Source organism: Scleropages formosus, chromosome 7 (assembly GCF_900964775.1).
Source record: "Scleropages formosus chromosome 7, fSclFor1.1, whole genome shotgun sequence".
Classification (NCBI taxonomy): domain Eukaryota; kingdom Metazoa; phylum Chordata; class Actinopteri; order Osteoglossiformes; family Osteoglossidae; genus Scleropages; species Scleropages formosus.
Genome location: NC_041812.1, coordinates 30,241,278 through 30,384,443, shown reverse-complemented (window position 1 = coordinate 30,384,443; position 143,166 = coordinate 30,241,278). Strand labels below are relative to the sequence as shown.

The 143,166-nt window shown below is 45.9% G+C and overlaps 5 protein-coding genes across 13 annotated transcripts; 1 reads left to right on the top strand and 4 right to left on the bottom strand.

Annotated features, from left to right (window-relative positions):
- Positions 1–1,956: 1,956 nt before the first annotated feature.
- Positions 1,957–32,569, bottom strand: LOC108929037 (protogenin A-like). Its single transcript, XM_029253557.1, has 19 exons — positions 32,503–32,569; positions 29,178–29,480; positions 20,683–20,827; positions 19,829–19,962; positions 19,422–19,718; positions 19,030–19,189; positions 18,510–18,757; positions 16,440–16,604; positions 14,286–14,591; positions 13,210–13,398; positions 6,985–7,080; positions 6,569–6,755; positions 5,882–6,009; positions 4,598–4,768; positions 3,817–3,981; positions 3,446–3,569; positions 2,894–3,032; positions 2,561–2,671; positions 1,957–2,336 (listed from the first exon to the last, which is right to left on the bottom strand). Exons 1-19 carry the CDS (start codon positions 32,567–32,569, stop codon positions 1,983–1,985), a joined length of 3,489 nt encoding a protein of 1,162 aa, XP_029109390.1. The 3' UTR covers positions 1,957–1,982.
- A 2,591-nt stretch (positions 32,570–35,160) lies between these two features.
- LOC108929074 (E3 ubiquitin-protein ligase NEDD4-like) lies at positions 35,161–62,894 on the bottom strand. 6 transcript variants are annotated; one of them, XM_018743391.2, is made up of 28 exons: positions 62,858–62,894; positions 60,911–60,984; positions 57,619–57,697; positions 57,422–57,460; positions 54,779–54,832; positions 48,132–48,182; positions 47,842–47,903; positions 47,407–47,509; positions 46,787–46,944; positions 46,018–46,111; positions 43,835–43,900; positions 43,148–43,318; positions 42,209–42,397; positions 41,968–42,045; positions 41,499–41,553; positions 41,329–41,387; positions 40,887–40,952; positions 40,150–40,379; positions 39,802–39,923; positions 39,519–39,589; positions 39,332–39,427; positions 39,044–39,117; positions 37,611–37,671; positions 37,365–37,424; positions 37,170–37,277; positions 36,736–36,832; positions 36,349–36,421; positions 35,161–36,209 (listed from the first exon to the last, which is right to left on the bottom strand). In XM_018743391.2, exons 8-28 carry the CDS (start codon positions 47,470–47,472, stop codon positions 36,107–36,109), a joined length of 2,097 nt encoding a protein of 698 aa, XP_018598907.1. In that variant the 5' UTR covers positions 47,473–47,509; positions 47,842–47,903; positions 48,132–48,182; positions 54,779–54,832; positions 57,422–57,460; positions 57,619–57,697; positions 60,911–60,984; positions 62,858–62,894; the 3' UTR covers positions 35,161–36,106. The 6 variants fall into 6 exon arrangements, with proteins under 6 accessions (XP_018598907.1, XP_018598902.1, XP_029109490.1 ...); XM_018743386.2 differs by lacking the exon at positions 62,858–62,894 and adding an exon at positions 62,471–62,766; XM_029253657.1 differs by lacking the exon at positions 62,858–62,894 and adding an exon at positions 62,471–62,766 and having other exon boundaries at positions 42,209–42,394.
- Positions 62,895–71,710: 8,816 nt separating this feature from the next.
- LOC108929073 (DNA-binding protein RFX7-like) lies at positions 71,711–101,686 on the bottom strand. Of its 4 annotated transcripts, none has more exons than XM_018743383.2 (9): positions 101,014–101,686; positions 83,678–83,711; positions 79,348–79,433; positions 78,966–79,088; positions 78,567–78,683; positions 76,991–77,075; positions 76,426–76,633; positions 76,028–76,335; positions 71,711–75,788 (listed from the first exon to the last, which is right to left on the bottom strand). In XM_018743383.2, the coding sequence occupies exons 1-9, from the start codon at positions 101,157–101,159 to the stop codon at positions 72,480–72,482; spliced, it is 4,416 nt and encodes a 1,471-aa protein (XP_018598899.2). In that variant the 5' UTR covers positions 101,160–101,686; the 3' UTR covers positions 71,711–72,479. The 4 variants fall into 4 exon arrangements, with proteins under 4 accessions (XP_018598899.2, XP_018598900.2, XP_029109482.1 ...); XM_018743384.2 differs by lacking the exon at positions 101,014–101,686 and adding an exon at positions 90,173–90,239; XM_029253649.1 differs by lacking the exon at positions 83,678–83,711 and having other exon boundaries at positions 101,014–101,150.
- A 5,024-nt stretch (positions 101,687–106,710) lies between these two features.
- LOC108929038 (meiosis-specific nuclear structural protein 1-like) lies at positions 106,711–113,011 on the top strand. The gene is made up of 10 exons (XM_029253556.1): positions 106,711–107,446; positions 108,067–108,288; positions 108,444–108,571; positions 110,186–110,288; positions 111,184–111,413; positions 111,518–111,734; positions 111,859–111,966; positions 112,082–112,339; positions 112,691–112,816; positions 112,913–113,011. Exons 1-10 carry the CDS (start codon positions 107,399–107,401, stop codon positions 113,009–113,011), a joined length of 1,539 nt encoding a protein of 512 aa, XP_029109389.1. The 5' UTR covers positions 106,711–107,398.
- Positions 113,012–115,136: 2,125 nt separating this feature from the next.
- LOC108929036 (meiosis-specific nuclear structural protein 1-like) lies at positions 115,137–123,018 on the bottom strand. The gene is made up of 10 exons (XM_018743328.2): positions 122,886–123,018; positions 119,772–119,993; positions 119,489–119,616; positions 119,256–119,358; positions 118,880–119,109; positions 118,574–118,790; positions 118,334–118,441; positions 117,621–117,878; positions 117,116–117,241; positions 115,137–117,029 (listed from the first exon to the last, which is right to left on the bottom strand). Exons 1-10 carry the CDS (start codon positions 122,889–122,891, stop codon positions 116,925–116,927), a joined length of 1,503 nt encoding a protein of 500 aa, XP_018598844.2. The 5' UTR covers positions 122,892–123,018; the 3' UTR covers positions 115,137–116,924.
- Positions 123,019–143,166: the final 20,148 nt, after the last annotated feature.

Below are 143,166 nucleotides of genomic sequence, written 5' to 3'. Positions count from 1 at the left end.
GGCGATACCATTAAAACCTACGCTACATAAAGCATCGATAACATCAAGACGTAATCTTCCTCAATGTGTACTCAGTAGTACAAAGAAGAGAAAAAATATAGATATGCATATATCTTTGGAGAGAAAAGGACTTTGGGTTTTCCAGTCGACACTTTTGGTTTCATTGGTTATATATTGTATAAACATTTTTGGTTTTCAACTATGGTCCTGTGCGCTCATCCCACGTCAGCAAGGCCACCCTCAGAGGAATCACTTTGGTTCTGGAGTCTTTCCTTCAACCTCACTGGTATCCGAAGGACTCTTTATAATAAGGCCTTTTTTTTTAAAGCTTTTCAAGGTTTTGCTGTGCCAAACATGTCAGCACAAGTTTTTTTTTTTTTTTTTCTTTCTGAGTTGAGATACTGTTAAAAATATGGAACAATAAGAAGAAAACAAAACGTAACTACTAAGACACACACTACACATTGATGGTGGCTTCTTTCCTCAAACAAGGACGGGAAAGAAGAACTTTGCTTTACAGGTGCTGTAAGGCCTAGAAACACAATTTATACGAAAGACAAAACTGGTGATCTGCAGCGCCACCTCCCCCAAAACATGGTACTGTGCCGTACTAGATAGAGCACACAACACATAACCCTTTTACTAAGAAACACTCCCTGAGGTTAGGAACACAGTAACGCTACATAACATTGCAGAGGTAGTACAAAACCTGTTGAAGGGGTAACGAAAATTCGTTAAAGTATGAAAAGACATACTTTATGGTTCTTTGTTTTGTGCCTTTCCTGAGCGAGCTCTAATTTTTAGCGAGCTTATGTTTAGAAGTTCTAAACGAACGAAGACGGACACCGAGTCCGCCACACAGAGCATTTAACATATTCTTACTAAGCCAGAACAAAACTTTCGTTTGCCCCAAGGTCTTTGGCAGTGCATTTAAAGAGCTGAAGTGAGGTAAAATGAAATAAAATTGCTCTTAACGGCACAGGCTGTTGGATTTTCCATTCTTGGCGTCTATAGTCTGTTTCGGGGACGGCGACTAAGAGCTACCGCGACGTTCAGAATATAGCAGCGCCACCACGGCTGGGCTCAGCGGATCCGTTATTCATTCGGACATTAAAATCCGTGGAATCTGATACAGCGACGAATCCATGAAATGCCTTCCAACGAGGAATGCGTTAAAGGGATGCAAAACTTACGCGAAACTTAACAGAGACACGTTTTGGAACATCCACAGTGAACGGTCTATTGGTCCGTGGTATACGGTATACTTGTTTACATTTCACTGGGCGTTTGCGTTTACTCACAAAATGCACGGTGTCTCCTCGAGCAGGAGAAATGCTGGCTTCCTTTAAAAAAAGAAAAAAAAAAAAAAACCCTGAAAGTGCCCAAAAATAACAGCTTAGTCGAAAGCAAGGTATGCGTTAGTTAAGCTGTTTGGTGGAGAAAAAAAAAGCTTCTAAATGATATAGTCTGACAATCCCTTCCTTCAGAGCAAAGAGACAGGAAAGGAAAATAAAATGAAGAAGCACTACGCTGGTGTCTGGAAGTACCAGTGAGCACAAAAACGGACGCTAACGACTGAAATCTAGAGAAGGTCTGCATTAAAGACAAAGATGCGTTCACCATGTGGTAAACTGAGGTAGAATCGGCAAAAGGAGGGCTGTGCCGTCCCCTGTGCTCCAGTGATCCACTTCGTGAGGTCAGGAAATTCACATTCATATCTTGAACCATCTTTGGGAACATTCACGGTGGGTGAGACACACACACACACACACACACACACACACACACACACACACACACACAGAAGGCCGTTTGAAGACAAACTGAAGTCGTTCCTAGAAAAAAACTCCGCCCTCTGAAATGATACGGATTCAGAGTCACGGTTCCAGGAATTTCCACTCCGTTCTTTGGCTTCCTGCTCATTGTCTGTTCGAGCAGCTCAAGGGGGTTGGGCTTTGGTGCGGCCGGGGTGGTTTCCACCCTTAGAGAGGCAGCACCCGCTGAGAAGTGTCTGGGGGCTCATGTGGGGGGTGAAAGGCCATCTGGACGGGGTCGCCCATGTCCTCCAGTCGGGGTCGCTCTTCACCGCCCAAGGCCCCGCTATCGCCCTCCTCAAGAGACGAGGGCTGTACGTCCGCCACGCCGGCCTCATCGTGCGAGTAGTGTCCCGAGTCGCCAGTCTCTTGGCTGCCCTCGCTGCCGTGGGACCCTTCGGTGTCACGGGGCAGTCCGAACACAACCGTCCGGGACGGAGGCTGGCCCACTTCCACATCCTCGTGCATCAGGACCGCTGTGGCCGGACGGTAGGAGCACTCGCAGTAGCCTTTCCTCTGGACCTGAGGTGGGGGGGGGGGGGTAAGGAGGTGAAAGACGGAGAACAGAATGGAAAGGAAAAAAAAAAAAAAGGGAGGTGGATTTCAAAGCTTGTGCAAACATGGAGAGTTTGGACTGCACCGGGACTCTCCACACAGGCCACGAGTCCTTTGTGGGACACAAAAAAAGAAGCCACGACATTTTTATAGGATGAGCTACACATCACCGGCCACCATGTCTTCTTCACCTGCTCTTTCTCGGGCCTCCGCTTGCCTCCACCACCGAAGAACAGCCACGTCTTCTTATGGGCGCTGGGCTTCGCTGGTCCACAACTCTTTATTACGAGGTCCGTCCCACCCTAAAGCACAGCATGGCTTTCGGTTATTTTGTATGCTCCAAACAGCCCCATCCTAGGTTCTCTCCAAAAAAAAAGGACTTGAAATCAGAGCACTTTAAATCAGAGTTAATCAGCTCGAGGTTCGACTCAGCTGTCCAGCCTATTGAGGTACAGACGGTTGTTATGGGTTGAGTACCGCGTTTCCAAGGAGAGCGGTACAGCCTAGGCGGTTGCCTCGCTTACCTTCGTATCAATGAAGTGGTGTCGCGGTGCCGAAACCAAGGCCTCTAAACACTCCGGCTGCTCATTGGTGCCCGGGGGAGCTGACGCCTGCAGCAGCTGATGGTTCCCTGGCCTGGCCCTCTTGGGTGCCAAGGATTTCCTGGAGAAAGGCAAGACGATAAAACTGCAAATAAACTATGAATAAAAATAACATATTATGCAATCTTGGACACAGAGAAAACACACACACACACACACACACACATACACACACACACACACACACACAGTCTAAAACCACCTGTTTCAAGCAGGGTCACAGCAAACCAAACCCTAACCCAGCAACACAGGGCATAAGGCTGGAGGAGGAGGGGACACACCCAGGACAGGATGCCAGTCCGTCACAAGGCAGCCCAAACGGGACTTGAACCCCAGACCCACCGGAGAGCAGGATCTGGTCAAACCCACTGCGCCACCGAGAAAACAGCTAAGGCAAAAACAGAGCCTTAACAACTGTTACCCTGCTGCCCCGTGCTAGAAACAGGAAAATTTTCTCTGCGACAGTCATCGTACCTCACTTTGGTATGGTAGAGCAGGACCAGGACGCAGACGAGGATGCAGACCAGTGCGATGCTCAATCCCCCCATGATGCCCATCGTGGACTTCAGGTCCATGTCATGGTAGGTGCCAAAGAAGGCTGCAAGATACGAACCCGGGGCTGAGTAACAGTCTTTGTCACTGCCGTCACGATCGCGTTCCTCGGCCTCAGCTTCATGCACCCTCTCACTGCCTGCGTACGTTCAGTTTACCACCTCCTGAAACCACTTCCCCTACGGACCCCTCGCTGGTCTCATTTTCACTTCTGGAAACAACCACTGAACAAAACAACTTCCATGCAGCGTAATGTTGTGTGCTGAAGAAAGCAAACCGGACTGTCCACTGACCTTTGGCCACAGCAGCACCAACAGCATGGATCTGGTTCTGACCCTCCACGGCCAGCTCCACCTCACCGGAGAAAGGCCCGTCGCCCACCTGGTTGGAGGCAGACACCCGCACCATGTAGATGTCCCCAGGAGTCAGGTTTTCCAGCAGAGCCATGGTGGTGCTCCCTGTAGATGGATGGAAACAGCTGTCAGTGGACCAGAGAAGCAGAGCAACTAGGGTCCGATCAGGACCGCCCTGACAAACTGGACCATTCATCCACTGCGAACGGTCTCGTCGATCTCTGTAATTGTGGCCCTTTCTCTCTCCTCTTTATTTTAAGAAAAGTGCGACAATCACCTGAGAAATGTACGAATGTGCTGAAAACATCTCGTCCTCACACAAGCGTTGGGTCAGATTCCAGAGGAAAAGCAACGCGGGCCTAACGGCAGCTTGTAAAGAGCTCAGAATTTGAGCATTTCAGATTTTTGGGACACGCTCAGAAACCAGGACTGCGACTCTTCCGAGGGACGTCTCGGACCCCCGTGTGGTAGCTGTCGAGGTGATGATGATCCGAGTTACGGTAGCCGGGCCACGGGAGGACTGCAGGCTGAGCATCTGCTCCATCACCTCCACGAGCAGAGCTTCGTAGCGAATCGTTTCCAGAACTTTCCGAGGTCCACGGCTGGTGCGTTTGAGCCCTGACTGCTTCCTGTTCCTACCGTTACCTGGTCACAGCGATCCCCCCCATCAATAAAATATGAGTCGTGGATTATGCCTCACGGCCACGGTCGAATTCCTCACCGTCTCTCCGCAGTAGCTGCCACTCCCCGGCCACCCAGGCCCTGCGGGGTGCGTACAGGATGGTGTAGTGCGTCACAGCCAAGTTGGGTTCCTCCGGCTGCCTCCAGGACACCAGCGCTGTGTCGCGCTCGATCTGGGTCACTCTGACGGCTGCTGGCGGCCGCGTAGGTGCTGCGACACATCACATTACAGTCGCACGTATTCATTCTGCAGATGCTTTTCTCCGAAGCGACGTACATCTCGTAGAAAATACAAGGTGTGCATTACAGTAGGAGAAAGAGAGGCTTAGATGCAGACGTGTGATTCTCAAGTGCAGTTAGTTTCTTTCTTTCCACCATATGAGCCAACGTTCATCACACGAGTAGCTGCATAAAACCTCATCGGAATATGGACGATTCCTGATTGCCTCGCTAATAATTTTTTTTTTTTTTTTTTTAACACTCATGTTACATTACAGGAGAATTTCTGTGAAGGGTTATTCATTGTATAACGGATATGATCTCAAAGTTACAGAGTATGAACATTTAAACCTTACGCGAGCAAAGTGAGTCTGGAAGAGGTGAGTTTTAAGACCCTTTTTAAATGTGGACAGGGATTCAGTAGTTCTGAGGGGGGGGGGGGGGGCGTGTCGTTCCACCACAGTGGAGCCAGAACTGAGAACCTCTGTGCTTTTCCTTTTGGACCTCACACACACACACACACACACACACACACACACACACACACACACACACACACACACACACACACACACACACACAGAACGGTTCAATCGGTCACACCAAAGCCACTCTGCCCCACATCCTCCCTGCGAGTGACAATTTCTGTGCAGGATTTCTCAGTGTATCCTGCACCCTGCGCAAGTACGAAGCACTTACCCACAAACGCAAACAAAGTTCAAAAGACAGTCACGTTGCAAACAGAAGGCATTTCGCACACGATATTGCGAGTTGGACCCCAAACAATGGAATCAGCGCTCACGGGCTTCGTGCAGCACCAGCTCACCTCCGAGAGAGCGACATACTGCTGCAAATCGCTTCCAGGAGGCGACCTCAGACATGTGAAAGGTGAGCAATGTGCTCCCGGCAGGTACATCCCACAGCGCCCGCGCTCGAGAGCTTCCGGCGGCGATAAAAACCCAACAAGGGGACTTTGGAAGCCGGGAGATGCGAGTAGGTACGGAACCTGGACCCGTCGTTAACCGCCAAGCAGCAACGCGGACGCAAGCGCGGCCCTCTGACAGGTGAGGAGTCCCAGGTGCGTTCACAGGACACCCCCCCTCACCTTCAGGAAGCGTGTTTTGGTGGATCACGGTGCTCCAAGGGCTGGCCAGCTGGTCCACGTGGAGCCGCACAGCAAACTCGTAGCGGGTGTTGGGCTCCAGGCCCCGAACGAGCAGGCTGGTCTCGGCGCTGCGAGAGGGGAACACAGAGCGGTGCGAGCGGAGCTGGTCAGACCTTCCCTGCTCTGCTGCTGGAACAAATATTCAGCTGCACTCTTTACAAAACTCAGAGCTCAACACACACGTGGGTAACTTCAACTCTTTTCACTCGGATGGTGACCCCACAGCCCGCTGCTATAAGACGCCCCGCTTTGCGATGTACTTTGCAATGGTTTTACTGCTTTTCACTGCGCACACACAGTCTGAAACCGCTTGTCCCATTCAGGGTCGCGGTGAGCCGGAGCCTAACCCGGCAACGCAGGGCGCAGGGCTGGAGGGGGAGGGGACACACCCAGGACAGGACGCCAGTCCATCACAAGGCACCCCAACCGGGACTCGAACCCAAAACCCACTAGAGAGCAGGCACAGGCCAAACCCGCTGCGCCACCGTGCCCCCCATTCTCACCGCACACTCTAGCACAAATTACTATGGACTCGTAACAAAATATATAGACAGGTCTGCTGAACTGAACGAGACGCCATGCAGACTGGGCCTACAGACAAGAACGAACACAGGTGCGAAGACTCACGTCTGCAGGTAGAGCACCAGCGAGGCGTTCTGCACGCCCGGAGGGTTGCAGCGGACCGTGTAGCGGACCGGCTGGCCCATGGTGAAGGCAGGGCGATCCCACTGCAGATACACCGCCGATGAACTGTTGGCCCTCGAGTAGAGGCGGTGGGGGGGTGGGGGAGGAGGCACCAAGCGGTCGCGGACAGCTGGTACAAGAGACGCACGCGTTCATTTAAATTAACGCGCTACGTCCTTGATTAGTGGCAAACACATATTTATACCTTGATTGTGTCTGAGACATTATTATACGTCAGTTGCATGGCATATACAATAAAGATGATGAATATCGCAATTATTATTGAATTGTACTGTATTAATAACCAATAAACAGCTATGCTAAATGACGTATGCAGTAGAGGTAGAGTCTCAACTCACAGACGCATCCCGGAGTGCTGGCAGTCTGGTCTGCCTGGTAGCCATCTCCCATGCTGCCGTAGGCCAGCAGCCCGATGTGGTACTTCCTCCTCGGGTCTGGTAGGGAAACAGAATTTTCAGGATTCAAAATCCCTGGACCTGATGAGGACATCATCACTGACCCAGGCATCCTCAGTGGTGTAGGAGAGGCTTTTCGTTATTACTGCCGCTATTCCTTACCTAGGGCAGCGTACATTTATTTATTATCAGCTGACACTTTCCTCCTAAGCTACTTACAATTGTTTATCCACCTACAATTATTTACTTGTTTATGCATCTGGGCTAGGGGGACACGGTGGGTTTGACCAGGTCCTGCTCTCTGGTGGGTCTGGGGTTCGAGTCCCACTTGGGGTGCCTTGCGATGGAGTGGCGTCCCATCCTGGGTGTCCCCCCTCCCCCTCTGGCTCCTCACAACCCCACATGGGACAAGCGGTTTCAGATGATATGTGTGTGTGTGTGTGTGTGTATACATCTGGGCCATTTAGGGCAAGTACCATGCTCAAGAGGACTACAGCCGGAGATGGGCTTCAAACCTCCAACCTTTGGGTCCAAAGGCAACTGCTCTAACCACTATACTACCAAAGGTCTAGAAGCAGGCATGGAAGGGGTGGTGACTAGAGGTTCTGGTTGACGGATATTGAGAGTTAAAGCCGTGTCCAAAAACCCGAGTCACGCCATACGGGCAAAGAGACCGACTCCATCGCTCACGTTGTCATTGCGCCATTCAGCAGGACAAAAGCACAACCCTGGCCGCTCCCGCTCACCATCCCCTATGGAGGCAAATAATAGAGAGAAGGCGGCAGGTCCTTCAGATGTCAGGAGTCACTGACCCCGTGGACCCCCCTGCAGCAGCGGGAGTGCTGACTAAAACTGACCTGCTCACTTTTAAGACAGCAAAACCCTGAACGGGGGTGAACGGCACACCGTACGGGCGCAGAGTCCCAACGCACAGCATGGATGTTCTGCTGTCTTGCAGCCTTGTAAGCCACCTAAATAGCACCCTCAATGCACCCATGTCTGCCTGTATACTGAGTGGACGTGTACCAAGAAACCCCCGTTAGCCCCTTCCTGGGTCTGAACTATGTGGGAAAATACTTCCCACAAAACAGTCCTCAAGACATGTTGAGTGGAGTGAAAAAGGAATTCGACACTTGAACACATGACCGTATGGCCTAATGGATGGGTGTCTGACTTGGGGCCAAAACATTGTGTGCTTGACTTTCTTTGAAGCTGATGTCTTCACACGAGAGCTGGTCAAATGTGAAGCCTTGCAATGATTGGAGAACGAGGTGCGACTTCCAATTTCGACAGAAAATCGCAGCAAGTTCACGTAAGGGCTCTTGACGTTCAAGAGACATCAGGGGCTCCAGCTGTACCATGTTAAACACTGTAAGATTGCCTCTAGGCAGCAGAGGTCAAAATGAGATTTAATCATACCTGAAGACTAAAGCAAGCAACCACTTGCAAACCTTGAAAAGGTGGAACTACAGTAAAAAAAACACCACAACAAAAAGTCAGGGGGCCCTGAAAGAAGAAACCACATGTAAAGAAGACTTTAAATTGCATCATGGGATGCGATTATGAGATTCTGCAGTTAAGAAGGTCTGATCGTTGCTGGAAGGAAGAATGCTGGTGTTATAAGTAACCCTCTGCGCACACACACACACACACACACACACACACACACACACACACACACACACACACACACACCATCCGAAACCGCTTGTCCCATACGGGCACAAGGCTGGAGGGGGAGGGGACACACCCAGGATGGAACGCCAGTCTATCACAAGGCACCCCATGTGGGACTCGAACCTCAGACCCACTGGAGAGCAGGACCCAGTCAAACCCACTGCGCCACCGCACCCCCCGGGGTCATAAGTAAATGAGCTAAAATGTAACTTTTCATACAGTACAGATTCCAGCATCTCTGATGGAGTCATCTCATTTCCTACATATGTAAAGTCCCAGAGGAAAAAGCCGCAAAAATCAAACAAAAGGGAATAGTCATTTGATACCGCAGACTTTAGGGTAAATAAATTTGCCATAAAAATAGTAACAAAATAAATGCATGAAACAACGCGCCCTGTCTTTAGAAATGACAGAGCAATACATGCCACGATGCGAGGTGTTCTTGCAATGATGAACCTGAGGCTGGAGCCCGAGAATCCATGTCCAGAACGGTGGTCAAGACCTGACCAGGGCTGGTGTTGGGGGAGGAGTCAAGGCAGGGGGTGGAGTTCAGTGGTCAGAGGGTGGGATCAAGGAGGAGCTGCTGGGATGTGGGGCCTGAGCAAATTTCAATGGTGCCAGATGGAGGCCAGGAGGTCAAGGGAAGGGAAGGAAAAAAAAAAAAAAGCCCTGGAAAAATCTCAGGACACGGATGGATAAAGAACCAGATAAGCGACTCCTTCGTTTCCTCCAGCACCCGCCGAATCACGGCCTTGAGCTTTCTCAGAAAGCTAGCTTGCACAAGACAGGGAAAAGACGGCAGTAAAGTTTTTCTGGAAGAATTGCCTTCTGTTTTAGTGCAGCAGAACTGAAAATAATTTTAAATCACAACGCTGCCTATGTAGAAAGCAGAAACGTGACATTTTCTGCACGGCAGTGACAGGATGACGACGACCGAGAATCTTTCTATTCCTAGCGTAGAAACTTTGAAGATGGGATCTAAACTGATTTCAACTGATCCCTCTTATATCCAGGCCAACGACCCCGTGTCAACCTTCCGTCTGGCTTCCTTTCGCCCTCCCTGGGGCGGCGTGTTGCCTGGTCCTGGGACGGTCAAATGGATCCTACAGGAGAGGCAGTCGTGCAGGACAGAGGCTCACATCTGGGTTATGACCTTTGACACGGAATCTGGACAAGCAAAATCCTGCTGAGAAAACAGTTTGCTGGGCTCCTTTTCAGCAGGAAAAGTGTGAAAAATACCAAATATAAAGCTAAGATTATATGATGTGGCGACCAAGACATATCAGCGTCACGTCAGTGTTATTTATCTCTTCGACTTGACATGGAAGGCAACCAAGTACGACTACGCATCCCAGTCTCAATTCCGACTCGCAAAGGTAGACCTGTACAAGCCTACATAAATGTTTTTTAAATGTTTTCCTGCAGTAAACCTAAGAAGATGAGATATTTTTGCCTAGATACTGTAGTTTTAAAAAACAAGAATCCGCACACCCCTCACATAAGGGGGTCCTGCAGAGCGAAAAATCACTATAAGTACTTGAGGAAATGTACACTCCTTTCTCCATCTATATGCCATACGTTGGGCTTATAAACAGAGTACAAGGGCACTTCCACCTGTTATGCTGTCACTGTACTTCATAAATGTGCTTTGCGAGAGACAGGCAAAGACCTAAAAGAGCTGACCGACGGATGATTATAACCACACACGGTGTACCGTTATGGACGCCAGCCATCCAGCTCATGTCCTCTTCACACTTCTACTCGCCGGGCAACGCTACCAAAGCATCTCCACCCACGCCTCCCAGAGACAGCTTCTTCCCACAGGCCGTCAGATCGCCGAACCACCGGAGATCTCGCTCCCCCCATATTCTACTGATCTGATCACACTACTGATCTGTTGAACCACGACGGCCAAACTGTACGGCCATTTGCACTTTAACGGTCATTTGCTGCTGTCAGTTTGCTCACTGTCACCTTGCACTCTTGAACCACTTACATGTACAGTAGTATCCATTGCACATATCCATCGCTTATATTACATTCCCCATTAGAGCAAATTACCCTACTGTACTGGATTGTCTTTGTACCTCTGTGCTATACTGCCCTATATTATCTTGTTCTGCACTGCTATTTTCTTTTATTTCTTGGTTATAACCTTCCACTGGCCCCCGTACCCCCTACCTCAATGTACAGCGCTGTAGAGAGAACCGCAGCACAAGAATTCCACTGTACCTACACTGTTCACTACACACGACAGTAAAACTTGGAACTTGAAAGCTGAAATTCGAGGGGGTTTTGCTGTAGATGTCAATCATCTGAATCGGGTCAGGAGAGTTACTCCCGAAAGACCTCGTACGTTTCATCTTGTATTCAGTCCCGGTTCGTTGGAGTCAAAACAAGCCAATCCGGGAATGTGTCCATTGCAACGCTGCTTCTTCCTACCAAGCAAGAAGGGCCTAAATGTAAACTCGGTGAACACGCACACCGTTTGAACGGAAAACACATCAGACTGCGACAGACAGAAAACTGCCGTTGACCCAAGGGCTTTATACGTTCACCCTGAAGGCCCATTGGCCGCTGAGGTCATGGCAATGAGACCGAGTGCTGAACACCCGAACCAAGATGTAACTCCATCTCCAGTTAAAACCCTTGACATCAAATGGTTCATTAAAAAAATATAACTCGCGGTTTCTTACTTAGGCACCCCCCTTCCCACAGCACACACAAGTGAGAAGAAGAAGGGGGGAAAAAAAAAAAAAGTCAATAAGTAAATTTCCTCACTTCATAGGATTATTTATGAGTGCGGTCAATGCAGGATGGAGACCAGTCATCAGTACTCCAACTTGGACATTAAACGGCAGCTAAATTGATGAAAACCCAGTTTTAATTAAAAGGCTGTAACAGTGCCTGGCTACTTTTAAAACCTAGCTGTTCAGCTTTAATGGAGGAATCTGGTTAAGAGTTTTTAAGAACGCAGGACCAGTAGGACTCCTGCCTTTTTACATCGCTCATTGCTATGGTCCTCTAGCACTGAAATTAAATGTGCTGCGATTAAACAGACCAACAGGTAGGTCCAGCCATGACAAACCTAACCCTCAGCCTCTAACATGGGTTGGGGTTGGACGAGATGTCCACCTTTCCACATGGTGGCAACCTGACCGATAATGACATACCCCAAGCAACGCGTGCTCCTGTGGACCGACTCAGAAAAACATCCGTGACCTGTACGACAGGTTTGCTAATGCCCAGGATCAAGACTTTACAAAAGATCAGATATTTCCGAATCTCCAGAGTCAAAGAACGAAGTCGGCAATGGGGAGATGGCTGTGAACCAGTCCAAGGCGTCGGTCACATTTGCTTCAGATACAGATGCATCCCAAACCAACCTCGATCTGGCACGCTTATAAACCTTCACCACAAGTACAGCTTAGCTGTCTTTCTAAGATAACTGGTCCATAACCCACGTTGACCATCCATTCTGTCAGAAGTTGAAGAGAAAGAGTGCACCATGGTGGTCTGGATAACTCAAACATCATCACTACTCATACTAAAATATGACTGCCGTTAAACCACCTCGAAATCTCAGGAAGAGGAAAAAATGTCAAAGCCCCGTGGCACCCGGGACCCCTGCTGACCATCTGCCTGCCCTTTGGTCAGCAGAGTGATGGCAGTGAGCCATTGTCCACACCCAGGTCTGGGATCCCTTGACCTCCCTGCCCGTCTGCCTCTCCGGCCACAGCAAATATGTCCGACAAACAACGTCCATTTATTCCGCCTCCTCACCCAATGCAACCCCTATCTCATGGGTGGTTGGGGGAAGGGAGACCGATTCTGAGACACAGTGGTCCAAAGGTCATGGCCTAAGAGCGAGAAGGGGGATGACTCCTGTTTACAGAGGGCAGCAGGGCCTCACAACGGTCAATGCTTTGTAGTTGAACGACATGGCCCTGGCTACCACAGAGAAGTCTGCCTGGTGATAGCTGCTCCCCCGTTCACCCTCCGTCCCGCCTGAGTACGAACGGAGCCTTTGTCCGTAGAAGAGAAAAAAAAAAAAACAAATCGCTGGTTGAAACCGGGTGAAGTTTTCCCAAAAGTCACCACCCAGACATTGGTCATTGCACAGAACAGCTAAACGCCGTAATCTTTAAACTCGTTCCATTCCCTCCATTCCCTTCTTTATTAACTTGTGATCTTTGCTAACAACAATCATTACATGTCATCTGTTGTCAATCTGTTCAGACATGCTTTCAGGTTATTCTAAGCCCTTGCAATAATCAGCCTACCTTGTCTCTTAGATCACTGATGATCACTGCCATTAACCTAAAGCTACTGAACAACCTCCACTTCGGTACAAGTTAAGGAACACCCACAAGAAGGGCGATGTTGTTGCACCCTTGGGTCTCTCCAGCCGACACTAAATGTCCAGCTGTTCAGCGGTCCAGCACGCAGTGCGATGTAATGAGCGCTCGGTCCTAGGTGTCAGCCACTCACCCAAGCCTCCAATGACGTAATGGGAGCGACGAGCCCCCAGCTGGATGGTTGCCCCATCGGGCTGGCCCTCCTCGTGGTAGGAAACCCGGTATCCCTGCACTGCGGTAACATCACCCTCAGAGGGCTTCCAGCGAACCACCATGGTGGTGCAGTTGAGGGGTTCGAGTTGCAGGAGCGGAGCCAGCGGTACTGGGGGATGGGATGGGAAACAATTAGTTCGTTCCACTTTCATTATGCAGGTTCAGTTTGGTCCGTCGATCACAAGGACAGCGCCTGACAAAGCCTGCTTAGCAAAATCACGGCGTGCTGTTGAGCTTGTTTAACTAAGCCAAAATAGATGGGAATTACTTTTTTGCAAATACATCAAAATCAGAAGTGACAGGAAGTTGCAGAAAATGACTTATTTTAATTGACACCAGAACGACAAAACGAGCACACATCACGAAAAACACCAGGCAATATCAGCACCAAAACTGCCACAATACCTGCGAATGGCATAATGTACAATGGGTTACTGAGTTCAGCGAAAAGGACTTCCATGGAGGTGGATGGATCTTTCCAAAGGGCCATTCAGAAACCCGGAAAACTGCGTCTTTCCCATCAGAGAAAGTTCTAGAGCCTTTTTCACCAGGTCGCCAAACCACAGCACTCAAAGGAGCTGGGGGATCCAAGCCCACCCAACCTCTGCCCCTCCACCGCAGCTCGTGGATGGATCCCAGTTACCACCAGCCACTCTGGTGCGGAGGCCAGAATCTCCCTTTATCCCCTTTTACAGAGGCCATTGTGATGCCACTGATAGCAAAGGGCAAAGGTCATAGGCTAGCAAACAAAATGTGTTAAAAAATGATGAGAACCAGATCTTCTTGGAAGGTTAGCTGGTCTCCCTGGTGTGGAAGTCTCTACGGTAGGGAAGGTTGTTAAGCATATTATAAATGATTTTGTAAAGGCCTGTGCAGGTTTTTTTTTTTTTTTTTTTTTTTTACTTAATGTCCACAATATATTTTGACACCTACATGGCCCTAGGAATGCTGGGATGTGAAGTACCAAAGTGGGTAATTCCTAGAGTAATGTCATACCGTTGGTCCTGGAGGCAGTGGGTGTGTGGTGGGAGGTCCATGTAGAGGGCTCCCCCCAGCCCACGCGGGTAGCAGCAGCAATGCGGAGCTGGTAGACGGTGTCGGGTCGAAGCTCCTCTACGAAGTGTCGAGTGCAGTTGCCAGGCAGCTCCAGCAAGGTCACGGCGCCATCGGGAGCCATCCTTAGGGACAGCCCGTAGGCCAGCACGCGGCCCCGGCTTAGCCTGGGTGGGAGCGGTTGCCACGACACCTGGATGTCTGTGGGGCTGCGGCTGCTCAGGCTGAGCTCGGGGGCACGGAGGGGCACTGCATCGGAAAAACAGGCATGGCTACGAACAGCTTTTATCACATTGCCTTACCGCAGCCATACGAGACCTCGCACGCAGAGAGCGACCGCAATTATTTCCATCTGTCCAAAATGAGCAATTAACAGTCCAGCTTTCCCAAGCTGGGATAGAGATACCAGAACATTAAAAGGGCAGAGCAGCTTTTGACTAGCGGTCAGCATCTGAATACATGGTCATCTGACTTTGCTTTATTGGAGGCTTTGCTTGAACTTCATACTGTTCCTTCTTTAGGTCTCAATGATTCTGGAACTGATAACGTAGAGTATGGCCTATGCTGTAGTTCAGAAGGTTTTATCTACGAGCAGTCATGCTTCTATTAGGCAGAACCCCAAAGGTCACTGACCCCTTTTCATCATGTCAAGACCAAAAGCCAAACAGGAAATGGTTAAGGTTTTCAAACTCCCATGGGTTGCTCACTGCAGGCATGCAGCGCTGATGGTTTCCTGCACTCGCGGTCAGTTGAAACTGACCCCACTTCACGCCTTACACGTGTGTAACTTGTTGTGCCCAATGTCACGGAAGAGGATCCCTTTGGCTTCCAGAAACGCTCTCGCCTTAGCGATGTCTCATTATACAAATCAATGAAATAATTGGCATTATTTTTTCGCAAAACTAAATTTTGTCACAAGCTGCCTTCCTCCAAGACACCAAAGTGAACTCAATGAGAACAGAATGATACCGAAGGTACATTTCCACTAGGAAACTGCATGTTTGAATCAAATTTTTAACATACAGAAAGAAAATACACTAACATACAGGTATATACACAGGTCATAACTGTTTCAAAAATTACAGTCTTCCTCCATCTCAGTGTCACACCTCCATCAGGTGGAACCGATCCTGAGGGCAGCACTACCGGCTTCGCAAGGCAATCAAGGAACGCACATAAGGAGCAGCATCACAAGGACAGACTGCGGAACCGCTTCAAGGAGAACGCTTGGCACGACCTTCAAGAACTTCCGGCCTCCCGAAGAATTTATGACGGCATCTTTGTCTTGGCGATTTCCTGCACCTGCACACCTCCCGCATCTCAAGTCTTCAAACTGGCACGGTAGAACATGAATGAACTCTGCCACCGGGGTCCTCCTATCCAAACTTTCGGAGCGGTCCTCGAAAGACCCGACGACATCAGGAAGGTAATGCGCCCCTGAGAAACCCTTGGAAATGTGAATTCTTCTAACTGAAAAATAAAATTCTAAGATAAACCCGTAACATTTTTAATGAGTTCCTGGCCCTAAAATCGACACCCTTTTATGATTTTAAAAAATTACCAAATCTAATTAAAATGGACACAATTACCACAGTAGGTAATATCTGTTATAGCACAACAGAGCAAGGCGGAGAAAAACGTTCACCCTGCCCGGAATAGGGTCGCCGGGACCTACCCATTCTCTTCATTAGTCACTCTGTGATATGGTTCGGATGTCCAGCTGTGTTTGTTCAGCTCTTTCGCTGCCGTTACGTACCAAACACTTACACACTCAAACAAAATGCACAGTACATGCATAGGCTACTCAGCGCTTATTGCTATTGCATACCTCAGGGTGTGGCTCTATTAACCAGCATTGAAATGCCGAGATTACTTGAAAATTGCATCACTGCTGTGTGAACGAAACACCCTTTCAAAGATATCATTTTCTTCTGATGGGTCTGAAGAATTGTTACCCTCTACGAGCAAGCGAAATGATTCGATGAGCCAAGCTCCAGTTGTGCAAACTCTTTGAGCTTAAGCAAAGAAACTCAGGATGCCACTGCTCCTAAGTGCCCAGATAAAGGTGCCTTGATTCCAGACCCAGGACCCGCTCACCATCCTCCAGGGTGCGTTGGACGACCGAGTCGGACATGCGGCTCGCTCCTATCGGCATGTAGGCGACAACGTAGAAGGTGTAGTTGTATGCTGGCTCCAGGTCATCGATGATGTAGCGTGTTGTGTCGTTGCTGATGACGACCTGGTACTCCTCATTGTTTATCCCTGGCACGAGAAGAGAGGGTGATGGAAGGAGAACCGACAGCCACGAGAGCACAGCCTTCGTGTCCATTCCTATTGTCTCTCTTCATACAGTAACATGACCAGGAGAGCAGGTTTCATGTGCTCTTACAAAGGCTGACAGAACCGACCAAGTGGGCCCATCAGGTTCTGCAGTCGACACATTTACTTTGCTTCCCTATTTACATTTTACTGGTTCGTTACTTACCTTCTTCATGAGTACTACAGCAGGGTCCTTCCTCGGACTTCAATAAGTACATACAGGTATTTTTATCCACTGAACCACCTGCTGCCCCAGGAGAACCTCATTAAATTACTCCAATTTAGTTACCAGGGAGGTGAAAACAGAAACACAAAGCTGCTGAGAACAGAAAAGGGGTACTCGTGATTTCTTGGGCTCTTAAGTTAAAGTCCCTTGCCACCAACAAAGCCAAATCTTTCCAGTTCTAATCGTACACATTGTCCTTTTTTTCCTATATGAAATACACATGATATGGGGGGTATAAAACTCACGTTGTTCTCACTTTGGCCCATTTGGCTCCGCTCTCCCAGTCTATGAAGAACGGAAACAAATCAAGGCTCCTCCGATAAAAACCCTGCCAGACTGATCACGAAGACGAGGGAAAGCGTGGCGGCCCTCCTTTCGAATGCAGCTCTTCTTTTAATTACAAGCATTGCACGCTCCTCCGCATCATAAGCGGACCTCGCAGAAAGCTCTCCCAATTTGCATGCATTTACAGCATTAAGAGTCTGGCCTCCTACAGACGTGGGGCAAAGGGATCCCATCTTGCTCTTAATCTTGAATCAAAATTTGTCACTCGGTGACGGAACTGGTAGCTGGCACTGAACCTTACGCAGCGATTTTGAAAGGCGGCCGCTAACTATATGCTGTCGGGGAACGGAGAAAAAGAACGTGACCTTAATCAAATTCGCACCCGTTCCCCTCCCCTACCCGCCCCTAATTTCACCAAGCTACTAAAGCCAGTCTCTCACAAACGCACTTTCCCCACATAGCTGAAAGAACGTGATGGTACTTTCATTAGCGCAGGCTGGAAGGGTCACACAAAGGGACTCGCCTGTAGAACGGTGTGTCCGATTTCTGACCTTGTGCACAAGATCCTCAAGGATCAACAGAAAAGGTCCCGTTCGGGGTCTCGATGGCTTGTCGAGGCCTGCTGCCAGGTTCCAGTGAAAGGAAGCAGCAAGAGATACAAAGAGCGCCCCCACGCCAGGGCGTAAGCATTCCCAGTACCTCCATACCACCTCCGGTGTTGGAGTAGCGCACTCTAGCATGCACGCAAACACACACACACTAATTAGTCTCCTGCAACCGCATTCAATTCCGCTGCTTTGTGTTGGTTTCCCTGGACTCGGAAAGCGCTGCATCCCATTGATGCACGTCGATCTATAACAGTCCTGACATTCAGCAAAGGTGTTTCGAAAGTGTCTAAACATCTTAATCAGGATTAAAGAACACGAGACGGACACCATTTGTGAAGAAAGGAAAAGACAAACAAACCAGCACTTACGAGCAGGTGGCCACACACGTTGACTGAAGCTGCTTGTCCCAAGTGGGGTCGTGGCAAACCGGAGCCTAACCCGGCAACAGAGGGCGCAAGGCCGGAGGGGGAGGGGGACACACCCAGGGCGGGACGCCAGTCCATCGCAAGGCACCCCAAGCAGGACTCGAACCCCAGACCCACCGAAGAGCAGGTATAGGCCAAACCCGCTGCGCCACCGCACCCCCAGCAGGTGACCAGTTCAGAGTTTTTAATCCCTTTTCTCTTTTGTTTCAGTCCTGGTTTAAACCTTTCCCCGTAACAGATTTTAAGAGCAGTACCAGTATGTTGGGTTTGAACTGCTGAAACGGACAATCTGTCCTGGCCTCACCTTCAGACTTCATGTAGTGTACGGAGTAGGCAATGACTCGGTCGGCATTGTAGTGCGGTCTATCCCAGGCCAGCAGAATGGCCGAGCTCGACACGGTCTCGGCACGCACGTTCCTGGGGGCGCTGGGCCGATCCTCGGACATGACCACAATGAGCCGGGCCGTGGCCAGCACCGAGCCCTGGCCGTTCTCCGCCAGACACTGGTAAATGGCATCATCTTCTGGAATGATCTGATTGATCACCAATTTGCTGCAGACATTGGAGGGAAAAGGGCCTTTCAGCTCCACCTACGCATTCTTTCAGCACAGGTACAGTATTATTTACCATATTTACCGTCTCATCCACCACACCCATGGTTTCATTTACCACAGGTGCAGTCTCATTTACTATATGCATGGTTCCAGGTAAAACAGGAAAAATCAGAACTACCACCATATGACCTCAATAGTCACGTACGCTAGTTGACTGTGCCTTACTGCAAGTTACCAGGTATATCTGCTGCCAGCGTAGAGGCCCCTCACCTATTGTATGTCCTGATCCGCCCGTTGGAATGCAGCTCCTCTCCATTCTTCAGCCAGGTGACGCTGGGTGCGGGGACCCCTTCGGCCTGGCAGACGAAGCGTGCCGTACCGGCCCGGGGCCTAGTCAAACTCTCGGGCCATTCCACCAGAGAAGGCGGCGCTGCAAAGACGTTGGGAGACCGAACTTGGCGTGGTTAATTCACGGCTGTCCTCGGGGCTTTATGTCAGCAGTAAACGTCCTTTCGTTGAACGGACTATAACTTCCAGCACAACGCTAACATTGGAACGACAAAAACTAAACATCAGCACACAGAAAGCACACACGTAGTCAAACTGGGGTGAGGTTTTACCCAGTACAGTGCTTGTTGCCATGACAAGGTTGCGACGCTTACCCAGAACGGTGAGATTTGCCGTAGCGGTAGTGTAATTTCTTGTGCCAGGCGTGGTGGCTCTGCAGACGTACACGCCGGCATGCCGAAGCTTCACGTCTGCAATGACTAGATTCCCGTGACCCAGAACCCTGGTGCTAAACACATCCATGGGCTCCTGATCCGCCCGGCTCCAGGAAACGAGTGGACGGGGATGGCCGGTGGCTAGACACTCCAACACAACGCTCTCGTGGAGGGACGCGGTGAGGTTCTGAGGTCCGGCAATGATTCGTGGTCCCCGGGGGGGTCCCGACACTGGAGCTGCGGGGAGATAATGACGTCATCATGTTGAGATATAGAATTTCAACGCAGATTCCTTAAGACAAAAAGTCACCGCAGCGTTCGCCCCGTTTCGCTTTTCTGTCACACACCTGGACTGACTGTGAGCGTCGCCTCTGCACTCCTGCGACGGCTCACGATGTTGGCTGCCACACAACAGTACCTTCCAGCATCCCTCAGCTGTACGCCATGGATCTGCAGAACCCCACTAGGCAATACTGTGACCCTAGGGAGCGAAAAAGACCCTTGATCCTCTACGGCACAGGCGGACAGAGGACACGGCAGACTCGGTTCACCAACGACGTACCGTAGCATGACACCGGTATAGAGGAGAAGGTAAAATCTTTAGAAGTATAATGAAAGTGGGAAAAAAAAAATCCACAGGAACAGAAAGCTAAATGCAGTGTTAATGTTAATGTAAATGTAAATATCAGGGGCGGCTGGTAGTGTAGTGGTTAGAGCTGCTGCCTTCGGACCCAAAGGTCACAGGTTCAAGTCTCCCCACCAGCTGCAATACCCCTGAGCAAGGTAGAGCATAAATAATTCAGCTGTATAAAAGTATGTAATTGTAAGTTGCTTTGGAGAAATTAATAAATGTAAATGTTCTCATTGGCACAGTGAGTAGCTGCTGTCTCACAGTGCCTGGATTGTGTGAGAGGATGTGAGTTTGAGTTGTGCTCAGTCTATGTGGAGTTTGCATGTTCTCCCTGTGTCTGTGTGGGTTTTCTTTGGGTGCTCTGGTTTCCTCCCACACTCCAAGCACATGCTGTTCAGGTTCCCTCATAGTGTGTGTGTGTGTTCCACTGATACATGGATGAGTGACCCAGTGTAAGTCACCACGGTGAATAAGGTGTGTGGGATGGTAACGCTACACAGAGTTCATTGAAAGTTGCTTTGGAGAAAATTGTCTGCTAAATAAATACATGTGAATGAAAGCGAAAGGTACCTTTCTGTGGCTGGAGACAAGGCTGTCTGGTTAAGCTCCCAGGTGATGATGGCCGAGGGGTTGGCAGCAATCCTGCACGCGAACCTGGCTACGGAGCCCTCGGCTACGAGGACGGAGACAGGCTGGGTGAGGAAGGCAGAGATGCCTGCGGTGGCAGGAGGAAGATGGTTAAAACAGCGGCTGATTTGCACGCACAACTGCGGTACATATCAAATGCTCAGCCCTGCATTGCACCACAGTTGCATCCACGATCAACATTTTCAATAAAAATAAACCTTCCGGTGATAGAACGCTGTTGAATGATACTTTTCCTATAGAAGCCGAATCGCTCATCTCAGGGAATACAGCCAAACACAGATTTAAACTGCTTTTAAAGCCCTATTAACTTTAACAAAGGGGTTTAACTTATTTAACTCATTGCTATCCTTTTTCAGTTTAAACCCATCATAATTTGGGAAAAGTCAGCTAATCATTTAAAGAACAATTAAAAAGGTGAGTTAATTATTTTCTCGCTGGGACACCCTACTGATGGCGGCGCTTGGTACGACACAATACAGTTGCTTACGCAATCTCACCGACGAGGAAATATCTTCACTTCCAGGAACGACTTTGATAATGAAATCAACGTGAACCCTTCAGGAAATCCTGCGATACCATTACCTCACATCATTCAATAAATCTACTTTGTAAGGGTCCTTTGGAAGGGCTTCAGATCAACTGGGTGTCCAAAAATAAATCCTTTGCTTGATTCATTCACATCAATCATTCATAAGGAGCTTGGCAAGAGGACTTAAGATCGTTGTTGGAAAAGCACGATATAAACACTTAGCAGGACTTGAGGAACAGTGAACGGGCACAAATGAGCATGGATTATCAACCATTATTTAACTCATGCATTTTTTCCAAGGCAACATGCAATGTTAGGTTTGTACAACAACAAGCTACGCACAACAGAAGTGTACCTGATTATAAAAAAAACAGTGTTTTACCGTAGGAATTCAGAGAAAGAACGCTGATCAAAGGTCTGACATTTACATTCATTTTTTTTTTTATTATTTAGCAGACACTTTTCTTCAAAGCAATTTCCAATGAACTCTATGTAGTGTTATCAGCCCACACACCTTGATACCCTACTTACACTGGGTCACTCATCCATACATCAGTGGAACACACACACTCTCTCAGTCACTCACTCACACATTATGAGGGATCCTGAACCTGGTTCTACGGTTCAAGGGGGAACCTAAACCAGGGACCTCGGGTTTGCAGGCCAACAGCCCTAACCACCGCTCTACCTGCTGTCATCATGTCGTATCTATACACAGATCCGTTTTCCTACAGGTTGACAGATCTGGACAAAACAAAGTACACCTTACAGACCGGTTACAGTAACGTTCTCGCCTTAGGCCCCCGGCCACGTTCTTCCGCTTGCTTTCCCATCACAGAAGCACTTCATTTTAGCCAAAGACCGGCAACGAAATCACGCGTCACACGACAAGGGTGGAAAAGGATGTGTTCAAAGTCCAAAGACATGCTGTTCAGGTTCACCAATAGTGTGTGAGTGACAGAGAGAATGTGTTCCACTGATGTATGGATGAGTGACCCAGTGTAAGTAGTGTCTCTAGCAGTGTAAATCACAGCAGTGAATAAGGTGTGTGGGCTCATAACACTATATAGAGTTCATTGGAAGTTGCTTTGGAGAAAAGTTTCTGCCAAATAAATAAATGTAGAAAATGTAGATGAAACGTGTTAAAAACGAGCGAGTCTCTGGCACCGTTTTGCAGATCGTTGTGCGAAAAAAAAAAAAGGAAAGACTCCTGAAAAATCACCGTTGTTCCCAAAATGGGCAGAGGCTCTTTCAGCCCTACAGACAATGGTCTGAGAGAAGCCACTAAGGTCAACCCCTTCTGTCCCACCCTCCACCTCCCCTTTAGAAGGCTGGAGGTCGGTCTTTTGTTTAATGAAATCAATATCAATGCGCCTCAAACTACTATGTAAATCAAGGTTACGATGGCTGACCATGGTCTCAGGCTTGATAATATCCTCGTAATTATTATACCAAAATCACCACTAGCACAGCACGCCATTGGGGGGGGGGGGGGGGGGGGGGGGGGACGACTCCTCGGAAGCATCCATTCTCTGACTGAAACACACCAACACGTTAGAACTATAATTTATGATGCAAGACAAAGCAAACAGCAAACAAGCAAAGGAATCCTGGGCAGTTGTGTGAAAATAAAAACGCGTTGGTGCGGACGCTCCGGGTGCTGTTGTGGAAAAGCTTATCCCGAGAGACCCTGGAGCGGGAAGAGGCGCAAAACGGCAGCGACCAGTTAAAAACGAAAGAAAATGGGGTGAGTTGAAGGGAAAATGGACAAGGGGCTTTCAAGGATGAGAGTTGTTTTTCAAACCAGTCTTGCGGAGGTGTTCAGTGATCCTGACCGTCCACACAGCTGTTGCCACCAGAGTCGGTCGGATTACCGTAATTCACTCATCCCGCTGTTAAAACAAAAAACGTCGCTCTCCTGCGTTTATATTCTCGAGCATTTTAAGCAGGCTTAGTTTCAGATTTCTTCCCAGTCTCTTTTTGCTCAGCGACACTAATGACGTTCTGCCATTTAACTCCTCCGCTTCGGCTCACTTTGTATTACTGTAAAAGAATCGATAGGCATGCACAAAGTGACACTATAGTACACCAGTGTAATACAAGGTAAGAAGGTTTTGTCGGCTGGATCCTCGCTCTGGGACACATCCAAAGAAAGCAAACTGCTCCTTGGGTTCAGTTTTTTTGCTTCCATTGGCTTTGGGCTGTTGGGTCTTTCCACAGTAACGTCACTGCGGACCCATGCCGCTGCCCGGTACCTGTGCCTGCATCACTCAGGCTAACTTCCAGCTTCCGGAATCTTCCGCTGCCCACTGCTGAGCAGATGAGCACACTGTCTTCAACCAGCAGGACTGCCACCCAGGAGGAAAGGACAGCGTCTCTAAACAGTGTCTCATATCCACAGCCAGGACGCAAGTCACATCCTTGTCAACACCATCACCAATTCAGCATCTTCTGAGATCCCTAGAATGTCATCCCAAGGACAAGAGCAGAGCGTGTTAAGTCTTGTGAGTGCTAATATAACATTATTTAAGTAAAACGTTTCCATTTATTGGTTAGAGTTGCTGCCTTTATACCCAAAGGTTGCACGTTCGACTCCCACCTTTAGCTGTAGCACCCTTGAATAAGATACTTACCCTGAATTGCTCCAGTAAAATTACCCAACTGTATAAATGAGTCAATAATTATAAGTTAACTGTAATAATTGTTACCTTAACATTTCTTCATTAAGCTGATGCTTTTCTCCAAACTACCATACAACATTAATCTATTTACAATAACTGACCCATTTATACAGCTGGGTAGTTTTTTGTTCGTTTTTTTTTTTTTTTTTTTTTTTTTTTTTTTACTGGGGCAATTTTTGGAATAAGTACTCTGCTTAAGGGTTCTGCAGCCAGAGGTGGGGATCGAACCTACAACCTTTGGTTGGTTCCAAGGGCAGCGGCTCTAACCACTATGCTACCAGCTGTCCCCCTTTCAAAATTATTTCTGATTTGCAAGAAATCACTTTGGATAGTGTCTACGAAGCCTAAATGTAATAATCGTGACGTTCTACTTGCGACAGAAGAATCGGAAGCCTGAACGATTCCAATCAAGCTGCAGAAGATCTGGCCATCTGCCCCCTCCATTGCCGACACCTTTCACCTTTGACCTCCCTAGGTCCCCTAGCAACAGTGTTTGCCTGCCTAAACCCCCCCGCACCCCCCATCAATCAATTGTAGCAGAGAGCCCAAAGAGCAGCGCTCTCCTTCTATCACTCTCTTTCTCTGTCTCACTCTGCATCTCTTTCACTTATATTTTCCACCTAGGAAAATAACACAAAGTGCCGAAGTTTATTCCAACGTTGCTGCGCAGCACTTGGCTCCACATTCACAGAAAGCGCATTTATGTTTCCCACAGACAGACGTAGCACGACGGCAGATTCGGAGTTAAAGAAAATGGAAGTCCCACCCACCCCATGCAAAGTGAGTTAACGGTGATTTCATTACCGTGATCTCAGGAGGGCTTTACTGACAACGCTTTTCTTCGTAAGAGTCGTATTCTTCTGAAGCAATAAAGAATTACGAAAACGCCATGTTAACAGTGGACTCATAACATGTTATGGATGCAATTGTGTAATATAAAGTAAAAATTTTTTTTTAGAAAAACGTGAAATGTCAAATGTTAGCATTTTCGTTTGTGCGGGTGTGGGCTCCACCTGCTCAAACGCGGACGGACTCGTGAAAAACGATAAACGCGTGCGAATGGAAAATGACAGAGGGCTGCCGCCAGAATTTCTCCCGTTGTTCCTGTGGTGGGAACGCCGTGCATTTGGCTGCAGAGGTCAGCTCGCTGCTAGAAGAAGGTCAACGGCCATGTCAGGCCCAGACAAAGGCTGCCTCAGGGGCACAAGGGGCCAAGAAACCCCCCAACCTCCTAGGCCCAAAGCTCAGGCCCAGCCATACCATGCATCGACACAGTGCTCCTTCTCAGGTTTGAACCTATAGCCTCTTCACTTGCATGTTCATATGAGAAAACAGGGGGATACTTCCTTCATAGGATACTAATGACCTCATTAGTTCAGGCTCAGGTTTAAGGCTCAAAGAGGAAAGAACTAGAAAACAAGTGATCAAGAGTCACATCCAATGACTAGGTGTGGCATGGAGAGAAAAAGCAAATATGTGAATAAATATGTTGCGTTACACAAGCAACTGCGGTGGTTATTCGTTCAAAGTGCCAAACCAGAAAAATCACAAGCCTCATCTTCGGTTATATGCTCCCCGCGTTATAATAAAACAGGTCTTGCACGGTACGGACTCTCGTCCTTTAGACTTCAGCTGCTTTCGGTGTAAATAAACATTTAACAGCCTTCCGGGCCCGAAATGCCATCTGACAGCGTGGGACAGAAGACAGGACGGCAAGTCATCACGAAGCCTCACCAATCAATCACCGTGCTCGAAGCACGCCGAGCCGAGTTCTCCTCAAAGCCCGGATGACTGTCCCCCAGAGCAAAGGGCAACCGTCCCCCACCTCCCCCTCCGGGTTTCCCGCATCGTTTATCCACCACCGGAGTAGAGGCTGTCCAGCCTTCGCATTTAGCTGCAGAAAGAGTCTCTATGCCAAGCATGAGTGGGATAACATCGCTGACACCATTCCTATGTTACGGAGACACAATTTCAGCAATGACATTCATCTTGGCTGCTGCACCGGAAGCTCCTACAGACTAATGAAGGGATTTCAGTTCTCTGGATGCTGAGTGACAGATGTGCCACTTAAACTTATGTCACGCATAAGGGGAAAGTAGAAACCAGCCGGGCTGCAGAGACGACGTTATGACTGGGCTGCGGCTACGGCTGCCGGCACGTACGTATGCTGGAGTGCATCTAATAAGCAGTAAAAATGTTCTGTGCGTTCCCAGTTCATCACTCCAAGTGGTCTCATCTAACAGTGAGAAGCAGCGAAAACAGCACGGTCTCCCAAGGCAGCCATTTCTCTTCTTACAGCTCTACCCCCTGGCAGATCCAGTCCAATGGGAGCGCAGAGCTGTGGCTTAAACTCAGCTTTCTGAAACTAAGGGGCTTTATTCATCGGTTCATGCGGACAGATTAACAGGTCCATCCAAGAAGCAGGCTGGCTGGCAGGCACAGAACATGAAACAGCAGATGTAAAATCAGGTTAGAGCAAGGTAAACTTTCTCTCTCGCACACATTACATCAACGGGCTGGGGGGGGGGGGTTATTACACGTCATTTTATATACACTTTTCACAGGGAAGGCAAAACTCTGCCGATGTACCAAGGTGTCACACTGCTATACTCCACAGGGTGCAGCAATGGTGCGGGGTTTTTGTCTGAAGATGCTGCAAAGCCAGCCTCGCTGCTTGGATTTGAATTAAAAGACTGTCTCACTCGAGGTCAGAGGTCAGGGGGACTCATGGCAGAGGTCACTAAAGGTCCCCATATGCTGGACCATCCGTCTTCCTGGCAAAGGAAGCACCGCATGGAGCCAGAGGGGGGGTGTGTGTGTGTGTCTGTATAGTGGGGGAGCCATAAAACATGCTTAGCACATGCATGTGGGCTCCAGTAAAGCAGAAACTTAAAGATCAACATGGAGTCAATTTATCATTAACTCCACGGGGCCTTTATCACGCTACCCCAGAACCAGGTAGGTCAACTAAACGCAAGTGCTCACTAAAGTAAGTGACTTAAATTATTTTTTTTTTAAAAAAAAGTGTCCTTTTCATCATTGGTTAAACGATAAGAATTCAAATTTAATACAAGCGCTCGCACTAAAGCAAAACTGACATGCGAAGAGCATTTTCGGGGTGGTCATTTCATGTGACTTCCAGCGAATAAGCCCAGCTGTCCAATACACTGATCCCTGGACAAACAAGAAGCCTGAAAAGAAACACTCTTTTGTCTGAGTTGGGGGGGGAGGGGGGGTAATTTGGGACAAAGGCAGGCAGAATGAAAAGGATCTCATTAATTCCTCAGTGTGGCGGACCACAAAACCACGAGGCAAGGGGGGCAAAGCCCGGCCCGGCAGCGAGGTACGGCCACTCGAGGCCGATAGGAGACCGAAGAGGGGACCGCGGTCAGACTCTGGAGAGGACAAAAAGTCAGCGTGTGCACGTGACCCTGCTCGCACCCGGCCTCCCGACACCTTGATCCCTGCCCACAGATGGCAAATTTGAGAAGGTCCCAAGAAGTGCGTCTTTAAAAGAAGTCTTTGAACCCCTGAGGAAGCCCTTAACCATTTCTGAGCCTGCAGTGCACTATTTGCAGGTACAGAGCCACAAACGCACCACCTCGGGTGCAAATGTCGAAGCGCACGCACCACGCAGGGGTGTCCGAGGACATCGGCCGATCCGTAACGGTCTGAGGCTCACTGCGCCCAGTTTTAGAGCCGCTGCACTTACTCTGTGCAGCTGCACCGCATGGAGCGCGCAAGACAATCGTGTTCCTCACCGAGGAGCAATCCACTGTGTTCCCAAGACCAGAAGCCCATTTTGTCCGAGCTGAAGAAAGAATTAGTGAGGAAGGCACCAGCGTAGGGGAGTCTTCTGCTGCTTGTCTTGTCGGAGGCCACCATTGTTCAGAGGAGCCGCAAGACCTCCGTAGGGACCAGCGCTCCAGCATCGACTACTGATGTTACCGCCAAAAGGCGAGCCTTCTTGTGCTCTATGGGGCACCTATGGATGAGGGCAGCACCACAAACATCGACACACCCCCTACACACATTCGGTTTAGGAAACTGCATGTTGTGACTCCACTCTCGGTCAGTCACCCTGCTTCTCGGGCTTTAAAACATTTAAAACATTCCGCGTTCGGTAAAGGTCACCTCCGCAGCTCGGCGAGGGCCTGCAGCGAAAGCTCTACTTTACACAGAGCGATTGTGCGCCTTTGTCGGGGCGCAGAACGTAGAGCAGCCTGTGTCACTGAGCGCGAACGATCGACATTGAAAAGCGGCTCCTCCGCCCGCCCGAGTGACGCCGGCGGCTAATGCTCCCCGTGCGTCCGACAGGTGAGGCCATGGAAGCCACCCGCAGAGGTCAGGTTTCGTCGGGTGAAAGGCGGCCGAAAAAGCAGGCTCTGATTTTAGACGAAGGCAGCATAAGAAGGAAGGGACAGGCTGACTGACAGTGTAAGTCTGTCCCAAAAAGCCAGTCCTGATTGAGTTTCACCACACCCTCACTGAACAGCCCCCCCCCCCCGCTACCAAAGACATTGCAAAAGAACCATTCCGAACAATGAAACATCGTGATATGGAGCGATGGCATGAAAGCATCGAGGAAATCCTGGAGTTATCTCCCCTTTAGCACCCTGAACGGCTTCTGACCACCACCACCACCCCCAGTGACTTCCAGAAGTTAGAGTACCAGAAAACTACAGTTCCCAGAATGCAAAGCGGAATGATAAGTTAATGAAGGCCAAGGTTAATCAATTGAACATCCTAACAAAGGGCTACAATGTACCGCGTCAACAGCAACAGCCTACTGACAGCATAACCTCATGTTCCAGTTTCTATAAGAACAGGGTGTCTTTTTCGGTATGTCTTGTTAATACATCTCCGCTACATAACGGAATTATGTTTGCGCTGTAAAAATTTCACGGAGATGTTTCGTAGAGCACAGCTGTTCTTGTAAAAGTCCTAAAATCGCCCCCGGGGACGGACACACACGCACACGGGTGTTTTTCTTTGCCGATCCCACACGGTTAGACCCAGCAGAGTCGCGGCAAAGACCTTTAACGCTGTGATGTAGAGTCTGTCATGCGCACAGATACACAACTGTCACCAGCTGTCCAGGGGTACGTGGCGTTTCTTCTAGGGAGGCCTTGAAACGGCACCAGCGCCTCCCACAATCTCCCACAATCCTGCAGGCAACGAAAGATCCGCCCTGCCACCATACTTACTTGCAACAGTTAAGCGGGCCTTCCGGCTCAGAATGGACCCAAACTTGTTCTGAGCCACACACTGATAGACGCCCTCGTCTGACTTGTCCCCTCTCCTGTTCTCCACTTCTGGGATGTACAGGGAGCCGTTGGAGAGGAGGTACACGCGCTCGCTGTCCCGCACGTTCAGCCCGTTCTTCAGCCACCGGATGGCAACGGGCGCCTCGCCACGTGCCTGGCAATCCAAGACAACGGAGCCTCTTCGCGGCGCGGTGATGTCGCGGGGCTCCGTGACGAAGAACAGCTCGCTGAAGCACAGCGCACCTGAGGAGGAAAGAGAAGGTCCGTGAAGAAAGCAGCAAGGTGCGGAGCCCGGCCTGTGGCAGATATGAGGGACGATCCATACGAAAGTACTCTTTCCACGGTAGATGACCACGTTGAGGGGATTCATGGACTCCCGACAAGGTCGGGTGAACCCCTGAGGAGAGGACCCCTGCCAACGATAGAGACATATATGGACACACTGGAGACGTGTGGGTGTCTCGTCTTTGCGACGAAGCAATCAAGCTACCGGGGACTCATCAACCTTCCGGTCACGAAGAGCAGGATTCCACGACCTGCACTTATCACAAGGTGCATGAGCATCTTGCAGTAATAAAATCTGGACATAATTTAATGAACGAGTGAAAGACAAAGCAAACGTTCCAGAAAAGAACTTCCGGACGGCGGACAAAAAGCCCGAAGGGACTGGAGCAGCTACCCTGTTGTGAGGCTCCCTGTTCCGAAATGGACTGACTGACCAGTTTGACATCACTGGGGAATTTACAGATGAAGCACTTTCTGACATTTTCAGCAATCCCCAAGTGGCTAAAGCCACCAAATACTGCACTTGGCAGTGGCTGTCAGTCTGTGATTGCGTCCAGTAAAGATCCATTCCCTCCAGTGACCACGGTCCACATGCGGTCTCCTGCAGAGAGCAGTCAGGCATCTTTTCCTCAGCGTGCGTGAGACGCGTGCAAATGCAGGTCTCGCGTTCCGTGACATCGCAGACCGACACGGTTCAGAGGGACAGCCGAAGTCCTCCAGAGGCCGAGTTCTCGCTCTCACCGAGGGTTTATGCCCCGTAACACATGTTTATGAGCACCAGGAACTGCTCTGCAGTGTTTCTCACAGCTGTCACACACCTCGCACCCGACACTGTGGTGTATGACCTACAGCGAGACAACATGAGACAAGCAAGACACATGATAAAGAGTTTAAGTGATTCTGGTCTGTACTTGGCTCATGTGACAGAGGGTGGTTAGTGGATGGAGAGGGGGTGGAAAATGAATGGACAATGGGTGGATGGACAGCAGGTGGACAGTGGAAGAACAGCAGACAGAAGATGGACAGCAGACGGACAGCAGAAAGACAGCAGACGCATGGAAGATGGACAGCGGACGGACAGCAACGGATGAAAGATGGACAGCGGAAGGACAGCAGACGGATGAAAGATGGACAGCGGAAGGACAGCAGACGGATAGAAGTTGGACAGTGGAAGGGCAGCGGAAGGACAGCAGACGGATAGAAGATGGACAGTGGAAGGACAGCGGAAGGACAGCAGACGGATAGAAGATGGACAGTGGAAGGACAGCAGACGGATAGAAGATGGACAGTGGAAGGGCAGTGGAAGGACAGCAGACGGATAGAAGATGGACAGTGGAAGGACAGCGGAAGGACAGCAAACGGATAGAAGATGGACAGTGGAAGGACAGCAGAAGGACAGCAAACGGATAGAAGATGGACAGTGGAAGGACAGCGGAAGGACAGCAAACGGATAGAAGATGGACAGTGGAAGGACAGCGGAAGGACAGCAAACGGATAGAAGATGGACAGTGGAAGGACAGCGGAAGGACAGCAAACGGATAGAAGATGGACAGTGGAAAGACAGCAGACGGATAGAAGATGGACAGTGGAAGGACAGCGGAAGGACAGCAAACGGATAGAAGATGGACAGTGGAAAGACAGCAGACGGATAGAAGATGGACAGTGGAAGGACAGCGGATGGACAGCAGATGGAGAGAAGACGGACAGTGGAAAGACAGCAGACGGATAGAAGATGGACAGTTGAAGGACAACGGACGGATGGAAGATGGACAGTAGAAGGACAGCAAACAGGTCGAAGACGGACAGTGGACGGACAGCAGGCGGATAGAAGATGGACAGTGGAAGGACAGCAAACAGAAGATGGACAGTGGACAGACAGTGGAAAGACAGCAGACGGATAGAAGATGGACAGCGGAAGGACAGCGGGCAGATAGAAGATGGACAGCGGAAAGACAGCAGACGGATAGAAGATGGACAGTGGAAGGACAGCGGATGGACAGCAGATGGAGAGAAGACGGACAGTGGAAAGACAGCAGACGGATAGAAGATGGACAGTTGAAGGACAACGGACGGATGGAAGATGGACAGTAGAAGGACAGCAAACAGGTCGAAGACGGACAGTGGACGGACAGCAGGCGGATAGAAGATGGACAGTGGAAGGACAGCAAACAGAAGATGGACAGTGGACAGACAGTGGAAAGACAGCAGACGGATAGAAGATGGACAGCGGAAGGACAGCGGGCAGATAGAAGATGGACAGCGGAAAGACAGCAGACGGATAGAAGATGGACAGTGGAAGGACAGCGGATGGACAGCAGATGGAGAGAAGACGGACAGTGGAAAGACAGCAGACGGATAGAAGATGGACAGTTGAAGGACAACGGACGGATGGAAGATGGACAGTAGAAGGACAGCAAACAGGTCGAAGACGGACAGTGGACGGACAGCAGGCGGATAGAAGATGGACAGCGGAAGGACAGCAAACAGAAGATGGACAGTGGACAGACAGTGGAAAGACAGCAGACGGATAGAAGATGGACAGCGGAAGGACAGCGGGCAGATAGAAGATGGACAGCGGAAGGACAACGGATGGATGGAAGATGGACAGCGGAAGGACAGCGGACGGATGGAAGATGGACAGCGGAAGGACAGCGGACGGATGGAAGATGGACAGTGGAAGGACAGCGGGCAGATAGAAGATGGACAGAGTGGTCAGGCAGCGGACGTCCGAAGCCCACATCTTAAGATCTTATCTATCCCGGTAGGAACCGCTCCGTTCACGCAAGACTGTACACGTCACAGGCGGACTCTTGGCAGAAGCCGGTGTCCAGGGTCCCTGGCAGGGAGCCCTGTGGGGTCTGAGCGGTTCTCCAACAGCCCGAGAGCGGAGAGGCGCTCGTGAGGGGGGGGGGGACACGCGATACGAGCGTTTCCCTCAGTCTCAGAACATCGGCGCGGCGCGAGCGCACAAGTTACTTACCCGAGAGCGGCAGGAGCGCGAGGAGGAGCCAGCGACGCTCTGCTCTCCGGCCACTGTGAGGCCCCATTTACTCGGCTCCGGCCGGTATTCGGTACCGCGTTACTCCAGCGCTCCTCTCATGCTCCGCGCGGGGGGCCGTTCGCCTACTACTGAGAAGAGCATCGGGGCGCGCGCCACTCAGGACAGTCCCGGGGGGGGGGAGAGGATTTGGGCGGGGCTCGACCGGACAGTCCGGGGTCGGGAGGGGCGGCTGGGAGGGCTGAGGTTGTACGGGACAAATCGAGAGGGGGTTGGGCCGGTCCGGCCCTCCAAAACTTCACACCTGATCGAGTCCTTGTGACGTCAGAGCTACACGTCACACGCCCGACAGTGAGAGTCCGCGGCGTTACGAACGAAACTGAGCGGTTCTCAAGGTCGCGCCAAGACACCATCACTACTTTATGCCTTTATAGTTCATTTATTGCTCGGCCGTGACTGGTCATGTCTAACATTTCGCAATGCATTCTTCTTCGCAAAATAATTGATTTTGTTGCCCACAAAGCAGCGCGGGGAAACAGGGCGCGACACGTTTCTCGGACGTTTTGCGCGTCCCTCGTGGGGTCACGGGGGGTGTGGCTGAGGCTCCGGTGGAAATCCGTACGAGATCTTTAGGTAAAACCTGGATTGGGGGCAGAGATGCGCTGTGCGAAGCGAGCGCCGTGAGCTGATGCCGGACCACGTGTCCAGGCTGGATCCGCTAATGAAGAGGCGCTATTGATAGGGGTGAGACAGCTGCCGAACCAATGGCGATATTGATCCACTATTCATTTCTTTTTGGAGGGTCAGCAGCCCCACCCCGATGACCATTCAGCTGCAGAACAATGGACCCAGCTGGAACCCTGCTTGCCTTTTGGAACTATGTCCGATTGGACAGCCAACACTGAACAAGATGACTAGACTTTTTACACTCTATGCTTTAGAGTGGTGGATTTACATCATTTAAGTAAATTCTGTAATTGACATGCAAATTCGTTTAAATGTTTCATTGAAATCTGCTCTGAAATATTCACATCAGTGTTTTTGAACAGTGGAGCCACTAAGGACAGCGTGAGGGAGTAGCAGGTATCAGTGATTTTGGTTGTGGACATGAACTAGTAACCTGAAGGTTGCTGGTTCAGCTACCGGTCCCAGGCTCTGCTGTAGAACCCTTGAACGATGAGCTTATGCTGAACTGTAGCAGTAAAAATATCCATCTGCACAAATGGGTCAACAGTTACTTTAGTGAGTTACTGTACCTAAAAGTATCAGTGCATCTCTGCCCCCAACACAATAATAGTACATGACAGCTAGTAGTGTAGTGCTTAGATCTGGTGCCTTTGGATCTGAAGGTCGCTGGTTTGAGTCTGACCTGTAGCTGTAGTTCCCTTGAGCCAGGTACTTACCCCAAAATTACCCACCTGTATAAATGGGTTAATAACTAAGTTGCTTTGGAGAAAAGTATCAGCTAAATGAAATAAATGTAATTAATATGCTACGGGATGCAGGGCTTTGAAAATGGCATTATTCTTTTTTGGGAGGTGGGGAGGCTGAGGTTAGATATTGCAATGTATTGACCTTGGTAGAGAGCGGGGTGGGCGGTCCAAAAGGATGGGACTCTGGGGTTGGATCAATAGGGTGAAAGTCATTGTGCATCAGCCTCATCTACAGCCCTCATCCCATTTACCGCACCATGTTTTCAACAAGAGGATTCTTATGTATCATTCATATTTATATTACAAAATACAATACTTATGCATTACATTTGTCTTAAGCAGAGACAATTCACTGGTCAAACTTTCACACATTCAATAATGAAGTATCCTTAGTAAATAAGTTATAATAGCGTCACACACGAGGAATCGGGTGCACTACTACTGGCAGACAAAATACATCTTATGTGGGTTACATTATTCTACAGGCATTTACAAACATTGCCTTCTGCACCAAAAAATTTAAATTGAAGGGCTCAAACACTGAAGGTTGACTCGAAAAAGGGTGCTTCTAAAATCCTCCTCAACTAATCACCGATACTGCGATCTGTGGAAATATTTAATTACATAGTGTGGGTTTCTTTACATTCCGTTCCCACACCACTTGTCCCGCAAAGAAAAATGAGCATCTAGTACCACACTGTCCTCATGTGCTTTTCAAGCTACCTGATGATGGGAAATTGGACGGGACCATCATGCCACCACCTGGACTGCTGTGGTTCTACATCTAGTGCTGACTTCCCTTCTTTTCACAGATAGTTTATCACCTTTTCATTCCCAACTATATACGGTATTTGACTTTCAAAGCCAAACCCACTTGGCAGAATACAGTTAACTTTCATATGCTGCAAGGAAAAAGTGATTTAAAATGTTGAAGAAGGTGAGAAGTCACTTAAAATACACCACTCTTTTAGTGTTACATGTAAGCTTTATTTGTTTGTATTATAAAATTAATTACAATATGGGTCAACTTTCCATCTATGAAATACAAAGAAATATTTACATTACTAAATATTGTATTTATGGGAAATGATATTCATATTTCACATTCCTCATAAGTGTTTACAAAATTACAATTTTGATAATCAATTACAACATATTACAAAGGTTATTTTATTCTGCCATTTAAATCACTACTGAAAATTTTTAAAAAGTTTTTATAGTTGTGTGTGTAAACAATACTTCAAAATAGGATTTTCCTCATAATAAAAATATATTAAAAACATAAGGTGACATGAACTTGTAGATAAAGGCACTTTAAGACTTTATAAACTTCACAAAAATAAATTACTTTTTCAGTTTGGAATACCAAAAAAGTCAAAGGGGAAAACTGAGACACTGCGTGTAAGAAGAGATTACTTACAATAGTAGAGTTCTTCAAATTAGTAACAGAACGATGTAATGAGGAAAAGGTACACACAACGCTGTGTTACTGAGTGCAGAGTGAGAAGGCAAAGCGTAAACACGTGTGGGGACGAGTCAAGCTCAGCAACAGGTTTTAAAAAAATAGTAAAACATCCACATGCGTCAGTACAAGTGAGGGCATCTGTAAGAATAACTTTGTACAACTCTTGCAAATACCTGAATAAAACTGGCAAGAAGGAAGGTGAATGGTTTACTGCTTAAAAAAATAAAAGGACAAAAAAGGAAATGCATCCTCGTGGTTTTGACCTGGGGGGTAGGGGGGCTGGGGGTGATTATTCCAGCTCTCCAATACATCCTTCACTAACACAGGCCACGCACGCACGACTCAGCCAGGAACTGCTGAATCACTTCCCGTATACATCCACAACTGCATCATCTATATCTGTATAAAGATACATAAATCTACCTAGAAACATGTCCTATGAGTATATGCACTCTCACATACTGTATGTCTATGCCCACCGAGGAACACTCGTGTCATTCATTCCATTCTGTAGCTGACAGCAGAAGCTCACACCCTGCACAGACTCATCCGTCGGCCTTAGTGGTTCTTCCTGGAAAGTTTGGGAATCCGATGGTCCAGGGAGCAGGACTTCCGGCACGTGTAACATGACCCACATTTAAACAAGCGCAGAGGTCGTCATCATCAAGGGCCAATGCCGCGCCAACATCTAGTCTACTCCGTCAAAGCCCTGGGCATTTTCAATGACAAAGTGCAGCTTCTCCCTCAGCTCCTCAAACGATTCATATGGGGGAAGGTCCAGGCGGTTGAAGCTGTGGGCCGAGAAAGGGGAGTGACGTTGAGCGTGGTAATGAGGACGACGATGAAAAGAAGTGATTAATCAGAACTGGTTAACAAAAATACGGGCGAGTACCGTCCAAGGGACCAGACCATTTCCTTGTTCACGCTCACCATGTGTGCGCTCTGGGCAGCTTGTCTCGAGTGCCCCACTGCTCAATGGTGAAGAGCTGAGGTCCATTAGATCCTAGTCCAGGCAGGACAAAAAAACAGAACAATGCAGGTCAAGGCAAGACAAGAACTCAAATGGTTTTTCTACCAATGGATGAACATGGGTCTGAGGCACTTACATTTATTCACTTAGTACATGTTTTTCTCCAAAGCTACATACAATGATTGTTAAGCAGTATTTATCTGAACACACCTTTGTCCAAGGTGACTTACAGTGTTACATGCACTGCACTGAAGCCTCTGCAGTTGAACGCACGTACAAATGGACAGTCCAGGTGCTGTGAGGCACCAGCGCTACCCATGGTCCTGTCACGCTGCTTTACCACTTACCATAGAGCTCAGCAAACCCATTCATAGGTACGCGGGAAGTGCCGGTGACAAACTGGAGGAAGCGAACGCGCTTCTCTGCATCCATCAGCAGCACTGTCTAAACAAATGGGGCACAAAGGAATTGGACACAGCCCAGAAAAGCCAAAGATGAGCAACACCGTGTGCAGTTTGTTCATTGACAGGGTATGTCACAATTTTCACCTTTACCCAAATATAACACATTTTCCATTCACACAGAACAAAATTTCAGGCTCACTTCACCGGATACCACGAACAGCAGCAATATCAAGCCTGCAGCTGTTATGGAGGTTTTTAGTCATTTAGCTCACACTTCACCGAAGTTAACATTTTTCAGACAGAAAGCCCCACAGAGGGTGTAAACAAGGAGAACATCTTCGCCTTTACGTGTTCAGAGAGAATCCAGAGGTGACTACCTTCCAGAACCACTGTATGACAGGATGGTTGGCGCAGTAGCCTTTCTTGTATTTGGTGTTCTCCCTCCAGTCATTGACGTCCACGTTGCCGAGGCCACACATCAGCAACTGCGTTGCAGACAACATGTGGTTAATCACTGAAAGACACAGGGAGGTGACAAAGTCATTCACAATGGACCACTAGTGCCACCTCACCTCCAGCTCATTTTCATCAAATATCCTTATGAGGTCCTGAGGAATCAATTCATAAAATCCCTGAAATAGGAGAGACAGATTTGTTACATGTCCTAGTTGCTCCCCCCCAATTCCAGCTGTGGTTATAAAGTCAGAGAAAGAAAATAAACTCCATCACAAGGGAATTAGCACTGCTTCTTAAGAGTTAATTAAATGAAATTAGGCACAAAAGTAAGGCAAGATTCTAATGCAGATTTTTCTCCTTACCTCCTTGAAGGCAGACATTTGTTTCTGGACTCTGTCAACAAATCTCCACTGTATAACAAGGCTGCAAAAGACAGAATAATGGTATCAGAAAAGTCACAGTGAACAAAAGTAACAGGTCAAATACTGAAGTACACACACACACACACACACACATTTTCAGAACCGCTTGTCCCTTACGGGGTCACGGGGAACCGGAGCCTACCCGGTAACACAGGGCGTAAGGCTGGAGGGGGAAGGGGACACACCCAGGAGGGGACGCCAGTCCGCCGCAAGGCACCCCAAGCGGGACTTGAACCCCAGACCCACCGGAGAGCAGGACTGCGGTCCAACCCACTGCGCCACCGCACCCCCAGATACTGAAGTATATCAGGGTAAATCTACTATTTACTCACTCAACAGATGCTGTAATCAAGAACCAGGACTTGGTCAAACAGAGTATCATTTCATTCTCCAATGTCACAGCACGTGAAAGGATGCCACCACGGTTCTGTACTTTGCCAAAGCGTACAGCGGCAATGTTCCTTCTAGGACTGAATACACAGCCTATATTCACAAGCTCGGGTGGCGACATAATTAAATAGGAACGTACTGAAGTGATTGCAATATGTTCTGTAATTCAGTGCTGCCATAAAGGGCGAAATACAATCGAGTTGCATTTCATTTGAATTTTGTGTCAACTCCGCATTTTTTTTTGTGGGGATAAAATGCATAAACAAATTTCCATTTGTAAATAATACTTGCAAGTGTACTACATAACTGAGCTACAGAATGTACATCAACCCTCTAAAGGTTGACTCATGATATCCCCCAGATACAGTGTGAAATGTCCTGCCTGGTCTACTGCAACCCTTTCCTGTCTGGCCTTCTGGCCTCTGCCATCATACCTCTCTAGCTGATATAGAATGCTGTTGCACACGTTGCGTTTGATCTGCCGAAGGGTTTCCATATATCACCCCTCCTCATCTCTCTATTGACTTCCTATAGACGCCCACATCAAATTCAAGACTAATTACTGCCTACAAAACCTAATTCGCTACACCTCAAGCAAACTGCTATGTTCCTCCACCTCTTCCTGCTTGGTGGTCTTATGCACAAAAACTCCAAAAACCAAAAGCACAAAGGTTTTTGGTTCTGGCTCCAATGTGGTGGAATGACCTCCCCCTCTCACTCAGAACTGCTGAATCTCTCTCTACATTCAAGAAGGGCCTGAAAACATCTCTTTCAGACTCACTCCTCCACTTATCTCCTATGTCCTCTGTAAACACATACTAAGTTATTTAACAAAAAAACTACATACAGCTAGTAGTGCAACATACACTGTGACTGGATTGACCCTTATGTGAATTTTACAGTAAAAGCTGCATTACATTTTCTCATTAAAAGTCTTCTTTATATAGAGGAAGCCTCAACCACAAGGAGGACCCAACACTTACTGGATATATTCCTTCTTGTTGTTGTCAGTTACCATGATGTCTGCCCCTCCAGGCTTCAGTTCATGCTGGTGAGTCTGGAACCAAAGAAAAACATTTAATTCACTTCTATAAAAACTGCATACATAAACATAGAAAAATTATAACTGGGACAAATAAAAAGCAGCACTTAGATTTCAAATTCAGATGCTCTGAGATTAATGATATTAAGAGAAAAAAAAAAGAAATAATCTTAATATTAGCATGCAATGCAAATATCACCGAATAAACTGAATGGGTCTGCTGTTATACCTGTCCAAAGAGCTCCTCATCAATAGTGAACCTTAGATCCAGGTCTGTTGGGTCATTCTCCAAAATCCACATGAGGGAGTTGAAGTACTCACTGTCCTGGAACAGCACAAATGCAGATGCTCACATCAAAACAGTGTGACCCCAGCAGGAACTGAAGAAAAGAGATGTGACAGCAGTGTTCACTCACAACAGACTCCATGTCCTGGAGAGTGATGGGCTTCTGCAGCATCATCTTGTAGAATGGACGGATGAAGAAAGCTAGGGAAGGACACATAATCCCACATGGAATGGTAAAACATTTTGTCTAAATTCATTTTTACTATATTTCAGGATAGGCTCTCTACAATGTTTTAATATGACACAGAGGTTTTTTAGTTTTTATTTAAATAAAATTTAAAAAAAAAAAAAAAAAAAAAAAATCTTTCAGGTTGACAGAGAAGAGAGTTGCAGCAGTGAGGTAGGATACTGACCATCCAGCAGCTTGCCGTGGTACACAGCCATGCCAGCCACTCTTCCGATGAACTTGAAATAGGAGAGATGGTCCTCATTGCACAAGCCTGAATTTGGGTTGATCTGCAAAGTGTAATTGTCCCTGGAACACAGCAAGTAAGGCAGCAGGGTTACAGAGCAAAAAACTCAAGGAACAAATGTGTGTGAAAGGATTTATAGATTTACAGGCCTTTTTGTGTTTCACCATAGCACCCTTGAGCAAAATACTGTACACATAAAAAGCAATAAATTCACCCCAACTCCTGGGATGGAAAAAGTGATGGCACTCTTTCCTCCCTAGTTTCAGGTTAGACAGTGCAGACACTTACGTTGCCGAGTACTCAAAGAGCCCGTAGTATGGGTTGAACATCTCCTTGGAGATGAGGAAGAACCACTCCCTGGACACACCTCCATAGTCCAACCCCTTCTCCCCCTCAAACTCAATCCACAACCGGGTCTTCAGACAATCGGCCCTCTTGATGGACATGATGCGTCTGTATGAGTCTGCCAGCACCGCTGTTCGTCGGAGCTTCATCTTAAAGTGGTTCGGGGTGTCATTCTGAAGTAGAGGCAAAATCGTCAACATGGTTTAAACAAAGACAGCTTTAAGAGTAATTTTAACGTGCAGCTGGTGTTAAAACACACACACACACACACATTTTCAGAGCCGCTTGTCCCATACGGGGTCACGGGGGAACCGGAGCCTACCCAGCAACACAGGGCGTAAGGCCGGAGGGGGAGGGGACACACCCAGGACGGGACGCCAGTCCGTCGCAAGGCACCCCAAGCGGGACTCGAACCCCAGACCCACCGGACAGCAGGACTGCGGTCCAACCCACTGCGCCACCGCACCCCCTCGGTGTTAAAACATTGTTCAGATAAATGAAACTTTTAAAGAGGACATAAATAGTGCTAAAGGAAGAGGATCATTTCACCATCTGAATTAGATTTACAATGCCAAAAAGAAAGTGTAAAGTTTACTAGAAATCCGGGACCTTTAGAGCACAGCAATAAAACGGATATTTCTGACGAGGCCTTTGTCAGTCCAACAAAAAGAGGCTCTTACTGGTTTTTTCAGCTTCCTGCAGAAATACTCATATTTCTGCTTGTAATCCCTGGAATAAGGCACAGCCTGGAACAAACACAAACAGAGTCACAAACGACTGCCAAGGCCTTTATACAGAAGTGAAAGGACACAAGAGACCATGTGTCAAGACTGTTTAATGTTGACACCAGCAACAGATTGCTCCGGTACACTTACTCAATTCACAGCCAAAGGCCACTCAGAACAGCCATCAGTTCTGGAAACCATATGCTCTATAGTTTTTTTTTTTTTTAAGTTCCACTGTGACAGAGGACAGTGTACCAAACCAAAGCACACATGTCATTCCTGCCATATTTATGCTACATTGAATGTTCTGCTTCAACTGGCAAATCCCTTTTGACCCAGAACTGTGTTTAAAGTCTACATGTCTGTTTTCATTAAAGAGTGTAAATAAGCCCCTTACTGGTCCGGTTATAGCTGCATTCTGCAGTCTCGGGTCCTCCCATTGTGTGATCTTGGTGTCTGCAAAGTATACACAAATCTTTTTGTTTGTCTGCAAACACATCAGACTGAGGTCAGCGTGGAACTCTGTCATGAGAAGCCCTACCAAAGCAGCAAAGAAGCTATACATACTGTGGTCTATGTAGAATATCCTTCCATCAGTGTAAACTCTCTCCTCCCATCCAGGCTAGGATGAAAAGACACAAATTTCAACCTCTCTACTCATCAGCCCACTTCACACAGACTTACACTTTGCTGGCTCACCTACAATCATATGTCTGCTTTATACTGCAAATCAGGACAGTCAGTCCTACAGAGGGATTACCGTGTACTCTACAATGTCAGTCACCGTTTCATCATTAGTACATTCACATTCACGATCCTTATGTTTCAATTCTAAAATCCTAACAACTGCTTCATTATTTAATTTCTGATAAGCCATTAGACTCGGTTGTGCATTGCTAGGTTTCTGTAGGCACTGGTAGCTATTGATTTTTTAGGGTTGCCCACAGCTACTGTATTGTATTACTGTGAGCAGCAATGCTGATCGCTGGGAATGACCACAGCAGCGGCTCTAGGAAAAGAGGGACGTTGAACTAACTGGAAGTGGACCGAGGTCAGAGGGATCAAGCGAAGGTCGCCTCCCCATATGGGCTGGGATTTTCAACCTGGGATCTTCCTGTTTTGTGAGATAGAAAGGAGGGTAGTCAACAAAACAGGAAAGGGCCATAGCTACATCTGAGCCCTAGCCACCCCACACAAATCACTTACAAATATGTCTCATACCTCCATACATCCCAGAGCACTGAGCAAGACAATCACTTGGGTGTGAATCAACTCACCCACGTGGTGGTCTTGGTATTGTGGTCAATGAAGAATGGCCGGCCATCAGGTGCGCTGCGAATCTCCCAGCCAGGGGGCATGAGGTTGATGTCTTGCACTGCTTCACGGGCATGCTGGGACGGAGTCTCAGGAGACACCAGTGAAGCTTGGGAGGTGATAGGACCATGGGACACATCAGCAGGCACCTGCTAAACAGAGAGATTATAGTAATAATATAATTATTATTAGTAGTAATAATATAATTATTACTATTAGTTCATATTTAGCAGATTTGTCGAAGATGACTTATAATGCTAGATTTAATACACTAAGTTACTTACAAGTAACGATCCGTCCATTCAACAGAGCAATGTGAACACACACATATTCACACACTACGGGAAATTCTGAGTCACATGTCTTTGGGCTCTAGGATAACTGGAAGAAAAGCCTCACAAACATAGGAAGAGCATGCAAACTACCCACACACTGAGTGGGAATCAAAGTTATATCTGATCAGATGCACGTGCTACCCACTGTGCCATCATGCTGCACAGGCAGCATTTATTAATTTAGTAGATGTTTTCCTCCAAAGCAAGATACTACAGGCATAAAAATTACTATATAGCATTTAGCTGACACCTTTATCCATGGTGAATTACAGTGTTAGGTACACTGCACTGAAACCCTTACATACATTCCATGCGTATACCAGAAAAACAAAACACACACACACACACACACACACACACACACACACACACACAAAAAATGCCAATTTAGAGTCAGCAGTTCTCCTGAAACATGTTTTTGGACTGTGGGAGGATCTTAGAGCACCCAGAGGAAAACAATGTGAACATGGGGGAACATGCAAACTCTACCCAGACTGAGACCAGGGTTTTTCATGTAAGTAACAAACTCACCAGTCTGAATTGCAATAACATAGGCATCACACTTACAGGCAAGCACTCAGCCTCATTGGCAAGCGGGTGACTCCATGTGCGCTTCTTGCTTATACGATTGATATAGTAAAGGCAGCCTCTGGAGTCTTGCCTTTCTTCCCAGCCTGGCGGCAGGCCCAATGGTGAGGGCAGGAACTGATCAATGAAAGGGAAGGAAGACAACAAGGACTAATGGGGAGGGAAAAAAAATTCCCATAAGGCACTTGATGACTGAATACAGGTGGTCCCTGGCTTACGATGAGGTTATGATCCGAAAAACCCCACGCAAGTCAAAAATATCATAAGTCGAAAAAGCATTTAATACACCTAACGTACCGAACATCACAGCCTAGCATACGCGCGATGGCCAGCCCCGGTAAAAAATAAAAAATTCAAAATATGGTTTCAACTGAATGTCTATCGCCAGCTCACCATCATAATGTCATCATAAGCCAAGGAGCATCTGTAGAGAAAAACAATAGTTTCAGGGGATTTAACTCAGTCACATGACATTGCCTCCCTTCCAGGAAAATAAGTTTGTACTGTTTCATGCTCTGTCCTTGTCTTGATAAAGAGCAACTTGGTGAACATTGCACAGCATGACAAAAATGGTATCATACAATGAGTTGGACATTTCAATACACATAAAGGAAGGCAGGCAATAAAACAGAAAACTTATACAACATTGATGAAGTTGATACAAACCTCAGAATTAGATGGACTCTCTTCCAGTGACATTGCACTGAAACTTTCTCTTGGACTGTTCAGACACTGTGGAAGGAGAGAGAAGAAAACCAATGAGAACAACCAAATGCTGATGCCCTAATGAGAGTTGCTTAGAGTAAATCACTCACTGGGAGGGAGGGAGTGATGTTGGTCACTGGTGTTGAATCAGTTTACATCTACATTTATTCATTCAGCAGACGCTTTTCTCCAAAGGGATGTACATTTCATAGAAAATACAATGCGTTCATTACGTTAGGAGAACGAGACATAGCTGTAGATGTGTGACTTAAGTACAGTAGTTTGTTTCCTTTACCATATGTGCCGATGTTCATCACACAAGTAGCTGCATAAAACTGTATCAGAATATCGCCGATTCCTAATCACCTTCTTAGTAGTTCTTTTTTGAGATACATATAAACATTTATGTTACGTTGCAGGAGTGGCTCTGTAAAGGACTGATCCGAGCACGATGAACATTTATACCTTACGTGAACTTAAGAGATTGTGGGCGAAGTGAGTCCGGAAGAGATGAGTTTTAAGACCCATTTTAAACGTGGACAGGGATTCAGCAGTCCCGAGTGAGAAGGGGGAGGTTGTTCCACCACAAAGAGCCAGAACCGAGAACCTCTGTGCTTTAATTTTCATGCATGAGACCACCAAGCGGGCAGATGTGGAAGAGCGTAGCAGTCTGGCTAGCATGTAGCGAATGACCAAGTCTTGTAGAGAGCTGGAAGCAGATCCATTGATGCATTTGTAGGTCATAACCAGAGTCTTAAATTTTATCCAGGCAGCTATGGGAAGCCAGTGCAGGGTTTAAGATAAGTACCTTGCTCAAGGGTACTGCAAGTGGTGGTGGGATTTGAACCTGCAGCTTCTGGGTCCAAAGCCAGTATCTCTAACCACTACACAACCAGTTGCCCAAGAAATGAGCCAAGAAGGTAGTGCCTAAACACCCATGATGTAAACCAGTCCATGCAAGGTAGCTGCAAGGTAAAGTGGTCAAATGGATGTAAATGAGTCATAAGTATGACTACATTGTCTACCTTACAGTTGCTTTCCATCAGATGAAAATCCGGACCTCTTGTGTGGCAGGCGAGAATCCTACCACTGAACCACCAATGCAAGTTCAAAAGGCAAATTCAAAAAGGTAAATGTAAACATTTATACATTTTAATTATCAGTGAGCCAACAAACACCAATTGCATTTTGAAGATTCAATTCTGTCGTGTCAAGAAGCCAAGATTTCCAGACATAAAATCTTCCATAAAAACTCTAAACAAAATAATTCAAGAAAACTCTTAAAACTCACCTGTTTCAGACTTACTTCTCCCCGATCAAGTCAGCGCGTGACGAATGTGTACGTGTTTAGCTTATTTAATTATTTAAGAATGGAAAAGCCTTTATGCAGCTACTCATGTGATATATAGTGGTTCATATGGTGGAATGTGACCAATTAACTGTACTCTAGAATTACGTGTTTACATCCAAATCTCGCCTTCTGTTGGTGTAATGCACTCTTTGCCCTTTTCTCCGAGATGTACGTCGCTTTGGAGGAAAAAAAAAAAAACCTCTGCTAAATGAATACATGTAAATGTAAATTACACGGCAGAGACGTAACGCAGTCTGCACTGCAAAAAGCATATAATAACATTTGGGCCAAGCATTGCTTGCTTTAGAGCTATATGGAAAACCATCACTAAGTTTTTGCATGTGATTGAGACGTGGAGTTATGACCAGTCAAACTGGAAGATACTGTTTAAGTAGGTCAAGATATAAGCATGATTTGAATAGCACACCCTTATTCTTGGCATCGGGAGCATTTGTGACATGTTAAACTGGCTCTGAAAATGTCTTGTAAGACAAATAACCAGCACCAAATAAGACCAAACTTAAGTGGGCCACCCTGAGATTGGGACAGTTGCCAAAGACCAACGTTAAGAGCAAAGATAACGCTTTCTCTTTAACACAGAAATTGTTAGCGTAAGGCTCTGTCTAAAATGTCTTGGTGGAAGAGCATTACATAACCAGCCCTAATATTCTTGTTTTGACTGCCTTGTCTTGGAATACTCACAAATGCTACCAGACCAACCACCTGTGGAACAGACAGCAGTCAAGTGTTGATGATCTTGTTAGTTCATGAAGGTATTGGCTACTACTCTAACCTCATGGTCATCCTCAGGGTCAGAGATCTGTCGCCGGGCCAAGAAAGCGTGCTGTGCCACCATTTGGACCGTCTGCTGCCTTTGCTCTTCCTCCCTAACCAAAAAGGGAACGCAAGTGGGGTCAGAACATGGACAAAGTACATAAACTTGAAATGGTTTAAGTTACATGATATTAGTCTGGCATTTAGCTATACATTAAAGATTCCCACTATGAATCAATCATATAAACCGAATTTGAGTGCACTGATTATATTTCCTTAACTGCAGCATGGTTGCACTGTGGATAATGTTGGGGTCAGCACCTGGACAATGTGATCGGACATGGGTTTACATGTTCTCCGCATGCTTACATGGGTTTCCCTCGGGGGCTCATTTCCTCTCTCAGTCCAAGGACATGTATTTAATTGGTGACTTTGCTCAATATGTATGTATATGTGTGCTTCATTGCTCTGCTGTATAGATGGGTCAATGATTGTACAGAGTTTAGTATAGTGTGTAGTCCTGTAAGTCACTTTGGATAAAGGTGTCAGATAAATACTAGGAAGTAAACTTTGTACACATTGCACACTTTGTGCATTGTGTTTTGGAGAACAGTGGCTGCTAAGTGAATGAATGGAAATGTAACTGGATTTGAACGCATCTCCATTTCCTTTCTTTTAGGCTGGTTAGAACTGTGCAACTCAAAAAGAAAAAAAAAAAAAAAAAAAAAAGACTTTTCAAGAAGCGAGGTTTGATGTGTACAGGTGATGCAGAGCGGAAGGAGTCATACTGAGCTGTGGGCCTCTGCCACAGTGTGGTCCTGGTCCTATGGTTCACATAGTAAGTCCTGCCCAGGTTGTCCTGCCGTTCCTCCCAGCCAGGGGGCAGTGGAGGTGGCTGGGCACTGTGTTGAGGACCAGCCTGGCCCTCCAGGAAGTCCCATCCTAGCTGTAAAACATACAAAAAGTAATGTTTTTTCAAACAGAGCATACTACCCATTCCCCCCCACCCCACATGTCATTATATCTCTTTGAAACTCATGCAGCTTAGTTGATCTCTGAAGAACATCAGTACTTTGCTCAGGGAATAAATACAGTTTGGCCATTAGGACATGGCATTCCCATGGAGCACTTACAACACAAATCATGTGCGGTAAAGGTGGCAGCAGATTCCCTAATGAAGAAAACCACCACACGTTCTTCACTAACATTTATAACAAAATTATTTTAACACCATGTTTTATGTTCTTACTGCAATCTGCTACACCATCCTTTCCTGATACAGGTATAAAGTCCACAAAAAACAACTTCAGATCAGATTAAGCTTTGTCACATCCAATTCATCTAGGTAAATACGTTTACTTCATGACTAAATCAGTAGTACATAGAAATACGATGCCTGAGAACCCACATCAGCCTCCTCCCTCTGCTCTGCACCATCATCCTCTGAGGAGCGGTGCTTCGGCAGATATGTCATCTTCAGTCGCAGATGACCTTTGACCCGGGATTTGTAACTGTCGGAAAGGAAAAAAAAAAAAAAAAAAAACAGGCAACGTAACAATTTCAGAAAACCGCACACGAAATAAAAGTACAGCTGACTTTAAAACTTAGTGATTGTCATAATTCAAAAACATAAATGCTTTCCATAAACTCTGCAGACACCCAGATCTGAGACCATCTCTCCTGCATGTCAACATTAAACAGAGGCATTGAAGATACAGCAACATGACAAAAGACAACACACTGATGTTTGTCGTTGCTGTTGCGTTAGACAACAGACATATCCAAACACACAGCTCAAGGCGAGGACAAAAACAGATTTCGGAAGTAATGAGGCACAGCAAACCTCCTAGGGTGAAGGACAAAATCCTTAAATGTGTTGGACCTTGCAGCATCAGGAGTTTCTGTCTGAAATACAATTAAAACATACAAAACACAATGATTCCTGTAAAGACTTTTTGTAAGGATGCAGAAAATTCAGAAGGCAACAAATGGTTGTTTTAGTATTATTCACTATCACTCTCTACTGTCTCTTCATTATGGGCACAACAAAGAAAAAAAGAGGAAACGCACAAAGCAAAACCTGCCATTTAGTGTCAAAGCAATGACGATACAAATCTTTTTGACGGGACTCACCGGGATCTGGTGTAAAGGTATGTCCACCTGTCCAAGAAAGTCGTCTCGCGTCTGGAAAGCAGAGCAGAAACAGAAGTGCTTGACAGAGCGCATGCTGCTGGGTCACAAAACACTCATTACTGGGAAATTGTTCCCTTAACTCCCTAAGTCACACTCACTGCCATCGGGGGGGGGAAAAAAAAAAAAAAAAAAAAGGGGAGAAAAATTATAGAAGTACCATGTGTGCGCTCTTTCCCCAGGTTCCTCCCTGCTTAGCTCTTTGTACTGCTGCCAACACAAAGTGCCCACAGACACAGGTAGCACTGGTGAAAACACCTTGGTGATTCTCTCTTACTCACGTTTCATAAAATTTTTTTTTAAAAAAGTCACAGAAGGGCTTTATTTTAAAAAACGCCAAAATGAGTCTTATAAGCTCCAGATGACACAAGTTAGTGAAGACACTCGTTCTGAACCTATGGTTTCATTTAACTTTATTGTATATATTTTATCAGACACTGAAACACTTTGCACCACAATTACTAAACACATAACAGACAGTGAACACACATAAATGTGCACACGTAATCTTCTGTGTTCCCAATACAAACATATGCATGCGTTCTGTACAGTACTGCTTGAAAGTATGTGATCCCTTGCATCTTATTAAATAACCGTTTTGTGGTAAAACTGAGAAGCATCTTTCTTATGTGACACAACAGGTGTGTAATGACCAATTCCACGTGATGCTTTGAAGGAAATGGTGTGCAGATGCAAAAAATGACTGAACCAGAAGCTGCACTGGTTAACCCAAGTTTGCAAGTAGAATCAGGTTTGTCATTCATATTTATTTTAAGTTTATTTTCTACTTCTATTTTATACCACCTGTATTGGGAACACAGAAGATTTCAGTGTCTGATAAAATATACACCATATGCATGCAAAAATATACCTACACTAAAGTTAAATGAAACCATAATGACCATCCCAATAGGGTTGATATACTTTCAAGCAGCACTAGCTGTAGTCAGGTTACTCATAAAACAACACTAACACTGAAGGGATCTCTGAAGAGCTCAGGACACAAAGTTAGAGCAGATTCTTGTTTTTGCCTTGTTACTTACTGTTTACTGTTTGACTAAAGAAAATCTCCTGTCTGAAGTATGCAATCAGAGGAGGAAATCTTCAAAACAGGGAAAAAAAAGGGGATTTTGTGCAATCAGTCTGAGCTGTTAAACAGCCTGGGTCCAAGCATTGGTTCTGATACAATCAGAAGAGGAAGGTAGAGCCAACCGTTTTGCTGCCGCAGCCTTCATTTGCAGTGCACACAAGAGCCATGCCGCAAAAATAAGACTGCGTTACACTCACCTGTTGACACTTACTTTACTCATTATGGACCCCTAAATGGAATCACTTAACCGATCGCCATCAGCCATACAAACTTACAAAAAAATCCCTCTCTGAGGTTTTCTGACCTCCAACGACACATTAGCCGACAGCCGCACATGTGAGCTATCGATGTGCATTAGAGCACGGCGAGGGCTGGAAAAAAAGGCACATTCCTGCTGCTGAGCCGCCACAACAAGGGCATGAGCACAGGGTGGCCTCACAGGACCCTGATGGCTGGACCACCCAAAGCACCTCAATTCTAACACAATCCTTTGTAACCCGACCAAAGGCTCTAAATATTGTGTCCACAACAGAGTGGCAAATAATGAGAGAAAATATTCACTACATATTTACCAGAGGTTTTTGCAGAGTCTAACCAGCAAATGAACTGAGAGATCTCTCTCTAATTCCGCTTTTACTTATTGTGACTTAGCGGTTAAAGCGACTTCGGATTTAGAAACAAATCAAGTTAGGAACGAACTTCTGGTACCGACTGTTCGTCTAAAATATTTCGATCAAGAACCGGGGATGCTGTGAATGATCAACAGGAACAAACTTTACAGCAAAAATAAAGAGCTTTTGTACAGAAACATCAATGACTCATTTCAGCCACATCTTTCTGCTACTTGATATTATTATTCTATGAATCCATACTGGGTGCTTTTGCCACACTAAAATATTAGGCGTTTCTTTTTAATTTCCAATATTTGATGCTCCAATATTATACTGGAGAACTGACTTCGCAAACACCACTAGCAGTATTTTGAAACAACACAGGAGTGGATGCACATAGATGGTTGCATTAAAAAAAAAAGCCAAAAAAATTTTTTACAGAGGTGCCTGCAGCAAAGCAAGAAACACATAGTCAAAGAATGAAGATGCCTGTAAAGGCCTCTGCTGGGTTATGTGGCTGCTCCTTGGAGCCTCAGGGACTAATGGGTCCATCTGGGGCCTTTTCGAAAAGCTGTTAAACAGGGAGAGAAGACCTGACACCCAATGCTTTAAAAACACAGACAGGCATGTGTTGGGGGGCTGCTCTTGGGGACAGCAATCGCAGTCCATACATCTTCACTGCTTCAGCACCCCCTGCTTGCATTTCACAGATGGAGCGCATGCCTATAATATCACAATGTTAAATTTAAACACCATGGTATCACTGCAAAGGGGCAGACTCTCTGGAGTCGGGAGACGTATTTCAGGACGCATGTATTTAGAGGCTAAGTGTCTTCTCTGCCCTCCCTATAATTAGCCTAGGATAAATACTGAATCTGATTACACAAGGTGTTAACAATAACAGAAACGGAGGCGATTCTCTCAATTATGCCGCATGCCCCCACTCTCATGCACACACAGCCATACTGAAAGGCTTATAGCTCTAAAAAATACAACAGTTTGCATGGATTTGACGACACAAATTGCGCCGATACATTTTCTTCCAAGCTTTTTCAGCACCATTAGCAAATTACTGAGCTGGAAGTATGTTTGTCAAACTTATAGATGCATGACTAAGTTGTGGTGACCTTTTCAGCAGTTCAGCTTTCCTCTTCTAGAGCTTGACTAAAAAGCACTGGGAGTGAAGCGAAAGAGGAGCAGCTATTAAGCTCTTTGCCACCTTTTACCATGTTTCTCCATGCAGTTCCCTCCTTCACGCTTCGGCCTGCTCTCAATAAAAAGTGTTTTTTGCAGGTAATTTTACCTCAAACATCTACTTTTACAAGAGTCAGTCAGTCTTTGTGGAATTACTTTCTCCCTCAAATAGGCCTCTTCTACATAGTCACAAGCACCGAGTTCCAGTAATGATTAGTTGCATTGAGTGAGGGGGAAAAAGATCTTTACTGAAGGTGTTTCAGACTGTGCAGAACGTGGGACATAGATGTTAACAGCTTGTTAACGGTTGGGAACGCTCAACGCGCTACCCCATGCGATCTAATTAATTGCAAACCTAACTACAGCTGTAGGATATACTAACAATTCCAATTTACCAGCTAAAAATTGCAAGGGGCCTCTGCAAAGAGGTGTATGCATTTTAACTGTCTCAGAGCCAAATTAATACTGGCAGTTGGAAACATAATTACCAGCTGATGCTAGTTTACAAATAGAAATAGAACAACAACTAAAGCTTACCAAGGGGTTTTTCCCTGAACAGGTTTCCACATCATTTTTTCTGTGGCTTGTATGAATGTCCTTAAAGCAGCCGGAAGATCTGTCCTCCAGACCATGAGACACATGTATGTGAACGCGGGGAGCACCATGTCCTGCAGAATTCGAGACTTGAGAGTATGGGATCTCCAGCGATATGCTTCTCTGCAGGCCTTGGTGACAAGAGTGCCCCCCTGGTGCCTGCCCAGACAGGCCTCCTCGACAGGCAGCCTGGCCTTTCTCAGCCCCCACCCGGGGAGGGAGGCAAGCAGAGGTACTACGCAAGAGCCTTACATGCTGACAGTGTATTTCTGGCTGCGGCTCCAAGTCCAGCTGCGGAGTGCACGTAACAGGAGGGGAGCACGCAGCTCTACAGGCCACCCTATCTGTCCCTGTATCTGATGGTGGTAGGTGCAGGATGACGCTAGAGTGATAGCCTGAGCGAGAACAGTCCATTTCATGATTGTTCCCGCTTTCTCCAACTCTCCCCTGGTTGGGCACGGTATGCTGGGACACGTCCTCTCGCCTCGCATCCTGCAATTCAGCAGGTATGACAACACCACCCTGCAACAGTCGCAGGTTGCTGACAGCAGTGCTCACAGGCACCTTGGGCGCAGGCTCTTCGGGGGGGACGTGTAACTGGCGGGTAGAGTGGTAGAGACTGCGCACAACAGGTGCAGCAGCGCTGGGGCTAACTGGGGACGTGGGTGGAGTGGTGCAAGGGCTCTGGGGGAAGATGACCAGCGATGAACAGCGCCTCAAGGGTGTCCGAGTCTTCCCGCGGCTTGGGCCCCTCTCCACCAGCTCTGGTTCAAAGATGCTGCTGCTGCTGCAGTAGCCAGCATCGGTAGTCGGACCCTGATCTTCCTCCTCCTGGGCCGCACAGCTCCCCGTAGCTCCGTTAAGACTGCAGGGTTGCACTGAGATCCGCAAGGTGCTTCTCCTGCCGCTGCCACCGTTAAACTTTGGGATGAATACAGTGGAGCAGTGCTGTAAACTGCTGTGCTCCAGAGGCAGTGGAAGTGGATTCAGTTGGCCTGTGGCCCCTCTGAGCTGGGCGCAGCTTGCCCCAGAGCTGAAAACGGGCCCATCGAGGCCATGGCTACAGGTCTCGGACAGCGGGTCTGTGTTGCTCCTCCTGGTGGCAAAATGCAAGCGCAGGCGGTGCGCCATGTGTCCTAGCGCCCCTCTCCCTCAGATCCAGTCAGAGGCATAGCGGGGCCGGCTCAGAAACAAGGGATTCTTCAAAATTCCGCTGCGCAATTGCAGTTATTAGCATCAGCAGCCGCAAACAGCCAAAATAGCTTCACTGACAGTCTAAATTCCTCTTGTAGCTGCAGCACACTTACCAGGCAGGGAGTTCGGAGCAAAACTCAAAAGTAATAGTTATTCAAAAAAAAAAAAAAAAAAAAAAACAGCCCAACAAAGAAACTTATTAGTCTTAAAAGGTAGTTCACTATGGTCAACCATGACCAAAACGAAACCCTATTCCTGTTACATTTTCTTCACGTTGATACATCCACGAGCAGACACCACTCGAACCACACGAACTTATACACAGTCTTTGGTGTTTCAGGCTAGACCTCTCGGCAACCGCCCCTCTGCTGCTTCGTGCCAACCCAGCTGACAAAGTGCTGTACTGAAGCAGGACAGCGGCTGGGCTGAAGTCTCTCCCTCTCCTGCAGCCCCACAAATATTTTTACTCTGCAGTATAGAATTACAGGAAATCAGGAGGAATGAGGTCGGGCATAATTTAGTATTACACCCAGGATCAGGTTTCCAAATAGCCTTTACCTATAGAACTACCAGAGGGTCTGGAGCAAGCTACTGGCAGTTAAGAAAACCCTCAGAAATGGCCATGGAGACAAAAAACCCCAAAAACACTAAATTCCTCATCCTCCACCAGATGGCCCTTTGGCAGCACAGAGCATCTCAGCAGAAGGCAACTGCAGTTAATGGCAAAGCCCTGGACGGGGCCTCCGGAACATCCGTCCGAAGAAAAGGATTCCAAGTCCAGAACCAAGTCTCCCAGTTTTACAGTATGTCCGTTCCACAGACCGCTTGTGGGCTTTGAAGACATAAAAAGCAGACATGCCACGTGATCATCTCCTACTGCCGCAGACATTATACTGGTGTGTTTCTCTGTGAATCGCAGGCAGCCCATGGAGCCTGCCCACACTCTGCCAGGTGAAGATGACTCAGCCAGTTTGGAATACTGAGCAGGCAAATAACCATTTCCACATGCTGCACTCTCCCGACCCTCTGATTTAGCACCTAGATGGCAAACTTCCTTGCCACTTTCCATCCTTGGATTCACAGCAAACTGCTACTTTAAATTCTCTGGAGTACAACATGTGCTTTGAAATGACATTTGTTGTGATTCGTGCACAGCAGGACAACATACGCAAGTCACAGTACCTGGGCATTAGCATCACACGGCCTCTCTACGCACCCGTTGTGATACTGAACCTTTCTTCTGCTCACAACAGTCCTGAATCTCTGCACTGTCGCAGGGTTGGCGTGAGGTCAAGACACTGATGCACGTTTTATTTCACACACATGTGCAAGGTTTCTTTGTACATATGCCAAGAAGGCTTTTCAGAGCACTAGCACTTTAATGAGGCTCCTCGTAGGCTTGTTTTCTAACAAACCCTAAATTCTTCCACTTTCCCCTATAAAGACTAATTTAACCTCTGGTAATTTATTACAGAATCCAATTAGCAAGAACATCTCCTGGTCATATGTGACTGCATTTAGTGCTGACAGTGCACTCTTTTCATTCTATGATATGTCTACTGGGAATATCTCACTCCCTTATTTTGGGTCTTTAACTATAAATAATAATAAAAGGCATAGTAGCCCACTGAAGGAAACAATGAGAAAGCAGCCCTAATATTTTAGGAACAGACCTCAAATAAAAATCACAACAATTTCAGTTGTTTTTCAATGCATTAATATGCATTATCGTAAGAAAACAGCCTGCTACACAAAGTCAATAATGAAAGGATACTGTTGACAATACACAGTCAATAACTATATAATCACGGTTAATGCTTCTTAAATCTGTAGAATTACCACACAACCACTTTTCAGGAGAAAAAGGTCCCTCTGAATCCAACTTAAATCACAACACAGAGACTTACCAGGCGATTCTCATCGAACACCTGGAAAAGCAGCCGGTGCTTCTGCGGATGAACCTGGAGATTAAGAATGGAAAACAGACAGTGGTCAATAGGCACTAGGGTGCACAGGGACTCTAAGCAGCATTGGAACAACATCCTTTACCGCAAAATGCTCCTGCAATTGTGAAAAATTCACCGTTCAATTCTTAGACATAAATTGCCCAATGTTACTGCATACATATACTGTGTGTGTGTATATATATATATATATATATATATATATATATATATATTTTTTAAGGCCATCAACCACATGAATGTTGTCTCCTCCAGTCCACCTGCACTGACTAAAGCAGAACAGGTGAAGTACCACTGTCTGCTCAGTGCTCGGACCTGCCACACAGGGGGCTAGGAGTTTATTCATTCTATCGGGGCCCACTGTATTACCAGGGTTCATCTTAAGCACATTTCTCCTATCCCCCACCATTCATACAATGCAAAGTCCCACTTCATTAAAATCTTTTTTAAAAAAAGCACTGATATAGCCACCATCTTCATGAGTTACAGCATTGCTGCATGTTAATATCAGACAAGCAAATCTATTGGTGGTGTAAAAAAATATTAACAATGAGGCAACCAGTAGTGCTGTCTAACAGCTGCTGATTGTATCCTGGCAATAAAAAAGTGGCTTCTATTATACTCTTTCAAGTGGATCAAGCTTTGAAATTTTACAGTCATCCATTTACACAACAATTCTTCAGAATTTACACAAAAAATGTTGCTCCCTTCTCAAAAGGCAACACACAAGTTTCAAGGAATAGGGCCCCTAGTAGGGTCACAAGTACACATCCTTTACAGGGCATTAGCTGTTGCCATTTTACAAGCTGGCAACGTTGCATGTAACTCAGATAACGTGTGTCATAAACAAAAATATGGCATCATGACGTTAATCGTAGATTCCCCCCCCCCTCGGAAGCCCACAGGTGACACGCACAAAAAAGGCAGCATGGAAAGGCCATTCAGAGTATTGCCAGTAGTAAATGAGGGCAATGCCTGGAGGCTGAGTCATGGCCAGTTCATGCAAACCAGTGACAGAGATTATGGGCTGCGAAAAACACGCAAAGCATCGGATGGGGATTAACTTGGGCCAACCACAAGACCCCAATTTAAATCTGGACAGGCCCTCACATCCCAGAGCTGTCATTTCTTTTGCTTTGTCAACGGCCTACAGTGGAATCAGTGGTGGAGAACCCTAAACAATGAATCGACGTTGCATGTTAAGACAGCAACTTTCTTGTTTTGTTTAACTACCGACAGGAAAGAAAGAAACCTACGGATATCTAAAGGTTTTCTTTTATCCTTTTCATATTTTTTTTTTAATGAAAACGTGAACACCGATTTTTTAATCTATTTTAAAACATATTTAATCTATATTTGTTACATTCAGTGCTGTGAAGTTGGAAGAAATTATTGAGTTATCGGAGTTGGAATCGGAGTCGGTAAAAACGTACCGACTCCGACTAGATACCATATATGCTGGCGTATAAATCGACCCCCAGAAATTAGAGGTGTAATATAGGTTTAGGCCTATATTCGCCGGATAAGTTGACCCCAAAAATAATGTCCGACTTTTGGGTAGTGCTGTGGAATTGGAAGCAATTATTGGGTTACTGGAATCAGAGTCAAAGGTTTTGTGTACCGACTCCACAGCCGTGGTTACGTCCCACACCTTATTCACCAAAGTGACTTATGCTGAGTTACTCATCTATACATCAGTGAAACACACTCTCTGTGTCACACGCACACTAGGGGTGACAGTCATCAATCCACCTGAACATCATGTCTTTGGACTATACTATGCATGTCTATGTCCCCCATTTATATAATGGTAGAGGAAATGATGGGGTCTGACATAGCTGATACACAGTGACACTGGATTAAAAACAATCATTAGTGATTAATGAAAAGACAAAGATAAGTGCTTAGCTCACTCAACTGCATACATGTTATACTGTTACACGTGATCTGACACCATGCCATTATAGTTTAGTAAAGGGGATGACCTCAGGAATTCCTAGCAAATGTTCCTGACCACAAGGCCATGGGTGACTCATATGACAAGTCCTGCCCAACCAACGTGACCCGTCTTGCTCTAAGCGACACAGCAGAGCTTTCCTTTCTGCAGCCATTTTGGAGCGTGCAGACATAATAAAGGTATGACTGAATCAACGTGTTCAGCCGATTAACATTGAACAAAGGCACTGTATCCAGGAATACAATACACACATTAAAAGGCAAATGCACAGAGTAGCTTTGCTTTTGAGTAGTAATGCCTGTAATCCACAGATAAGGGGAAGGCTTGCAGTTTATATTCCCACAGCCTTTGCCCGTTTACATCCACAGTACTGTACATACAGATACTAAGAAGGAAACTTTGACTGATGACTTTGTGAGTGTGATCATTTTTGCCGACAAACCCCGGCAGGGCGTGCTCCAGCATGGCTCCATTGCTCATGGAAAATGTTCCAGATCCACGAAAAGGCAGTCAACTCTCACTGTCAAAATCGGTAGCCTGATAGTGTGAAGGATTCTGGTTCTCAACACCATCTTGTGCACCACCACTTTCCACACAGAAGAACAATCATCAATGTTTCCATCACTTACACTGAAAAAGAATTCTTCATTCCACTTTGGATCCAGTGTCTTAAGGCCAAAGAGAGGAAAAAAGAAAAGAAATAAATGGACTTAATTTTAAATGCAAAATGTCAGTGTGTGATTCGAATGTGTTTTTGTCCATACCTAGATGCACGTCTCTGGGATTGTGTGAATGTGTAAACCATCAAAGAGGACAAGCAACTAACCTTTTTAATAGTTTTTGTTTGAATGCTGATGCTGTCATCATTCTCCAGATCATATAAGGTGATTCTTGTGTATGGGTCACTGTTGCAAAAAAAGATAAAGTCAAAGAAAAAAGAAACAAAAACACCAAAACAAAACACAATAACAGTGTCACATTTTCCACGAATGCAAGTTTATAACCTGCACAACATATCACGATTATGTTCCATATTGTGGCCTTTAGACTGACATGGTTCATTAGGAGCACTGCAAACAACAAGATTAGAGCTGGATGATGCTGAAACCAGCAAGTCTGTGCTTACAGCTGGTGCAGTTTTACCTTTGAAGCCTGTGCCAGCCTGGAGGAAATCCAGATTTGTGGCAAGGGTTGTGGTAACACAGGGTGTGCACCTGCCATTTGCTAGAAAACTTATTAAATATTAAGGCCTTTTATAGCGGTTCGGCATGGCTAATTCATTATATGTTTACAGTTCCTATGGCTTCATTTCACTTTTCTTTATCACCATTATTGGCGGTATCACAAGAGAATAACCCGACTATTTATATTTGGAAAAACAAATCTATTTTTTAATTTTTAGAATGATGAACAAAAGAAGTTTTCACAGAAAGGATAAACGCCTATTCCCAAAAGCTGTTCCCATGATTTACTGGAGTAAAAAAGAATATCATGCAATTGCAATTTAACACAATTGAAGCAATAGCTTGGATTTGGCCTCTTTTTGCTTACATTTTAACATTTTTTTCCCTGTCAAAATTCTCCCACCTTTATCTCACCTGAAGAAAACAGAACTAATGTAAATCAGAAATATTGTATTTTACTTGGCTTTTCACACTGGGTTATCAAGCAGACCTACAGAACATTAGGCACAGATTTGTTCTACTAAGTTTTTATCATAAAACAGGTATCATTAATAGGTGTCCAAAGATACATATACAACCCAAAATAAATAAAAGAATTTTTGGTGGGCTTAGTTTTGAGGTAAGGTACAAAAGTTTGTTAAAACAGCACCACCAAGAGGGAGCAGAGCTCAGCACATGCTAGTAATGTGATATTTGTAAATAGCGAAATGAAAAACCTAAAATACAGTGCATCTTGTACAACGCAGGTCATGGTCCACCCACATTAACTCTAAATGTTGCCCTCTCTTAAGGAAATACACCTCCTAAAGACAGGACACAACGTGTGGGCATTTCTCAGTTTTGCATGTTGGCACCATAAACAGGATATTGCGCAAATGTAGGTTTGGGGCACACTTTCGCAAATGGCATTTGGGGACAGGTAAATCTCGGGATAAATCCTAAATCAAAACAGTAATATTTCAGACCACTCGACCACTGATGTTTCTTAACACTCAACATTATGGTTCAAACAGATTATTGGTCTTGTTAACATTTACTGAACTGACACCTTTGTTCAAAGCTACTTACAATGTTTGATGAGGAACTTTAGAGTCATTCATTTTGACAGCAGGGTATTCTAACTGGGGCAAATCAGCTCAAGTACCTTGGTCAAGGTTACTACAGGAAGAGCTGAGAATGTTCAGATTGTATGGCAACAGCCCTAATAATTATAGTGCTTGTTGCATCAGCAAATACATCATTCAGCTCCATGGGTGACTATGTACAGTGGATATCAGAAGTCTACACAGCATTAATGAAATGTCAGATTTTGTTCACGTAAACATTGAAATCAAGACAAATCATGCCAGACCTTTTTCCAAAAATATTTTAGTGGAAAATAAAAGAATGACTTGAGAGAAACAATAAAAAATAATGAACTCCAATGCCTTATTTGCATAAGTGTGCACACCTCTGAACTAAGTATCAATTTAGCACACTGGAATTTTGCAATTCTATCCAACTCTTCCTTGTAAAACACTTCAAGTTCAGTTAGATGGTGAGACTATCTCTTGTGAACAGCCTTCTTCTGGTCAGTCCAAAGGTTTTCAATAAGATTGAAGTATGGGCCCCAGCTGGGGTATTCCAGGACACGGATTTTCCTTTTCCTAATCCATTCCTTGGTTGTGTTAGCTTTGCATTTTTGATCATTATGTTGAAAGATGAAATTACTTAATTTTAGCTTTGCGGCAGAAGGCAACAGGTTTTGCAACAAAGTATCTTGATTTGTGGAGATATTTATTTTTCCCCTCCATCTAAACCACAGCCCCAGGTGCAGCTGAAGAAAAGCAGCACCATAACAAGATGCTGCTGCTTCATAGTAGCTCCTTTAAGGTAGCTATTGATGCTTTGGTAGTCTCCCTGATGAGCTTTCTCTTTGCCCGGTCATCAACTTTGGTTCCACACTGATCCGGGTGGTCCCATACTTCCTCCCCTTTTTACAAATGGTCTTGACAGCATTCCATGACATGTTGAAAGCCTTTAAGTTTTTTTTTTTTTTTTTTTAACCCCTCTGCTGATTGGTAGCTTTTGACCAAATGATCCTGAAGAGCTTTGGACATCTCTTTATGGGCCGTGATTACTCCTGCTCCATTCAGCCAAGAAACCTTCAGGGAAATCTTTTAAGAGCAGTTAATTTTACTGAGGGCCAATCAGAATAATTTCAGCTGATGCAATGTGAGTGGTTCAATCAGAACGAGAGTTACAAAACCCATTGAAAGGGTGCGTACAATTATGAAGCAAAGGCATTAAAGCTTTTTTTTTTTTTTTTTTAATTATTTTTCCTAAAAGCCATCCTTTTGTTTTTCACTTAAACATTGTTTCAAGACCTTTTTAAAGTAAGGGTGTGTAGACTTAACATCCACTGTACTTTTCTATTACTGAAGTGTCATACGACTAAGCCCAGTCATAAAAATAAATTTAAAAAAAAAAAAAAAAACTAAACCATTAAGTGATTCTCGTTTATCTAGAACAGTGCTAGCCAACTCTCATCCTGGTGATCAATGGGCTTTGGTCCCATCAAGAAATCAATTGCACTTACAGCGCCAGTCAAAATTTGGAGTACACTTGCTTAAAACTAGTGTTTTCCATGTACATTCAGTTAACAAGTTTAAGCACAAAATCAGCTAACGTGTCTTCCGAGTCTACTGCACTTAGGGAGTTGTTTTGCGTTGACTCTTCTGTCCAGTTCCTCAAATGTAAGAATTGTCCATGTTAGCCAGGTGTACTCAAAACTTCTGACTGGTGCTCTAGACACATAACTATTTTGATTTGAAAGTGACAACTCAAAGTGCACCCTTCAAAAAAGGCCGATAAGCACTACACACCAATAAAACTAAACCAAAAAGAGGTGAAAATACTTGACACCAAAATACGCGGAAACTCAATAAGACTCACCTGAGCCCCAGAATGTCCTTTTTTGCCAGTCGAATTCCAGCAACAACCTGCACTCGCAGAACCCTACATTGTTCCTGAAAGAGGAGTGCATACATTAATATCTTATCATGTAAAAATGTAACACAAATACTGATAACAGTATGGAAATATGACCTGATTTTGACACAGATCAAAGTCCGAATCTTGCGGAAAAAGCATAGTAGTGGTTAAGCAGTTAGCAGCTTAAGCAGTTAAGACTTCCAACTGAAATATGCAGTCAAAGGTTGACAATCAGTCTAAGAAACAAAGGCCATTTTCCTCTGAAGTTGCATAATGACACAAAACTCTCCATATTTCCTGAAAAGTGAACACCCAACTATGCCAGTAAATTGTCTCCTTTTCCCGTTTCACAGCCAGGTGAACATGGAGCTTGGGACATTTATTGGTTTTGTTTTTAACATCGTGTGCAAAAATAAATCCCAGTGCATGGATCTCATATTACTACATCTCAGGTATTTCTTAAAAATACCGGACATTCGTTTTCATATTAGGTATGAAAACAGACAACACCATGAATCAGACAATGTCCAGAACCTCAAAACACTCCTTCTGAAGATGACCTTTGAACAGTCCTAAAGGTTCGAGTGCGAAATGACTGTTTATAGCCTTTCGAAGATAAAGCAAAGTGAAAGACTGTGGTTTCGTATGTAGTGTGGCCACAAAGTCCAAATGAATAATTCCAGCCTTAATCATTTTCAGTTTCATGATTCATTTGTTACATGGAAAATTATGTCCTGAAGAAAATGAGGGAAAAAGTAGAATGTGTGCAGACAACAAAGTAGTGCAAACAAAGGGAATTTGTCCTCGTTTTCTTTTTTTTTTTTACTCTTAAGCATCACAGCAATCTGGTCTATGAAGACCAAACATGCGAACAATAGGAAATCGGTCAGCAAACACCAGGAAAATGTGTGAAAAAACATGGTAAGTGTACTTTGTAGGCCCATAACTTAGTAAACACAGACACATCCTGAGACCTGTTTTCCCACGGAACATGATTTACAGAACCTTCTGCTCACATATAATCCCGTGATCTTTGTAATATGAAATGATATCAGTATTCAGTATGACATGTACTTTTTAAATATGAACCCAGTGAGTTACCGGTGGTGTCTGCAAGTGAGTAGTGAGTAGTAACATTTACCGCGCTCACTGTGCTGGGGTAACTTAGGCTAAGTAACGGGAAAGCAGTGTTCATTTCATTTCGACCACTAAAAAAAAAAAGTTACTCTGCAACGGAAGATTTGGAATTAGAACATTGGAAGTAAAACAACAGAAAAGCCACAAGTTGCTTCAACGCCGTTGACAACGGCAGAAGGAACGGCGACCGACGAGGCTTTCCTAAACTAACAGCCTTCTTCTCTCTCTCTCTCTCTCTCTCTCTGCACGCCACGAGGAGGTGCACGTCAGGCTGCCATAGGTTGGTCTCTACATTGTACTACATCATGTATCTAACTGGCACGCCGCGCGGAAGTGCTGTACCGCTAATCGCTGAGCGGTCGCGAGCGCAGCTAGTAATGGTACCTCGTCGGCGGGAAGACCCCGGAGCTCGCGCACGGCCTCGGCCATCCTGCTTCCTGGCGGCGCTCGAGACGCAGTCGTCGACGGGTCCGCGAGACCAACAGCGCTTCGCCCCTTCCTGCGAGCTCGCGCGCACGTTCCGCGCGTGCTGTGCGTGAGCGATACACTTAGTTATCGGGCCGTTACAGTGGAGCCACGAAGGGGCCGTTACACTTTCCGCATTGCCGCGTTGGACACGCCCCTCCTTCCCTCAAACACATCCTCAAAGTCTGCGCTGTACCGAAGAGCACCAAACAGCACCCCACCCCACACACGCGACATTTTATGTTAATGATGGTGCGTAGGGCAGCGGAAGAAGAACAGGAGCACACACATTGACGAATGGCCTACCTGTGCTGTTAAGGCCCCGTGTTTCCGACATGATGGGCTCCGCTCCGACCCCCCCCCCCCATATACCCCCCGACGAGCGGTTAGAAAGGCGAACGAGTGAAAACTGCATCGACCGTCTTTTTTTCCTCATGTCGAAGCTCTCTAACCGGTCCTTTTTCCCTTGAACCCAGAGTCGTTTCTCCTTTACAGTACCTGGATGCTTCAGCATATTTTTTATCATCTTAAAGTTCCGTCACAGCCCAAGTGTTGCATCTTAACGCACAAAATTGCAGTTTTTCAGTATTTTCAGTCACATCGGACCAGAAGACAACTCGGGGACCCTCGTAGACTTTAGGACGAAGAGTATTTGAAGAACCATAAAGTAAAGACATTTCTTGAAAGGCATTGATTGTAAAAAATGAAGGAATTTGATTTTTTACACAAACAAAGCTGATCACTAACATTTAGCTTGTAAGTAGGGAAACTGTTATAAATAGCTACATGAATATATATATATATATATACACACACATTGTGTGTGTGCGCAGATGTAACGCATGTTTATTGTAAATATTTGTGAATAACGGAAACGGCGGGAAGCTCTCCAGGACTATAAGGGTGTGTGACGCGGGCCGGAGGTGTAGCTCCTCGAGGGAAAAAGAATCACTCGAACCGTGAACAGTCACGGACAGCTTCCGTGTGTCTTTATATATATATATATTTATATACACACACACAGAGTTGGGCCCTAAAGTGGGAGACTTCAGAGAAAATGCGTTTATTTTGCCAGTGGCGTCACACTGGGGTTGGTCTCCCCCCACTGACCTCCTCCATACCAGACCATACGGAATCACACACACACACACACACACACACACACATTTTCAGAACCGCTTGTCCCATACGGGGTCACGGGGGAACCGGAGCCTACCCAGCAACACAGGGCGTAAGGCCAGAGGGGGAGGGGACACACCCAGGACGGGACGCCAGTCCGTCGCAAGGTGGACCATACGGAATCAGTAAGGTTTTTTTCCACTAATCATGTTACTCGCAAATCGTAATTCCCCTCTATGCAATGGCAATAGTAGAGAAATAAACAACTAACAAAATTAAAATGACACCTTTTAAATGACAATATATACGCACAGCCTATGTCTTTACATAACATAGTGTAACAGCGCTGAGGGGAGTAAATGTGTAAATAGTTGGCATTAGTGTTTATGTGTGTGTACATAGTTGTGTGTGGTTTCTGATTGGTTGTCGTCCTATTTATGTTCAGTGTTCGAGAGTGGGATTCTGGGGAGTCCCGGGGGGAACCCCTTAACCATAGGGTGCAGCAGGGGGGCTGGGAGTGACCCAGGGGGATTCTGAGGTGTTCTGTGTCTGGTACTGTCTGAAGTGTCTTTGTTAAGATTTCTGCTGGAGATATGCACGCTTTTAATAAAGAGTGCGTTTCTTTTATCTCGTCTGTCGAGCCAATTTCTAAAAGCTCTCTGGGGGGACGTTACAATAGTTTCATGTGGTAAAGTGAAAGTTCGGTAAATAGAACTGGAAGAAAAAACGTTTAGGAACCACATCAAAATTATGTTTACTTTAACGTTACTGATACAGATTCAGAAATACTAATGGCCCCAATATTGTAGATAAAACACCGGAAAATTTGAGAAAATCAGACTGAAAACTACAGCAGCGACGAAAACTTGAGCGCGCACTCGTAGCGCGTGCAGACGAAACCACGTGATTCGACGCGTCACTGTAATTGGGTAATAATGAGAGCTCCGAGCGGAGCGCATCGGGAAGTTCAAAAAGTAAGTGATAAATGTAAGCTGGGCTTACAAAAATGTTTTCGTTCTTATAACTACAAGGATTGTTTTAAATAAATACATTTCTGCTGAAACACTGCACAAAAATTTTATAGAGACAGTCGCTTTGGTGTCACCCGGTGCGGTCCGCACCCCCCACGTGATGTCACTGTATTTTGCATTATTTTTTAATTGTTACACGGATATGACTTGAAATGATAAATTGTGTATGAATTAACATAAGCATTTTCACTAGTAGTCTTGGACTTCTGGACTAACTACAGTGTTTTTCCAGTGGCTGAAAGGCTTTACACACTCATCCCACACTCCTCACTCTGCATAGAGGGGTGGATGTTGAACAGGATGTAAGAGCACATTTTCTCATCTGCAGAGGAAACCCACGCCACCCCCTCCGGCCTTCCGTTTTGGTAAATGGCCCAAATCCATTCATCCATCCATTATGAGTAAGTGCTTGTGTGGGGGGAGGCTGCAGTGATCCAGAGCCTATGCCGGAAGCACAAGGAGTAAGGGAGGGTGCACCTCGATCATGAATGCCGAAAGGGTGAGGCTATATTTTATATGCAACTTATCCATACAACATTAGCAGCATTCTAGCTGCCAAAGAGTGCCTTCAACTTACTTTTCTGTTTAAAACACATTTCATTATGTAATTAGTATAAGGTTCTAAAGAAGGGGGCACGGTGGTGCAGCAGGTTTGGCCGGATCCTGCTTTCTGGTGGGTCTGGGGTTCGAGTCCTGCTTGGGATGCCTTGTGACAGACTGGCGTCCCATCCTGGGTGTGTCCTTTCCCCCTCCAGCCTTGCACCCTGTGTTGCTGGGGTAGGCTTTGGCTCGTCACAACCCTGCTCGGGGCAATTGATTTCAGTCAGTGTGTGTGTGTGTGTGTTTGTTTTTCTAAGGCACCAGCAAAGGTGTGTCCCCTCCCCCTCCAGCCTTATGCCTTGTGTTGCCGGGTAGGCTCCGGTCCACAAAAGCATCCATAGTCTAATCGGACATTGCTTAGCTGGTCCTGCATGCTCATAACTGCTGAAGAAGACCGCAAGCACCATAAGCCACTTGACCGTAAAGGACAGGCATGTACCTTTTACTTCAGAACTGGTTAAATTATATTTGTCCATGACGGTGGCGGCACTGGGTGGCTTCCCTGCAGCTCAAAAACCCAAGCAGCCCTGTGATAACTGGGTTATTTAGTGGACACATACATCACCAAAGTAAAAGTGCGATTCAGCTCCAAAATACAGGGCAGCGACTTGCATGAATGAAAACCAGAACATTATAATACATTTATTCTAGTGGATATCCTTTAAAAGCAAAACGTGACACATGGTCTACTGCATGACAGTGGCTAGTGACCCCAGCACTGCCCTGTTCGCTAGACCAAGGGTCAAGGTAGTATCCTGAGGGTTATGAGGCCGTAGTAGGACACTACCGCCCTTTTGTGTTTAATATAAAGAAGCAAAGAAGGAAAAGAAGAGAAAAAAAATAAGGATCAAGTCATCTTGACTAGTTAGACATGTGCTTTTTGTTTTTACTCTTTGCTGAAACTTTTAAATTATTTCAATAAGACTTTGTAAGCAGCTTACAGGGATGCAACAAATTCTTCCTATGACAGCTGCTTCAAATTGCAGATCATACTGAAGAAACTCGCTGCCCTGCTCAAAGGTATGAAGGCGAAAGAACCCGCTGTGCTAGTTTGGTAATATACGTATATGGTTGTAAGTAACCATATTCCCATCTTTGCACTGCAACTTTTCATTGTAACGTGGGAAACTATAGGAGGTCTTGTTTTGTTCTTATTTCGTATTCCTCTTTGTACCCATATGTCATACAAGCTCCAAATTTTAAAAGCATAGATAGCATGTAGTTATGTAATGCCATTCTTGTTGTTACTTAGCAACACAGAACATGTGTAGTTTCTTAGTAGACTGCTTGTAGTTACCTGGCAACACAATGTTTAAGGTTAAACCGAGACACACCTTGCCTGAGTCTATAAAAATCAAGGACATAGACCACTTTCATGCACTTAAGCTAAAGATTTAATCAAAGCAGCTCTGAACAAAGTCTCCTTTTGGCTCATCCTCACAAAGCATCAGTTTTTGTCCCATCAAGTCAAACGTGTCATGAGACCAATTTACCAGTGGAGGGCATAGCAACCCATGCTTTGCCTTATCTCGTTACACATGTGCCCATTGCTCAATAACTTCTGCAGCTGTCGATCACGCCAAATGATCACACCTACATTTGGACTGAGATAATTTGATGCTAAAGTAATCAGCAGGAAACCTTCCAGACCTTTACACCAGGGCAGTTAACCAAAAGCAATCTCTGGACAAAGTGGATCAAAGGAGGGTTGATGTTAAATCCTATGGCAGCCTTGCGCCACAACACACACACACACCACAACCCCTGTTCGAAATGAAACCAACGGTGCATCCGGAGTCACGTTCACATGGACTCTGCATTCGCGTATGAAGTCACACAGGTTCCAGCTGGCTGTGAAAGTGGCCCACATGTCCTGATTGCACAACATAACAGCTCAATAAACTTCATATGTAATTACCCCAGTAGCTGTGGTTCCACACAACAAGAAATAAGAGAAATAGTCATAACCAGAGTGGGGTAATGCCACTCCCTAAATCACTACCCTCTGTATTTTGTCAAGTCCTGCATGTACTGTAGCTTCTTCGTGCTTTCGCGTCGTCATTTTCTTTCACCGTCTCATCGAGGCACAGCAAGCACGCTGGTTTCTGCATGTAGAAAAGTGAGAATTGTTTACACACAAATTTCATAGCATCATCTACATTATAATGGCATAATCTTGTTCTAACATTAAGAACAAAAAGAAGGGCTCATCTGAGAAGCTGTAATTATGCAGATGCTAAAATGCCTTTTTTATTTATAAGCAATGCTTTTCATTTATTAAAAAAGCATTAATATGCAGAATTTCATTCTTGCTTTGCATGAGGAACAGCAGCACCTTGGCCAAAGCGCTGCAGTTGCTCACCCAACCTCTAGGTGGTGCCATGCTTTAGCTACACAAATCCATCCAACCGAGGTTTCCCAGGAAAATAACAGCTGGCAAAGTCTGGAATGCATTTTTTCCTTCTAACAGACAACATTCAAAATAGATGTTCATTTACATAAACCAACAGCACAATGTGAGACAGTAGAGGTATTAACTTCTCAAAGTCGACAATAAATCTGGACCACGTTGAAAGTGTTTTTCGGTCCCAGGTGGCTGTCTATTTTTATAGATACATCTGTTGTTACCCAAGTATCATGACATGCTATTGTGCGTTAGAGTTTCCATGTGTTGTAGTCCTCTTACACTTGGGCTTCATGTTGGAAACACGTTCTTTTCACATGCCAGCTGTGTGTAATTGTGGAAATCCAGAAACCAATTCAGAAATAAACACTATTAACACTGCAGATAAAAATAACAGTATTGTTACCATGTCCATGTGCACCTTCCAAGTTGGTTTGAGGAAAACTGAACTGGTACTGTTTCAATTTTAATAAATGTTTTAAGTGTTATGGGGCGAAAACATGATTATTACATTTACATTCATTTAGCTGGTGCTTTTCTCAAAAGCAGCTTATAATGTTTAAGTACCTACAATTATTTACCCATTTATACAGCTGGGTAACTTTACTGGAGCAACTTAGGGTAAGTACCTTGCTCAAGGGACAGAACTACTTGTAAGATGTGAACTTGCAACCTTCAGATCCAAAGGCAGTTATAATTTTTACACTTAACTATTAATTTTTAATATTTTGATTTTTTTTTAAATTAATAATTACTAATGCTCCCCACCACAGATCAAGAAAAAGGCGACTGGCTTCTTTAAAAAAAATTTATTGGTTTTAAAACCCACTTTAAAAAAAAAAAAAAAAAAACATCAGTGAGCACTTTGAATTTAAAAAAAAAAAAATGCTGAAAAGCTATTGCAACATTGCCGAACTATTTGACGGTCCGCCGTACACCAGACAACATTGATAACGACACAGCAGAAGGTTCTACAGGACTATGTGGAGGGACCCAGGGGCTTATGGAAAAGTTTCCCTGGGTCCATGAGGACAGCACAGGGGTCACTGCAAGGCGAGCCCTTGTGCAGCAAGAAGTGTGTTTTTTCTTCATTTATGTTCAGGCATCAGTGCTTATGTAAATGGTTTCTCCAGGAAGGAGGAAGGGGGGGGAATTAAAATAAAACTGGAAATCTTCTTCACAAATACAAACATAAAAACGAAACAGAACAAATGAATAAACATACAGAACAAGTACTAATTCAAATTAGTAAACATCGAGGAACACTTTTTATTTTAGTTAGCTATACCTTTCTGGTTGACAGAACCAGCCCTCATTACAGCCAAAGAAAGTGGTTACGAAGAATGTTCAATCTGACACACATGCACACCAATAATTATTTAATATGGTTAAGGAACTTTTTTTCGTACTAATTTTTAAAATTTTTAAACTGAATTCATATTCTCAGGTATGAGAACGAGTGAAGGACTTATCTCACTGAGATCAATGCACACTGCTACACAAAACAAAATGTCATTGTCAGATGACAGTTCTTTTTTTTTTTAATTCTCTTTTTATGTAAGCTCTTTATAAAAAATATTTTTTTTTTTTTGCGGGCTTCAGTTGTCGCATTCCTCCTAAGAGCGATGCCAAACCCCTGGTTAATTAAAAAGTTTAGTGCAATAACGTGAACATCGGAAAGCTTTGCTGAAATTTTGAAAACGTTGAATTTCCAGTGTCTGCTGCCAAGTTCTGGGAACGAAGCATCTCTGTCACAGAAAGATATGCAACCTTCTAACACGTCGTAACACTTTTTTTCTTCACCACTAAACCATGCTATTGTTTCACTCAAACGTACACCTCTTCTGCCAGGGCAGAAAACTACAAATCCCAGAAAGCAAATGAACAGAGAGACATTACCAAGCTAGGAAACAAACAAAGACTTTATCTGTACAAGAAAGGGAAGCAGAAGCAACTGATCGGATGGGCGACCAGCGTGGCGCCACATTCTCGAAGGTGCGACTGAGCCGCGAATCTCAAAGACTTGACGTCTCCGAGCAGCGTCTCGATCGATCCTATTTTCTTCTGCAAATCTGAACACAGCTCAGAAGGAGTAGTGCGATTTAAAGCAACAGTCGACAAAACTCGACCCGAAGTCCATCGTGCTACATCAGTTTTTAGAAACCAGAGCAGTAGTGCGGTTATTTTTCCTTCCTTCCTTCCTTCCACCCTTCCTGTGTGTTCTTAAAACACCAGGTTCTCAGTGCTGAAGAGCTACAAAGCTGCCTGCCTTGGCAGCCACGTACACCCATTTCTGTCATTCTCAAGTACCAGGAAGCGACACCCACCCCACCAATCCATTCGCTGACTCTGCACGTACCAAGTTTTTACAACTTCGGTGTCCAAATAAACGCTGGTGGGCTGGAGCACGAGCAACACATTTCCATTTTCTTCCCGGTCTATTTAGAATAGATTCTTTGGTTGTGATGTAAGGCTGATACTCGCAAAACATCATTATGGCACCAGCTCCATACTTGCATCTCGGTTGACATTGTAAATCACAGCAAAGCACCTTTTAGCATTTCACGGATTATCTAGCTCCTTAAACCTCACCATAACACAGAGAAAGTGTCTCCAACCCTAGGAAGCCTGCAACACACTGAATTCAGATTATTTACACCGAGAGATGCTCCGTTTTCACATGGTGAGGTCCTTCCTCTGTCTCCAGATGAACATAAGCATCCTCCAGATTCTTGCGAATTCAGGGTTTGAACACAACTGAACTGGCCAAAATCCTGTTTTCCCCCTGTGAAATTCAGCACAGGAATTTTGTAAACCTTTATTTACTATGGCAACCTGAAGTACAGCAGAAAATTCTCCTTGGGTCTGTGACATTTTGCCTCTATTCTGTTGGCCCAAACTTTTAAATAAGCAAGTGGACCAGGGAAAAAATGTAATGGATTAATGTAAAAGGAAAAGTGTGGAGCCCAGACGTTAAGTTACTGTATAGCCTCAGAGTCAATTGGAGAGGAAGTCGCAACTCCTTTTCCTTGTAACTTTGCAGTAATTTTAATAATCCAATCATCCAATGCCTTGGTGATACCGATGCACTAACTGATGGTCTAAACAAATAATCTATTCCCATTTACACCTAAACAGATCCCACAATAATTTTGTTTATATCTTAAGATACTTCAAAATCTTTATATATAAAATAATATATACAATTTTCAAGAGTAATATATTTCTTCAGCTAATTTTATTTCATATAATTGGAATTTATCTTTATAGAGCTTTCTATAATAATCTACGTAAACTGATCATGCAGTGACATCGTAGCTAAACCACCTGCAGAGTCGTAATCCTTTCAACGATTCAGGTGCCTGCAGTTTTGTCAAAAAATGTGACAAAAAGAAATGCATAGTTACACAACGACTGGGAGCAAACACAGTCCAACTGGGAACTATTCCAGTTTGCCAATTTCCGATTGCCATTTTCCAAATGCCTCCATCACAAAAAGTCAACTGCTTTGGTATCCTGGGGGTTTGTTGCCTACAAAATTCCTACAAATTCTTCATGTTTAACTTCCTTTCCAGACAACAAGCAAATTTACATGGAGCAAGTCACAAAAGGGGATCCTAAAAACACTTTTCCTGTTCTTATGGATATTAACTGTAATCGTAAACTCTCCCGTACCACAGATTCAGGAGAAAATATTTCTAGATGTGTTCAAGAGCTTTCCAACAGCATTCTGAGACAAACGCCAAAACACAAAGCCTGTAGATCATTATGCTTCCCCAGATAAGAGTATGAAGCCTGCAATTAAGACATTCAAGTTCTAACTATGAACTTCAGTCAAAACATGATTTCACCCTCCAGAATAACACATGTTGCATCTCATTGTACATTTTTTGCTTTGGCTGTCCTGCACTTCGGCTTCCACAGCTCTCATGCTACAGTGCACAGCTGGCTGATCAGTCATCCCTCGTACCAAACTTTAAATACGATGGAATCAAACGCGGGGGGGGGGGCAGATAATCTGTTCCCTTTAATTTTTCAAATTAATCAAACTTTTTTGGTACGTCAATATCTTTCTTATTGAATCGTCACCTAGTACCGTACAAATACCGTGAAGCGATGAGGAAAATACCATGTCAATGGCAGCACCAAGAAATGCCCTTTCACATACTGCTCTGAACGCTGCCACATTTAAAACTGAAATATGGGTTTAACCAAATAAACAGAAGCGGTAGGGAGGTCCAGATTTAACAGCCTCCTTCGAAAAGGAGTGCTCAAGTACAGGCCCTAGTCATCCACCCGAAAGTAAGATTGTTTTCCAGACCATTTACTTTCGAAGAACAGTCTAAAACAGCTTACGACTTGATGACTTAATGCTTTGGGAAAAAACTAAATAGATAAGTATTAGAGCAAAAATAAAGAAAAAACAAACTACTAATGATATTTATTTCTACCCTCCCAACAGCTGCTGTGTGAAACAAAGCCTCTAAACCCTGATGAACTCCAATCAGGTCTGACTGAAATAAAAAGCAACACCAAGGAACGGTCATAGCAGAACCCTCAGGAAAAGACAACAAACTCAAACATTTGTGACAGCAACAGTATCTCGTCGAACTGACAAATCTCAGCCGACAGAAAACGTGTACAGATCACTGTTGCCATGTGCTGTTCAATGTCTTGCGTTTTACAAAACAGCAAAATTCCCACGGAACAAATACAACAGAACAAAATGTCAAAAGGATGTTAAAACCCCTTTTTTTTTTTTTCTTTCTTTAAATTAACGCAACATTTCCACTGTGGGCTGATCTTTACTGTCCAGCCAATCAAAGCCAGCAGAGCTCACGCTTTCGGTACAGATCTGCTGGAAAAGAGGATCGTTCTTTAGTTCTTCCAGTGTTGAATCTTCATACTGTCCCTGCTGTCGACTGGGGTCAAATAGTAAGTTAGTGTCCAAAGTGTTCAGATCATTGATGCTACTGGAAAGCTCAGAGGTCAATCTGATATCACTGGAGAAATCAGATGCCACAGCGCTGAGCTCTGAGGCCACTTGTCCTACAAGCTGGGAGCTTGGGTTCAAACTGTCATCTCCTAAGAGGTCCTTGACAGCCTTGGTGAAATCTAGCTGCTGCTGGTTCTGCGACTGCAGCTCTAGCTGAGCTTGCTGCTGCTGCTCAGGTTGCTGCTCACCAGGGTTCCTTTGTGCCTGGCCATCCCCAGTGGTGAAGGTGATCTGTTCATTCCTGCTATTTTTCATGAGGTAAGTAGCCTTTTGGAACTGGCTAGGGTTAGGACTGGGGTTGGGACTTGGACTGATTAGATTTTGATGGCCAGGACCACCCTGGAAGGTACTGGGGGTGCTCGTGGTCTCCAGGATTTGGGTGAGGTTCATGCGGGCAGTGTAGTTGGAGGGCATGTTGTTCACTCCCAGACCACGAACCGCATCATCGCCATCTGGGTCCATCTTGCTCAGAAGCACACTAGTGATCTTGGTGGCGTTACTGGGGGCCTGCACGGGCAGGACCTCCTCGGTTTGCATCATCACATTGAGTGGGACAGACTGGCTCCTCTGGGCCAGGCTGCTGCCGCTCACATCTGGGCAGCTGTTGGCAAAAATATTGAGCACCTCAGGGGTCACAGGCGAGTTGAAAGGGGAGACCGTGGACCTGGGGACACCAGAGTAGGCAGTGTTTCCACTCAGATTCCGCTGGCGTATGGCTGGGCTCACGCTGCGGCACCGAAAAGTACTGCCGCTCGAAGAGCCACTGACCTTACTGTCCAGAGGGGCAGGCACTGCAAAGCCTTCCTGCTTATTCTGTTGCTGCACCGGGGAAATGGGCGTCAGCCGGCCAAAATGAACATCGTGCTGCCGGGCCTGAGATGGGTACGACTGTCCGGGAATGGCGAAGGCGTGCGGCTTTCGGAAGCGGTCCTCCACCAGATCCTGGTAGGTGGAGAGAATGCCTATGCCATTGTTGGAGACTGCACCACCGCCGCTGTTATAGCCGTTGTTCATCCACTCCAGCTTGGCCTTGTCTGGGTGTGTGGCCGTGGGCCGCTGCATGGGTTTCAGCGGGCTGCTGGAGACAATGCTGGTTTCATGGTAGGCCGTGATACTAGAGTTGATAGGTGTGAAGGCGAAGGGGTTCCGGCAAGAATCCACCGGACTGGGAGGGACACTGGTGCTGCAGCTGGAGTGCGGGGTGCTAATAGGGGTGTGGCGACTGCTGCTCAAAGCTCCGTCCACAGGGGTGGTGGGGGCCAGACGGGAGCAAGGACTCTCCCGGGCCAATCCGGGGCCCCCTGCCATCATCTCTGACGTCGGCGTTGGGGTGGGAGTCGGTGTGGGAGTCGGGGTGAGCGTTGGGGTGGTGCTGCTGTGAACAGAGTGATAAAAGGGGGTGCTCACTTGGTGAGTGGAAAGGACAGAACCCTGTCCTAAGGTGCTCTGACTCTGCAGAGATATGTCGACACAGCTGCCGTAGGACTGCAGGCTGCTGTTCAGCTTCATTTGTTCCTCCATCTGCACCAGTTCCTCTACGATGCTGTCCTGGGTCATGTCGTCGTCATTAAACGGAAAGTAATCGACACCAGTCTGGCTCCCAGCAAAATCAACTATATCTGCGTGGAGGGTCAGCTGACTTGAGGACTGGGCCTGGGACCCCATGGGCATCTGGTTGATCGCTGGTGCAGATACCGACTTCTGGTCTAGCATCTGCTGGACATAGGCCTGCTGCTGAAGACTTTCCAGCTGACCTTCCCCCCAAAGAGAGTTCTTCAACTCATCGACAACGGCAACATCAAGCAAAGCCAGGCTCATTTCCACGGCATGTGGGCTACCAGTAGTATCTTTCAATATTGTCTGTTCGGAGTTGGCAGTAGTGGTTCCAGGAGCAACACCGCCATTCTCGGTTCCAGAGGACAGCGCATCCCCTTTGACCTGCAGGGACGTCTGTGGTTTGACAACAGACTGGAAGCCACTAGAATTTCTAAGGGGTGTATCAGAAAGTGCAAGTATCTGAGTTGGGACTGTAGAGTTTAACTTCACAGTTACTTTGCCCGGGGTTGTTGCTGGTGCACTTTCAGGCCTAGCTGGGGTTCCTGGCCTGGAGATTTTCTTGGTTACCGTACTGGGGCTGTCAGAGCCACCTGCAGGTTGCTGGGTAATGAATACCTTTTTCACAGGCATCGTGTGGGATTCCAAACCAATTCCTTGACGTTTTCTTGGACTTTTGGGTCCCAAAGAGCTCTCGCTGGGTGACAAGGCAGTGGCACTGGGGTGGGGCGACAGAGTGATGCTGGTGCTCGGGCTTGAGACAGTCAGGTACAAAGTGCTTTCACTGCTATTGTTATTATTGCTGCCAGTAGAAGATGCCACAGTGTTGGCAACAAAGGGGGACATTTCGCCAAATTTGTTTTTGGCTGTCCCTTCAGGTCCCGGGGATCCTTTAGCTTGGGGCATGGGTTCACTGGCAGCCCGAGGCTTAGCACCTCTCTCACTCTTCCGGCCACTGGCTCCTTTCTGAGCTGTAGTCATCTGGTCAGCACCAAGGGCCTGGCTGTCATCAGTTATGGCTTCGGGCTCCATCTTAATGTCAGTGCTGGGGGTCGATGCTGCGCTTCCAGGCTTTGCCGGTCGGGGAGACTGCAGGGACGGCGTGGAGTTGCTCGGCCGTGGTTCCTCCGACGGGCTGGAGCTGCCCACCCCAGCCGAGGCTGGCCGTAAGGCTGTGGCGGTGCTGCTGCCGCTAGGCGTCAGCGGGATAGCTGTCATCTTAACCACGTTGACTGGGCCCACATGTGATGTGGGCACCACGGTCTTTATGGGACTGTTGGTAATAAGCAGTGTCGGCGGTGATCGCAGAGTGAGGCTGCTGGTAGCAGATGGCTTGGGTAGGATCTGGGGGTAGCGGTATCGTGCTCCCGAGCGGTCCCCGACAGGGCTGGCTGGGACATTCTGAGGTGTCTTGGGAGACTGCTTCAATTGCTGAATTGGCTGGGACACCACTTGAAAGTTCACTGGCAGGACTTTGTTTTCTGTTGTTCCCACAGGGATGGGTGAGGTCATCAACTGCCTGCTCCTTTGTACCTGTACAGAAAGATGTAAAGAGAATCCCCTTTTTCAACAAAAAAAAATCCTGCACAGGTTGACAATAAGGTCTTGCAAGGGTTGACTCATATTTTCAATAAACAACTAGCAAAAAAAAGAAAAAACACTTACACTCACAGCAGAATGTAGGGTGTACAAGTGTGCCATGCATTAATTTGTTTGTTATGGCATGCTGTTTTGCATCTGTATGAAGAAAATTAGCTTTAGGGTTGACTTGCCGTGATAGGGCTGGGAACAGCAGCCACAACAATGCCGATAGTTGGCTGCGGTGACAACAGGGCTGGGCTTCCACAGGGAATGGTTGGTCCTGTACTGGGAGTGCCCATCTCCCCCCTCAGGGTCTGGCACTGGGTATCAGTGGGCAATGGGGAGTGTAACTTCTGCTCTTGTTGCCTCTTCTGGATCTTGCGCTGTAACTGCTGCTTGGCGTCAATAGAGGGGGAAGCCAACGTCTTCACTTGGGGCTGAAAGGAGCTTACTTCACTGGTTGGCACAAAGGCCGAGACCTGGGTTGGCGTCTTCATTCCTGCGTGAGAAGGCCTATTAGACCAAACATACCGCTTGACGCAAGCAAAAACCCCCGACCGTTCTGAACACATGGATGTAAATTCTGTACCTGTAGGCGTCCCTGTCATAACCGTGACGGCGGCCACTGACTTTGTGCCGATATAGTGGCTGTCGAGCAGGAACCGGGCCAGGTCCTCCACGCAGTCAAATGGCTGGCTCAGCACCTTCTGGGCCCACTCGCACACCAGGCCACAGGCTGCTAGGCGCACCTCCTCCTCGGCGCTGGGCAGTGTGCCTAAAGGCTCCAACGCCTCGCACTGACACGCAAATGTACAGTTACTGGCCATACTGGCCATCTGCATCACCTCCTCATGGTGGGGGGCAACTCCCTGCTCAGCCCTGTTATAAGTCCCCAAACATTGCTTTAATGCTCAAGGAGACCAATGACACACATCTTCCTTGATTACACAAACGAGTTTGCCGCAGGACGAGGAAATGTAAGCAAGCCAAATAATCAAAATAAACCCAACTGTTAGATGGGAGGATTTTAATCAAGTCCAGCACTACTAGGCAGAATATTTTTATACAGCAATTCTGCATTTTCATGTATTCCACCTGACAGTTACAACTTCAATGCTGTTCCATCAGACCTGGAAAACAAAATGTACACTTACCTCATCACCTGTTTTGTGCAAGTCCAGATTGGGCAAAGATGGCATATGAACGAAGGCCTTCTTTCTCAGTCCACTGTAGCAGTACGTAAGAAGCAGTCAAGGACTAGCACAGAAAAACTGAAACGAGGTCAAATGTAATGTTTTATATCAAGTATTTAAATTATAGGCTAATTCATGAATGTCGTATTTATAGCCTTGTAAATGACATGCTAACTCAGCAAAAGATGACTTCTGAGCTGTGACTCGGTGAAGAGGTATAAAGAGTACCCTGGCAGTGTGACTCAGTGAAGGCAGGTTTAGTGCTTTAGCAGGGGTCAGCACTGTGAGTCAGTGATGGATGGCTCTCACCCCAGGAGTGAGGTTCGAGACATGGCATCAAACCACAAACTGACACCGTTCTGCTCTCCGCCTGCCATCCACTGAAAAAAGTCCCTCAACCCTTCGAGGGCTTCAGGATGCCTTCACTAACAAAACAAGCTCCTTCTGTTTCACTGAAGCATCTGCAAATACAACACCCTCCAGAAAACCTGTATGGTAATACAAGTGAATACAGTTTGGTCACACTATTTAATACTTAGACTCGAGGGAGGAACATTCACGCTTGAATACTAGGGCAAGGGCCTACCAGGTACTGCACAAAAATGTACAGGTTGATGGCGTTCCACGGGACAAGTCTGACCTAATATGCTTGGCGATAAACGACACTCCCAGCAATCATTAGGTTAGTTGTTTATAACTGGTTTAGGACAAAGCGAGGACAAGCTGATCTTAAAAGAATAGTTTGTCTACCACTGTAAAGGAGGAGCACATTTAATGGAATAACTCGCTGATGCCAGCGCACTTAATACACATAACAAATGGAAGCACTCAAAAGTTCCAACTCCCCCCCCAAAATTTGTTGTGAAAACCATCAAAAAACCTCAACACTAAAGTACTTTTTCTTTCATTCCATATGGGTGACGCATGTTCAATGCACACTCCTCATCACGAATGAAATGTTACATGTTAAGTCTAGAGCTGAATAAAAATGAAATGGCCCGATTTAATATGAGCCAGATCGGAGAGGGACGTGGACGGCACTGACAGATGCCTGTGTCTGCCACCACCGTAAACACCGAGGGCTGGAAACATATCGAATTTCAGTTGCTACTGCAACCAGCAAAAACAAACAGTCTATTTTGGATTGCAATCCTTTGGAATAAAAATACAAACTGCATGCACATGAGCATTTTTACCTTTGCTTCTGCTCACACCCCTCCTAACCGCTAGGCACACATAACCTGGCATCTAGAGATTCTACAGTGCTGATCAACGTCTTCTCAAGTTCTCTGGTGGTTTATAAACGGAAGATTCAAATTTTGTTGTCAGTGCTGGTATTGAGTCATTAGTTGGGAGTAGGTGTCAAGTCTTCGTCCACACACCGTGGAACTTCTCTCCTAAGGAGGTGTGGAGGAGTTACGCTTTCATTTGTTGAATTAATTACAGACCTATTTTTGGCGGCTACATGAAAAATCACAACAGATGTTCAGCAAGCTACAGCCCAGTGATGGGCAATCGGGGAGTGAGAAAAGGATATTTTGATTTGCCTCTCATGCCGAGTCGTCTTGCCTTCATATTCGGAAAGACGTTTTTCATAATCTTCCCAAAGTCGGCCGCACTCAACGAATGATAACCGAGATTGTCACAGTAGCTCCTAAAACAAAGAAACATCTTTTGTACACAGAAGACATTGCAAACAGGTCATGCTGCATATCAACGTGATTCTCGAGTGGGTTCTTAAAAAGTGGCATTATCATCTCGGTATTAGCTCTTCTTATTGCATTCGTGATTTATGTGTACCGAGAGTATGGGACTGTTACCTGCTCACGCTCACACTGTACCTTACCACCCTAAAAGCCCTCATTTGCTATATGAATATATGAATGCACCCCCTCCCCTCCACTACAAGGGTTCCTTCCCATCATCAGACACCCACTTGTACTCATCGTAGACCTCCTGCTTGGGGAGCGAGGTCTCTGGATGCTCCTCTAAGTGACTCTGGATCCAGCTGAAGGCATGTGTCTGTTGTGTGCGGCTGGACGACGCGGAGCTCTGATCGCTGCAAGAGGATTGGGATTACAGAGCGAACCGAAGAACTAAGAGTGCTCAACTCACACGCCAGTTCAAACAGAAGCTTTTATAATCCCAGGCGAAAATGACCCAGGAAAGTCTGCCGTCTTTGTTCCTTGTTCCTAATGGACATAGTAGGAGCAGAGGTTTTGAGGAGGGGGGGGATAAAGGGATGGCTGTGCCCACGATGGCTGACATGACATAAGGTAACTGGGTAAATTCATAAAGCAAAAGTATCTGAATATTACCTCTTGTCACTGCCGCTGCTGGGACCAGAAGGCAACTTAAGGTAGAGGTAGAGTTTTTCAATGTCTGTAAACTTCTCAACATCTTGCTGTAGAAACACAATACAAAGAGAGGCAAATATTTTATTTCACCACCACGTTCTGCTTTTACCAAACGCTTCTAACACACACGCGTGCGCACGCACTCACACACAGGTTCTTCTGACACGTGAAACAGCAAAAGGCAACACTTCTCAAAAGGTCTGAACCTACAGTCTTCCGATTTTCCGTCAACATGACCCCATACAAACAGGCAGGGCACACGTATTGCATTTTGGCAGGATGCCACTGGTCACAATGGTACAGAAGCGGACTACAAAGCAAGGGATGATCTTCACAATGAGATTAGCCATGTAAACAGCAGCTTAAAGCCTTGGGCCGTTTTCTTTTTCTGTACTTTATCACTATGAGCAAACAGCTCTATTGTTGTCCCTATTAAGAGTTTTCACTGTATTCCAGAGCAACTTAGGGTCATTTGCCCAAGAGCACAGAAGCACAAATATAAACAAGTCTGGTCACCATGCCAACAGCAGCAGGTTTCCTGTTAACACACCATACCCTCACTCCCCCCGATTGCAGGAGTGTGGGCACCGAGCACCGAGACGGAGAACGAGCGATCTTCCCGACGTCCCCGTTCAAAGTGAATGGGAAAAGAGACAGGGAGGGGCCAACGAGACCAAGCAATTTAAATTCTGCTGGAGTAGAAGGCAACAGACACGACACTGACGTTCCAGGCAGATCCACTTCCACAGTGCGCTGGGAGGGCAGCATACGCCGAGCGCTTTCGGGGAACCGGTCACAGTAGGACTTTGCAATGCCATCACAACCAAAAATTGTCACGTTCCGGTCCCAAGAAGCCCCCGGCTACTGTTCCAAACGAAAGTGCTTCTACGCAAAACCAAGCCCTGAAAAGGGCTCTCACTATAAGCTGTCTGTGAATCGGAGAAAGGTATGCAAATAAAACTAAAAGAACCTGTTCTGGTGTAATGGGGGCTAGGGTTAACCCTTTCCTCCACGGGCTGGCGCTGGGTGGGGCATCCACATGAACCTAACAGAGCACCGCGAAGAAACGTTCCGGTGCACTTCACAACCTGGATCTCCCCACCGGTTTCTATTGGTTCCTAAGAATAGACACATCCTCCCCAGATCCCACCCAGGCTTTTCTATTTGCTTCTTTGTTGCTAGGGGAACGGGTGCATCTCGATGGCTAAAGTTATCAACCACTGAGTGGTAGCAGCGGTGAGCTTGGAGGGATGGCATCCTAAACGGAGTAAACTAAGCATCTTTCCTTGGATTCTCCCTCTCTAACACTGGCTGCTGAGGTGTGTGATGAAGAACCCACAGGCACACACCCACCTGCGACAAAGGAACGGCACGCCCCGGACACCCAGTGCAAGCGCAAGCACACGCCGCCGCATGGAGACACGCGCTGGGCAGCTCGCCAGGCACACACGCACACACCCACGTTACCTTCGCACTCATTCGAAATCAGAAGTCAAAGCACTTCCACAGTGCAGAGCTTCTAACACCGCTATCGAACCCCGGCTCCGAATCCCAGATCCTGCTGGCCTCACGCGTTGTCACGGCTACAGCTCCAGAGGAGGACACTGTAAAGCCTCACACTCAGCCTAGTGTGTGTCTGAGATACCGGAGCACTGGAGGTGTTTTCACACAGGTGATGTTTATTGTCACGTAAAGTCGTGAGTGTCGAACGTCTCCCAAGCTCTGCAGCGTGTCACAAATTACCAGCACGCTTCACCACATTTTACCATCAGTATTCGGCCACTGAATTTCACAAGTTCTCCAGTACCTGCAACACTGCTACCGCTTGGCAAAGTCACGAGTGCATCATTTACCCCGTCACCATGTTCGATATTTTGAGGGAGCAGTTTACGTAAAGGTCTGAGACATTTTTACACCCTCCTGTTGAAACCGCCATACGAACTAATCGGAACACGCTGCCTAAACGTACCGCGAGCGATGCCACTTCCCGGTGTTCTCCGACTCTCGAAGTGCCGAGGTGAAGCGCGCTCTGTCGAAATGGAACGAGAACAAAAACCGCACCCCACGGGATCGGGCCGTGAGCTTATCACTTAACAGCCGCTGCTGATGCAACTCTGCATCTGAGACTGCCATAGCCAGTGGTGTAGCAGGGCCCAGGTAGAGCACCGCGGGGAGGGAACGACTGTGTTCGCTCACGACTCTTTAGCCGGGGCATCGTGGTGCCCTGAGAGCTTCGCATCATGTTCTGCCTTTCAGGTGACACTGCGCGCTGATGTCTTCCCTTTGAGCCTGAGATGGGTCCACCAGTCTGTGTCAAACCATCACCCACCTCCAAAATCCAGAAAAAGGAAACGAGGCAACTCGACAAACAGCTGAAATTCAGTGACTCTTAGTGTTGAACCTGCGAAGATGGTACAGATTCTGGTTTGTCTAACAATTCCTCCACGTCGGTTCAATAAACACTGAACATCTGCCAAACACCAGACAAAAAGCTCAAGATGCGTCTCGTCAAGCCGAGTTGCTCTGTCACCTGCAATGAGAGCTTCATGTAACACGTGGTCAGGTGTTATGTACGAAAGGAAAAAAAAGTTGTGAAACGCATACAGCAGAAAACGATAATAATTATGCGATCGGTAGACGCTTCTCCAAAGCAACATGCAGCTCACAGTGAATGAAAGTGCATCCAACAGCGGACGGCGAGAAGAGACACGTGCACACGATTGCTGAATCATGGGTTACTTGTTCACCGCAAACATCCGCTCTCGGGGTCCTCTGTTCGTAACCCCAACCATCAAGCCTCTCGTTCCAACTCTCCCTGGTAGGCTAGCGTCAAGGTGTCCAGCACCGCCAACCCCCAGCCAGGTTACAGCGGACTCAGGTGCACAGAAAGTAGATCAAGGGAGAGTCTCCCAGCTGGAGCCCTTGAATGAAGAGCTATTTCTGCATTTCTACATGTGGACTTTCAAAGTGTTTAAAGGTGAAGATAAATGAGCGGATTTGTGGGAGTGAACTCCTTCAGCTTTACAGTGTTTTACCTCATGTGTAGACAAGCAGCAATTACCTGCCACTCTTAGGGGTGATTCACAATTCCATTCACAAGGAGTATGCAATTACACAAAGCTCTGCACAAAACAAAAGCTACTGGCATAGCAGGAGAATGTGTAGACAGCTCATAAGTAAGAAGACAGATGTTACACCATCACTGAAGATTCAGTTCTTATTCTGGAGTGGAAAACGTGGCACAGTGAGTCATGCTGCTGTCTCAGAACGCCTGGGTGGTGCAAGGGGACGTGGGTCCGATCCCCGCTCAGTCTGTGTGGAGATTGCATGTTCTCCCCGTGTCTGTGTGGGTTTTCGCTGGGTGCTCTGGTTTCCTCCCACACTCAAAAGACATGCTGTTCAGGTTCAACCATAGTGTGTGAGTGACAGAGAGAGTGTGTGTATTCCACTGATGTATGGATGAGTGACCCATTGTAAGTAGTGTATCTAGCAGTGTAAATCACTTTGGTGAATAAGGTGTGTGGGCTCATAACACTACATAGAGTTCATTTGAAGTCACTTTGGAGAAAAGCATCTGCTAAATAAATAAATGTAAAAGTGTAATTCCCACTTACGACACTCAAATTCATTCAATTAAGGGATGGAAAAAAGTTTCCCAACTTGCTACCACAAACTCATAGAGAAGTGGTGTTGACTGAAACATGCCCCGCTCGCTAAGGAGCCCACGCCTAACACAAACACGATGCCATAAATGTCTGACTGATGGTACCAAAGGCCCGCGCCACCTGAACGTGATCCGTGACCATGCAGACGCAGAAGAGACGGGGTAAATATAGAGTGGAACGTTCTTTGGGGTTTCTACCATCCAACATCCCAGAGGGTCTTAGTGGCAAAGCATTTCAAAACCTACCAACAGAGACTGTCAAGGCTCCAGTTGTGTCCCTGCAGAAAGCGTTAGAATCCAGCAAGGTGTCTCCACCAAACGTTCACGTGGGTAAAACCGTGTCGAAAAATTAACCGATTGTTCAAATGACCTTAGTTCAGTTTAGGCATGACTGGACTCAAATACACAAAAAATGTTGTTTGGCCTAACTGATGATGGTGGCCAATATATGACAAATAATAGAAAAGAATTTTTTTTTGAAAAAATACATTTTCCCTCAGGTTAATGGAAGTCATGACACGAAATCACACCCAGGTATCCATCTACAGCTACACTCATCTGAACAATAAGAAGAGAAACAAAATCATACAATCAAGTTCTTCTCATACAACATAATCTCTTACTCACCAATATAATGTCCACTTTTGATTGTACAGATTTGCTGAAATGAGAAAGACAAGGGAGAAAAGAAAGTTAGTGGAAGGGTACTCGATTAATTTGAGTAAAAAGCTTTAAGCATTTTTATTAATAAAACAGAAGCATGCAAAGAACGAGGGTCACCCCCCCGCCAACCCCCCCTTTGCACTTTTTTACTGGGACATAACCAGTATATATCTCAACCATACAGAAACATGTGTAAGATGATACCTGGAAGGCTTAACAATAAAAGATGATCTGAAGCCGGTATGAACTGGTGTGTATCTCTATAAGGGTATTAAGAGAAGGCATCTGCCTTAGCCTTGCAGAACTGTTACACTGGCAGAGATGTTACAACACATCATCCAGCACTGGGAACGGTGTAACTATCCCATCATGCCTCACCAGAAGTCCAGCCTGGAAGTCATGCTCCTTCCATTGAATAAACCCGCAAGGCACTCCTGCCTGGACATAAGAGGCAACAAAATAGCTACCAGAAAGCACAGTGTGGAACATCTCACCACACTTCTTAACTGAGTGCAGCACCGGATGTGACAATGGCATTAAACTCTACTACTTAGGATTAAATCAAATTAATGAAATTAACATTATATGGACGTAAGGGTGCATACCTGAATAGAAAGACAATCAAATGAGGTAAATGACTCATTGCTAAAGCGAATTAAGGAAAGCATCTCCTCGTTACTCAGTTTCTACGCAGGGGGGAAAAAAAAAAAAATGTGTCCCTGAGAATAATCTGGGTTGTAGGATACTGCTACGGAAGGTCACAAGTAACAATTAAGAGCTCTTACTGGGTAGGACTGCAAGACATCAGTTGTTACTAGGTGAGACTGGGTAAGAGCAGATATTTTAGGTTGTTACTAGGTAAAACTGCAAGGGTCAGTAGCACCAGATGGTTGAAGACCAGGTGGACCTTGGCCAGGCGGGATTTGGTCATCTGTTTTGAGGCCGCAAAGAGCTGCTGTACTAAGCACCATACTTCTATGTCTATGGAATATATTTGTGTAGGACAGGCCTAGCGAGCCAACCGGCGACTTCTAGAACTTGCCTTTGCTCACCTGCCTAGTATAACAGCTAACTATATAGTACTATTTAACTTGTTGAGCCTCTAATTGAAGACCTTGTGCTGGGACCATCTCCAGGTCCTTCAAGATCCAACCTTCTGCTGTAAGGCAAGCAGTCAATCAATAAATGATAGAAAATGAACGCTCAACCAATACATGACATATAAGTACAAATCTTATCTTTCCATCTCTCCCACCCAAACCAATCTGCCTCCAAACCTCCCAGGGTCTCCCCTAGTACTTGGTCTACTCATTAATAAATATGGTCATGGCTTTTAACACCAGCTCTTCCATAATCCACCTAAATGACTGAAAAAATAATACAGGTGGTCCCTGATTTGATGGGGTTACGTTTCCCGAAACCCATCACGAGTCAAAAATATCGTAAGTCAAAAGCACATTTAATACACCTAATACACACCTCTGCATGACAGACTGGGAAACGCGGATCACTGTCACTGCTCAGCATCACGAGAGAGTATTGCACGTATATCGCTTGCCCGTGGGGGGAAATCAAAATCCAAAATCCGAAGTACGGTTTCTACTGAAGGTCCATCGCCAGCTCACCATCGTAGAGTCGAAAAAAATCGCAAAGTCGAACCATCATAAATCAGGGACCACCTGTACGCTTTTCTGCGTCGCACTAAACTGTAATGATGCACCGGTCAATTAAAAGAACTCCTCAATTTAAAAAAAAAAAAAAAAATTAAACCCATTAAAGATAATGTATTAACATTTAGTATCAAGTTTTAAAATTTTTGTGCGAGTCCAAGTACCACATAAGGGTTATTTGGGGACAGGATTAGATGCGGTCCTGGCTTTACCTGCAGCAGATCAGCGTAACGCACACTGACACATTAGACGCAGTTCAGAGGCACCACTCCACCTGAAGGAAACCCACCCTTTACTAAACGTCTGAAAACGCACCTTTTCCGGACCCACTTCGCCCAACATCTCCCCAGCTCATTTATAGCGTAATTGTTCACGCACCGTAACTTCATGAGCATCCCCAGATACAGTCTTTATTCAGCCACTACGCCGGCATTGTGTTTGCTTGTTTGTGTGTCTTATAATATTTTGGGGGAAAAAAAAAAGGTGGGAGGGTATCAGGATTAGTCTATCCTGTTTTATGCACCCACCTGAACGATGAACCTCGGTGCAGCAAGTGGTAGGGAACAAACTAGGTTTGCTTGAGACTTTCATTCTGCAGTTATGTCTCCTTCTCTCAATGTAATGCATAAATTGTACTTTTGCTGAGATGTACGTCGCTTTGGACAAAAGTGTCTGCTAAATGAATAAATGTAAATGTCTGCGACATAATAGCTATAAAAGAGCTGAACAAGCTCAGACACACAGCCATACAGTATTAAAGTAACTCCTGAAGGAAAGCTGCCTTGTCACGTTATGATAACTACGTTAACTACTGAAGAAACTGTGTGCTTTTTAATGGGATTTGGTGACATTTTAGCATAAAAGGGTATCAGTTTTGGGGCTCGGGATACAATTAAGTATCTTATGAGAATTCACTTTATGAAGGGTTTTTCTAAGAACACATCACCTGCCTTAGGTAGGGGGAGAATGTATTTCAATAGCGAAATCACCGTTTACACTCATTGAAACAGTTTGATCTCCTCAAGATGGCACTGGCCCACCTGTTGATTAATAACCTTTTTTCCCAGCATGCCCCATGTCCAAAAGCTGATTGGTCAGGCTTTGACAAAGAATGCAATTATGGATTTTCCAGGCACCTGATTGGTCAGGGTTATCTTTGTGTACACAGTAGTTAACATCTCATTGGTTAGGCTTCATCATGTGTTCCTGTAGCCTACATCTGATTGGTCAGACCTTTCCATATAGTCTCTGAGGCCTATAGCAGAAGCCCTGCATAAAGCAAGTTGGAAAACACTTCAGGAAAACGTAAACAACAAAAATGAGGAAGGGAGAGGAGAAGAGAGTTCTCGCTGCAGGTCTTCATCGGCTTGGCGGCTTCTCTGTAAAAGAGGATTGCCCGCAACTTCCCTTTAAACCCTAGCAACTGTTCAGAGAAGTGTACAGGAGTGGCTGTGGATCCCATCAAAGCCCTTCTATTCTGGACAAAGCAGACGGGCGGGGTGTCACCTTGTACACCCAACGACACCCCATGTTCTTGGCTGAAAAGTCATGCTGCCACCAAACCGCCCCCTAACCGTTGTTTTACACATTATAGTGAAGAATCATCATGCGCGTAACCCTAACCCCACGGACACCAAGGTTACCAGGAAAGAATTCCACCCTTAAGCACAGGAGCCTTTCCATCAAAACGATGATACTAAGAAGAAAGCCCGGCAGGCAGTTTTAGAGCCGCTGCCTTGAAATCAGTGGAGTTGGATTCGAACCCCTTCTGCTGCTGTAGTACCCTTGACCAAGGTACTAACGACGAATTGCTAGGGCAAAAAAAGACCCAGCTGTATAAACGATTAAAAAAACTGAGCAGCTTAGTATACAAACTCAACATTGTAAGCTGCTTTGGAGAAAACATCAGCTAAGGGATTGAAAAATAAAAGTTCTGATCATAAATGACAGGTTGACTGGGAGGCCCGAGCTACTGTGTGATTAGGGATCATGATGAGGTTGAAAGGCCCGTGCAAAGTGTAAGGGCGGCACTTGCACATGTGACAGTATGGCGTGCTCATATATCATGTGTTATTTATAAGTTTAACACTTTAAGCAATATGGAATGTTTGCAGTTATGTGGCGACTTAGCAATGCAGAATGTTAGCAGTAAGGATGAAAAGGACAACGCAGCTGTGACATGCGGGCACTTGTGAGCAGAGAGATGCACGTTAGCGGTACCCAAAAAATGGACAAGTTTTCATTCGGCTCACCTTTGTCTCGTTCAAGTCATTTAATGACCAAGCTGAGTTGCTTCAAGTTGAGATTAATGGAGCAGGATTCAAAAAACTGTAACCGAATCCAAGAGCGGTGACGTACTTATGGAGTGCAGTCTCAAGTGCTTTTTATAATCCCTATAATAAAGTATAACTCCTAACCACAATGAAACTCTCCACTGTTTTTATTACTGTTGTTGTTATTATTATTATTATTCACACAACGCTTTGGTTTTGATAAGATAGGGGGAGACTGAAAATGCACTGGCCTCCAGCGTTGGAACAGTGCACACACGTGGCTTTAACTGTTCACCTTAGAAGAACTCAAGCAGCAGACGCTTTAGTAACGCTGCAGCTCCGCTCAAAAACAAGCTGGGAAGGAAGTAAAAGCATGCGGAGATGTGTCTTCCGCCTCACTGGAGAACTGGTGCAGAAGCGAGTCGCCCTCCGAGGATGCTGTGCCTTCGCCTGAAGGGATCTCTACGGCCGGGGGCTCCCGGTCTCCGCTGATGCCTTGCGCTCCGGAGAGGCCACAGCGCACTGCAATATCACTTATCTGCATTGCCTTGCTCGATTTTTAACTGGAGTCCGCGATGACATGCGCCAAATGCGGGCGTGAAGTGCCGAGCTCAGAGGAGCGAGCCGCGTCAATATTTATACCTGAAATTTTCCGCCCGCCCCAATTCGCTGCTATTCCATAGTTTCAGGAAAGTAAAACAACCAAAAAAGTGGAAATCCGCTTGCCTGTGCTTGTTTATATTAGAACGAGGTGCATCAAAAGTAGGCCTTGACCTCAGCAGCGACGAGGAGCAAACGGAGCGGAAACACTCGGGGCTTCGGGTCATGCGCAACGTGAATAATTTATCTTACCTGGTTAAGTGGCCGAGGGTTTCATTAAACTCACAAAGGCAGAATCCTTGGAGAAAAGCACAGAAAGAGTGTGTGTGTGTGTGTGTGTGTGTATATATATATATATATATATATATATATATATATATATATATATATATATATATATGTGTGTGTGTGGCCAACTATGCCACAAGGCACAGCATCATCCACCTGTGAGCTTCTGTTCACACCACCCCTGTACAGCTTCATCTGTCATTAAACTTGTGCAAAAATCTCACTTTTATTAGAGAAAATCTGAAAAAAAATTGCCGTTAAGGAAGGAAGAGACCTGATGTGGTGAAAATACACATGTCCTCTGCTATGAAGAGCGCCTGACCCTACACACACCCTCATCTGACTTCGCCTAAACTACTGCAGTACATCTTTTTCCGGTGCTGTCAAGAAGCTTTTCGGCGCTTTATCCTCAAGCTTCAGAAGACTCTTCGAAGCTCTTGGGTCCCTCTTTAGTTTCCTCAACGCGCCGTGCAGGGAATCGCTCCTTCTTTAGTGCCTCTGCGCTCCAAGTTTATCCACACAACTAGCTGTGACCAAAAGGGACCGATCACCTTGACAATGTGGGATTTTCTTTTTCCGATTCCTGCACTAACCGTGCGTAAAACCGTGTGTAAAAAAAGTCAACCGAAACGTGACAAAAACAGACGTTAAACAAGAAGACAGAATTCAAAGATGACCGTGGTTAACAGACACCCATCTCGGTGAGAAGACACACGCCCGTGTGCAGTGAGAAAAAAGCCGATCCCGATGTGATCCCCACGTGTACCAGCAGGGAAGCAGTCATGCCAGACCCCTGGTCCTCTCTGCCCACTCGCTGCCGTCCACCAGCCAACGCACAAGGTTCAGTCACTGACCGTGAGACCAAGCCGTTGCAGATACGGTGTCGACGGAGCCACGTGAACCACGACTGCTAGAAGCACACCTGCCGCAATCGTGTGCTGAGCTCTGGGTGACTGTTGCAATTACTACGGTAAAAGTGGCCTTCTGGTCCAGTTCCGGGAGAGTACCACAAGAACTAGAGCGTGTGCCGAGTCCTACAACGACCCGACTACATCACCGGAAGGCGGTAATGGCTCTGCCTCAGGTCAGCAGCCACCGTGACAGCGCCCTCTTCTGGTCAAGTGCTGTCATACTCAACATCATCCCCACTCAGCCAACCAGGGATGTCTGTTTTCGTTCTTGACATAAACTTTCATGAGATTTCAGTTACTTCACACTGACTGTTTCCTGTAATATACACACACACACACACACACTATGACTGAAAAGGATTGTCCCAACTGGGGTCGCGGGCGAGGCAGAGCCTAACTCGGCAATAACAGGCGTAAGGCTGGAGGGGGAGGGGACACACCCAGGACGGGACGCCGGTCCGTCGCAAGGCACCCCAAGCAGGACTCGAACCCCAGACCCACCCAAACCGGCTGCACCAACGCACCCCCTCCTCTAATATAACAATGCACAAAATGTATTTTCTATAAGATGTACATCACTATGGAGAAAAGCATCTGCTAAATGAATAAATGTAAATATTCGTTAAGTTAAATTTTGCTCACTGGGAAACGGAGGACTGATCTCCTTTTCATTACACTAAACAACTGAAATGAAATGTGAAATATAATATTATCCACCCTTTCTCCCTCTCCTCATCTTCACCACTTTTCATTCTTGCTGCTTTTTGGCACTCTGAAAGGAGAAATTATATGCCCCCTCCTGCTGCCTGAAAGACATTGCACCCGACCCCTGTGTTGGACCTTGCGAGTGGTGGGCCCACAAGGTCCACCCCCATGTTGCTTCTTCGGGCTGAGCCCAGCCAAGTTACGTGGGCTGCCGGGCCACCAGGTGCTCGCCTAAGAGCACTACTCCCACGCCTGGCTCCAGGGGTAGGTCCCGGTCACCCTATTCCAGGCAGGGTAAATGCTGTCTTGTTTACTTTTTTCATGGGGGTTTTTGGATGTTCCGGGAGGAACTCGGAGCAGAGCCGCTACTCCTCCACACTGAGAGGAGCCAGTAGAGGTGGTTTGGGCATCCGGTGAGGATGTCCCTCGGGCGCCTCCCTTTGGGGGTATACCAGGCACGGCCAACTGGGACGAGGCCCCTAGGTCGGCCCAGGACCCGCTGGAGAGATCGTCTCTCTCAGTGGGCCTGGGAGCGGCTGGGGATCCCCAAGGGATGCCCCGAGTCGAGCTGGAGGAAGTTGCGAGGGATCTTCTGGTCTCCCTATTGCCACCACGACCCTAGAAGGACAAGCGGGCAAGAAAATGGTTGGATGGATGACAGTTCCATCCACTGTGGTAAAAGTGTTGGGTCACTATGCAGCTGGGCATTTTACCGGAGAGATTCAGACGCACACTGCTCAAGGGTAGTATGGAAGAGAGGGAAGATGGGCATGAACTGGCAACCTTCTGCTTTTCAAGCCTATGTCCTCACCTGCTAAATGTCCTGTAGGTCCATAAATTCACAATTCAACTTTTCATTCTGACCCATAAAAACAGCAACAGCTTCTGTCTGCAAAACAGAATGATTCATCGTGAAAGCAGAAGCTACTCAACTAACAATCTTTAGCATTTCCAAACACAACACAAAGGGCACACGGTGTCACACGTGGAAAAAGATGGGTCACCAAGTACACTGGAACTCCGCTCCGTCAAACCGGCACAGTTACTCTCGATTCCCAGGGAGCCGCTCATTGTGAACGCAGCCTTTCCAAGCAGAGATCCAGTTCTCGAGGGGGTGGCAGTGGTAGGCGCATGTATCCTAGCCCCACATACAAAGTTCAACGGTATCGGGTGTCATGTGACCCAGACTGACCCATGGCTTGGCAGACCATCCAACGCCCCACTGAGGTGTCCTGCCACTGACAAAAAGACACAATCAGATAGACTACAGCTGCAGGAAATACTCACTTACAAAAACTGTTTTGATACAACAAAAAAAAGATCTTTTGACCAGATACCGCTTCACTGTATGCAGTCACAGCATCATCATTCGAATTCATCCTGTAACTTCACGAGTAGCTCACAAAACACTGGAGAACAAGGGAGTTAAGCACGAGTCCCCAACATAAAGCACACGGCAGTCTTACCAGTAAACCACAAGGTGGGGATTTTATTTATTCCAATTCCTGCGGGCTGGAGCGAAAAGCAAGACCTCCCCCCCGAGTGGTTCGCACCCCAGTTTCATTTCTCATTTCAGTCCCATCACAGATCACTAAGGCTTGGTTCCTGATCCATTTCCCATGGCCAGACAAGAGTACAGAGTAGGAAAACTGTCTGCTTCCTCTTGCGCTTTTCCTCCTCGGGTGGCAAAGACAAATGCCGCTTCTTGGACCACAGATGGCTGAGTGACAGCGATCACAGCCCTTTCCAACTACTGACTACAGTTATACCCCAAGATATACCCGTTCCAGTCTCAAGGTTCCAACTTTCCAAGGAGTTTCTTTTAATATACCACCTACTACAGCTTTTCAATGGGGGGGGTGGGTGCAGTGACACAGCGGGCTTGGCTGGGTCCTGCTCTGTGGTGGGTCTGGGGTTCGAGTCCTGCTTGGGGTGACTTGTAATGGACTGGCATCCCGTCCTGGGTGTCTCCCCTCCCCCTCCAGCCTTATGCCCTGTGCTGCCAAGTTAGGCTCCGGTTCGCCGCAACCCCACTCGGGACAAGCGGTTTCAGACTGTGTGTGTGTGTGTGTACAGCTTTTGAGACCAAATTTGGATTCCAAGCGCTTCCTGTCAGCTGAGCAACACAAGACATTAACATTTATCCATTTCACAGACAATTTTCTCCAACATGACATAAAATTATTAATTAGTATTTAGCTGACAACTGTACTAAAGGTGACTTAACAGTGTTAGATGAAGTACACTGAACTCCTTACACTCATACACAGCCATTAATTTTTCGCAGTACAGCAATGCAGCGCGCGCACGCACGCACACACACACACACAAAACAGGCAGAGTTGAACAAGCACCGGTACAAAGAAATGCCATATTATGAAATAATGAATTAAGGGAAGCTGCCTTATGTTACGGTAACGATGACTAATAATAACGAAAATGATAAGCGTTGCATTAACTGCACATTTTAATGGGATTCGGTGGGATTTTAGCATAAATGCATCACTTTCGGAGCTCCGGAATGCGTACAATTTTTTTTTTTTTCCCACTGAACTAATCTTAACTATGAAAATTGACCTTAGAAAGGGTTTTGAAGAACGCACAAACTTAGCATGGACGTCATGCACAGAAGAGCTTGTTCAAGTTTTTTTTAAATAATAAAAAAAAAAAAAAAAAAAAAACATTGAAACAACGGAAGTGAAACACGGAATTGCATTATCACATCACGAACACAGTAATTTCATAAGGTGTTTATTACTTTCTCCAAAATCCTGCGCTTGTCAGGTACGTTTACACCTGTACGACAGGATGCACGCAACACACTTCTCTTCAAAACCCAACTGCAGTGGAGCACCAAACAACTATGAAATCAAAGTTGGACTAAGTATGGCTGGCTTGTAAATGACCGTATGTGACCAAATGGGTCACGCGAGGGAAAAAACCCCACTGCACGAAATCAAAGACTACATGCATATATTTATTTCCACACACACAGAGTCTGAAACCGCTTGTCCCAAGCAGGGGTTGCGGCGAACCGGAGCCTAACCCGGCAACACAGGGCGCAAGGCTAGAGTGGGAAGGGACACACCCAGGACAGGACGCCATTCCATTGCAAGGCACTCCAAGCGGGACTCGAACCTCAGACCTGCCGCAGGCCAAACCCGCTGTGCCACCGCACCCCCCGCATATATTTACACCATACCCCAATTCAGACCCCATCATACAGAGGACAACCCTATGTGCAGACGAGAAAATCTGTACATATGCAAAAGTAATTCCTGTAATTAAGCTATGACACCTGCTAAAAATGCTCTCAAACGTCCATCCTTCTAGGAGAAGCTGAAGAGACACAGTGACACATTTCCCACAACTGCCATGTAACAACACGTGGTAATTCCTTTCACCTTCAGCACAACAGCGTTTTTTTCATTTCATTGAAAATGAGGCCAGTACACAAATAACACTTGCTGTGCCTTGCTCTCCCCGTTCTCATGGTACTGCGCGATGAGTAACCGCAGAAGCACATGGCACATGAAGCAGAAAACCCCCAATGACACACTGTTCAAGGCAACACCAAGTCAGTCTTGCGGGATGGGGCCAAGACATAGAGAACCACAGCGGCAACCACCAACAGAGTCCAGATCTTCCTCGACAACTGGCTCAGAAGGATCCTCCAAATCCGGTGGCGTGACACCAAGAGCAACCAGAGAACAAACCCAGAAGAAGAGGAAATACTCAAGCGACGATGGAGGTGAATTGGACAAACTCTCCGTAAGCCAGCTTCAAACACCACCGGACAAGCCCCCACGCGGAATCCACAAGGCAAGAGGAAAAGAGGTCGACCATAAAACATCTGGCACCGAGACCTGGAGGCCGACACCAAGAGACCGGGTTACACCTGGGAAAAGTTGGAGACAAAGGCACGGGACAGAGATGCTTGGAGAACCCCTGTTGGTGGCCTACGCCCCAGAGGGGGTAACAGGTGTAGATCTTCAAAAAAACATCCAAATGACATGTAGACCTGAGATAGATATTGATAATCTGTAACGGCCTCCAGCACGATACAAAGGGCCTAGCATAAAAGTCCACAGAGTGACAGACACTTGTAGGCTCAGTGGTCCAGGAACATGCCTAGACATGTTTTAAATCTGGAGAGAAACGTGCAAATTTCGCCTGCAGTGGACAGTTGCTGTCATCAATGGGGTCCAGACAAAACCCCCTCCCTCGAAGCACAAGGTGGGACAAAACCCCCTCATCTGAAACACAAATTGGGGTGAAACCTTCTCTGAAACACAAAACGGGACAAAACCCCATCTTCTGAACCGCAAAGTAGGACAAAACCCCCTCTTTTGAAACACAAAGTAGGACGAAAGCTTTTTACTTAAATAAAAAAATAACAAAAGCCTGTTTTTGCACTTTAATGCCATTTAATACATTATAACTGGAGAAAAAAAAAACTATAAATTAAGTAATTTAATAGTGAAGTAATGCTAGAAAACATTACAATCGTTCTCTGTGTTGGTTCATTTCTGAATGGCGTAGGATGCAGCACCAGGTGGTAGTAAATGAAAAATAAATAAACCTTAACACTCAATGATGTTTTAAATATTAATCTTTTTATTTTTCAAAGATATGATGATGATAAACCACAAATAATCAGAAGAATACAAATTTCATTAAATTAATTGTCCCGAGGGGGTATTGTCCTAACGGGGGTTTGTCCCACACTCGTCATCAACAGATGCCACGGATAGCAAACTCACGCTAACTAATCCGAGCGGAGACGCTGTCGGTCGATCTAACACGGCACCCAAAAAGAGGGCGCTCGGGACCGCGCACGCAGCCAGCGAACGCACCAACGTCGATAAGACGTTTTTCCGTTACAGCGTGCAAATGACGCAGTCACTCTAAATTGTTCGGGTCTGCTGTGCGAGAACTATAAGACAGGCCTAAACCTTCTACTTCATGCCAACTTATCGCACAACGCATCGCAAGCTGTTTAAATATTTGAGAAGGCTGTAGCTCAACATGCCAATAAGACGTGCCGGTCGCACCGCCGCAGGCGTCCGCTGCGCACGTCAACGATGAATTCCTCCACCATGTTTACGATAGTAATCAAGCATTACATTCTTTTGCCTTGTCAAGAGCGACACCACTAACTGATTGACATCACAATACAGAGCAGTGAATAATAAAGAAAACTAATACGAACCAAACAAATCTAAGGAGCACCATGCTTAAAAGAACGTTCCGCAGGACTGTTTACATTTATTAATTTAGCTGACACTTTTCCCCAAAGCGACTTACAGTATTTATCCATCTACAATTATTTATTCATTTTTACACCCAGGGAATTTTACTGGAGCAACTGTGGGTGAGTACTTTGCTGAAGGTGGGATTCGAACCCGGGACCTTTGGGTCCAAAGGCAACAGCTCCAAGCACTACGTTACCAGCTGCCCTTATTCAGTTAGGGGGTACTGTCTAATTACACCACTTTTAATAGAAAAAGTGAGTTACAGATACACACAGATTCTCCTGATGAATAGTGCATTACATTAAGCTGGAGGGTCTTTACTGCAGAAACACTGCCATTTGGCAAGTTCTCCGTGCAAAGCTGTGCGCACCACTATTTTATTTGTACTACAGTATATGTGAGCGATGGTCGTTTCACTTACCCTGCGCTATTTCCCTACAACTTGGCTGCTTTACTTTCGCGGCGGCACTTGACTATCAGAACCAAAACTGCTCAGCCCTGTCATTAACTTTAAAAAACAATTGTCCAGATTCTCAGCTGCCATTGATCAGTCAGCATTTTGCTGTAACATCCGATGCGCAGAGGCAGCCTGGTGGTCTGAAGACTCCGGGTGCAAAGACGATGGAATATCTACGAGAGCCCACCGAGATAGACCACCCTTCTCATGCAAGTACCACTGCCTCAACCGATTTTCGGTGCGTCGTTAAAGTCAAACGGTATACCGCGGATAGATCCTAAAGAGCTCCTAAAATCTCGTTGCAGACCATGACTGTTCCTGTACTAGTCAACCAAGAAACCTTCAGAAGCAGCTCTTTTAAAAAAAAAAAAAAAAAAAGGACAAATCTCATTTCAGCAGATGTCAGGTCAGTTAAAATTACCTTTGTAAGTAATCTGCAATGTGAGTGTTTCAATCAGAAAACAGTTACAACACCCATTGTAACGGGTGTGCACACTTATGCAACCAAGGCACTGAAGGACTTTTTCATTTTAATTATTTTACCAAAGTCATTTTTTTATTTTTTTTCCAGGTAAATACTGTTTCAAGACCTTATTAAAGGTGGAAAAAAGGTCTGGCATGATTTCTCGCTTCATCACCAACAAAAACAAATTTCAATAGGGGCGTGTACACTTTTGATTTCCACTGTAGGTGGCATCATCATCATGGAGACTGAACAAAATGCTCCGCTGCGTTGAGAATTTAGCTACTCTCCCTGCAACAGGATTATTCCCTTAAGACCCTCTCCCACCCCTGCCTAACCTCATTTAAATTCCACAGAGCTTTCATCACCATCTTGACTGCTCTCTCTGTAGTTGTCCTCCATTACCCTCCTGACCACCTTGGCTGCTTCCTGGACAAGACTGACATTCTGATGAACACCCTCTTCACTGATCCTCCTGGTTGACTTCAACATACATCTTCAGGACATTCAAGCAAGATGGAATCTTACTGTCATTTGATCCATAAATGTCTCAATCCACAGTCACTCACAAGGCCTGCAACCATCTTGACCTTGTCATCACCAAGAGTAGTGGCTCACCAGCCCTGTCTATAACTGCTACTCACTTTTGGATAATTTCACCTCCCTTAACCCTATCACCACCCCTCTTTCATGCCTTCCAGTACAACACACACTGTTCCCCTTCACCACAACCTGAAAACCCTCCTTCCTCCTCTTCTGGTGTCCTGCCCTCCCTCCGCTCAGTTCCATATTTTTCCAACCTGTTCACTGATAGCGCCATTAGTCTTCTGTTACCTTCTGTATTCTACTCTCTGGACTCTTTCCTCTCACCCCCAAACCAGCATGTGCTACCTCCAGCCCTTGAATGACCAATTCTTTACGAAGCAACAGATCAAAACTTTGTGCAGCTCAGCAGACATGACAAAAAACTGAAGGTCTCATGGTCTTAACTTAGAATTCCATCCAATCTGCTGTCCCTGCTATAAAAACAAATTTTGTTTTTGACAAACTACAACAAATGTCCACAAATCAAAATACACTTTCATTAACCCCTTTGTCCAGCACCTCCTCCCTCTACCATCACAGCTGAAGATTTTGGCTCATTCTTCTAAGACAAAATCAACGCCATCATCAGGAAATCATCATCCACATCCTCCTCATCCTCCTTTCACAGGAGAGACCCAACAAGGCCTTGCTCCCCATATTGCAACCCTTTCCTGAATGCAACATCTTCGACATCCTGCTGTCACACTGAGCCATCTTGACTTCCACACCATTTCCCAGCAATGAAGTCATTTTATTATACCTACAGAACCTGATACATCTCTACACCCCAGCAAGAACGCTACGCTTCTCTATCTCTGGCTGCCTGCTTGTCCCCGTCACAAGGTGCCCAAAATCTGAAGCCCATTAAATGCGTCTTGACTCCGACAGAGTGGAATGAACTCTATCTGCCGCTCAAAACTACTGCTTCCCTTCCAGTACTCCAGAAAGTTCTCAAAACTCATTTCTTTCGCACCGGTTTCTTTCTTGAGCACGTGAAACACTCCCCCACCACTTGCTATTCTTTACCAATGTTATTCCCATGTCATTGCTGCAGAAAGTGACAGGAATGGGTGCCTAGACAATAGCTATATCAAACACATGTATGTTTCCTAGCCTGCTGTCTGTGGTGGGATCCACTTGTATTGACTCTGAACTGTACACTGCTTTAGAGAAAAGTGTCTGCAAAATGCAAAAATGTACAAGGTCACAATGTGACGGTACAATAAAATTAGGTCGGGTTCTTTTTACTAGGAAACATTACTGGAGTTAGGAAATACGAAATCTACCTTGGAAATTTATTCAGTTATCCTTCACATCTACACCTCCCAAGAGAATAAGGCATGCTGTAAAGTTGAATATCTACCAGTCTGAAATGTCAAGGGTGCACAGTGGATTGTCAGGTTATGCTAGACAGCACTCTTTTCGTGGGATCTTGGTTAGAGAAGAATACATTTACATGTATTTATATTTTCTCCAAAGCGACTTCCAATAAACTCTATGTAGCATTATCAATCCACACACCTTATTCACCGCGGTGACTTACACTGCGAGATACACTACTTACATTGGGTCACTCATTCATACATCAGCGGAACACACACACACACACACACACACACACACACACACACACACACTCTGTCACTCACACTATGGGTGAACCGGAACAGCATGTCTTTGGACGGTGGGAGGAAACCAGAGCACCCGGAGGAAACCTACGCAGACACGGGGAGAACATGCAAACTCCACACAGGCTGAGCGGGGATCGAACCCACGTCCTCTCGCACCACCCAGGCGCTGTGAGACATATAAGGTTCGACAAAGTTTCCAAAGTGCAGACTGACTAGCTAGAATATCCTGCATTTCATAAACCCAAAGGATTCCTATCTTTGCACTTAATTTAGTTCCCTCGGAGTCAGACGCGGCGTTCAGCCTTTCATGCGACTGCCCTGGGCTCCGGGTTGAGTCTGCAGTACAAAAACTAAGCCGACACCATCTTTTATTCACCGTTCCTGGGGAAGCACAGCTGGGAGTGAATCCATTTACACAAATTTAGCGCTTACAACTCAGATCACCTCAGTAAAGATAAAGATTCACTCACACACACACACACACCTCAAGCTGACCCTCTCTGAGATATATGAATGTAGACTGAGATCTCAAAGAGTTGCGGGTAGTGAGGGTGGTCAGGGTCATGGCCTTGTAATACGGAGGTTCCAGGTTCCACTCCTCAATCTGGCTGTAGCGTCCATGAACAAGGTATTTTCCCTGAGTTGCTCCAGCAAAAATACCCCGCTGTATAAAAGAGTTAATCATTGTGTGTTGGCTTCAAGTTGCCTTGGATCAGCTAAATAAATGTTAATAATTAAATGGAAGCCACCAAATTACAGACAAAGGATCTCTTCCCTGCTAAGGGCCCTCTGATAGAGGAGACAGGTATTTTACCTTTGCAGGGCTGCATTTATAAGCACAAGCTATGCAATGATCATGCACTGACTGAAAAAGTCCCTCTGGAGGATCTTCAGTGAAGCATGTAAAACTCTGTAACCAGTCGCTGGACATCCAAACCGAACATCCAGGGACGCATAAAATGTGTTCTGCGCTGCTTGCATCCGAGATCCAGTTTTTAGTGAATGTCCCGTTAAACTGGACCAATGTACAGTCCACGGTTTTTGGGTCGAGGGCACCGAACCTTCCACAGCCAAACGGCCGTACCCTTTCGCACAGAACCGGGATTAACCCCCACCCCCGGTCAGACGAACCCAGGACCCCCACTTTGGGAGCACCGGAGCGCAGTAGGGCCTTCCACACTTCCGCATCTTGTTCCTCCGTTGTCCCACCGGGCGTTTTGATGTAAAACTGTACTCGCACATGGGTCGACTGGGGATTTAACTCTGTAGGACACGGGTTCCAACGTTTTGCTTCCCGGCGTCCTACGCGAGGCGGTCGAATCCAGAAGAGTTAAAACCCCAGTCAGTTGACACCAGCCGCGGAAGCCTACGGGTTTTGACATCACAAATGGGTTCTTCACCTTCTCCAGAGCAAAGCCCTGCAAGAATGTGATCAAAAGCAAAGGTCCCTGAAGAAATCTGCAGGAAACAACGCACTCAGTTCTCGCTTAATGCATCCACGCGGAATTATGCCACGTACAGTAAAAACACTGTAATATTTTCTTTTCATTTATATAATATAGGCTCTGCCGGAAGCGCTGAAGAGCTCGGGAATCTCGTTTTTTGGGTTTGAAATTAAGCGCCACGGCCGCAAACACAACTTGGGCTCAAGGTGCAACCCCGTGAGCGCGTCACGCGCGGAGCCACACACACACACACCTGCGCGTTCACGCGATCCACAGACACAGCGCGCGGAGCTCGCGATCGATCGGCTCCGATGTCGGCACCACGTCCGCGTGTAGGGAAGCGCGGTGAACGAGGTACGGCGCGCTGCTGTGTCACGGGGTCGCGCTCGCGACGCTTCCTGGTGACGGCGAGTGGCCACACGTGTGTGTTTCGTCTCTTCGGACTTAAGCGCATCTCACGACACACAACAACAACGAGAATGACGCTGATAAACGATCTGCTGTAAACACAGGCCGAGCTGATCCGTGCCACCCCGGACACACACACACGCGCGCGCGCACGGAGCTGTTATGTATTATGCACACCCCAACCTCCCTTTCCCCCCCTCATTCGTTGTCCCCGTAAACACACACCACCAGCGGCTCCTCCTCGTGGGCCCATCAACATCATGATCATGTCAACGCTGCACACTCAGCACACACACCGCACATTACGGTACCACAACAAACACACGGCACGCTCATCGTCTCATCATGCCCGCACACACGGACTGCACATCAACATCATCATGTCTCACGCGCTCGCTCGCGCACGCACACACACACACACCTCCTCCGGGCAGCGCGCATGTGGACGTGTGTGTCACAAACAAGGCGAGCTAGCGCGGTTAGCCGAGCCCGTCTCCCTGACAAAGGCGAGCTCGGGGACGCGCTACGGAGATCAGAGCCTTCGAGCTGAGCGCGAGCGCGCAGTAAACAAACAGCCCGAGTGTCGCGTGTTTACCGCGGCGTTCTTACCAAATGGAGCTCTTTATTTTGTGCTGCAGCGCACTGGCGTCCGCCCCGTGCAGCCCCGGAACGAGCGCTGGTAAGGAGCCCATCCCCGCGCCGGGCTTCTGATTCTGCTGCGGAGGAGCAGCCTGCTGCTTGTGATCCTCAGCCATCACGACGAGATGCAGGAGGAAGAGGAGGAGGAGGAGGAGGAGGAGGAGAAGGGGGGGGTCTCTAACCAGTAGGCCTCAAACCTGGACCTCGACCGCGGCACATGCCGGACCCACCCGTCTGCTAAAACCTCCTGGCCGCCATCACATCCACCTGCTCCCACGGCGCTGCACCGGCATGGCGCGCGGCCGAGATCTTGCGCCGGACGTGTATTTGCAAAAAAGAACGAGTAAGCAGAAGGACTGGGGTGAGGGGGGAACACGTTGCAGTCGGGAGTTCGCTGCAGGCACGAGAGCGAACAGCACGCCTCACGAGCGCTGCTGTCGGTGCTGCTGCTGCCTCCCCTGTTGCCGCCGCCGCCGCCGCTGACAGTCATGAGCCGCGCATGCGCGTCGCGGGAGTCGGGAAAGAAGTGGGGAAAAACAGAGCAAGACACACAGAGTACAAAGAGGGCACGAGCGCGGCGTGGTGCGGCGCGTGCTTCGGCCGCGAGTCCTTTTCCCCGTTTGCCGCTTCTTTTCATGTACACGTTCACTTTATTCGCCTTGACATAAACGATTGTATGATCGACACCAGTGTTGTACTGCGATAAATCGGTATGTGGGCCGTGAGGTGAATTTGTCTGCGTTCGGAACAGTCGTTTCATGACTTTTCCTGATATGAACTGACAAAAAAACAATCCGTTTGCTGCTAAGCCCGGAAATGCAATGGGCTGGTACAAACTAGTAGCATATTTTCGTTATGAGGCATTATTAATGCGAAGAGAAAGTGTGTATTTTTCAGCAAAGCGAATGTGCAGCTGTAAAACACGAGAGCAGTATTTTGAATGGAGCAGAATTGTACTTATTATACTAGTGCTTACTGTGTAATATACAGGGCGTAAAAATGGGCGGTAGGCAACGCGGCCCAGAATGTTCAGGAAAACGTGATTTCCCCCAATACTGTTGTGGGTATCACTCTTCTCATAGCTTTTCCCTTATTTGTATTTTTGGCTCCCCGAATAGCTGGCAACTTGTTACGCCCTTGTTCATAATGCATACCAATTTTTGGACAAATGTAATTACTTCCTCAACGTTCAGATGCCAGTGTTTTCTGGTTTTTTTAACAATTTTACCTGAAATAATTCCACTGAACAGCCACAAAAATCATCTGCAAGCAGAAACTGGCCTAGAGCAGATGATGTGATGAAATACACACACACACACACACACTGCACTTGAAGTGGAACATTTGTGTGTCTTCGCTGATTCAATGGTTATTTCTTGTAATATTTGCAATCAGTAAAACAAAAAACGTGACAATTTAGTTTTTCAAAGAGAGCAAATGCTGATTTTTTTCCCCCTCATCACTTTAACGGTTACGTTTCCCTGTTATAATATAAATACAGTACTTTACATTTATTTATTTGGCAGAAACTTTTTTTAAAAGCGACTTCCAATGAACTCTATGTAGTGTTATCAGCCCACACCTTATTCACCAAGGTGACTTACACTACTAGATACACTGCTTACACTGGGTCACTCATCCATACATCGGTGGAACACACACAGTGTCACTCACACACGATGGGTGAACCTGAACAGCAGGTCTTTGTACCCACGTACAGTAAGGTGTGTCACCCGTCTGGACAGTGACACACAGTACAGGGACAGTGTCTGTACAGGATTCAGGACACAGTCACGGACATGCGGGCTGAGACACTGTTGCTGCTTCTATATCTTTGAATGTTTCCTGTTCAATATCTGCGGAGAAGGCCCAGCACTGGCCGCACGGCAAATAACCCAGGGAAACAGCGCTTTGCTGACAACCACACACACACAAAAAATTGTTCTTATTAACCAAGATCTCCACTAAATATATACACGTGTGCCATTCCACATTTTACACCTTTATTAAGAGCTCCTGGATTGTAGGTGGTGTCTTGAAATATCTTCAGCATATTTAACATGGTGAAAGGAGTAAGGCCTATACATTTTTAAAAACTATTCAAAATTATTCCAGTGTAGACAGCTTTGACTATGTTTACATTTACATTTATTTATTTAGCAGGGGTGGGGATGCAGTGGCACAGTGGGTTTGGCCTGTGCCTGCTCTCCGGTGGGTCTGGGGTTCGAGTCCCGCTTGGGGTGCCTTGCGGCGGACTGGCGTCCCGTCCTGGGTGTGTCCCCTCCCCCTCCGGCCTTGCGCCCTGTGTTACCGGGTAGGCTCCGGTTCCCCGCGACCCCGTATGGGACTAGTGGTTCCGAAAGTGTGTGTGTGTTTAGGAGGGAGGGAGGGAGGGAGGGAGGGGGGGGGGAATGCAGTGGCACAGTGGGTTTGGCCTGTGCCTGCTCTCTGGTGGGTCTGGGGTTTGAGTCCCAGTTGGGGTGCCCTGTGATGGACTTGCATCCTGTCCTGGGTGTGTTCCTGCCCCCCATGCCCTGTGTTGCCAGGCTAGGCCCCCGCTTGCTGTGACCCCCACTCAGCTCAAGTGGCTTCAGCCAGCATGTGTATTTAGCAGATGTCCCCCCACCCCAAACCAATGTACATCTCAGATAAAAGCATAAAGAGTGCATCACATCAACATAAACAGAGATTTGGATGCTGACTCATGATTTTACAGTGCAGTCAGTTTGTCACTTTCCAGCGAATCACACGAATAACTGCATAGCAACATGTCCGTGCTTTCGGTACAGGCAGTCCCCAGATTACGAACGAGTTCTAAGTCTGTCTTTAAATCGAATTCGTACTTAAGTTGGAACAGTTAGGTATGGTGGGTATCTAACGTCAGTTTGTTAAATGCTTGTCTTAGTATATAGTATATCATGTACCTTTCTATGCATTAAAAAAACACTTCTGGATACACTAAAACATCTTTAATATAATAATAATAATAATAATAATAATAAATGTAACTACAGTTTTTATAATAGAGGGAGAAAAAAAAAATTTAAAGCCAAATACAGTAACATGAGACAGTGTTAACAGCAACTTTGTCCGACTGAAAAGAACGAAGTCTTTGTCCTACCTTGGGCCCACGCGCCCACGAGCCGATGAACCACTGCAGACGCACAATATTCTGATGAGGGTCGCAAAGTAGCACCCATTTTTTATTAAGAACCATTGAATGTAACTCGAATTTTTAATAATAGGTTTTACTGGGGTTGGTTCATAACTACGGGTTGTACGTAAGTCGGACGTTTGTAACCCAGGGACTGCCTGTATATAATGTTTTGTACGTCCTTTAAATAAGAATTTGATCTTTTTATCTCTAAAAAGTTACTTTTCAGTGGACAAACTTAAAGAATCTTAGACATCTTACAATTATCGTTTGTACTAATACTATTTCTGACATAAATTAATGAAAACTATAACTAATAGTGTAATGAACGATTAAGAAAGAGAAAGAAAGCCTTGGGTTTTGGACCCAGATAGAGAGTGAAAGGGAACACTTTGTGGGACAAATTCTCGACATGGCCTCATTAACACGATTAGCCTGGCCATGTAAAACGAAGCCCTGCTGCAGCTGCTGATAGCGCACTACTTAGGCTTGTGTCACAGATATCTTTGGAATCCAGCAAAGTCCCGGCGCTCCGCTGCCCCAGCCTTGACCGAGGGTGGGGTGCGACATCAGTTGTACGACACAGCCCACAGGGACCCTCCAGAGCCAAGATGGGTAGATTAGAGCTTTTTTTCTGAGATTTGACTTTGTTTAATGTGCAACTGATGAGAGTGACTGAATGCTGTGTGACCGTAAGACCTTGCTTTGTTTTCTCACCTTTGTGGGGTTCACTTTTTTTGTTTGTGGTAATTTAACTATTAGTTTAGTATGAATGAAAAACAGGAGAGACAACTATGGTAATCTGAAATAAGGATCACAAGCACTCAGAGTGATACCACCTGTATTTTTTGGAAATTACATAGTAAATTCATTTAGCTGACACTTCCTCCAAAGCAACTTACACTATTAAGGGTACAATTATTTACCCATTCTGACAGCTGCATGATTTTACTGGAGCAATCTATGGTAGATACCTTACTCAAGGGTACTATAGGCAAGAGGTAGGGATTAAACCTCTGACCTTTAGAGCCAGAGGCAGTAGCTCTAACCACTACACCACCAACTGCCTACCATTTAAGTACTCTTTTAGTCAAGGATAAAAGTGAGGCATCTTTCCTACAGCCAGCATGCAAGTCCTGCATGGTAGTTCCAGCAGTTTTTATGTTTTCTTTTAATCTGAAATGTACGCAGCGACAGGAGGATCATTACTGCCTCACACAATCTGAAGTCATTAGTCCGTACATGCAGCAGATCTTGGTAATATTCTCAACTGTGTATTTTCATAAACCAGAAGATACTTCAGCATACAATCTGTAAACATCATAATATGAAACTGTATATTTTTAAGCATTATTTTCTGTGTAGTTTCAACTCTGTTACATCCTTTAGCAGTATATGTAAAATTGCTATTTACTTTAGAGCAGAAATAGCTTTTTCTGTGTATACTTTTTTAACATTATAATTTGCCACTCATAGAATCTTCCATCAGAATAAACATTATACACTCATTTACAAATAAACACCCCACCTATTAGAATTATCAGAAAATATTAATCTGAAATGTAACAGAAAACATAAACAAGATCCAAAATCATCTTTATAAGTAAAGTTAATTCTGCCATATTTATTTTTACCGTCAGCAACAGGACAGCCTTGGATTGGGATCGATAACGGGACATTTACTTTATCTGAAAGGTCTGAAAGATGTAAACCTCTTGACTTGAAGTTGGGTATCTGTGTTTTTTATAATGCCAGGGTAACTTCATTCTTTAACATCCACTGTCACAGGCTAAACAACCAGGTATCAACTGGATGGAAAATATGTGCAAAGGTCATATTCAAGGTGTCATTGTGTCAGGTAAGGTACCACCTGATGGATCCAAAAGAGTGTGTTGGATGTTGGCCCACACTGTGTTTCAAGTCATACAACGCAGCTTCACGAAGAACGGTGGTGTACTATGAAGAGTCAGGGGTCTCCTTAATGAAAAGGTGGTCCTTTCCTGGGTTTGGTTTTGTTTTGATACATTTGCCAGATGTCCAAAACTTACCGAAACTGACTCTAAGGATGGTTTCTTTCCATAATTAGTCATCTACAAACACAGGGAACAGTTTTGGGTTCACCAGTAGTTCCAAACTTGTAACTTAGGCATTTTGTTTTCTTTCTTTATGTCCTTATAATTTATAATTTATGTCTTGGGCTGCTGGGAAGATTGACAGAGTAAGAATTTCATTGTGTGGTGTAACAGGCTGTTTACTGTACATATGATAATAAACTCTTGAATCTTGAATCTTCACCAGCCTTTTCATAGAGAAATTTTAACAGGACTCTATTTTTGTAAGTTATAGAAAATTGTCTGTTTGTTAATAAGAATATTGTCCAGATCTATTCACAGAATTTCCTCATTTGAAGTGGCCCTGAAAATGTTTTGCAATTTTAAATTCATATTTTAATGCGAGAACTTCTTCAGTAAAATGTTTTGGTGACCCCAAAGTTTCTTTTATGGGTGCTCATATTGTAAAGAAAGAACTTGATTTGTGCTGAAGTTTTGAGGAAAGACACTTAAATCGTAACTTCAGGTGTAATAACTAAATGATACTGAGCGTGTGGCCAGTCTGTGTCGCACAGGAGAAAAACACCATTTGAGAGCAGAATTCTGGAAGTTTGCTAAATGTATGGAGCACTGCTGTGGAATGACGATGCAGGCCCATCTCCACATTCTGCGTATTGTAAGCTTAAGAATTTTTTTTTTATCATTATTCCACCAGTTTGTTTTTAAGTTGTGCGAACTTCATTGTTCAGGATCAGGCAACGGGTTGCTTTTGTTCTTATCACTGTTTATAAAGATGATATTTATGTAAAATGTTTCATTTCAAAACTTTCTGAACGTAGGAGATGGCAGCAGTAATCTGAAGCTTTTACTCTCAAACAACAAACATCCCAGTCAGTCCTTTCATTGCAGGATTACTGCTTTCCCACTTTTCCCGCCAGAGAGGAGCGTACAAGCACCCCACCTTGTGTTCACTAAGTAAATGAACGGTGTCACATCGGTTGTTATTGGTTGTTAGGTGCACCTTGTTGCCACAGTCAGCCCCGCTTAACTCCGCAGCGACGGCGGAGCGGCTTCGTTACCATGACAACGAAGCCAGTACGCGCTATAAAAGGGGAGGAGCGAAGCGCTGCCGGAGCGCTCGCCTTTCACGATGACGGACGTGAACCTGTACTGCCGTTTGCAACGGTTCAATATGAAGGTAAATTCCTTGCTTCTAGCTGAGAAAACGAAGCTACATGAATTTGGGACTCCGGTCTTTAACGTTTCATTCAGTTTTTCCCACTATGATTTTTGGCGAACGATTCAATTGACAATTTTCACACACACAGTGACCCATTATTAAACAGGTTTGTATGTTACCAAGTGCTTACCAATATTGTTTTATTGGTAAATACAAATCAGATATTATCTATACCTATGTGTTGTAATTGCATGTATCTTTGCGTGTGCCCCAAAAAACATCTTAAAAAAATTCTGTTAAATATTGCAGATTCCGTCAATATTGATTGACAGATATCTGTCAATATACGTGTCAAACCGTAACATGAATAAAAAAATTAAGCTAATAATAATTGATATCAAACAGAATCTGCAATATTTAACAGAATTTTTTAATTTATTTATTTATTTATTTTTTTAAAAATCTGTAAAAAAAAAGTAAAATAAAAATAAGATCTTTCAGAAGGAATAAAGAATATTGGGGAACTGTTTCAGTGTAAAGATCTCAGACTAGGAGCAGTAAACTGACTATGGAAAATGAACTTCCATTTATGTATCGTGATGTCCACCAGCTAATTTGTTTCCTAAAAAATTTCTCAGTGTATGAGCCAGAGGGCTGGTATTACACACAACCAGCAGCAGAGGATGCTGGCCAAGTCGCGGCGGGAGGATGAATGGCGAGAGGACCAGATGAAAGACATCACGAAGGAGCAGCAGATGCGTGCCTGCCTACTGTCTGAGGACAAAGTGGAGAGGAAGCGGTACCTTCGCCAGGTGCAGGATGACCAGCGTGAGAGGCAGATCGAGGAGGCGCTTCTAAAGGTGTCGTCCCTAGCTACAGCTCGCTGAGCATGAACCCAAAGAGCCCTGACCTACAGCTACAGCTTCTTCTTAATCTCTCACTTCTACATGTGCAAAATGCTAAAGATGATGATGCATAGAAATGACATCACTGCCATTCCTGTGCTGTCATGCAGGGAGAACACGAAAGGATTACGAGGAGGAAGCAGCTCGAGCAAGATGACAAGATCGCCAGTGAAATGGTTCGCATCAAGCATGAAAAGCTCAGAGATGAAAAGATAAGGCTCCAAATCAGGAAAAACAGGTGAATGCAAACTTCATTCGTGAGAGGTTATGCATTAGTCTTGCTGGCCTTTTCATTTCCTAATACACAAATAGATTTTACAGTGTTCTGCAAAAAAAAAAAAAAAAAAAAAAAAACAAACTCATTGTGATTAACTGTTTTTAGCAACAGGGCAGAAGAACCCAGTCACAAGAATATAGACATACTGGGAAAATGCAAACACATACAACTCAAATGGCAAAAGGTTACAGTAGTTGCCAAAGATGGTAATTCAGCCCTCTTAGAAGATCCCAGAAAATGACCTTTGTTTCCAAAGTTCATTCAAATCATTATACAGATCTACTGCAATAATTTGGATTAACTAATGGTAGATATCAGACTTTTTTTTCTTTTCACTCGACTTAATCGCATATTTATCAGTGTGGACAAAAAGGGACAAATGCTAATTAAAGGTTTTTTGGAATTTGTCACTCCAGGTAGCTTATAGTGGAATAAGGTACTCTCTGGAAATAAATTTGGGATGCAAAAGTTATTCCTGTGAATGAAAATGGCAATATTTCTACTTGTGAAGAAAGACAGAGTCCTTTTAAGTTGTACCATATGATCAGCTTACTTTCCCCTTTATTGAAGAAAAATATTTTAATTCTCTTGATTATTTTGACATCCCAAGTGAGAGAAGAAATTGACCTCTTTCAAATTCTTATGAGTCTTTCTCAGTTTTTCAAAGTTGATATAAAAGCAGCTGTTAATGCTGCGCAGTGAAACTTTCGAATTTTTCCTTTGTGTAAGCATTACAGTCAGGTAGAGTAAGCAAAAAGCTTTAGATGCATCTCCGAATTGCAAACTCCATACAAAGTGAGCGGGGATCGAACCCACATCCTCTTGCACCAACCTTTTCATCAGGTAAACCTACAATTTTCAAATTATTGTGAGGGTTTTTGATTTCCAGGTCATCCACTTTCACTTTGTACAGTTCACATTCTCGCTCCAGGGCAGCTGTTAATTCAGTTTGTGATTCATCCGTATCCTTCATAGCAGAGATCCTGTGTTCAGCTTCAACAATCTGGTTTCCAGAGCTATTCATACAGTCAATTAAATTGGTAAGTTTTTTTTTTTTTTTTTTTGTCGTGATAGTCTCAGCTGAGGATGACAGCTCCTTTAGTTGGGCACTGACAACATCCAGTTTTGCAGCTGAGCTTCCATACCTCTCAATTGATCAAACATCTTTTACAACCCTCATGTGGCTCATTTGGCCAGATCATCCATCCTCATCCTTGGTGCAAAGGTTCTTCATCTGACAGTGAACTGGTCTGTTTGGAAACAGAATGGGAGGCCAGAACGCCAATTTCTTTAATGTGTCCATGGCAACCATTCTAGGTTGTGTGCTTGAGTGGACTTCTTCTCCCCAGCCCCTTTAGACCTTCTACCTTTCAGAGAGGATGTAGGTAAAAAAGATTGGGTATTCTTTGAAAGAGACAATGACACACTTTCAATTGTCTTAAAATCGATATTGGGGCAAAGGATCCAAATTTTAGGTTCCTAGAGTGCAGAGTCAATTTTAATAGCAGTCTTTGATGAAGGCCATCTCACTTCCCTATTTGCTAATTTTTATTACAACATTCTTTTATTTTCTAGCATTGAGCTTCGTGAGTTGGAAGCCAAAATCAAATTGGCTTACCTGAACAGAGAGAGAGCAGCTCAGATTGCTGAAAAGGAGGCTATGAGATGCAAGACCATAGTGAGTATGATTATTTTTATATATTGTTTTTATTGTGAAACATTTTGAGGTAAATGCACCTGCATTTTGTTTGTGAAATATCAGTTTAAAGATAACAGGAAATGAAACGAAAAAGGAGCAAAATTGGCACACTGTGGCATATTTTGCTTCTTCAGCTGTACCATACTCAATAACTTGATTATGTACTTATTCTCAGTTCAACTATATAACTGTATATACTGGTGAACTGTAAATTTCTCATGTAGTTGCAAATCTGATTCAGAGTATGTGAAGCCCTTGTGTCCCTTAGTTTTACCACAAAATGGTTATTTAGTAAGAAGCAGTCTTTCTCAGGTGTGTGTGTGTGTGTGTGTGTGTGTGTGTGTGTGTGTGTGTGTGTGTGTGTGTGTGTGTGTGTGTGTGTGCGCGCACTATTGGAAATGGTATGTAGTAGAAACGTGGAAGTAGTGCAGATACAAAAATAAGTGAAGTCCAGGTTTCACTGGTTAAACCAGGTAGGTAAGTAGTCAGGTGTGTCAGTCATCATTGTATAAGTTAATTTTGAGATTTAACATGTTAGATTTTAGAAGTTTAATTATTTATAGAAGAATAATAACCTCTTCCTATTGGGATACTTTCAAGCAGCACTGTAGCTGACTTTAGATGTTTCTGAAGTAGGTAAGTGGTAAACGGTAAAAATGACACTTGACTTCCTGATTTTAAGAAAAGTAAAAAGATCTTAAAGAGTACACTTGTGGGTTTTCTAAACTTAATATTGCATATATTGCTATTTAAAATGACATGTACCATTTGATCTAAAGCATAACATAATAATAATGTTTCATAGGCTGCATCTCAGTGAGCAGCTTCATACATGAATGATTTGTAAAATTAAATTTTGGGTATCATGTCTCAGAGGCAGGAGGCAGAAATGGCACAAATACTCAAGAGCCAACAAGAGCAAGCCCTGGTGGAGGAGCAGAAGGAGGAGCAAAGGCGTTATGAGGAGGTCCTGCGATACCAGCAGGAGTTGGAGCAGCAGCTGGACGAGAAGGAATGCAAGAAGCAGGAGGCTTATGAGAAGTTCCTTAAGGAAAAACTCATGGTTGATGAGATTGTTCGGAAGATCTATGAGGAGGATCAGATGTAAGTGTGTCTCTGGAAAGTTGTGTTCTTGGTCAGTTCAACATCCAGACTTTGTGGTTGGCATTCTGTGACCAAGCTTGAACCACCGATGGTCTTCCCTGCAGGGAACAGCAGCTGAGGCTGGACAACGTAAAGGCGACCCAGAAGTGTATAGAGGAATTCAAGAAGCAGCAGGCTGAGTGGAGGCAGATGGAGCAGGAGAAGATGGAGGCTGAAAACCAGCGTATTCTGGAGTACACAAAATACCTGCAGAGTAGAGAAGAGGAGAGGAAGGAGAAAGTCAAGGAACGCAAAGATGCCAAGCAGAAAATTCAGAAGATGGTAAAATGCTGAGTAAAGACTCTTTGCTTTGCCTAAGGACATATAGTAACAGCATGGCAACTTTTGTAACCTTTCAGAATTGTTTGTCACAAACAACACTGATTACCTCATCTTGTGTCCACAGCTGACTGAAAGGATTGAAATGGAAAAGCAGAAGCGTGACGAAATGCAACGTGTTCGTGAGGAGCTCTACATGGAGGAGAAAGAAGCAATAGCGAGACAGAAACAGATTGTGTGTGCTAATTCCCTTGATCTGACTATGTAATCAGTAAATTGACAGCTTTAAATAAATGATCTAGTTAGTCACTTGCAATCCGAGGTGTGTTAACATGGGCGATCTTCCCCAGGAAGAGATGGAGAGGAGGATCCGACAACGCCTGGAACTTCAGCAGGCTCGTCAGAAACAGATGGCCATCAAGGAGATGCGCAAGCAGGCTGAGGAAGAAGAAGAGGAGAAGCTCAGCCAGATGATGATGGCCAAATTCGCCGAGGATGATCGCATTGAGCAAATGAACACCCAGCGACGACACATGAAACAGCTAGAGCATCGGAAGGCTGTGGAGAAATTCTTAGAGGACAGACGACAAAAATTCCTGGCTGACAAGGTGGGCTGTGCATATCTCCAATGATTCTACACCATGGTTAAGTCCCTTGGATTTTGACTGAAAATGTTGCTGGTTGAAGAGCTGGGCAGGGCCATTCCAGTACGCATTATTCATATCCAGCCAATTTAATGGACAAAACCTTCATTTACAAGAATCAATGTGGAGCAACTTTTGGGTCAAGATAAATATGACTTGAATGCTTTCTTTGCCTCAGTTAGTTGGTGCAAGTATTAACTGCGGTGTAGATGGAAAAGCCAGCTGTGTAATAAATATGTCTATCGGAATTAAGTGAAACAAGTGAGCAAAGAAGCAGCTTTTGACAATATGTTGATTCCCTTTTTTTGTTTCAAGGAGCGTGAGGCTGAGGAGACAGCCATCGAGCAACAGAAAGAAGCAGCACGTTTGCAAATCATTGAGGAGGAAAGGCAGAAGCTCCTAAAGGACCATGCTACAAAACTTCTTGGTTACCTTCCAAAGGTAAGGAGAAAGGTCATCGCTGAGGAAACCAGTCGCTCCGATATTTTTGGAATTTCTTCTGTGTACAGTTGTTGTTGTTTGCTTTTTTTTCATCAGGGCATTTTCAGAGAAGATGACCTTGAGCATTTTGATGAGGAATTCAAACGAAATTTCCAAAAGGAAGATTTTCCAGAAGAAGACTTTGGTGTAGAGTGAAGTGTTTAAATATTTTACCAAATACATTTTGGCACTGATAGAAAAGTCAACTTTATTGGAAATAAAGACATTTCATAGTTGTACTTGGACAGACTGTAGAACGTGAAGAATTTTACTGCTTTAAATTGGATTAACTGATGGGAGAGCAGAACTAGGACAACTCTCACAATCTTTGTTTCCTACAATAAACAATCTTCAACGTGTGAAGTGCACAAAGGCAGCTTGTAAAAACGTACAAAGAGCTTACATTGTAATGACTTGTGTGACATCATACAGTAAATTGCTGTTACTTAGCGGACCCCTTTGTTTGGGGTAACGTCCAGTGTCAGATTGGTACCACAACAAGCTCATTTCTGTTAAGAACCTGTTTATAGCCCTGCTGAATGAGCATAGTTCATTCCTGAAAATCTGTTGAGGCAAATTCCCAAAAAACTAACTCACAATTACTAGTCATTTAAGTAGGGAAATAATTCTAACCCAGGCCACAGAATTTCACCTGTATTTATTGCTCAACGTATAATTCCTACCTTGTCTTTTGCTCCTCTTTTCTATCCCTTTTACCACTTGTTGTTTATCTAGTACATAACGGTACACTGTATCTCAAAGGTCAAAAAAGGCCATGGCTATTCAATCAAAGAAGGAGGAAAAGCAATAGCAGGAAACATACTTGCTCAGCTTTTCCTTCTTATGCCTTCTACCCCTCCTGAGGCATAGACTGCCAACAGGGGATCTCCAGGCATCCCTAAGAGCTGAGATGTCATGAAGTTTCCTTGTCGGCATGTCTGTAGCTGGTAATGTTTTCATGGTGTGGGGTAGCTAGCCCCACGCCCAACCCTCCTCCTTTCTCAGCCGGGCTTGGGACCCTCCATGGCGGAGTTTAAGAACTTAGAGCTTATCGCCGAAAAGGTGCGAAGCAAAGATCCTCATTTATTCCGTTTGGAGAGACTGTTTGGCATATCCACATAGTGTTAATCTGTAGTGCTCATGGACGCCTTCTTTTTGCCCCCAGTATTTATGCACAACTTTACCAAGTACTATTGGAAATATCTGCAGTGCCCTCTAAAAACCGGTCAAGCCCCTCACCTGTAGCTGGCTCTCGTATATTTGTGTGTCATGAAGTGGTGGCACATGGGTGCAGTGGACAGGAGTGCAAATGATGTGTTTCAATCTGTCAAGCTTGTGTTCTTCCGTGTGCATTTAAATTGAGTTTCCTCTCCAAAGACATGTTTCTGGGGAATTGCGACTCTAAATTGCCTTCAGTGTGTATGTCTGCGTGTTGCATCGTTCACATGTGCAGAGGGGTTCAGAGGTTGTAGGCAGTTGTGGTGTTGTGTATCCAACAGTTCATCTGTCTTCGTGAACCATTCAGAAATAATGAGGATTTTTTTGGTTACTATGGAACAAGTGTTCACATTGTTTTTGTGATAATCCAGAGTATCTGATGTTGAGGAGATGCATCGTTCCTTTGCCGCAACAATGAAAGGGCGTCCTAGTTTCCTGAAAACACCTCAATTCCAACTGCTGGCAAATTGTTGAAGTGTGATCAGACCAGATAGATAGTTCAGATCGATTTCGCAGCCATTTTTGTCACTGTCCAAGTCTGCTGCTTCTTCAAGAGCTTCTGCTTCGGCTATTGTAACAATCTTCTGTTGAGGAAGGCAAGGTCTTCCAGGACACAAGAACAGAACGAAGAAATGTCACCTGAAGCAAGACTTTAAAGTCCAACAAAGAGTTCAAAAGTTGAGCAGGTAAGAATGAGAACTTTCATCTTAGATTCCAAGCGTTGATTCAAAGCCCTGTTGACTGCAGGAAGACAGGTTCCCAGTGGTATCTCCAGGTATATTGACGGTGTCTAATGAGGACTTGCACCAAACAGACACTAACCTTGCTCTCTTTTTCAGGAAAAAGTTCAAACTGGTATCTAAGCTGGCATTCAAAGGATGGTAGACCAGGAATGAGTTGTGAGTGCTTGGCTCAATGGAGGTGCTGAGACCCAGAGCTGGAATGGGAAGTTGCAACCACTGTACTTGTCCAGATCCTTGTGTGTGTGTGTGTGTGTGTGTGTGTGTGTGAGTGAGAGAGAACCAGCTGCTTCATGGCCCTGCATATAGTGGTGAAGGAGCCTTCTTAGGAGTGCAGGTGAACTCAACATGCTGCTGTGGAAATGGAATTTGGCTTCAGATTACATCCTGCTGGGTCCATCAGTGGCAAGCATTTGCTAGAACAATCGTTAACTTGAAAAAAGATCTTTGAAGATGCATGTGGAATGAACAGAGGATGCTGGCTGATAGCAATGCAAGACTTTTTTAATGTCCTTCACAAGATTTCCAAGCAAAGCCGAGGAGGAAAGTAACAAAGAACCAAGATTGTGTGAGAATGCCTAGGACCTGATACACGAGGACTAAACAGCAACACGGAGCGAGAGATAGTGAGGTAAGTAGAAAGACAACTATATAAATGCTCATAAGGCACTAAGAAATCAATGTGCAAACAATGAGAGCAATTGCACAAAGCACACTGAAGTAGAAAAGTGGCATCTGGCGGTGACTCCTGACAACTGGACCTGCTGCTGCTGCTTCATTTCTTCTGTTCAGCTTTATTGATGCCTCCATACTGGCTTTTTATTTGCAATTCTGTTACAGCTTCAACGAGCAAAGCCTGGGGTGTAGCATCTTGCCTCAGAACTGTGCCACCGCTTTTCAGGCATAGATAGGACTTTCTTCCTGCAACTGTCCCCCACCTTCAGCTTCCTCCTTGTCCCTGACAGAAATCTGCCACAGGCACCTAGCCTCCTCATTTAGTGCTGCTTTAGTTTATTAAAGGAAAGATGTGAAATCACGAAGAAAAACAGTTACAAGGCTGTCTAAGAATGAAGAGTCACGATTACACACGAGAACGTGGCTATGGTGGAACCAAATGCTGGAGTCCCATAAAGCTGCTTTCATAGGCTAAGTTAAGAGCAATACAGTGAACTGAATGGTTAAAGTTTCCACATCTTTACAATGACATGTGGAATAATGGTGTTAAATGTTAAATTTAGGAAGATGAGCAAAGCAGTGGCAATATTAAGACACATTAATAGAAATTAAGGGTGTTCCTAAATATGAAATTAAAGAGTACTGTGTAAATATGAAAAATTGGGCTTTTTCCCATCTTTTGATTCACGTGAAAGTCATGAATCAGCATGCAACACAATGACCAGTTGCACAGTGAAGAAATTTGATTACTCAAGGCAAACAAAAAGCATGCATCATGGTGAAACAAAGTTGCACCTAAAGTTACAAAAACTCCCAAAATAAAGTTGCAAACAACAAAATGATCCAGCAGCTTATTTTCTCCACACTTGTGACAATCATTGTACATTATCTACTTTATTGCTCTGCTCATTCAAGCTGCTGTTTTCTCCGTCACTGACAATGTATACCAAGCTACATACAGATGTGCCCATTTAAACAGCTGGGTAGTTGTTGCTAGAACAATGCAGGCTAAGTCCATTGCTTAAGGGTAATGCAGCAGAAGTAACATTCAGCTCAGCTCATTTGATTGCGAGGAAAGGGTTCGAGCTACTAGGCTAAAAATCCTACTGTAGAGTCAAAAGGGTCCTTTTCATAGACTGTTACAGTGAACTTTCTATCCACAATTCATGGAATGAATCTATGGTTATTGGAAATGAAGGAAGCAGGTGGTATGATGATTACAACAGTTGTCTTTAAATGAAAAGACCCATGTTCATCCTGCCTGCTGCTGTAGTACCGTTGAGCAAAGTACTGAGCCAAGTGGTCCAGCAGAAATTACCCAGTCTATAGGGGCAAATAATTGCTGGTAGCTTAACATTGTGAGTAGCTGTGGAGAAAAGTCAGCTAAATAAATTTTATTTCCAATAGAATCTAGTGTTGAAATATGGAAGCACACTTCAGTCTGATCCCCCGTCTTCCTGTGAAACATCTGCTTCTCGCTTCTGGAAATTTCTTTTGAATTCTTCATCAAAATGATTGAGGTCATCATCTCTGAAAATGCCCTGGTTATGAGAAAAAATATGTACTTTGTCGTCATCCAAGTAAGAAAACAACGTAAGAGGGTTTGTTCGGTGATCTTCCTGCTCACCTTCGGGAGGTAACCAAGAAGTTTAGTTGCGTGGTGCTTGAGAAGCTTCTGTCTTTCCTCCTCAATGATTCGCAAACGTGCTGCTTGCCTCTCTTGCTCTGTTGCTCTCTCCTCAGACTCGCGCTCCTTGAAACACAAAAAAATCTCAATGGATTTTTAAAAACTTTTTACACTATATTAAACGTCCTGCAGTCAGTTACTAATACAGCAGAGCAAGGCAACGCACACTCGCATTCACTAAGTGCATTTTTAGAAACACCAATTTGCATGTCGTTGGACTGTGGGAGGAAACCAGAGCACCTACATTAAACCCATGAGCATACAAAAAAAGGGGAGCCGAACAGAACCCCAGGACCTGTGAGGCATGAATGTCACATGTTCTGCCACTGTGCAACACATGGGTGTTTGTTAAACACCAGTACGGCTCTGTCTAGGACTTGAACTTGCAACCTTTACGTCAACCATCCTAGGTCCTTCAGTACACTCACAGGTATGCATAGCCCACCTTGTCAGCTAGGAGCTGTTGGCACCTGTCTTGTAAAAGTTTCTCCACGGCCCTCCGATGCTCTAGCTGTTTCATTCGACGTCTTTGGGCGTTCATTTGCTCAATGCGATCATCCTCTGCGAATTTGGCCATCATCATCTGCTTGAAGTTTTCCTCCTCTTCTTGCTCAGCCTGCTTGCGCATCTCCTTGATGGCCATCTGTTCTTGATGAGCCTGCTGCAGTTCCAGGCGTTGTCGGATCCTCCTCTCCATCCCCTCCTGGGGAAGATCGCCCACGTTAACACGCAAGTTGCTAACTAGATTACTTATTAAAAGCTGTCAGTTTAGCGATGAACACAGGAATTGGTACATTGGCTCTCGACTGTGTCCTCCCTCCTTCATGCAAAACTGCTGAATCTCTTTCAGCATTCATGAAGGGTCTCAAAACATCTTTTTAGAATCACTTCTGGATCTCGTATCTTGTCCATAAATTTACATTATCTGTTGGGAGTACTTTAATCAATTCTATATGCTGCTACTCATGTTACTGTGAATGGTACCTATTTGAAAAACTTGCTCTAGAAATTCCATATGCAGCAAACCATGTAATGTATCCCAGTTTAAATGTAACAAACTGACTACTCTGAGAATTCTTGTGTCGCCATCTGTCTCTTGGTAGTTTTATCGCTTTGGATAAAACCGTCTGCAAAATGAATAAATGTAAATGTACGTACAATTTGTTTCTGTCTTTCCATCTCTTCTTGCTCCTCCATGTAGAGTTCCTCACGAACACGTTCCATTTCTTCACGCTGTTGCTTTTCCATTTCAATCCTTTCAGTCAACTGTGGACACAAGATGAGATACTCAACGTGTATTTTGACTGACTAGAACTTTTGAGAAGTGCCAAAAGTTACATGCGGTGCAGGAATTATAGGTCCTTTTGCAGAGCAAAGAGTCTTTGCTCAGAATCTTACCATTTTCTGGATTTTCTCCTTGGCATCTTCTTGTTCCTTGACCTTCGCCATCCTGTGTTCTTCCCTACACTGCTGGTATTTTGCATACTCCAAGATACGTTTGTTTTCAGCCTCCATCTTCTCCCTCTCCATCCGCTTCCACTCAGCCTGCTGCTGCTTGAATTCTTCTATGTACCTCTGAGTGGCCATAATCTTGTCCAGCCTCAGCTGCTGTTCCCTGTAGGAAAGACAATCGGTGCCTCACGCTTGGTCACAGAATGCCAACCAACTGAACAAGAACACAACCTTCCAGTGAGACACACTTACATCTGGTCCTCCTCATAGATCTTCCGGACAATCTCATCAACCATGAGTTTCTCCTTAAGGAACTCCTTGTAGGCTTCCTGCCTCTTGAGTTCATTCTCTTCCAGCTGCTGCTCCAGCTCCTGCTGGTATCGTGCCACCTCCTCATAACGTTTTTGCTCCTCTTTCTGCTCCTCCAGCAGAGCTTCCTCTTGCTGCCTCTTCAGCTTTCGTGCCATCTGTGCCTCCTCCCTCTGACACATGGCATTCGAAATAAAAGTCCACAAATTTTTCATGTTCCACACCCTCAACTTTGCCATTTTCAAGGTAACAAACAAAATGCACGTTCATTTTCCTGAGAAGTTTTCAAAATGAATAGGAAAATAAAAATCTCACTCACTATAGTCTCATATCTCATAGCCTCCTTTTCCGCAATCTGAGCTGCTCTCTCTCTGTTCACATAAGCCAGTCTGATTTTGGCTTCCAACTCGCGAAGCTCAATGCTAAAAAACGAGAATGTTTTAATAAAATCCACAATGAGTTTGTCTTCTTGCATGTGGTTGTATGAGATGTGTTTGTGTTCAAGGAAATAAAAATGAATACTTGTGCAAGCTGCAGTGAAATTTCATTCACCTGTTTTTCCTGATTTGCTGTCTCAACTTTTCATCTCTGAGCTTTTCAAATTTTATGCGAGCCACTTCTTTCGCCATCCTCTCCTCTTGCTCGAGCTGCTTCTTCCTCATAATCCTTTCATGTTCTCCCTGCATGACAGCACAGGAATGGCAGTGATGTAATTTCTTTGCATCATCATCTTAAACATTTTGCACATGTAGAAGTGAGCGACTAGAAAGGAGCTGTAGCTGTAAGTCAGGGCTCTTTGGATTCATGCTCCGCGTGCTGTAACTAGGGACGACACCTTTAGAAGCGCCTCCTCGATCTGCCTCTCACGCTGGTCGTCCTGCACCTGGCGCAGGTACCGCTTCCTCTGCACATTTTCTTCAGTCAGTAGGCTGGCGCGTATCTGCCGCTCCTTCATAATGTCTTTCATCTGGTCCTCTCGTCGTTCATCCTCCCGCCGTGACTTGGCCAGCATCCTCTGCTGCTGGCTGTGTGTCGTACCATATCTGTGACTGAAAGACTGAAAAGTTTTATGGAGTGAATTAGTTGGTAGAAATCATAATACATATTGTAACTCGTGTTCATTTTCCATGTTTAGTTTCCTGGCCCTGGTGACATCTCTAGCCCTTCTTGAATCTGCAGGACCCAGTAAACTCTCCACTCATCCAATGCACTCAGCCTAGTAATAACTTGTGAAGTTAATATCCAAACCTCAGGCTCTCAGTGACACAATAAGTCCAAGTCCCTGTCTGATCACTTCTTAATCACTTGTAGTAAATGATGTGCTTGTGTTTGTGGACTCAAGATACTACAGTCCTAATGCTTTTAGACCTTCGTGATGCATTTCACACAGCTGACCACAGAATACTATTTCAGACTTGACTTATACCAGTTCAAGAAGCGGTTCAAAAACTGGTTCTTGAATCTGATTTATCACGTCATTTTGAGTTCTCAACGGTCCGACAATTTCAATTCCATCATCTCATAAATTAAATATGGAGTCCCTCAGGGCTCACTATTGGGTCCCATATTACTCCTTATATGCTACCTTTCAGACAAATCTTAGCATTAGCTTTCACCTGTAACCCAGTGACTTCCAGATTTGTCTATCCATAAAACCTAATGATACTTGCTTTGACATCCCTGTTAGAGTGATTTAAAAAGCAAACTACGTATCCCCAAACTTGGAAACATACTTTTACTATACTGTCATTTTATTATATTATTCTTGTATTAAAGACATTACTGGTAGCTTATAAAAATGAAATTAAAAATGAATCAGTTCATTTGTATGTCAAAGATTGGACTACAGCAATGATTTATTTTCAGGAAGCCAAAAATTAATAGTCATCTTTGATTCCAAATACAGTGATGCAAGATGGTGAATCAGTCCACAAAATATGGACACATCATACCTGCAGCATTCACTGACTTCCTGTCAAGTTTACAAGACTTTAACATCCTACAAAGCTCTTAAAACGGCTTGCACCATCATATCAGAATGACCTAATTAATACCTATATACCCACGTGCACCCCCAAATCAATAAGATGTCTGTAGGTTCAGGTATAGGGCTCTGATATACTGTACTAGCCACTCAGCCATGCTCCTTAAGTCTCTACCTTTATTTCCAAAAGGAGGACCCATTAATTCATTTGGCATTTCCAGGTTAGCTCTGTTGCTACATTTATTCATTTAGAGACACACAGTCTGAAACCACTTGTCCTGAGTGGGGTCACAGCAAACCAGAGCCTAAGGACCAGCAGGACCAGCTAAGCAATGTCTGATTAGACTATGGATGCTTTTGTGGACCTTCGTTGGTGCCTTAGAAACACACACACACTGACTGAAACCGCTTGTCCTGAGCAGGGTTATGACAAGCCAAAGCCTACCCCAGCAACACGGGGCACAACACTGGAGGGGGAGGGGACACACCCAAGACGGGATGCCAGTCCATCGCAAGGCACCCCAAGCAGGACTCGAACATCAGACCCGCCAGAGAGCAGGCACAGGCCAAACCTGCCACGCCACCACACCCCCCCTTCATTTACATACTTTTCTTCAAAGCAAAATATGATGGTCATTAACTTAAGTTTGCTGTCATCTTTGTCTAAGGTGACTTACAGATATGGTACACTGAACTCCCTACCATGTTTCACCCATTTATACAGAAGAGCAATGCTACCCACTTGCGCACACATTTTGGGGACTGGTGGTGGAGACCCATCCAAACTGCAGACTGTACACACTGTAAATGTTTAATCTCACCTCAGATGGTATGGCAACAAAGTTTTAATCTGCTGCTCATGGTTTTCTATGGCACCCTGGTAACGGCAACATTTTACCGCTGCTCAGCTGCTTTGAACTGCCTGTGTCATCAGGAGTAAACTTGCAGGGTCTTGACAGAGGTGGCACCGAGACCATGATTTTGAACTGACAAAAATACCTTTGAACATAATTGCGCCATCTGGAGGTGCCCACTACGGCTTTGGATTCATTTTCTCCTAGTTTTACCATCTTAGTTTGTTTTTCTCTCCACTGCTGCGCTGTGGTCTACAGTTACAGGACTTGCATACAGATCCATTTCCCTGTATCATACATCACTTGTCTTTCTTCCTGCATTCCTTGTGTTTCTTCCTATTGTCACTCAATTTGTGTCTGTGAAGCAATTCTTGGAATACCCTGCGAAACACGCTATGCTAAAAACAAACCCACACCATTTGACTGATTTGGAATAATGATCTAATTCGACATTCAACATTCTTACTATACAAAACTATTCCTTCTGAAAGATTTTTGATACTTTGTTTGTATTGCAATGATAAACAATTAACAGCTTGTTTTTTTTTGTGGCTGATAACTCACCTGCACACACAGCAAGTGAAGAGCTTAAATCTGTAGTATTATAGATAGTATTAAAACCATTCAGGTGTTGAGTTACGGGGAAATACAGTAAAGTTTAGCTGGTGGGACTGTGAGAATCGAGGGGAGTCACCAGGACCAGGTTTGGGAAATCTGTTGCTAGATGAAAAGTATAAAGTTTCCTGTGGATAATGAACCAGGAGCATCAATACACAGACATGTATAAATACATACACATACACACACACACACGAAGTATCATAACTATACTCATCGCCGTTTACGTAGACTCGGTTGCTAGGAAACATCAAAAATAAAACATTCGTTTAAACGTTATCGATTCCGCAATGTATCGCGCTATTAATGTTATAAAAAGGTGCCCCTGAGAAAAAAATCGTTCAGTATTCTTTCTTCTGGGGAAAAAAAAGGGGTAAGTTCTGCTCCGTCTAAAACAAAGAATAACTAAAAATCAGCAGCGGGGCGGTATTACAGCACGGATTTTACTCTTTTAAACGATATTATAAAAGTAAAAAAAAAAGAAAAAAGTTACCATCATACTGAACTGCTGTAAATGTGAGCAAAACTTCACCAGATCTTTCCCAGGAAAGCCAAATTGCTCCGATCACTGTTCGCTACTTCTCTTTTTATGCTAGTTGGCGCCTTGATGAAGTTGTTATGGTAACGGGGCGCATAGCGACGTCGCAATAAAATGACACGCGATTGGTTGTTGTAACGACTGCCCGATAGCCAATGGCAATCGCGGTTACACTCGGTGGTGGACTCGGTGAACACAAGGTGGTGCAGTACTCCTGTATAGCCGTACTGGAGCACCGGAGTGGCCGAGCAGGAACTAAAGAAACAAAAGGCCTGGGCCGTTTTGTTGTGGGGAAAACAAATTCTGTGTAGCCATCTCATGTTTAACAACTTCTGACATTTTTACATCACTTTATGACCACCTCTGCAAACACTGAAAAAATGTCTCCTCAGACCTTCAGAACCTTCAAATTAAGCTCACATGATCATCTTTGTTTAATTTAATTTAAACTTAAAGATGAAACAAAATTAATATACACGATGTAATGAGATGCAGGATATTTTTTTCTTGGCTAGTTTTTGCTGAACTAGCACTGTTTGTAACCACAACATCATAATAATGGTGACTTGAATGCTTTTCTTCGTTTCCCACACTAGGAGCGGTGACACTGCTGACTGAGAAAGCCTTTGGAGGAAACATAGGAACCACTGTTTCCCCACACGCACGCACGCACGCACGCACCTGCAGCAGGGTTCTCTGTCTTTCTCTGACTCCTGTCTCTTTACATTCTGTAGGGCCAAAGGTCACAGGTTCAAATCTCACCTCTGGCTGTAGTAACCTTGCACAAGGTATTTACCCTAGATTACTCCAGTAAAGGGGGTGCGGTGGCGCAGTGGGTTGGACCGGAGTCCTGCTCTCCGGTGGGTCTGGGGTTCAAGTCCCGCTTGGGGTGCCTTGCGGCGGACTGGCGTCCCGTCCTGGGTGTGTCCCCTTCCCCCTCCGGCCTTACGCCCTGTGTTGCCGGGTAGGCTCCGGTTCCCCGTGACCCCGTAAGGGACAAGCGGTTCTGAAAATTGTGTGTGTGTGTGTGTACTCCAGTAAAATTACTCAGCTGTACAAATGGGTAAATGAATGCAAGTAGCTAAACACTGGGGGGGGGGCGGTGGCGCAGCGGGTTTGAGTGGGTCCTGCTCTTTGGTGGGTCTGGGGTTTGAGTCCCACTTGGGGTGCCTGGTGATGGACTGGTGTCCCGTCCTGGGTGTGTCCCCTCCTCTAGCCTTGCGCCCTGTGCTGCCAGGTTAGGCTCCAGTTCGCTGTGACCCCACTTGGAATAAGCAGTCTCAGGCAGTGTGTGTTTGTGTAAAAACTGTAAGTGGCTTAAGAGAAAAAGTGCCGTCCAAATGAATAAATGTAAATCTATAGGCCTAAAAATCTGATCTCAAATCAGTAGAAATGACAAAAGGTGGTGGATTTGTAGGAACATACATTCCTGCCTTCATAAGTGACCAACCCGCTATTATGGAAATGATTCATTCCACTTTGAGATCATGAAACATACAAGTAAAAAAAAAGATTAATTTTTACAGTATTTTTGCCCTTGACAGAGCTAGCAAATAAATAAGTAAATCAATTCACACACACACACACACACACATTTTCAGAACCGCTTGTCCCTTACGGGGTCACGGGGAACCGGAGCCTACCCGGCAACACAGGGCGTAAGGCCGGAGGGGGAAGGGGACACACCCAGGACGGGACGCCAGTCCGCCACAAGGCACCCCAAGCGGGACTCGAACCCCAGACCCACCGGAGAGCAGGACTGCGGTCCAACCCACTGCGCCACCGCACCCCCGTAAATCAATTCACTCATTGTAATTTCCTCTTGAGATGTTCATCACTTTGGAGAAAGGCATCTGCTAAATGAATAAATGTGAATGTAAACTCAAAATCAATGCTTTACATGGGGGCCGGGGTAGGAACTATATGTGTGGTAAAAAATGTGTAAAATATATTTATACATTGCGTGTACTAATAACACAGGACAATGTATCTGTCACAGCCAAGGCCAGGAGAGGTAGGGGTTGGACCCATGTGCGGGTGTGTTCGTAGGGACAGGTAAAAACAGAGGTCGTGGACAGGTGTGGGTCTTCGAGGCGCGGACATTGTTTCCAGGGGTAAAGCAAAACTCAGTAACCAGGAGATCAAGCAAGGGTCAGAAACCAGGAGAGTCAAAACACGAAACAGGGAAAGTAGGTACAGGGAAAAGAACACTGAATGTCACAAAGCCATGTAGGGAGGCATTTGCAAGATTCCGCACCCGGTACCAGGACGGCACTGCCTTTATACCTGGCCAGGCTGATTGATACCAGGTGTTGTCCTTGTGCTTGCAGGTGTGGGTGTGACAGTAGCACCTGCCCTGCGGGTGGCCTCAACCGCCCTTCCGGACCAGAACGGACGCCCCCTGGGCCGGGGAGCCAGGCGATCCGGATGGTCTCGGTGGAAGGCCGAGATCAGAGCGGGGTTCAGGATGTCCGTTGCTGATACCCAACAGCGCTCTTCTTTGCATTGGAACAGGGTGAGGCTGGTGGTGGAATGAGGGAGAGAATTATGAGCATAGTCCTCCCAGGGTAAGAACCAAGCCCATTGCTGTTGTCTCTGGCCACAGTAGCTACGCAGAAACCCACCCAGTTCCTGGTGTAGTCGTTCTACCTGTCCATTGGCCTGTGGGTGGTAACTTGATATCAGACTTACCGACACTCCCAGTTTGTGCCAGAAAGCCTTTCACAGCTGGGATGTAAACTGTGGGCCTCTATCTGACACTATGTCCTCTGGGAGGCCGTAGATGCGGAAGACGTGTTGAAACAGGGCTTCTGCCGTCTCTAAGGCCGATGGGAGTCGTGGTAGGGGAACCAATCGATAGTCCTTTGAGAATCGATCCAGGATAGTGAGAATGACATTGTTACCTTGGGACAAGGGAAGCTCCACCAGAAAGTCGACGGAGATGTGATACCAGGGTCGTGCTGGGACCGGTAGGGGTTCCAGCAGTCCAGCAGGCTTCTGATTTGGGGTCCGGGCTTGTACACACGTTTCACAGGCCTCAACATACTCCTGCACGTCCTCTCGGAAGGATGGCCACCAATATCGCCCTTGGAGTAGGGAGAGGGTCTGTCGGTGTCCCGGGTGCCCTGCTGCTGGGGAGTCGTGCGCCCACTGTAAGAGAGACGGTCGGAGACTGACTGGAACATAGTCCTTACCTTCCGGGTTTTCTGCTGGCCCAGGGTCCTCTTCTTGGCCTGCCTGGAGCTCTTGCTGCTATTGCCTTCTGATCGGGGCCAACACCATTCGTTCCGGTAAGATCTGTTCGGGTTACTTCGGGCCTGGGTCTTGGTCATACACTTGGGATAGGGCATTGGCCTTGATGTTCTTGGAACCCAGCCTGTACGAAACTGTGAACCGAAACCGGGTAAAAAACAATGCCCAGCCTGCTTGGCAAGGATTTAGATGCTTAGCCTGTTGCAGGTATTTGAGGTTTCAGTGATCAGTGAGGACCAGAAAGGTATGTTGGGCTCCCTCCAACCAGTGCTGCCGTTCTTCTAGTGCCACCTTTATGGCCAGCAGTTCCCAGTTACCTATGTTGTAGTTCCATTCTGCTGGCGTTAGTTTATGTGAAAAAAAGGCATGCGGATGAACTTTGAAGGGCTGCCCTGTCTTTGAGAGAATCGCTCCAATCCCCACCTCTGAAGCGTCCACCTCCACCTCGAAGGGGAGTGCAGGGTCGGGGTGTTGGAGGATCAGCGCCGTGGTGAACTGTTCCTCGAGCGTCTGGAAGACTCGTATCACGTCCTTTGTCCAGCTCAGCCTCGTTCCTTTTCCCCGCAGCAGACTCGTCAGGGGGGCTGCCACCGAGCTGAAACCGCTGATAAACCTGCAGTTAAAGTTTGCGAAACCCAAAAACTGCTGCAAGGCTTTAACAGTTCTAGGTCGGGGCCAGTCCAACACTGCTTGGACCTTCTTTGGATCCATCTCCACACTGTCCACCCTCAGGATGAACCCCAGGAAGGTTACCTGTTCCTGGTGGAATAAACACTTCTCTCCTTTGACATATAACTGATTTTCTAGCAACCGCTGCAGCACCTGGCGCACCAGTTGAACATGTTGGGCCTTAGTGCAGGAGTAGATCAGGATGTCATCGAGGTACACCAGCACCCCATTATTCACCAGATCTCCCAGGATGTGGTTCATGAATGCTTGGAACACCGACGGGGCGTTGCACAGACTGAAAGGCATGACCATGTACTCATAGTGCCCCAGGGAGGTACTAAAAGCCGTTATCCATTCATCCCCCTCTCTTATCTGGATCAGGTTATAAGTGCTGTGCAGGTCCAGCTTGGTAACACCCAAGCCCCATGGACTTGTTTCCAGTACTGCCGTGATCAGTGGTAAAGGGTGCGTGTATTTCATTGTGATTGCGTTTAGGCCTCGATAATCAATGCAGAGGCACAGCCTCTTGTTTTTTAAAGAACCCCGCGGCTGTCGGGGAGGTGGATTGCCGAATGATCCTGGAGGCTAACACCTCAGTCACGTGTTCCTGCAATGTCCGTTGCTCCGGCAACGACAATGGATAAATGCGTCCCCTAGGGGGAGAAGTGCCCGGCAACAAGTTGATCACACAATCCCAAGCATGGTGCAGGAGCAGCGTAGCCGCTTTGCTTTTACTGAAGACCTCAGCCAAATCCAGATATTTGGGAGGGATCACGAAACTCTTGGTGGTTTCCAGGCTTTTCACTGAGGTGGCCTGGCAAGGAAGAGCTAAACAGGTGTTCTGGCACTGGCGCCCCCATGCCACCAATTCCCCTGTACTCCACGAGAAAACCGGGTCATGTTTGGCTAACCAGGTGTACTCCAAAATGATAGGCATGTTGGGGGCCCTGATTAAAAAAAATGTGAAGTCTTCCGTGTGACACACCCTAACTCTTACTCTCAGAGACTCGGTCTGGCTCTCTACCACGCCTGAGCCCAATGGCTGCCCGTGCAGAGCGTTAATCCGTAATGTGATGGCGCATTCCCGTGCCGGGATGCCCTGCCATTGTGCAAAAGTCTTGTCCATTAAACAGCTGGTAGCCCCTGAGTCCACCAATGCTCATGTCTGCACCTGGGTGGTGCCCCAAGTCACCTCGATTGGCACCGTCAATTGAGTGTTAGCGTGACACAGCACACTCACGTTGACTCCCGGGCGAGTCCTCTCTTGGGGTAGTCTGCCCGGAAGTGACCCGTGCTACCACAGTTGAAGCACTGAGGGCCTCAGATCCTTCGCTTCCTCTTTTCAGGGGCCAGGTGCCCCTGTCCCAAGTGTACCGGTTCAGGGACTTCTTGTGCCACTGCTGGAACCCTTCGGTTTGGCCTCAGGGGACGGCAGTTGATCCCGCGCGAGCTCGTCGATGATAATGGCCATTTCGATGAAGTGGCCCAGGGACCAGTCCTCCCCCCGGTACGCCAGCTCGGCTTGGATCTGGGGGTGCAACCCATGCTGGAACAAAGACAGGAGGGTGGCTTGGTTCCAGCCGCTCTGCTCCGCCAGTGTACGAAATTCCAATGAATAGGCTGCCACCATTCTACTGCCCTCCTGGATCGCCATCAGGCGGTCGCTGGCAGCGCGCACCAAGAGGGGGTGGTCAAACACCGTCCTGAAGTGCTCCCCGAAACGCGCATACGTGGTGCACTCCCCCTTGTGCCAGATTGCCTTCTCCCAGTCCAGCACGGGGCTGGTTAACAATAAGATAACGTACGTTATTCGGCTGACATCCGTCTCATATACATCTGGCTGGCTATCAAACATGAGCTTACATTAGAGGAGAAATCCCCAGCATTTTTTGGGCGACTTATCGTACTTTGTGGCGTGGCCAGCTGGGGTCCTGTTGCCAGCATGCTTGGGGCGGCAGCTGATGACACAAGCGACGCTGTGGAGGCAACGACAGGGGCTTTGTCTGCCATCGCACTCGTCATCATGGCGGTCCGCTCGATGGGTCTTGTGTTCTGCTGCGTCTGCCCCAGCCCCTGTAGGAGTTCCAGGATTTGCTGCAGGGTTTGTTCGTGGGACCCTAACAGGTCCCGTTGTGTTGAGACTGCCATTTGCAGGTGCTCCCACTCCGCTGGGTCCATGAGATGGCAGAATCTTATGTCACAACTAAGGCTAGGAGAGGTAGGGGTTGAACCCAGGTGCAGGTGAGTTTGCAGGGACAGGCAAAAAACAGAGGTCATGGACAGGCGTGGTTCTTCGAGACGTGGATGTCATTTCCAGGGGCAAAGCAAAACTCAGTAACCAGGAGATCAAGCAAGGGTCAGAAACCAGGAGAGTCAAAACATGAAACAGGGAAAGTAGGTACAGGGAAAAGAACGCTGAATGTCACAAAGCCACGTAGGGAGGCATTTGCAAGATTCCGCACCCGGTACCAGGACGGCACTGCCTTTATACCTGGCCAGGCTGATTGATACCAGGTGTTGTCCTTGTGCTTGCAGGTGTGAGCGTGACAGTATCAGTTATCAGGGGACATGTGCATCGCATGGGATTTGTATCAGCTGCATAAGAAAAGTACATTTTGGTGACACACAGGGTAAGAGAAAGCATTTAAAAAGAGTTTATCGACTCATATTTAGAAAACCACAGGTAGTTTCAATGAAGAGTTAACTGCTCTCCAGCTTAGTCCCATCTCTAAGGGGAGGGAAGGCTGTTGTTCTCTTCCAACTGCACAGCTCCACATTAACAGCTAATTCCTCTCATTATAAATCAAAATGAAGTTGGCTAAACTGCAAAGCAAACGCATTACTCCACAATAGCGTGTGTGGGTGCCTCAGCAGAAAATAATCCCCAAGGTAAATAACCTTTGACAAAGAGCAGTGCTCTGGCTGTCCAAATCAGATGAATTAGCGTGACTGTGGCTCGCAGGCACTGAAAACAGATTGACTTGTGGGAAGATGAATACCTTGGCCTTTCTTGTTGCTGAACATGCTAACCCTATCTATGGGATTTGGGGGATGACATCAATTGACGTTCTTAACTTTTTGAAACAAAATTAATAAATAGATAGCAGCAGTAGCAGCATTTTGGCAAAGGCTGTTGGACCCTCTGTAATGTTTTATGTTTTTGCCTAATCAAAGGTAAATGTGTATAATTTAAGGGAAAGTCCTCTGAGGACAGGGATAATATTCATAAATGTAATTATTAAGCATTAGCTTTTCAGGTTCATTTTACACTCAGATTTTGTTAACACATATTAACATGCTGCAAGACATTCTGCCAAGATACACATATTATTTCTCAATAATATAATGGATCTGTTCAGTTTTATGAATGTGGAGCTCTGCTTATCAGTTTCATACCCCTATCAGGCTGGGGACATTTCTGTGTCTGTTCGGAGCCAGGTGGGGGTGGGGTTGAATATTGAGCTCAGGGGTAGCAACCTGCCAGGTACTCTGAACCTCTAAAAAAAAGCAGCAATAGTGCTCAGTGGAGTGGTACAGAAATATTGGGGGGTACATTAGGTCTTATTGAACAGGCCTTGTTACACCCATGATATTGAGAATCTTGTTTTGGTGCAGTCATTGTTCATGATACCATGCTGCTCACGACCCCAGCACTCCTAGGCCTGGTCCATAATTAATCACAAGGCAAAGGACACGTGAGTCGGTCAGGAAGCGTGCCTCCCTTGCGTGGGAGCCACTTTGCATAAGAACCAGCCGGCATTGATTTTTTTTTCCACGCCTTCAAGTCTCGAGAGGACGCTGACACACAAAACAGCCCCATGAAAAAGAAAAGGGGGGGGGGGGGGGGGAAAGGTTAATGGTCCGCTATTCTTTTAGTTTGGAAATCTCCGGTGAATTGTTCATATCGCCAGGAGTCCCAGAGGAAGACAAAAAACATAGTTTTGCTGTTGTCTGCGATGAAGACATGAGGTCTGGCCTGCCTGCCTCCATGAGGCATTTTTCCCAATAAACTTTTAAACAAACTTTACACGTTTAAACAATTTGTACGCTGTTTATTAAAAATCCCCTCTCGTTTATGTAAATAATGACGTTTGTGTTTATCGCATCTGACACAGGCTATTAATCACTGTCAGTCAGTGGCCACCTGGACAGATACGATGACCAAGACGACTGTTAGTCACCATTTTCTCCAGCTGAAGGAGGATACTGTACATCAGACAGCACAAGTTATTGAGACCGAGTCACCTAACCTGACATTCGCCACAGAGACAACACATGTGATATACCTGCAATAACAATTTTCCTAGTGATGAACACTTCTCATGAATTTGTAAACTTTAATGTAAATGCCTAAAGTTTAAGTAAGGGGGGCCACAGTGGCGCAGCAGGCTTGACCAGGTCCCGCTCTCTAGTGGATCTCAGGTTTGAGCCTCGGTTGGGGTGTCTTGCGTTGGACTGGCGTCCCATCCAGGGTGTGTCCCCTCCCGCCTAGGCTCCAGTTTGCCACCACCCTGCTTGGGACAAGCGGCTTCAGGCTGTGTGTGTGGAAGGTTTAACCAGAAAACAGTCTTTTAGCATGAATGTAATATTTTTTGTTTTCCTTTAAGTTTCATTAAAATAATAATATGCATGATTATAAAACTTTTGGACTATTGAGCAAAGAGCATATAGTCTGTTTTTAATTCTTTTTCTTGTATTTATGGAGCTGCTTGGATGATGAACATTGGTTCATATGGTGGAAAGAAACGAACTAACTGTACTTTAACATCACATGTCTGCATCTAAGTGTCTCTTCCTGCTAATGCACTGAACCCATTGTATTTTCTATGAGATGTACATCACTTTGGAGAAAAGCATCTGCTAAGTGAATACCTGTAAATGTATTCTATTGCTTTACTGTTGTTACTCTTTCTTGTTTGTTTCAGTCCTGCTTCTGAAGCCGCCGTACCTTGGGCTTATTCTTGAAAGTTTTTAAATTTAATACAGGCATCACTTGTAGGAAAAAGCAGCAAACCAAAGGTGCAGCACTGGGTAGAGTACATGTAGTGCTAAATCATCCTCAGATTGAAGTCCTTTTCTTTAAGAGATTACTCACACACACAATGTCTACAACCACTTGTGTCAAGCAGGGTTGCAGCAAACCACAGCCTAACCTGGCAGGACAGGGCACAGGGCTGGAGGGGGAGGGGACACACCCAAGGCAGGGTACTAGTCCACCACAGGGGATGCCAAGGGGGACTCGAACCCCAGACCCACCAGAGAGCAGGACCTGGCCAAACCCACTGTGCAACTATACCCCTCAACCCCTGTTGTCAACAACCGCTTGTCCTGAGCAGGGTCACGGCAAACCAGAGCTTAACCCGGCAACGCAGGGTGGAAGGCCAAGGGGATACACCCAGGACAGGACGCCAGTCTGTCACAAGGCACACCAAGCAGGGCTCAAACCCCAGATCCACCACACAGCAGGCACCAACTGAACCCACCACACCACCACACCCCCTTACTTCAGTTTAAATGAGGTTTTTAAATGTTCTGAACCAGCTAGCAATGTTAAAAGCTTCACTATACAGTTTAAATTCTAAGGAAAAGATATATCCTTATGAAAAATCTTCTCAAGAAACATAGCCGTGCCAATATAATTAGATATTGTCAGATTGATCAAATTCAGTAAATGTAAAACAAAAAGACTACAGGCTGCTGGGTATCATTATTAACCTTTATTTACTAGACACCTTTGTTCAAGCACACAAACTCAGTTTGTACACAAAACGACTTGCAAACATTTACCCATTTACACAACATGGTATTTTTTTACAGGAGCAACTCAGGGTAAGTATCCAGAGGCAAGAGATTTTAACTCATGTCCTTGGATTGCAAAGCAACAGCTGTACCGTAATTTGCTGTTAATTGACTCGACTGTACTCTGTGAATTCTCCCTGCATCTGTTTTTTATTTTGAGTTGTTTGTCGCTTTGGAGAAAGGTGTCTGCTAAATGATGAAATTTGGATATAAATGTATGCTGCCTGCTTTAAGCAGCACACTTACCCTGAACTGCACCAGTGTAAATGCCATGCTGTGTAAACAGGTAAGCAGTTTTAAGACTCTCTGGACAAGGGCATCATCTAAATGACAAAGAAATGATATTGCTGTTTTTCCACAAACATGTATGCTAAATTTGAGGCCATGGATTTTCAGCTCAATCCACCTTCGCCGAGGTCTTCTCTGTCGAAGGAGAGTGCACCGATAGCTGACAATAGGCAATGAAAAACACAAAAGATAGGAGCTGTTAGCAATCACACACCTCATCTGAAACCACTTGTCCCCTACAGGGTTGCCGGAAGCCGGAACCTAACCCAGGGCGTAAGGCTAGAGGGGGAGGGGACACACCCAGGACAGGATGCCAGTCCATCACAGGGCACCCCAAGGGGGACTCGAACCCTCAGACCCGCTGGAGAGCAGGACCCGGTCCAACCCACTGCGCCACCACACCCCTCTATTAATGAACAGGTCTCAGAAATGATTTGCAATGAAAGTGACTTGACAATGAAAAAGTCAAATGCTAAAAATTGAAAAGAACAAGAAAATGGTGCCAGAAAACAAACGTCAATTGTCGCCTGGCAACAGAAATATCGTTCCTCTCAAGAATTTGCTGATGAGTTCCCTCTCTCGGGGGGCACCGTGGTCCAGTGGATTGGACTGGGTCCTGCTCTCTGGTGGGTCCAGGGTTTGAGTCCTGTTTGGGGTGCTTTGCGATGGACTGGCATCCTGTCCTGGGTGTGTCCCCTCCAACCCTTTGCCCTGTGTTGCCGGGTTAGGCTCCAGCTCCCGCAACCCTGTATGGGACAAACGGTGTGTGTGTGTTCGTGTTCCCTGTCCAGACATAACCACCTTATATCTCAGATATAGATCAATAACTAATAATGGTTAATTTTGTTACCCTCCAAACTGAACTGTAAACACTTGATAAAACATCAGACTGAACAGAAGAACAACAAGTAGATATAAACCTGATACTGTTTTATTCACTGTAGTCATGAATGTTTGGGAAGCAAATGCAACAGTTGGATGGCACCAGTTTTGGAAGTTTGGTGACAGAAGAAGCTTAATTTTTCCAAATTGTAAGGCCCCACAAGGCCTCTTCACTTTTTAAAACCGGTTTGGGAATATCACGGTGCAGCCGAACAAAAGGCATTTAAGGAAAAAAAAAATCTAATTTAACTGGAAAAAAAGCAAAAAGACAACTCGCTGCTTTTCAGAACCTAGTAACGTTCTGGAGCAATAAAAAATTCTTCTGTCTAATCCTTACTAATCCTCTCATGCCTCAAGACCCTTTCGCTATCAATCTTCACATTACCCCTAAGCAGCTCCTCACAGAACTTCTCAGATAGGTATCATAAACACCCATGAAACTATAATCAGATCAGTACAGAATCAATGACACAGTTACACAAATTACATTCTTGTTTTTCAGGGATACATTGGTGCATTATTCTATTTCATTTTCTACATTAATTGATCTTTCCAAGCATTATATTATATTATATTATATTATATTATACAACCTGAATTCTAAAATGTTGGGATAGTATGGAAAATGGTAATAATGACAAAAAAATAGGAGTGATTTGTAAATGTACTTTGTCTTGTATTGAAACAAAAACAGTATAAAGACAAGGTATTTCATGTTTTATCTCGTCAACTGAGTTGTTTTTTGAAGATATACAACCACCCCTGAGTTACGATGGTCCGACTTATGACTTTTCGACTTTATGATGGTGCAATACTGATACGCATTTAGTAGAAACTGTACATTTCAATTTTTTTCCCGGGCAAGCAATATGTGGTGCAATACTTTCTCATGATGCCGGGCAGCCGTAGCAATCCGCATCTCCCAGTCTGCCATGCGGTCACTATACAGATACACCTACTGTATCTAGGTTGTGTTTTGTGCCTTCATAATGTCACAGAAAAGCCCATCTGTGTCTCCTACTACTGGTGGGAAGAAGAAGAGGAGGGTGATTACTCAAGATTATTGCCCAGCATGAAGGCTGCAAGCCCATAATAGCCATCGCACGTATGCTAGGCTGTGAGTTCGGTAAGTTAGGTGTATTGAATGCATTTGTAAGTCGGGGACCATTGGTACATTTATTCTGAAATTGATATCTGCAACACGTTCCAAAAAAGTTGGGACAAGGGTAGTTTAGGACTAATAACAATGTGACAAGTTGAAATAACAAGGTGATGTTAAACAGGTGAGACAGTTGTGTTACAGTATTTAAGGAGCCTCCAAAAAAGGCTTAGTCCTTCAAAGAGCAAGGACGGGCTGAGGCTCACCAATTTGCCAACAGATGCGTCAGCAAATATTCAAGCACTTTGAGAACAACTTTCCCCAAAGACGAATCAGTAATTTTTGGGAATTTCACCCTTTACAAGCAAGGTGAAAAAATTGTGGCTGATGACATACACATTTTACATGAGAACTTGAACTTGTTACCCTCAGGGAGACGATTTAGAATTTTGATGTGTAAATCAAATCGTTATAAGAATTCTTTTGTGCCAACTGCAGTTAAATTATTAAACAGGGAATTCCAAAACTGAGGTTTTAGACTGGTATATAGAGATTTTAAACTTTGACTGTTATTTATTTTTTCTTTTTTTTTTAAATTTATTTTGATTTTTTAAACAATATGTTAGGGTGTGTGTTGTTTTATGTGAGTCCAATGTTGCACACTAGCCATGTCATAGTGTCCAAGACAAGTTTCCCTGAAAAGGAACAGTAAAGTATATTCTATTCTATTCTATTCTATTCTATTCTATTTACAGTGCACAATATGATGCAAAGGTTTAAGGAATCCAGTCACATCTCGGTGCATAACAGCCAAGGCCGAAAACATCTTCCAAATGTGCATGATCTTTGAATACAAGTCAAAGTACATTTACAGATCACTGCTTTCTATTTTGTCAGGGGGCGCAGCGGTGCAGTGGGTTTGACCAGGTCCTGCTCTCCAGTGGGTCTGGGGTTCAAGTCCCTCTTGGGGTGCCTTGTGACGGATTGGTGTCCCGTCCTGGGTGGGTCCTTATGCCCTGTGTTGCCGGGTTGGGCTCCGGCCGCCCGTGACCCAATATGGGTTAAGTAGTTTCAGATGATGTATGTGTGCTTTCTGTTTTTATTAGCACTTTCCACACTGTCCCCACTTATTTGGAATAGGGGTTGTATTATTACAAAGACATAAACCATTGTCTTCAGTGGGCTCACCACCTGCTGGAGAGGCCGTAAGGGGCCGGTGTGTTGTGATTTGGGTGGTGGTCGGGGCCGGGTACCCAGCCGACCCAAACCTCGGGCGCCAACTCTGGCTTTTGGGACTTGGAATGTCACTTCACTGGCGGGGAAGGAGCCTGAGCTAGTGCAGGAGGTTGAGAGATACCGTCTAGATATAGTCGGGCTCACTTCCACTCACAGCTTGGGTTCTGGAACCACTCTTCTTGACCAGGGGTGGACTCTCCACTATTCTGGCGTTGCCCAGGGTAAGAGGCGGCGGGCGGGTGTGGGCTTATTAATAGCCCCTCAGTTCAGCCGCCATGTCTTGGAGTCTACCCCGGTGAACGAGAGGGTCGTCTCCCTGCGCCTTCGGGTCAGGGAACGGTCTCTCACTGTCGTTTGTGCTTATGCGCCTAGCGGCAGTGTACAGTACCCGGCCTTTTTAGAGTCCCTGGGGGGCGTGCTGGAAAGCGCTCCCACTGGGGACTCTGTCGTTCTACTGGGGGACTTTAACGCCCACGTGGGCAGCGACAGTGACACATGGAGGGGCGTGATTGGGAGGAACGGCCTCCCTGATCTGAACCCGAGCGGTGAGTTGTTATTGGATTTCTGTGCTAGTCACGGTTTGTCCATAACAAACACCATGTTCATGCATAAGGGTGTCTATCAGTGTACTTGGCACCAGGACACCCTAGGTCGGAGGTCGATGATCGACTTTGTAGTTGTTTCTTCTGATCTTCGGCCATATCTTTTGGACACTCGGGTGAAGAGAGGGGCTGAGCTGTCAACTGATCACCACCTGGTGGTGAGTTGGATTCGATGGCGGGGGAAAAAGCTGGACAGACCTGGCAGGCCCAAACGCATAGTGAGGGTCTGTTGGGTATGTTTGGCGGAGGCCCCTGTCAGAGAGGTCTTCAACTCCCACCTCCGACAGAGCTTCAACCAGGTCCCGAGGGAGACTGGGGACATTGAGTCCGAATGGACTATGTTCCACACCTCCATTGTTGGGGCGGCAGTTCAGAGCTGCGGCCATAACGTCTCCGGCGCCTGTCGCGGTGGCAATCCCCAAACACGGTGGTGGACACCGGAGGTAAGGGATGCCGTCAAGCTGAAGAAGGAGTTCTATCGGGCCTGGTTGGCTTATGGGACTCCTGAAGCAGCTGACGGGTACCGGCGGGCCAGACGGAACGCGGCTCTGGCAGTCGCCGCAGCAAAAACTCGGGCCTGGGAGGAGTTCAGTGAGGCCACGGAGGAAGACTTTCGGTCGGCCTCACAGAGATTCTGGCAAACCGTCCGGCGACTCAGAAGGGGGAAGCGGTGTTCCGCCAACACTGTTTACAGTGGAAGTGGTGCATTGCTGACCTCAACTGAGGATGTCCTCGGGCAGTGGAAGGAGTACTTTGAGGATCTCCTCAATCCCTCCAACACGCCTTCCGTAGAGGAAGCAGAGGCTGGGGACTCGGAGGGGGACTCGTCCATTACCATGGCTGAAGTTGCTGAGGTAGTCAAAAAACTCCTCGGTGGCAAGGCTCCAGGGGTGGATGAGATCCGCTCCGAGTTTCTCAAGTCCCTGGATGTTGTGGGGCTGTCTTGGCTGACACGCCTCTGCAGTATTGCGTGGAGCTCGGGAACGGTGCCTCTGGACTGGCAGACCGGGGTGGTGGTCCCTCTTTTTAAGAAGGGGGACCGGAGATTGTGTTCCAACTACAGGGGGATCACACTCCTTAGCCTCCCTGGGAAAGTCTATGCCGGGGTACTGGAGAAGAGAATCCGACCGATAGTCGAACCTCGGATTCAGGAGGAGCAATGCGGTTTTCGCCCTGGCCGTGGAACACTGGACCAGCTCTATATCCTCACTAGGGTGCTGGAGGGTTCGTGGGAGTTTGCCCAACCAGTCCATATATGTTTTGTGGACCTGGAGAAGGCATTCGACTGTGTCCCTCGTGGCATCCTGTGGGAGGTACTTCGGGATTATGGGGTTCAGTGCTCGCTGCTACGGGCTGTTCGTTCCCTGTAAGACCGGAGCAGGAGCTTGGTTCGCATTGCCGGAAGTAAGTCAGACCTGTTTCCGGTGCATGTTGGACTCCGCCAGGGCTGCCCTTTGTCACCGATTCTGTTCATTATCTTCATGGACAGAATTTCTAAGCGCAGCCAGGGAATGGATGGTGTCTGTTTTGGTGGCCGCAGGATCTCGTCTCTGCTTTTTGCGGACGATGTGGTCCTTTTGGCTTCATCAAATCAAGACTTACAGCATGCACTGGAGAGGTTTGCAGCCGAGTCCGAAGCGGCGGGGATGAGAATCAGCACCTCCAAATCCGAGGCCATGGTTCTCAGTCGGAAATAGGTGGATTGCCCCCTCCGGGTTAGGGGGGAGTTGCTCCCTCAAGTGGAGGAGTTTAAGTATCTCGGGGTCTTGTTCACGAGTGAGGGAAAAATGGAGCGGCAGGTTAACAGATGGATCGGTGCGGCGTCCGCAGTAATGCGGTCATTGTACCGGTCTGTTGTGGTGAAGAAGGAGCTGAGTCGTAAGGTGAAGCTCTCAATTTACCGGTCGATCTACGTTCCTACCCTCACCTATGGTCACGAACTCTGGATCATGACCGAAAGAATGAGATCACGGATACAAGCGGCAGAAATGAATTTCCTCCGCAGAGTGGCTGGCGCACCCTTAGGGATAGGGTGAGGAGCTCGGTCACCCGGGAGGAGCTCGGAGTAGAGCCGCTACTCCTCCGCATCGAGAGGAGCCAGTTGAGGTGGCTCGGGCATCTGTTCCGGATGCCTCCTGGACACCTCCCTGGGGAGGTGTTCCAGGCATGTCCCACTGGGAGGAGGCCTCAGGGCAGACCCAGGACACGTTGGAGAGACTATGTCTGCCAGCTGGCCTGGGAACGCCTTGGGGTTCCCCCAGAGGAGCTGGAGGAGGTGTGTGGGGAGAGGGAAGTCTGGGGGGCTCTGCTCAGACTACTGCCCCCGCGACCCGGTCCTGGATAAGCAGAGGAAGATGGATGGATGGATGGATAAACCATTGTCCTTGGAAAAAGCCCTTCTAGTGTTCTCAATTTCCAAAATGTGGGATTAATCGGGTTTTGCGCTCTACTTTCTCCGTGATGATGTGAAAAGTTTGTCTTCAGTTCTTTAAATATGCAGAATACCATGTTCTTTGAAAAAGGAATTCACCATAGCAGATGATAAGGCCTAAGGTGCCTCATGGCACAAACTTCTGAAATTCTTAAATAAGGGCCAGAATGGGAAAATTACTTTGTTGCCGTAAACTGTGTAATGTATTCCTGGCGGCACCCAGTCTGAAGTGGTTCCCAGTATAAGGGGAGCCAACCTTACCTGTCAGCCCATTATGTATTGCAGCAAGGTGTTCCATGGACAACTAAATCAATCCAGTCTCCAAGTGTAAGTGAACGGGGCAATTCGCAAGTGACTTCCCTGTTATGCTGACTCAAAATTGGCAAACTCTGAGCCCCAAATGTGCCCCCCTTGCCCCCCATATTTCCCCCCCACCTAAAAAAGACAGATGAGCATGTTCAATACTGTCATAGCCATAAAAGAGTTGGGCGAGTGGCCTACTTTACTCTGTTCTCTATTTTAATTCATCTACATTTTTGAAACAAACTAAAACTAGAGGGAAACCGCATTGCAGTTTGGGTGACAAGTAAGGTAACATCGGTGTTATGCACCTACTCGAACGATGAACCTCGGTGCAGCAAGTGATAGGGAACAAACTAGGTTTGCTTGAGACTTTCATGTCTGCAGCTATGTCTCCTTCTCTCAATGTAATGCATCAATTGTACTTTTGCTGAGATGTACGTCACTTTGGACAAAAGTGTCTGCTAAAGTAATAATGTAAATGTAAATGCAAATGTGTTAAACGTGTTGATACCCCAGACTGATTAAATAAGATACTTCCAAAAATCTCTTAGGATTATATTAACTGTGTGTTTTCTCCTTAATTTCTTCCTTGGAGAAGAAGGGAGGGTTTGTGCTCCTGTGATACATACTTCCTCACACCAGAAAGGTCACACATACATAAACACACACACAGACACACACACACACACACACACACACACACACACACACACACACACACTGAACCGCTTGTCCCACATGGGATTGCGGGGAGCCAGAGCCTAACCCGGCAACACAGGGTAAGGCTGGAGGGGGAGGGGACACACCCAGGACGGAATGCCAGTCCGTCACAAGGCATCCCAAGGGGGACTCGAACCCCAGACCCACCAGAGAGCAGGACCCAGCCAAACCCGCTGCGTCACTGTGCCCCCCTCCTATAGATGTAAATAAATACATTAAAAAAATATTATACATATATACATTTACATGTATATTTCATACATATATATATACATTACATATGCATACAATATAGAATATGCACTCTATATATATATTACATACATAAATTTGAGGTCACTGCTCAGTGCATCAAAACAAAACACAGAATTATTTGTTCTTGTGTTCACTGTAGAAATAGTTTTGTGCTTTGGAAAGCAATGAGGACCTGTAGCTGCAAACCTTGCTGGGGGAGAAGGAGGAGTGGAAATTTCAAGTCGGCAGCTTTGCCTCCTGTCCCTGACGAGTTTCAGCAAAGAAGTGATTTGTTTATTTCATGCTTTTATGGCAGATGTAGGGCATTTCTCCCAGCTTGTGGTTATCCTTCATGTGTTCCAGGAGCACCTGCTCTGTTTCAAAAGCCAACATAGATTTTGCAAGCCGTTGAAAAATAACATGTCAACAGAGAACCAAAACACACAAATTCAAGTCAGGCAGCCCGTGCCAAAAAAGAAGAGGTCATTCACGACAATCACAAATTTTTTTGTTCCACACGTCTACAGTGGCCTGATGCAGGTACAGCGGACCTAACAAATGGAAACACGGCAATTAAAGCTGCATGCTTGAAGGTCCACAAAGGCTGCTGTGTTCAGTTGCAGAAGGGGTCCACACTGCTCCACAGAGATAACCAGATTTACATTCTAAATTATAAACCATGTTGTATTTACATTTTTTGTACAACGGACACTTTTCTCCAAAAGGACTTCTAATGAACTCTATGTAGTGTTATCAGCCCACACACCTTAGTCACATGACTTACACACTCTCTCTGTCACTTACACATTATGGGGGAACCTGAACAGCATGTCTTTGGACTGTGGGAGGAAACCAGAGCATCCAGAGGAAACCCACACAAACACAGGAGAACATGCAAACTCCCCACAGACTGAGTGGGGATCAAACCCACGTCTTCCCGCACCACTTAGACAGCACCGCTACTTGCTGTGCTACTGTGCCACTGTGCCAATATTTGCATTTATTGATTTTGCTGATGCTTTTTCTCCAAAGCATCTCACAATGCTGAGTTACCATACCGAGCAAACATGCAACCTCAAAACCCAGAAGCAGCAGCTCTAACCATTATCCAACCTGCTAGGATGCCAATAATGAGCAATGTAAAACCAGGTAACCTAACAGGATGCTGGATGGTAAGCAACCAAGGGTTACAAAAGGGTGATACGTTGGGCCTGTGCTGGTGGCCAGCTTTTTAGCACTGTCAGTTTGGAGCTGCAACTCAGGGTGGGCTTGCGTACCACCAGTAGCAGCCCTGGCAGGTGGTGTGGTTTTCCCAACCCTCTTTGTTCCGCTGCTCCGGTGCCCCATGTGGTTCTCAGACCCGCGAGACGTAGCGCAGAGCGGCGGAAGAGGCGGCAGCGCAATCGCACCCTCAAAGGGAGGGGAATAAAGATCATCTCCACACAGGTGAAGGCATGGCCGCCAGCGCCGAGCGAACAGCTGCGCTTTGCTCTATCGCTCTATCGCTCTGGAAATGCCAGGGAGCGGTGCAGACGGCAGTAAAGCTAAAAGCCGAGACCACAGCCATCGCTTGGCGTGGCCTGATTTGCTTTTCTTCTGCAACGTTCTAACTCTCACCTGAAGCACAAAATTTGGGGAAATGCATTTAGCTGATGCTTTTCTTCTAAGCAGCTTACAGTTATTTACACAGCTTGGTAATGTTACTGGAGCAATTCAGGGTAAGTACCTTGCTCAGGTATACCACAACCAGCGAGGGGAATTGAATCTGTGACCTTGAGAGTCAAAGGCAGTAACTGTAACCGCTACACTACCAGCTGTTTTTATTTCACATGTGCTTTTCTCCAAAGTGACATGCATCACCACAGTGAGTGCGTTCGCAAGGTAAACATAAATCAAACAAACACCTCATTTTATAACTCACCTGAAAGTGTAAAGAGCACATTAAAGTCCCATAAATTCACCAAAGAACTGGAAGCTAAAACGGCACCTAATTTTACACCATCACACTGAATTATTAAAATGCCGACTTGCGCCCGAGTCCTAATTTTCCGGTGCTGCGAGGATTTTTGCGCCAGATCAATACTACTTTGTCAAATGTGTTTTGCTTGCAGTGAACAAAAAACAAAAACAGCTCCACCTTGACCCTAATTTGAGGAGGGAAAAACAGCAGAAATGCATGTCCTAACATAATGAGGCAGATTACCATGTGATTTAAATAAAACCCTTATTTGAGGGGCAGGGCTGGCGTCTGCTCCATCGCTGCACCTTCCCTTCCCAGCAGGTTTTTTTTTTTAAAAGAAAAGACAAATTAGTGCAAATTCTCCTTGCACCTCACTTCCTAAGCATGCATAATAACCATTATAATGCCCGCAATTACACAAAGCTCTCGCTTTTTTTTGCTTAATGATGCGGCCGCGTCTGAGCCGCCGCCGCCGTCCTCCGCGGACCCGCTCGGAGACGCGGCCCTGACGAGGCAAGGGCCATTTTTCACGCCTCACATTCTGCTACTTCAGCTCCCCTAATAGGAATTTTTATGCGCGGGAACTGTGACCCCGGCTGCCAGCCGGAGAGCACAATACAAACGCACTTGCCCATTAAAAGAGCTTACAGAAGCTTTTTCTGCAGCGCTCCCGAGTAGAGTTATTTAATCAAAGGAACAGTTCTTGCACCGTCTAAACTACCTGCCATTACTCATCGCCGGCCCCTAATGGGAGCCTCGGC

What these genes read in the sequence shown, in the direction of transcription:
- LOC108929037 (XM_029253557.1), bottom strand. Translation starts at nt 32,569, where the DNA reads ATGGGGCCTCACAGTGGCCGGAGAGCAGAGCGTCGCTGGCTCCTCCTC. An exon ending in GACGCTCACAGTCAGTCCAG is followed by an intron (nt 19,719 to 19,828) that starts GTGTGTGACAGA and finishes ATCTCCCCGCAG; the next exon opens with CTCCAGTGTCGGGACCCCCC. An exon ending in GCAGCTACTGCGGAGAGACG is followed by an intron (nt 3,982 to 4,597) that starts GTGAGGAATTCG and finishes ATCCATCTACAG; the next exon opens with GGAGCACCACCATGGCTCTG.
- LOC108929038 (XM_029253556.1), top strand. Translation starts at nt 107,399, where the DNA reads ATGACGGACGTGAACCTGTACTGCCGTTTGCAACGGTTCAATATGAAG. An exon ending in ATCTATGAGGAGGATCAGAT is followed by an intron (nt 111,414 to 111,517) that starts GTAAGTGTGTCT and finishes TCTTCCCTGCAG; the next exon opens with GGAACAGCAGCTGAGGCTGG. An exon ending in TTCTTGGTTACCTTCCAAAG is followed by an intron (nt 112,817 to 112,912) that starts GTAAGGAGAAAG and finishes TTTTTTCATCAG; the next exon opens with GGCATTTTCAGAGAAGATGA.
- LOC108929073 (XM_018743383.2), bottom strand. Translation starts at nt 101,159, where the DNA reads ATGGCTGAGGATCACAAGCAGCAGGCTGCTCCTCCGCAGCAGAATCAG. An exon ending in GAGGTCTACGATGAGTACAA is followed by an intron (nt 78,684 to 78,965) that starts GTGGGTGTCTGA and finishes TCTTTGTTTTAG; the next exon opens with GAGCTACTGTGACAATCTCG. An exon ending in CTGTTCCCAGCCCTATCACG is followed by an intron (nt 75,789 to 76,027) that starts GCAAGTCAACCC and finishes CTTTCTGTACAG; the next exon opens with GTACAAAGGAGCAGGCAGTT.
- LOC108929074 (XM_018743386.2), bottom strand. Translation starts at nt 62,515, where the DNA reads ATGGCCGAGGCCGTGCGCGAGCTCCGGGGTCTTCCCGCCGACGAG. An exon ending in CCACGGCAAGCTGCTGGATG is followed by an intron (nt 39,590 to 39,801) that starts GTCAGTATCCTA and finishes GTCCTTCCCTAG; the next exon opens with CTTTCTTCATCCGTCCATTC. An exon ending in TTGATGAAAATGAGCTGGAG is followed by an intron (nt 37,278 to 37,364) that starts GTGAGGTGGCAC and finishes TCTGCAACGCAG; the next exon opens with TTGCTGATGTGTGGCCTCGG.
- LOC108929036 (XM_018743328.2), bottom strand. An exon ending in CTATGAGATATGAGACTATA is followed by an intron (nt 119,110 to 119,255) that starts GTGAGTGAGATT and finishes GCCATGTGTCAG; the next exon opens with AGGGAGGAGGCACAGATGGC. An exon ending in AGGAGAAAATCCAGAAAATG is followed by an intron (nt 118,442 to 118,573) that starts GTAAGATTCTGA and finishes TTGTGTCCACAG; the next exon opens with TTGACTGAAAGGATTGAAAT.